The sequence below is a fragment of the Tachypleus tridentatus genome, chromosome 5, assembly GCF_004210375.1.
Source record: "Tachypleus tridentatus isolate NWPU-2018 chromosome 5, ASM421037v1, whole genome shotgun sequence".
NCBI classification, from domain to species: Eukaryota; Metazoa; Arthropoda; class Merostomata; order Xiphosura; family Limulidae; genus Tachypleus; species Tachypleus tridentatus.
Window position 1 is genome coordinate 25283362 of NC_134829.1, and position 144179 is coordinate 25427540.

Here is a 144179-nt window from a genome sequence, read left to right on the forward strand (position 1 = left end):
TTCAGGTAACCAGTGATGTTGCTCTTATACTCTTGTAAAAAGTCAGTTTCACCACTTCCGACGACAACTCATTTCATAAGCCTAACACCCTGTGGCAAGAATTAAATAATCTTAACTTTAACTTAGTCTGTCTTTTATCATAATCTTGTCATCTGTCGTCCTATTATGGTCGAAATACAGCACAGAGATACAAAAGGCCTCTTGACCCATCGATTTAACGGGTGATTGTGTAAAAGCTATAAATATTTCTTCTTGAACTTCTTTTATCAAGATAAAATATATTCAGAGACTTTACCTTGTCCCTATGAGATAACCCATTTGTAGAATCATCCTAATAACCCTTCTCTGAACCCTTATTAATAGGTTAACATTCTTTATTATTTAAAGGAAATCAAAGTTGTACACAATATTCCAAGCAAGGCGGCCCGGCATGACCAGGTGGGTTAAGGCGTTCGATTCGTAATCCGAGGATCGTGGGGTTAAATCCCCGTCGCACCAAACATGCTCGCTTTTTCAGCCGCGGGGGCGTTATGGTATTACGGTCAATCCAACTATTCGTTAATAAAAGAGTAGCCCAAGAGTTGGCGATGGATGGTGATGACTAGCTGCCTTCCCTCTAGTTTTACACCACAAAATTAGGAACAGTTAGGCACAACGTCTTTCTTTATCTCTTAATATAATACAATCAGCGCACGTAAAAGCCACGTTCAGTCAGGAAGTATCATACCTGTATTGTAGTTCTTATCAACGTTGTAGGCGACACAGGCATCACGCCTTGCTATGATAATCGTCATAAAACCTTCATTTCTCGCTATTGACTGGTACAAACATCATTTGCACCCAAGTGGCACAGCAGCAGGTCTTGCGGACTTACCACGCTAAAAATCGGGTTTCGATACCCGTGGTGGGCAGAGTACAGATAGCCCTTTGTGTAGCTTTGGGCTTAATTATAAACAAATAAACATTGTTTCAACTAAACGTTGGTCTGTTGAGATCCATATGAACTAGACCATCATGTTGTGTTCTATGATACTCATATGTATGAGGTTCTACACTTTTCTTCGGAAAGTGGATTGTTTGCTCGTTTGTTTTGTTCTTAAGCACAAAGTTATGCAATAGGCTATCTGTGCTGTGCTCGCCACGAGTTTAGAAACCCGGTTTTATGGAAAGTGGGAAAGCAAAAAGAAAGAACAAATAGGACATTAGACCAATAAAGAAAATAATCAAAATAATTATGTTTGTCGTGGTGATCTTGCCGACAACGAAGCTGTGCTTGGTGTGAACAACGCATATAGATTAACTAAGCATTGCTGACAACGAAGCTGTGCTTCGTGTGGATGAAGCACATATATTCACTAAACAGGGCAGACCTGCTCTGGATATTTTTTAGCGACGTGTTATAGATAATGTATGAACATCTCGAACCTAACTTTATCAAATGTTAAGTTTATTTTCATTTAATGAAAATTCGTATTTCAAACTAAACTTGTTAAAGGATTAAAGACAATCACTTTACAAAATGTTGCTTGTAATACTTCTGTTGAACATTTTGCTGACAATAGGGACTTCACGTTTTGGTTTGGTTTGTTTTAAATTTCGCGCAAAGCTGCACAAGGGCTATCTGCGCTACCCTTCACTAATTTAACAGTGTGATACTAGAGGGAAGGGGGGGTGATGACTAGGTGGGCTACTCTTTTATCAACGAATAATATGATTGACTGTAACATTATAACGTCCCCACGGCTGAAAGGGCGAGCATGTTTGGTGCGACTGTGATTCGAACCCGCGACCCTCAGATTACGAGTCGAACACCTTAACACACTTGGCCATGCCGGGCCGGGTTTCCTGTAAAAGAAATATAACTGTAATCTTTTTGTTTTATTAGTTGACGTACCTGTTCAATGCACGGGAAAGACATATTGACTCTCAGGGAGCGACATAGAAAGGGAGTGGGGTAGATCCGAACCCCTGTGTCATGTCACGGAGAGGGTAATAATAATGATGTCAAGTTTGTTTAAGATCTGTCAAAACGTGCGGACACACCTTTATATATAGAGACTGCAAATACAAGTTATTTTGTATATAACATGGCCTTATGTTTGTTGGCCTACATTATTGTAAGGAAAGTTCAAGCGTGGTTTGAGACCTGTGTACAGGATTCATATTTTTTGTTTGTTTATTAATTTATCTTTAGAATAATTTACACATTTTCCCCAGAAGATTAGAAATGAAGGGAAATAATACGGGACTGTGGGTTATGAGGGTTATGTAACTACAGTGCTGTAACTGACTGAGTCTGATGACATTTTTACATTTCTTTGGATAAGTGGTTTAAGGTAGAAATTCTCACAGAATGGCTTTCTTAATGTGTGTAACTCCTGTTGTTTTTTTTTCCGTCTGTCTTCTTTATCACAAATATGCTTGGCACCAGTCACTATGAAGTCCTAGATGCATCACTTCACACCTGGTATGTATGCCAATCCATGTAATTATTGGTGTTCGTATGGTTGTGAAATAACGATTTCAATCTTTTGTTCTTACTAAAGCACTGCAGAATGCTATATATTACTTTTTTAATAGAGTTGCTGAACTAAGCTTTAGGCCCAAACTGACAAAATGGTAGGGAAAATATCCTGATGGGCAGATCTTCACTCTGATACTTATTAACAAATATGCCTTCGACATACCTTTACTAATTCGACGTAAACACTTGTTTTAGGTTTCTTCTGTCCAAACCTGACATACCAGAACGAATGGTAAACCCATAGTGTGTATTGATATTGTTTTGTGGTGTGAAAGTATTTCCCGTATCTGAAATACGTAAGTATCCATTTGATACATACACATACGCATACATATATATATACGTAGTGGTAAACGTTATTATCAGTAATACATTTATGATGGTTGCCATGGTGTCATAGTAAAACCACTTTTATAAAAACAAAACTGCGTATATTTCACATGCTTCTTAGTTTTTAATGTAATTACGAAAGAAGTCAACTGCGGAGAAGAGGTACTTGAAATCCCTGGTACAAAGAAAACAAAATTTCAACATAAGTTTTCAGCACTTAAAGTCTCTGTTTAGGATACTGAACGAGTTTTGTGAACAATGATATTATTATTCACTGCTTCTTTTTTTCTTCGTCTATATTGTGTTTGTTTCTTTATTTTTAAATAAGAATGAAGACCCACATGGTACAATGTAGTCTGAACTATAATATTCTGTACCCACATGGAACACTGTAGTCTGAACTATAATATTCTGTACCCACATGGTACGCTGTAGTCTGAACTATAATATTCTGTACCCACATGGTACAATGTAGTCTGAACTATAATATTCTGTACCCACATGGTACGCTGTAGTCTGAACTATAATATTCTGTACCCACATGGTACACTGTAGTCTGAACTATAATATTCTGTACCCACATGGTACGCTGTAGTCTGAACTATAATATTCTGTACCCACATGGTACAATGTAGTCTGAACTATAATATTCTGTACCCACATGGTACAATGTAGTCTGAACTATAATATTCTGTACCCACATGGTACAATGTAGTCTGAACCATAATATTCTGTACCCACATGGTACGCTGTAGTCTGAATCATAATATTCTGTGCCCACATGGTACGCTGTAGTCTGAACTATAATATTCTGTAGCCACATGGTACACTCTAATCTGAACTATAATATTCTGTACCCACATGGTACACTGTAGTCTGAACTATAATATTCTGTACCCACATGGTATAATGTAGTCTGAACTATAATATTTTGTACCCACATGGTACAATGTAGTCTGAACTATAATATTCTGTACTAGTGTATTATTTTAGAAATATTTTTCTTTCCTATTAGGTTTTTGTGCTAAATTGTGTATGCTATCACTATTACTTGTTCAGTTAATAAGAATAATTATGTTTTGAGAGAATGCTCTTTAGGATTATACAGATAACATAACTGGCATTACGTAATATAAAGTGCATCACTTACAACACGCATCTGTTTGGTAAGATATTGCAGGAAGGACAAGATGCATATAAACCACAAGGATAGTCAGATAGTATATGAATCCATGTGAATCTAGCTTTTTGTAATATTATAATATTTAATCTGAATTTATTCCTTAGTGTGCGTATATGTAGTTTTCAGATAAAGCATTGTCAATAAAGCATATAAGTTGGTTTACTTCCAGTTATCTTTGTTCCTTTGTTATTCTTGAGTGGATAATACCTAATCTGCCTGGGGAGAGAGATATTGTTGCGATACTGTAGTTCTGCACGGATGTTGGTAACACTGTCATTCAATGGTAGTTCACATGACATCTAGAGATTATAGCCTCACCTATATTGTAACAGCAATATCAACTCATGCTGGAAGTAAATGAGAGACAAGAGATGTTGGACTTAGATTTTTTAAATTTCTAGTACATGGACTCAACTTAAACAGTTGAATATAAAAATAATCCAGTAAAAATAGTCAACAGATACATACAAGCTGCACGTTTGTTTTATTGTGGTGATAAAGATCGTTTTTTTTTTGTATTTTATTTTGTGTCCTGTCCTATTATTCTGTTTAACATCACGACTCAGTAAGGTATTTAGTATCATTTCATGATGTATATATTGACCAAGTATTCAGTTATGAAGTTGACCTATCCAATAGCTTGAAGGATGACTCAGTTTTAGCTGGATATAATACGGGTATATAGACCTGAAGAAAGGCATTCAGTCGAAGTTCTGTTTAAAAAAGTGTATTTTATATATTGAATATGAAGTGATATGATTTGCTGATGGCAGTCTGGTCTAGCCAGATATAATAGTAATCATTGGAGTTGCTCAGTCTTTGAAGACTTAAGGACCAGCCAATCGACTGAACCAGTAATTCCTAATGTGTTACCAAAGAATGTATCCTTCTTCACTGATTTCAATGAGTTGAGGCCTAGTCTGGTTTCTTGTGTCTTGAGGATGGCCATAATGTGCGGGTCCTCAACATCATTGAGTAAGAAATCCTGTACATAGTGATATCTGTAGTATCTCTCCATTTTACATTGACTTAGGTTAAGTGAAAGTATGAGATAATATGTAATGAAAACATAACAGGTTAGTCAAAAAAAGAAGACTGTGAGGGAGTTAATAGTTTGGTTTGGAAAAGAAATGACGATATAAAAATCAAAAGAATCCCAAAGGGTCAGAAGATCAGCTAAGAGTGCAGATTGCAAAATATTGTAACAACCTAGTTACAAACACGACCTTGCATGAGTTACATTTCAGACCCAAGTTAATAAAACTCTAACCTGACTCATGTAACATCTCCATAGGTTTAGAGTGTTCTCATACCTCATATTGCCTCTAGAACACACATCCCTAACGAAATTTCAAAAGTTCACCATGTAGATTTTACCATACAATCGCTATTAACACAAACATAATCCACATTTTATTACATCTTTGATTGAGTCTTGTATTAAAAGAACGTTAAGGAAAAAAAATTACTAAAAACTATGCACTTATAAATAAAATATTTCAATCTGCATTACTAAAAATATATTATCATAAGCAAATAAAATATCATGACAAACAAATAATATATCATAATAAGCAAATAAAATATTATTTTAAGCAAATAAAATACGAAGCTCATAAAGTTCACAATTGAGATGGTGCCGGAAAGATTCATACTCTATTATTAATTTCATCAACTCATAAGTATATCGATCCAATCCAATCTAAATATCTTGAATTACTCTTACCAACAAACAGCAGATAGAACAATATTTTCTCTCAGACTTGATGTGAATATCTTTGTTACTTTTACCCTTCCATGAAAATGCAATACCTGCCCAAAAATTAAAACATTCTATCTAGTGTTAGTGAACATAACAAGTACACTGTATTTTGATACAGCACCTTTCAGGTTAAAAACTACAATTAACTTCATATTATAAACTGTTAATGTTCAAATCAAATCCTTTACTTCCATTACTAAACACTTCTGATCTTGTCAGTCCAAAACTCAAGAAGTCATTCTAATTTATAATAATCAAACAGCTATCACTCTATATTTAGCAGATATTTCTCAAAGAAATTCTGCCGATTAGATTAAAAAGAATGGTTACAAATTTCTAAATATACTAAATGTTACATCTAATTGGTCCATCTGTTCAATATATATATATATATATGAGTGGTAGTTATAATAACGTAGTACATACTACTTTGCCACCTAACAGCTCAGACAGCAAGGAAAGCTACCTTATCTTGATCACTGATTTTTTTTTCAAACAAATTACTGTCGTACCTATTGATAATTAAGTGTAAATCACACATTATAGTGCATACACCATGGACAGAACAGAAGCTGATAGCTTGGAAAGCAAAAATCATCTATTCCTTTCAGTCAGTAATTTTTCAACCAAATGGCTGTTCTAACTGTTGATAATCAAGTAAAAATTCCACAATGTTGTCTGTAAATTAGGTGACCAGATTTCCAAGCCAAAAACCCGGGGTTATCCATCCCTTACCCCTTATTTTAAGATAGTTATTATAGTTTTGAAATCATTTTATTTTTATTTAATTTGCTATAAATTAACTGAAACTTTCCACAATATTTTCATTATTTTTAATTAATTTCAACTACGTTTTTGGTGAAAGACACAAAAAAATGAGCAAAAATTGTTAATTTACACACACAAGAAATATGTAAAAATTCACTTTGTCCAATTCATTTTAAAATGTGTCACATATGAATTTATTTAAGAATCCATAACATTTTTAAACATATTACTTTTGGGTTTAAGCATTACTTTAAAACGTTTTAGACATATCTTCGTAAAGAATGAATGGAATGCTGAAATGTTATCATTATTAAACCGTCCTATTCACTGCTTTATCACCATATTGACTATTTATTGACTATACTGATGTGTTCACTGTAACAGATTTACTAATATATATTTATTTTAATATCGATGTTTATTTAGTCGAATATATGTTTACAAATGCATGTAACTTATATTGTTAAATGTAGATTGCGAAATTACAGACTGTTCTCTAAATCTATATGAGATTTTTGAAGGTAAGAATCAACAATATATGTTTCACGAAAGTACTAGTGAATCTTCGAATATTGTTGCCATCTGAACTTTCAAGAACTTCATCCTTAAAATTTATAAAACGACACGCCAAGAGACTGTTTAATATTGTTGGTTTGCTACAAGTCAGTAAGTACACTATAAATCATGGAAATTATAATTGTAATAACCGCTTGTTAATCGAAAACTAGAGATATTTGACTAGGAACTTTTATATATTTCGCATATTATGAACTGTTCAACTTAAGAGAATTAGCTTCGGATGTAGGTATTTCTACGAAAACATTGTATAACTTAAGCTGTAAAAACCTTAAGTCAGACCAGACAAGAACAGAGCTAGCTAGCAATCCCGCCAAATGAAGTGTACCTGTATATCAATAGAGAATTAATTCGCTCTCCTTGAACTGTCGATAAAAGATTCATTTCCAAACCAGATAGAAGACTCAGTATTGTTTGTAAGTTTCTAAAACTGTTGTATATAAATCATTATTTGTAATAACTGTTATTACAAATTACATTGTTGTTTGTACATTAAAATATATTTGTGTTAAGAAGGAAAATTGTGTGTATCAATCTTGTTGGCAAATATAAATTTGATACATATTGACATTCAATTAACTTCTAAATTAAAATTTTCGGTTGTTTGAAATCGTAATACGCAACGTTACATTATGTAATAAATCAGAGACTCTTTCGAGATAAATTATAATACGTGACATAATAAAATGGAGACTCGTCCGAAATAAATTATAATACATAACATAATAAATCGTAGACTTGTCCGGGATAAATTGTAATACGTAACAACATCAACAGATAAGCCTTGGTCCACTTTGTGAAATAGTAGATAACCATAAATTTATATTGGTGATCTCATTTCAGCTCCAAAAGTTCATCTGCTGAAGTTTTCACCCTGTTTTAGTTGATTTTTTCCTTGGTGGCACAAGTGCTGAACATCTGGAATCAAGTGCTTCTAGTATATTGACACAAGTATGAGTAATACCGTGGCGCCCTCCAGTGCTTGTGTTACGCACACCAGAAGAATTTCTTACCTTAGACCTCAAGAGAACGGTAGCTATAGCACAATTTGAGTTCCAAAACTCGATTATTAATAACGAGAATTCAGTACCCCTATCTGCATTATTAACAACTCGTACAAGTACCAGAGGTTATATACGTCCATATTAGGTGCTTCAATATGAGTTGGCTGAATTTCACCTCGCTACAGGATAAGGAATGTCCATACTAGACTGGAACCATTCTGTTGCTCTTCCTAAAACTCATAAAGTGTTGAACTAGGCAATGTTTTATTTTATGCGTGCTTTTAAATCACCTTGTATTTTAATTGTAATTGTGTTTTTAAATTTGCAATAGATGGCGCTTTTTCAAGTGAGAGATAAGGGAAATTTTGGTCAATCTTCATAAGCAACAAGTTAATACTTACAAGGTTCATTGTCAATGAAATTTAGAAGTCATATAGATATTGAAGGCTTTTGCCAAGTGAGTTATATTGTTTGTGTTGATGTTGTCTCATAATATTAAAAAATAATGAATTAGTCAAACAGAAATCAAAAGTATGAACACTGACATATTTTATTAAAATTAGGACGACACTTGATTAAGTTCTCACACATATGTATTAAAACATAAATCCAACATTTGATATTATACAATGAATATTTGAAAATAAAGCTGTCGAAACAAAATGAAAATTGTTTTAATAAATAATTTTACTGCATAGAAATAAAACAAAATAGTGTGGGTCAGGCAGCAATCTTATATGCACGACATGTTTCGACATCTTATCGTGTCATGAGTATAATATTTTGCACGAGTTAAGACCTATGTACACACTGTCAAAAGTTGTTGTATATGAATTTGATCATATATTTGTATAAAAGGCTCCAGTGGCGGCGCCAAGGGGGGGACTTGAGCCCCCCAAAATGAGCCAGGCCCCCTTAGCCCCCAGTATTGTTATTTATATATATTCATAAAATATGGAAAACACAATCGTCGTTCTTGCATAACAATTAACATCAAAGAGACATAGATCTGTAGAACTCAACGTCTTCATTAAGACGGAAGTATGTGTCATGCGTCCCATAGCAACGTACTGAATGCAATGAAACTCATGCGCTGTCTTGCTGCTCCCTGTGTAATGCCATTCTATCTTGAGCTTTGACGAAGATTAGACAACCACGTTGATTTCAAGTAACAACAGATCATCAGGGATTTTACTTGATAAACCAAAGGTTTCACAGGTATTTACCCATTAATTTAATTTATCTTTTATTGAAAAGTAAAGCATAGCATGCATGTATAAGTGTATTGTGTATAGGTCAAAACTATGAAGCATTTAGCTGGTGTTGTATCCTCTGTGAGATCATTTTGCACTGTGTATCAGCCATCCAAAATTGTACTGATGATTGTGGCATACACTTAAAATTGTGAGTCACAATCCAATTAATGTTATACCTATGATTAGATAATAACCTTACATGTTAACTGACCAAATAATATTTTTAAACAATTTTAGAATGAATTTCGAAATTGTCATTGGGCTATTTAGAAGTGCCTAATTTAATGTAATATAGTAGTTACGTTATTGTAACAGGTGCTTGTCACACTTATGATAATAAGAACAATATCACAATCACAAACATGATGAAAGATAGTTAGCCTGATAGTGACCTTACTTTTCCTCAGAGTGTATTAACTTCACATGGGATAATTCGTTTCTGCTATGTAAACTATGTCTTTATGTTATATTTCTTTTGATATGTAGCTTTACTCTTAATGGTATATTAAACGTTCAATCTAAGCTAATCTTGATTTTCTTTGTTATTATGTATTACCTTGGGTGTAAATTAGGTGAGCTTCCTCTTTTACATATACGCATATTTTCATAAACAGATTATTTCTAATTTGTAATAATGAATTTATTAATCAGAATATGAGTTTCCAATGAAAAATGCATTGAAAACGCAGTTCAAAATAGCACACCTTTCTGAAATGTACCTTGATATTTACATTATTATAATTTACCATCTATACTTCATATTGATGGCATTTTGGAAAGCCCCTCCAAAGGTTATCTCAGCCTCCCCTCAGCTCCTCCAATGAAAATATCCTGGCGCCGCCACTGATAAGAAGCGTCTAACCTATAATAGAGCCTATATGTCACGTCACACTTGATTTCTCGAAATATGGAAAGTAATAAAAGGCAAAATGCGTTTATCCAGATAGGATAGCTCAATTATTATCTGGTGGGAAAAGGAGACAAGAGGGTGGCGGTGCCGTGGAACCTTATAAATGTAGTGAGTGTTGGTATAATAAGCCTAGTAAAGCGTAGTATGAGATCACCTAGACTAAAGTCAAGTGCATAAAAGTTATCATGAAAATAAAAATATTGAATCAGTTTTAAACTCAAATTGTTACTGAATCAAACTATTCTCTGTTAAATCACCAATGTTTGTAATAAAAAGCGACCCTTTTTAACCAGCGGAGGCTCTAAAATAAGAAATCAACAAATATTTTTCTAGATTTGTTGTACATGCATAGAGTAATAACAGTATTAGATTATACATTTGTTGATAAGAGGTATGACATAAAAGCCGTCGTTGGAAAGTTATTTTACCAAAGCACACCGGCTTTTCTAAATATTAAAAGTTGTTAATCTAATTGATTTTTACGAATACTTACTCTATAAATACACCACGAATTTATTTAAGCTACAATATATATTACGACCATTTTATATTTTCATTGCGTAAAATATAAAAGATAAAAGAAAAACATCTTTGGAGTCTAACATATCGCCGGGCCCGGCATGGCCAAGCGCGTAAGGCGTGCGACTCGTAATCCGAGGGTCGCGGGTTTGCGCCCGCGTCGCGCTAAATATGCTCGCTCTCCCAGCCGTGGGGGTGTATAATGTGACGGTCAATCCCACTATTCGTTGGTAAAAGAGTAACCCAAGAGTTGGCGGTGGGTGGTGATGACTAGCTGCTTTCCCTCTAGCCTTACACTGCTAAATTAGGGACGGCTAGCACAGATTAGCCCTCGAGTAGCTTTGTGCGAAATTCCAAAAAAAAAAAAACCAATAACATATCGCCATAATAAATGTAATCTGGCAGTCAAGGATCTATCCTAACGATATATATTCTTTAGGCTATTACATTTTTTTAATTTCTGGAGATGTTTCTATCACATTTTGTTTTTTGGATATAAAACATACGGGTGTAGATTTTCAATATTATGTATTTTTAATTAATTTTTAAAATTTTCATTCTGTATTCCATTTAATTAATTATTGAATTATTTTTGTTAGTTGAGTTAGTTTAAATGTGCAAAATCTTACAAGCTGAAGACCTTTTAGGTCAAACGATCCTTTTGATAGTTGTTTTAAATCCGTGAAATTTTATACAATATCGTAAAATAACAATTTCTTTAAAAGTGGTTATACATAAAAAATGAGAGAAACTTCTCTAAGCTTGTTTTCTTTCTTTGTTGAATGATTCGCAAGGCTAATTGAGAGCTATATGTTTAAGCTGTCCCTAATTATGAAAAGTTAGACTAGAGGGTTGGTAGCTAGTTAATAGTTAATGACCGTTATAATGATACGCTAATACTCTGAAAGGGCAATGATAGTTGGTGACAGGTTTCGATCCCGAAACCTATGTAAGATGATCACCATGACAACCAGTCCGTGCCAAGGTCTAATGGCTTGTAACCATTGCATGGTGAAAGCTAAAACATGTTAAAATCGTTTTCAAACTTTTCAGTTGCGAAACAAATGAAGCTAACTGAATGTATCAAGAAAATAGATATATTCTAGAAATTTAGGACCTGCGAAGCATGGCTTACGTTATTTCAATTACTGTATTTCTTTTGCTTTCCTGTATATTTTATGTATTTCTATGTCGAATTAAAAGAGGATCTACCGTAACAGGGAACCCTTCGCCTTTGTTAATGAAGAAGAAATCTAGAAAGATAGCCATGTGCATATATAAATGATAAATCCAGATGTTAACATATTTTCCTTATGCTATTAGAATCATATTTATCATTATGATTTAACGGGTCTTATTCGCCTGTGTGACCTTACTGACTTCGTAAGGCCAAGATTCAACAGAATAGGTGATAGTTTCTCGAGATGGATAGCCGTCTGTAACATCCATTTACATGTTTGACCTATCTTCGTAATCGATAACCCGCAAAATTCATCACAACCTCTGTAAAAACGTCGACTATGGAGTGAAGCCAGAATATTGAAAGAGAACCTCACTACAGGCTATACAGAAAGTGAATAGAAAGTGCGAGAAGCCTGATGAATATTCCTTGCTATAGTTTGGAATTAAATGAAGTCCACGTGTTAATCGACTCTGTCCTGTCCATAGCATAGAATTAAACATTACTGTTGTATTGTAAAACAAAAGTCGGTGGTATATTCAGCCGGATGTATAGTATTGTATAAGTGAACAGTTTGTCTACGGCTCGTGTTTACTTGTACATACCAAGTTAATTTATCTACTCATCATGATTCTTAGAGTTAAACAATACTGAGAAACTACTCCGTTAATTAACTTAAGTAGCACGGAAATAAGAATAACTGTCGAGGCTAAATGTAATTTTATTATACATTTCTGTGATTGTATTATAAATGTGTTGAAGGGTAACATTCCCATAACGAATATACAAAAACAGAAAATTAATCGACACAAAAGTGTTAACCAAGAAATCTTCTGTTAAACACTTACTAGTACATAAAGAAAAGTTTCTGTCATTACTTGTAGCACTTATACCTTCATTGAAGACCAGGCGGTTAAAGCACTCGGTTCGTAATCTGAGAGTCACGGCTTCGAATCCCCGTCACTCCAAACATGTTCGCCATTTCAGCCGAGAAGACATTATCATGTGACGGTCAATCTCACTATTCGTTGGTAAAAGAGTATCCCAAGAATTGACGGTGGGTGATGATGACTAGCTGCCTTTCCTTTAGTCTTACGTTGTTAAATTAGGGACGGTTAGCGCAGATAGCCCTCGTGTAGTTTTGCGCGAAATTCAAAACAAATCAAACCTTCATTGCTTGGTGGTTTAAAAGGATGGTCTGTTGGTAAAGGTGCTGAAGTTTAAAAATATAAATAAGTAAAACGAATGATTATTGTTCCTGACAACCTGGTATCATTCGCTCTATCAAATCAACGCTTATGAAAGACCAGTGCGTAAATTAGTAATTCAATAGATCAAGAAATAAATTCTGTGATACAGAAATCACACATTACCCACAGACGATAAAACGAAGATGTTAAATTACCTGCAACACCGTCTTATTCACAAGCCTCAGTACTCATTAAAGTGAAAACATAATTATCAGCTCGTGAGAATTTAGATACCATCAACAACATTCCTTAGAAATATAAAAAGGAAGCTGAAATCCTATTACACAAGATCAACCCCAGTAATGGATGGAAAGAATTTGCAGGTCGTTTATCAAATATGAATATTCAGTAAGGAATAACAGGAAATACCGACAGATGACAGCACACTCAACTTTTGGTTTTTGTTTGTTTTGTTTTTTGAATTTCGCGCAAAGCTACTCGAGGGCTATCTGCGCTAGCCGTCCCTAATTTAGCAGTGTAAGACTAGAGGGAAGACAACTAGTCATCAACATCCACCGCCAACTCTTGGGCTACTCTTTTACCAACGAATAGTGAGATTAACCGTCATATTAATAACGCCCCCACAGTTGAAAGGGCGAGCATGTTTGGTGCGACCGGGATTCGAACCCGCGACCCTCGGATTACGAGTCGAACGCCGTAACACACTTGGCCATGCCGGGCCATCCACTTTTGGAGTGCTAAAATAATAACATCAACGACTAAAAGAGCAAAAACGTAGTTTATATATATCAGGTCGTCCTTTAAGTCCGATTTTAGGTTCAGAAAAAGAGAAGGATTTCAAACGCTTTTAATGTTATTTAACTTGTAATATATGTTCCATTATTATTAATTACTTCCTGCCAAAGATTCACAAGTGTCTTAATGCCACTTCTATAAATTTTTTGGGGTTTGGAGGAAAAGAATGTAGTTTTGACATCTTCACGTGTTCCAAGTTCTTTTCCGTCAAGATAGTTCTGCAAACTTCGGAATAGATGATAATCATATGGGAAAAGGTCTGGAAAATAAGAAGGAAATGGAAGTTTCCCTTCTCTAACTCTTCAACCTTTGCACATGTGATCCTTACTACATGGGGCCGTGCATTATCCTGGTGTAACACAACACCTTTACAATTAATCAAATCAAGCCTCTTTTCTTTCAGTGCAACATTCTCCAATGTTGTGTGCAATTGAGTGCAACACTCAATGGGTGGAGATCCATTTTGGGCTGTACTTTAGCCAGTTTACCTGCACTGAGCCACTGTATGCGGCGCTTAACATTTTAATAAAATATCCATTTTTCATCAGCAGTCATTAATCTGTCCTAAAAAGATGAGCTAAGTTCACGAGAATGAAGAAAAGTGCAAATGTCCACTCTTGCTCTAAGGTTAGCTTCTGTCAAATCCACTCTTGCTTTAAGGTTAGCTTCTGTCAAATGTCCACTCTTGCTTTAAGGTTAGCTTCTGTCAAATGTCCACTCTTGCTTTAAGGTTAGCTTCTGTCAAATCCACTCTTGCTTTAAGGTTAGCTTCTGTCAAATGTCCACTCTTGCTTTAAGGTTAGCTTCTGTCAAATGTCCACTCTTGCTTTAAGGTTAGCTTCTGTCAAATCCACTCTTGCTTTAAGGTTAGCTTCTGTCAAATGTCCACTCTTGCTTTAAGGTTAGCTTCTGTCAAATGTCCACTCTTGCTTTAAGGTTAGCTTCTGTCAAATGTCCACTCTTGCTTTAAGGTTAGCTTCTGTCAAATCCACTCTTGCTTTAAGGTTAGCTTCTGTCAAATGTCCACTCTTGCTTTAAGGTTAGCTTCTGTCAAATGTCCACTCTTGCTTTAAGGTTAGCTTCTGTCAAATCCACTCTTGCTTTAAGGTTAGCTTCTGTCAAATCCACTCTTGCTTTAAGGTTAGCTTCTGTCAAATGTCCACTCTTGCTTTAAGGTTAGCTTCTGTCAAATCCACTCTTGCTTTAAGGTTAGCTTCTGTCAAATGTCCACTCTTGCTTTAAGGTTAGCTTCTGTCAAATGTCCACTCTTGCTTTAAGGTTAGCTTCTGTCAAATGTCCACTCTTGCTTTAAGGTTAGCTTCTGTCAAATCCACTCTTGCTTTAAGGTTAGCTTCTGTCAAATGTCCACTCTTGCTTTAAGGTTAGCTTCTGTCAAATGTCCACTCTTGCTTTAAGGTTAGCTTCTGTCAAATCCACTCTTGCTTTAAGGTTAGCTTCTGTCAAATCCACTCTTGCTTTAAGGTTAGCTTCTGTCAAATGTCCACTCTTGCTTTAAGGTTAGCTTCTGTCAAATCCACTCTTGCTTTAAGGTTAGCTTCTGTCAAATCCACTCTTGCTCTAAGGTTAGCTTCTGTCAAATCCACTCTTGCTCTAAGGTTAGCTTCTGTCAAATCCACTCTTGCTTTAAGGTTAGCTTCTGTCAAATCCACTCTTGCTTTAAGGTTAGCTTCTGTCAATTCCACTCTTGCTTTAAGGTTAGCTTCTGTCAAATCCACTCTTGCTTTAAGGTTAGCTTCTGTCAAATCCACTCTTGCTTTAAGGTTAGCTTCTGTCAAATCTTGGAGGACCCATTTACCAAGTTTTGACACCTTTACAAGCTGTTGCAGATGACGTTGAGGTGTTGAATGTATTGAATTAAGCTTCTGTGCTAGTTCTTCAACAGTTGTAGCACAGTCTTCATCAAGTGCAGCCAGCAGCAAGTCATCATTAAACTCAACAGAACGACCTGAACATGGCGCATCACATAAGCTGTAGTCATCTGATCTAAACTTCTAAAACCACCTTCGACATTTTCTTTCATTGAGAGACTCTGCACCATAAACACCTCGAATGTTTCGTGTAGTTTTTGCTGCACTATTGCCTTTTTTAAACTCATAAAGTATTATATGTCTAATGTGCTCCTAAGACGCATCCATCTTTATAAGGGTTTATTTGATTAATTATCTGAAAAAGTGGAGTTGGGTTGGTTTCTTTTATTTGTCTCAACATTTTTACACACGTTCCACTATGTATTTTAGTCATCAAAGCCTTCTAAAAAGACAGAAATTATGATGCACTATCTGTATTAAGTTTTCGGACATTAATTCTGGGATGACTTCATACATTAAAGGTTCTTTAAAAGTTAAAATACTCATATTTTATTTTCACAGTTTTCCTTGGATGTCATAGATTGTTGTCAACCTACTAAACTTTGTAATATTTTAAGACGAGTAAGAATTGAATCCGTTTGTAGCGAATAAATTTCTATAACTGTTGAAGAAGATTACTCATGCAAAGTAAACCGAACAGAAGTAGATAGTGTCATCTATTCAGACGTCTTATAAAACAAATATTTGGTGTGGTTCAATCGCTACAATCTGTCTATTATAATCCTATTAATCATGTCAGTTATGACAGAGAATAACCTCTATTTGGATCTGTAAGAGTATCATATAAATCCTTCATTTTAAAACAAATTAAAGAACGTCCAGTTAAGTACACACTATACAAAGTATGTAAACCGAGTGACCGTCTCAGATATCGATAAACAATGGCTAACTACTTTATCTGTTTGTTTGTTTTTAAGCACAATACTACACAATGGACTATCTGTGCTGTGTCCACCACCGATATTAAAAACCAGTTTTCTGCGTTATAATTCTACAAACTTACTGCTGAACTGTAACAGTTTGTTTCAATATTTAGTCACGTGTATGGACGTCTTTTTAATATGTGCGTAGCTTGTTTCGCCTTTAATGCTAAAATAGGTGAAACGTCACTCAAACTTTCAAACACATTCAAAATAGGACTGTAAGCTGCAGAGAGAAACAGAATTCATTAATAATCTTTTGCTACATTATCTCAAGAAACAAGACGTTTACTTGTTCAGTACACACAACACAACTATAAGTATTACCCTGTATTGAAAAAACCCTGATCAAGACCATTCAGAATTCCTATCATGGTAATGCAAGGTAAGGTTTAGCACTGTCAACGTAGGCATGACTCGGATCGCTCATCAAAATGATATTTTAAATATCTTCTCAATAGGGCATCAGAACTTTACAATACTATTCAATAACAATGTAACGACTGAGTCACAGGTTCTAGGAATGTCTGTAAATATTATAGCAAAAGATTTGAATTTCTTGTTTTTCTTTCTTCTACTTGTTTTTTATTACGTGATAACTCAAGAACCAAACATTGATGTCAACCATTTTCACTGAGGTGACATAGTTTCAAATGGAGTATCCATTTTGTATAGGTGTTATTAGGAGTATGTATTTTGTATAGGTGTTATTAACTAGTAGTAATTAAAAGAAAAAAGAAGATACTATCATTACTCCTTAAAGTTAGCTTTTTTACAATAATATGATGTTTCTTTAAAAAAAGGAACATGTACACTGTTAAACAGAACTACCAGCCTAACAGTTGGATCCTCATTGTATTCAAAACTTGGTTATAAATACAGACTTATATGACTGTTAAAACACTGTATTAAAAACAAGTAAAGAAAAGCTTTCCTGAAAAGGAAATAAATGTAGGGAAACCTTTCAACCTTGAAGATTCGTGGAAAGTGGCCTTGACTAAATTACATTATTCTCAAAATAGGCATAAAGTACCTGGTAGTACATATCGGTGGTACATATTTTCTACGTTGTTAGCCTTCCGTCTGCTATTGTAACTATGTTTAATGGTTTAGTAGAGCCACAGCACACGCACCTTAAAGGACTGGTGCGTTGTTCCTGTAGTTTTTGTCGTGATTAAAATAAATACACGCAATTAATATAAACTTTAATTGTAGATATGGCATTTTCTAAAATTTAACTTTATGGTTAAAATATTTAAACAATAACTTACAAATGTACCCGACTGATATATCTTTTACGGTGTGAGATGTAAAATATAAAATACACATAATATAAAATTTCCAACATATCCAAATACAAACAAAGAAGAAGCGAAGCTATCTTCAAACTACAGAGTAGCAATCGTTAAATCGACACGAAAAAAAATCAAAATCATTAGGAGATTTAACAATGATCCAGGTGGTAATTTTCAAGTATCAACTTTGCATCTGAAAAATATCCTGCTTAGTTTGCTTTAATAAAATCGCTCAAAGAAGTGAAAGTAGCAAGGTTTTTAACCCTTTCGGCGCGGTTGGCGACTGCAGTCGACTTGAAGGCTCAGCGCGGCAGGCGACCTTCGTCAACAAGATGTAAACAACATACCTTCGTGGCTAATTTTCATAATCACACAGGCCTTTAGAGCCACTTGAGGCTAGAACCATGTGTATTCATTGTTTACTTGGGATTCTCAGCTGGTATTTAAACCGGAGGTCACATGATTTCTTTGTTTTCTAGCCTGTGTAGATCAAACTGTTCATTGTTTTGGAAGACGCCTTCCTTGCATATTCTGTTGATACTTGCGATGTTGTTACAATGCCGAAAGGAAAAGCTTATACCACTAAAGAAGTAATCTATATTATTTGTAATGATGAAGAGAGTGACAAAGAGTTTGAGCCAGATGATAATGAAAGCTTACTTGTAACAGACGAGAGTGATAATGAAGACATTCGTGGCCTGGAATCTGTCCCTGCTTTAGGTAAGCACATGGTGTAGTTAGGGTCATATAACTTATTGCATAAACTGACTGACCAAGGCTAGTTCTCTACGTTTTCGTATATTGTCGATAGGACAATATATAAATATAGATTGCTTTGACAAGACGTTTCAGGAAGGAAGAAATGTAGAGAACCCAGAAGAAAATCTTTATTTAGGTTAGTCGGGTATACCTGAAGATAGGCGTATACTTGAAATTTTCAGTTAAAAATAAGTTAATGTTTCCCATAAACCTACATGTTTGTCTTAACAAAAAGTATCATAAGTTAGATACAAGTCAAAACTGAACAAATCAGTATCTCTTATAATATTAATATAATATTAATTAAATATTATTAATTTATTTATTAATTAAATAAACACATTATTTGTATCACATGCTATAGTCTCATGTTTTAGGGTATCGTTTATTGTGAGTGTTTACAAAAACGATAAACAAATTGATAATCCAGACATGGGCTTATTAACCTGTATATAAAATAAAATTTCTGTAAAGAAAATTTGGAAAAACAAGTTGGGAAAATTAATTTTCAAAAATAAAAAACATTGTAATGTCTTAAGTTAAATGTTGTCTCAAAAATCTCTGCAAATCATTTCATCTACTTAACTGAAGAATTTTTCTACAAGTTTTAACCATAAGCATTTCACTATTACTATTTTGTTAGAGGTTAAAAAGTGTTTCGAATTCGTCTGATGAATTCAGACGAAGCAGTATTTGTTTGTTTTTACTGAATATTCACGTAAATTTTTACAAGGGTTATAAATATAACCTTTGGATAACAGTCTTTACGTAATATGACTGTTTTTTGTCATTTGTTATTTCAATAAAGAAAATTGCATTGCTTTTAATTTTAAACAAAGGTTTATTTGTTTGTTTGGAATTAAGCACAAAAATACACAATCGGCTACCTGTGCTCTGCCCACTACGGGTATCGAAACCCGATTTTTAATTACTGGGAGTGTTAAACAACGGAGGTTGATTACACTGCGTTGTTTGCAAAAATGTTTGATTTTCGATGCAAAATGGATGCTTCCATTACAACAGAGTGTTGTAAATAACAACCGGAATTTTTTCGCTGGATGCTACCGTTTCTAAATATTTTAATAAGCGCAAAAAAAAAAAAAAGACCTCTACTGAAGTGAATGCTCTTTAACAGTTGTCATATCTATAGTAACTATCAATGGGGAGATATACAGTCCATTTAATTCAGCGTGGTACAATAAATCATGCATCCGTACGATATCGACGCAAAAAGTATGTATATATATCGAACAATAAAAACGTATATAGGCAAATACGTTCATCTGTTCCTGAATTTTATCCATTCATGCACCTGATCCTATTCCAGAAATACATATTTTTAATTTGTCGGTGGAGGAAGTTTCGTTTTATTTTCTAAAATAAATTTTTTTCTTATGTTGACTGTTCAGCACATATAAAGACTGACGGATCGATGTTTGATGTCGATATAAAATTTTGGGAATTGCCAGAAATAATTAATCCTCTACTGTTCTCTTTAAAATAAACATTTTGAAATTCAACTCTTCTTCTCTGTAATTAATTCATGCTGTAAACATAATCTATGACAAGCGCGAAATGTAAGTCAGCTGACCTTTTTTATCTAAAAACGGTTCGTTTGGGTTGAAAATATATTTTGCGTTGAGGAGTGAACAACGTTTGGACTTACTTCGGTTATTGTAGGTTTCACGTATATATTCCTCTGCAAGTGGCTTTTCTCGACATCAGCTGACGTTTATGTTTTAGTCATTAGGAGAGGTTTATTAATTTAGTTCTGTTTATTGTAGTAAAGTAGTAATAGGGTACTAAAAATGAGAATTTTGGTGGGCTTTCTTTTATTTTCCTTATTTGTACAGTTTGAATGTTCTCGCCCTAATATCCTTATCATGCTCATGGACGATGTAAGTATACTAATTATTACCAGAATATTACTTATTTTCAAGTACAAAGTCCATTGACTTATTGGAAATTGTGTAGAAATTGGAACGAAGATTACAAATTACAATGCGACTGTTGTTAACGCAACAATAATACTTATGTATTAAAATTAAACTTTTTTTATAGCTAAAAGTACAATTTATTCTTATGATTAATTTTCATTTAAATGTTTGTTTTTCTCTCTTGGCTTTGTTGCTGTTATAAAAAGTAATACGAGTTTTCTCGTCCTCACTAATAGTAATAATCATATATGGACTTTTTAACATCAAATCCTACAACTTATAAATTATAATATAGAAATTATGTTATAGTTTTGTTAGCTCCAGTGCGTTGAAACAGAAGTCAAAACTTGCAAAGTATATATAACTTGTATTGAACATTTAATGAAGTGATCAACAATTTTAACAGTATGTACGGACAGACATGAACATAGTGTGATTGCAATGTGAGCATGATCATAGTGATTGCTTGCAAACTTCAAGGTAGTTTTCGTGGGACTTTTATTGAATATTCTTTGGAGCTTTAGGGTTGCTTCAGTTCTAAAATATTAACACATTAAGGTAAATCAAAAATCAAGTAGTTTCAGTAACAAAGAAAAGTAATCACTAAACCCAGCCTTGTTATCTTGGCTGTTAACCAACCCTTCCTTTAAACTCTTATAAAATTATTTACATGTATATACATATGAGTTAACAACAAGGGACCATTCCATCTACTAAACTAAACTTCAAAATAAAAATAAAATACTTAGAACCAGCCTTATTGATTCAAGTCTTCCCTTAAACTCCTTTAAGTACTTCCACCACATTTGGATGCAACCCATTCCAAAGGCTAACTACCCTGTTAGAAAAATAAATCTGTCTTAGCTGGAGATGGTTTCTATCCTGTCAAAATTTATATTTGTAACCTGCAGTCCTACTGTTCACATCAATAAGGACATAAAAAATTATGTATTAATCTTAACAATCTAAAATCTCAATCAGATTCACTTTAAGTCCTCTATTTTCAAGAGTAAACAGTTTCAGAAATCGTAATATATCCTTATATAAAAAAATGTTTAATCTCAACTATCTTCCTGGTAATCTTTTCATTGATAAATTTGTGACTCCACTCTACAACAAACCTCCACCTTTTTTTTGTCACTAGTCCCAGACTATGGCCCATTCAGTATTCTCTGTGAGTCTCAGTTGGCCCACTCTCTTTCTGTAAGCCTGCCCTGCTTTTAGACTTCTTTCTAGAGCATTGTCTTTAATTCATAGCACCCTTTGTCCAGTTTTTCTCATTACCATTCTTTAGACAGTTGTATTGAGGTTTATATCCTTTTACCCATTGGCAATTTTGAAGATTTTTTCTCTTCAGTCTTGGAGATCCCTTTTACCAATAGCCATGGATTACCTTTCATCATGATGTTGTATGCTGTCAACTTCATGTGTATTTTATCTAGTCCTATGCAAGACAGGAAGGTTTTTCACATGATGTAGCTTGTTTTCTTGCTTGCTCTTATTGATAATTTGTCCTTGTAGTTTATTACTGATTGTGGATGGTTTAGCAATGCTGGTCCATTCACCATTACTTTATTTCAAATCATTTGATTTCCTAATCATGCTTTGTTTTTTATCCAGCTATTGTAGGAAATTTGCTTTATTTCTATAATTGCTGGTAACAGAATACATATGTTAACCTTCCATTTTATCCATATCTGTTCTCCTTTTCTTTATCTAGTTCTTAAGAACCTCTTCCAAGTCTTCTAAATCCTGATATGAATTTATGTGAAAATAGTTTAATGTTCAGCATTTTTTTAATCAAACACTCAAACTATTGAACATTTGGGGTGCTTAAAGACTTTTCAGTTTCTTTTTCCCAGCACTATTTAAAGTAATTACTTTAGAAGGTTAAATTAATTACACATCTTTAATTTAGCAAAGATTACAGATGGTTTTTATTCATTTTAAAGTGAGATGAAAGAATTATAAGTAAAGGTGTGGCCATTTCCATGCATGGACTAAAATCAGAGGAGAAAAGCCAACATCAACAAATAATGAAAACAAGACTTTATAGTGCCCTGATGATGATTTAGAATCCTAATTTCTGAGTCTTTCTAATCAGTCAACTTCTTCATTGTTTACATGTCTTTGATTCAAACTTTTGGCCTCCTATTCCCTGTGCCATATTTTTCTCTTAAGGCATGTTTTTTTCTTGCTTGTAGGAGATGCTGTTCATTTTTGACTTGGATGTCTTTTGCATCCTGCACTCTTAGCCACAGAAACAGAACAATTTATTTATAGATCACTCCTTCCTCCTCAAGACTTTGGCTGTTTGAAAGAGTAATAAGATGACTTTTTTCTGACAGTTCTTTCTCATTTTGATTTGTATAAATGTTCAGACTCTGATCCTCGTCTTTGTCCCTTTATTTTTTTTTTGTTTTGGAAGTTTGCTATTATTTCATTCATGCAGCTTCCTTCTGAGGCAATCAAATTATTATGTTTCTCTGGTAACTCCTCTTCTTATGAATTAAACCTTTCTACTTTGACTGAATTAAACAAATCGCCCAACTTGTCTATTTTTAATAAATGATACTATTTTTATTTTGTTTTGTATTACCTTCCATCTTTATCATCATCCTATGGCTCCTCTGAATGGGATATTACATTTGTGTGTTACATTACATCATATTGCACTTACTTCTACCTATGAATATCATCTTTCTTTATGTACCACTCTGCAGTATTCCCAGAAGCTTTAAATAGGTGCATAGTTGACTGTTACTATACATGAAGGATGTATCCCACTCCTGGTGGTAGAGGGATATTATCCATTGGTGGTTGCATCATAGACTGGTACAATACTAGCATGGTATTTTTTCAGACTTGTTATACATACAGAATATTTTAGCAGGCTCCAAAGTATTAAATGTTTATTTCAAATAAATACTTACTTTTCCAAAGAACAAACTTTCAAGTAAGGAAAATGTTAACTCTGTAGTTATTGAAGATTAGGATGAAATCCAATTTATTTAAAATAATAAAAATCAAAATTAGATGTAAAAGTAAGATTATAGTAAAGTTACTTTAATCGTATGGCAGTGTTTAATAGTTTGAATAAGTATCTGCTTTATATATTTCTTCCATTACAGATGGGTTGGGGTGATCTGGGTATTTTTGGTCACCCAAGCAAAGAGACCCCTCGTTTAGATAAAATGGCTTCTGAAGGAATGTTGTTTCCAGATTTTATACTGCAAACCCATTATGTTCACCATGTGAGTGTTAAAAAATTTTCAACTCTGTCATTATGTAATATTTTGGTGACTTTAAATATAATGACATTTTTTTTCTTCATATTAATTTCTTTATTATAAACCATAATAACAGTAGCAACACAACTGAATACACAATAATGTAAATATGAAATAAATGTGTATTTGTTATTGATTTATTTAGTGAATAGAGAATTTACTGTTGTCCATATTAACAGTAATAGCTCTATATTTTAAATTGCTATATAGCAGTTGTAGGTATTTACACTAAGTTGGTAGAGTTGGGCAAATAGGTAAATTTGTTAATCATTTAACTGTTGGGCTCATTAATTAATTGCATTCAATTAACTTACTATTCTAACATGTGACTTGGATAGCTGTAATAAACAGAAACAAATTGTAGTTTAATTTTGTGAGTATTTACACAGACCAGTTAAGCTGCACAACCTTGATATCATAATGTTATTGTTTTGTGGATACTTGTAATACTCAAAAACACTAATAATCAGAAAACCTAATTTGGATTAGTTGATTATTTTTGTGGAATTTATGAATTCGTTATTTTACATGACACAAATATATACTTGGAGTAATTTTACTATCAGTTGAGTTAAACTCCCCAGCTTTATAAATTGTTCCTTAATTTTGATTATGTTCACTGTATAACAGATAAAGGTAGTTACATTTTATTGGTCCAGGGTTTTGATTATTTTATTAACATTAACTAAGTTGTTCTGTTTTTTATGTTACCTTCCTTTCATCGAATTTAATATTTAAAAAAAATCAGAATAATTACAAATAACTTCTAAAACAGGAGGTGAAGAATGAAAGCACTGTTCTGGTATTGAATCTTAAACTTACATCTCTCCTTTTGTGAAAAAAAACAAAACAGTGACAAAGATTAGAGAAAAGGAGCCAGAAAATAACTTTATCAGCTTCTTACTCAAAGCACTGTATCTGTATTTTAAACTTTTACCTGAATTGCTAATAAAGCAGGCCAACTTAGTTGTCTTTGTTCAGGGAATTGAAAGGCACCCATTACTTCTTGTTGTTGTTGTCTAATTATAATAAACTAAGAACAACATTTTAAATTATAAAAGTTGATTTTTTTGTGTGTGGAATTAATTTGAATAATATAAAATGATTTAAATTTTTCAACAATCTTTTTGTTTTTGTGCATGTATGTGTGTGTGTATATAGCTAGAGCAGCTCTCTTAACTGGAAGATTGCCACTTAGGAATGGTTTCTATACAACAAATGCACATGCAAGAAATGGTGAGTTTTAGAATGGAAATTGACCAGATTTTTTAAACTTTCTTTAAGTTTCTTTAACTTTCTTGCTTGCTCTTATTGATGATTTGTCCTTGTAGTTTATTACTGATTGTGGATGGTTTAGCAATGCTGGTCCATTCACCATTACTTTATTTCAAATCATTTGATTTCCTAATCATGCTTTGTTTTTTATCCAGCTATTGTAGGAAATTTGCTTTATTTCTATAATTGCTGGTAACAGAATACATATGTTAACCTTCCATTTTACCATCAAAATGTATGTATTACATTATAAGACAAAGGAACATAACTCGTATCTTAAAACATATTATGGTAATTACTGCCAAAACCTTTGGAAGTATTCATCAGTTTAAATTATGAAAATTCTGTGACGCATGCTCGAGTACAGCATACAAAAGTGGCCCCTAATAAGTGGACTGTATGCCACATGATTCCCTTGAAAACCTGTTTTATGGCCCATGCTATGCAAAGTTAAGCAAAACTATATTTGAGGAATGGTGAATTTCCCCCTTGGACTGAGATGTAGTCTTAACTTTATAATCATCATATGAAGTAGTTCAGTGTGTGAAGTAATTGGTAACCATTGGGATATACTATTACAACTTAATACTAGTAATACTTTCTAGTCATACACTTTTGTTTTTATCCTGGAGTGTGACTTTTGGTATCTAGAGGGTACTTTCATATTTTTTAATCATTTAGCTAGTTCTTTTATCCTGGCCATTAAAATAGACTTTTTCGTATGTTACTTTCCTTCTTTACAGCATCAACTTTCTTCTTGCATGGCAATTGCTTATTTTTACCCTGTCTATACTAAAATACACTTTCAATGTACAATCATCCACTGATCTTACATGGTCTTTCTAAATCAAAACCGCTCACTAATCCTCTCAAAATACTTCTGAATTAAAACAGGCTGCCAATTCTCAGGACCCTTCTATAACAGCCTACTGTTTTCTCAAAATCCTTCTGAATCAAAAACACCTGACCAATCCTCAAACTCCTTTTAAAACAACTTGCTATTGACTCAAGATCCTTTTCAATCAATGCAACTCGCTAATCTTCAATCTCCTTCTGAATAACTCACTATTTTGTCAGGATCCTTCTAAATTTAAAACAGCTCATTAAGCCACTCAAAATCCTTTTCAATCAAAACAGCTCACTAACCTTCAAGCTCTTTCTAAAACAGCTTACTGTTTTCTTATAAATCTTTTGAATCCAAATAGCTTATTAATCCCCAAGATTCTTCAAACTTGTATCCTATTTTGCTATCTGTATTTTATGTATAACTAACAAATGGCCATGTTTCCAAAACGTTTTTCAGAAACCCATTTATCAAATTATAAAACTACCAGTTTATAACTACCATCTATTTTCTCTATTATAACATCCTCATGGATCTCATGATAATAATATTTTATTAAACAACACTTTTAAAAGGTTTTTGTGAGTCATTATTAAATTGTGTCCAAAGGAATGCTCTTAATGATAAAAATCTTTTTTTGGCAAATTGGTTAGTTATGGGGGAAAAAAGAAATTTCCTGTATCAATGTGCGAGTACTTGTGACACAATTCATTATGAATTTCTTCCACTTGATTCTAATAGCAAAATTAAAACTGGTACACCTATAATTTCATGTTATTTTCTTTTAAGCATTTCTTTTCGTTGACAGAAACCTTAATAGTTAGAATTTCACCACTGTTGAATTTTTTTAATCACTAATATCTGTTCCATTGCTCGTTTTTTTATTAAAGTTTTCAAATAAGTATCAGCAAGACGAGGATAAGTTTTTTCCAAGTTTTTACATATACATCAGTCTCATCTACTGTAATAAAATAAAAAGTATGTTGTTGTCCCATAAAACTATTGCAAAAGAACATGTGAGAAATCTCCTTATTCACCTTCAAACATAGAGTATTCTGTCATAAATTTACAGTAACTATGAAATGCTTAGTATTTCCTTCATATTTCTTTCTACCTTCTGGGCTGAGGGTGACACAGTAATTAGCATACCAGACTGTAAATCTGATGTTCAAAGGTTCATGTTTCATTACCACTGAAACAAAATAAACAGATATCAAGCTCTACACTTTAGGGCCATGAGTGCATTGTAAAAATGATAGTAAAATCTCATTATTTGATTTGACAAGAGTGGCCAAAGAACTTGTTATGTTGACAAAGTGCCTTACTTGTAGTCTGTTTCTAACATAAGAAAGGCTAGAGCAAATAGCCCTTGTGAAGCTTTAATTAAACAAATCCTCTCTCCTTGTATTTTTTTTTATCAATGTCTCCTTTGTTTTATGTAAACAATGAATTTGTGCCTGTGTGTAACTTTTGTTTGTCTATTGTTTCTTCACTCAGCTGTCCCTGAGAATGACTCATGGGAGGGAAAGAGGACCTTTCTGTGAACTGTGAAGTAAAGCCATTTTTTGTTTTCTGTTTATTTTCCTCAGTCCTTTGTTATATATTGCATGAAGAAACAACATATTATTCTTCAGAGTATATAAAAAGTGAGAGTATGTTGGACTTTGAGCTATAATGTGATTTCAGTTTTTTCTTTTAGAATATATTTTTCTATTTAATCAAGGCTTATGATTTACTTTTAAATCTAGGCTGTTTATCTTGTGTTACATGTTCTTCATTTTCGAGTACACTATTCATCATCAGTAGTGTTACATTTGCTTTCATTTGTTTTTTATGTGTATGGTTTTGTATACACCTGCTTTGCTAATCTATCTTTTCTCTTTTTCAGCATGTTTTGTAAATAGATATCCCTTCATCCAAATTTTCTCAATCCTATGCTTTTTTTTCCCACGACTAAGCATTTCTTAAATCAGCATACAAATACAGCAGACTCTCTATCTAATTTATTTTTTACTTATTACCCTAATTTCTTAGAATGAAACTCTCATAAACAAGCATTTTAAAGAACTAGATGAAATACTGAGTTGAGAAAAGACAATTTGATAGAAAATTGATATCAGTTTCAGAGTAATATAGAAGTATAATTTGAGTTTTCAAAATATATAGAGTTCCTTGTCTTGCCACTGAGCAAACCTTTTAACATGGTAATATTGTGTTTGACTTTCTGTAAATCTATAAATATTGTTATACATATATTTTCCTAAAAGTAATATTAAAACTTGTATATGCTTTGGTTACAGATGATATAGTGTACTACTGTATTAGATGAAGAATTGTACCATATGAATTTTAATTTTATGTTTAGGTTATACACCTCAAGAAATAGTGGGAGGAATCTCAGACAATGAGCTATTGCTAAGTGAACTTTTAGCTTTGGCTGGATATCAAAATAAAATTGTTGGTAAATGGTATGTATTCATTAAAGATTTTGAAGAGTATTAAGTGGATGAAATGGTGGTAGATTTTTCCACTTCTAGTGGTTCATATCAAACTACAGCTAATGGATAAAACTTGTAATTAAATTGCTACACATCATCTAAAACTTCTTTAAGAAAGTCCTAGACCTACAATTCTGTTATGTTTGATAACATTTGTTTTAGTGAATAACAAAAGGTGTAAGTAGTATATAAGCCTATGATGGATGCTTCTCTGGAATGATGTATTACATGCTTTTATAGATTAGTTTTTGTTTGTTTGTTTAGATAAAACAAAGTGTCTTCAAAGATTGCCAATTTCATAATTAAATAATATTATGAATGCATAAACCTTTTTTATTTAACTTTAAAATTCATTGTAGGTTTTAATCTTTTTTTTACACTAAATATTGTATGAACTGTACTTTTGTAATATCTGAAACTTTTCCTTCATTGTAAGAATAAATAATTAAAATTTTTTTTTTTACTTCCTCATTTGAATTCTAATACTATGTATTGTTTCTTTGTTTACCACTGTTTTGACCTGCAGGCATCTTGGACACCAAGCTCAATATCTACCATTAAAACATGGGTTTCATGAATGGTTTGGATCATCCAACTGTCACTTTGGCCCTTATAATGAGAAATCAACTCCAAATATTCCAGTTTTCAGGAATGATGAAATGATTGGAAGGTATGCAATATTTTATGTGATCAAGTTAATAGCTTTTATTGAAAAAGAAAATGTTACATTTGTAATACATAAAATACAGTTCTCTTACTATCTGCATAGTTTGAATGCTATTAGACATGATGTTAATAGAATAGTTTTTGAAATTTGTGTGTTTATTCAATTTCTTTTCTTTTGAATCCTTGTCTTATTATAAGTAAGGAAGCAAATTATTAGGAATTTTCTTTAAACAATTTGTTTTTCTTAACCTCTTTGTGTATATATACATGTATGCTGTAAATCATCTGTTACATTGTGTAGCAAATCTGAGAATGTTAGTAATGATATGTTTGTTTTGTAGTATAATCTGAGGATTGTAAGGGAGCCAGTGTTATTAATATTAAGGTTTCTCATTGAATAGTATCAGTTAACATAATCAGTACATTAATCAAGCTTACAATTAAATCTATTAATGCATGAAAATAATATTGACTACTCAGACTTAGTGTGTCAGATTATTATTTTCATTTATTCCAACTATCTAAGTCTCATGAGAATAATCATTTCATTGAATGTAACTGGTTAATGAGCCCAATGAATAAATGATTTGATTAGTAAATAAGACTAATCAACCCAGCTCTAGTGTAATCTGTGTGAAACATGTGGTACCATTTTTTGAACGTTCTGGACATCACAGTTAGTTCTAGCTTACAAGATGCTTATGTTATAATAAGATACTGCAACCAAGATTTATATTTCCTGCAAGGCCAACATAAAGAGCTTTTAAAACAACTGGCAGTATTGTTTTGCAACAATTTTAAATACATTATTTGATGGGCCTTGCCTCCTGTTCTAGGATTTCAATGATTTATTTTCAAACACTTCTAAAACAGCTTAGTATACAGTTTGTATTATATTTCAAGCTGGTAATGCTGTTTACACTTGTTTTACTTGTGAATCCCATAGCACACTACTACATAACTACATCCACTTTATACTGGGAGCTTCATAATGCTGAGTTACTTGGAATGTTGCAGCCAAGGTATTAACTCTTATGATGCAGTGATTATTCAAGCTGTAGTAAAACAGTGGAAAAACCATTATGTGGAGTGATAAGTCCTGCTACTTTTGGTTTACTTTGAATAGACAGATTTGTATGTTCTGGCATCTTGGAGGACACTTTGTATATAATTTTCATTCTAACTATGAAGTGTGGAGGACAGAGTATAATAAAATGGTGCTATGTTTCATATAGTTGGTTTACAGGACATGGTTAACCACTGATGTGTAGGCAGAGCATGCAAATCATGCACTGCATGACCAATCAGAGAACTAAAAATGTGACAGTAACGTAACATTATACAACATAGTGTGTCATAAAGGTATACTTGTATGTGTCATGACAGTGAAAGAACTAAGGAAATTGTGAATATAACTCTGTTTTCTGTTTGCCTTAAAAAGTTATGAAATTATTCTGAAGACATTTGGAGAATCAATGAACAATTGCCACTCAATTCATGGACTTCAGTTCCTAACATTTGTATTAATTTAGTAATTCTGTTGCAACAAATCTGTGAACCTTTTGCATTTTTTCTCAATTTCTGTACCATGATGTCCCTGGAGAAAACAAGTTCTTAGCTTAAAGTCTGGACCTCAAAATCTCTGAAGAATCCTTTGAAAGACCCATATCTCTCACCAAATCATTCAGTTTACCTTGTGTAAAAAGTTTTGGTTCACCAGATGCTTCAGGTTAAATGATTCCTCTCATCGTTTCTATTGACATCAAATTCAGAATTAGATGAAACTGTATCACATGTCTCCAGTGGAGTAGGTACAAATACATCAGATCCATAAGCAATATGTCTTATTACAGATTGAAGGTTCAGAAAAGAAATTTCCTTTTTATTTCAAGCCTTGCACATTACATGAGCAAAAATAGCAGACATCTCCTTGGTTTCTAGGCTCATGTTAGACCATTGGAAAATTCAGAAGATAAATATTTTTCTTACCTTTTAATCCACTGTCTCAACTCTTCAACACAAAGGTGCAAACTCTGTGCAGAGTCCATAATTTGTGTTGGTCCCCAAGTTTTATTCCACTGTACATGTTGTACACTTTTTTGACAAATTCTGTAATATTTTGCTTATGTTTCTTTACAACAAATTACCACAAATATAACAGAATATATTGAGGTAATTTACACAACATCTTGTTGCCATAACCATGAATAACAAATATTGAAAAGAAAAACAAATGTCAAACTGCATGCATAAACAAAGAAATGATGTCTTGGAGCTTAGCAATTGTTTATATGCTAGCACTGCATTTCCTATGGGTTCTACAATGATAGATAACAAAATGATACCTGATTTCAATTAAATGGATTTACTTTATGTAAAAGTACATGAGATGTTTTGCCAAAAATCAATACATGTATATCATTTTTGGATTCAGCATATGGAAATTTTTGTAGAACATGTCAAAATTTCAAAACAGTGACATCGGTGCAGGCAAATGTTGGTTCATCAACTGTGCTAAGTACTTCCAAAACATCTGCTGTATGATAAATCATCAGGATTACTCAAGATCATAATGATAAGATGTTAGTCTCTCTCTCTCTCTCTCTCAATTAAACTGTAGGTGTTGTTTTTCAAATCAAATATATTTATGTAGTTCTTTGAAATAAAAAAAATATATGTATTGATAAATTTTTGAAGAACATAGGAAGGCATAAAATAATGTATTAAAACCACGAACAAAGGCAAGCATTTTTGTTTTTGTAGGAACATGTTACAATGAAATTACCTTGAAAATATCAAAGATTACAAATTTATACAAAGAGCACATACAAAATGCTTTATTTGCAGAACCTACATATTCTGTAAAAAATAATTTTGAAGTTTAAAACTATTTCCTTCATTAGTTTTTTCACAATGCAGCAAAACAAACTATCCAATGTTCTTTGTTAACATGAAGATAACCTAGGAAGGTCAGAAGGTTGTTCTCTACTTTAATAGTAAGTGTTAATACCCATATCAGCCATTCTGAAATACAAACTATCCAACAGTTACACAAACTTGATACAATTAGATTTCATGGAGTTAAGAAGCCCAGTTGCTCTAATAGTACATGAGAACTTCCTCACAAGATTTCAGAGATATGTGGTCAAAAGCATCTATTAATTTCAGTGTGCAGTTCCCAGTCTTGGGTGTTTTTCTTTTTTAGCTCCTGAGCTTTTTTTAACTTCAAATTCTTCTTGATTACCTTGTTTATTAGGCTTTCAGATATGCTATTATCATTTGGGTTCAAAAAATACTTTCTCAGAACCATAGCCTTTACTTTGCTGTAGGTGAGGGTGTAGTTTTGCAGACCACTTTTATTCTAAGCACTCTAATATACACATTTTATGTTTCTATGAAGAACATTGAAGCCTTCCTTTGTGAACTTACTATATAAGGTAATTATCCTCCTTTACAAAAAAAAAAAAAAAAAAGAAAAGTTTTCATATTCTTCTTGCAAGAAATCTAACTGTGACAATATTGTATAACAAGGAAGTTGCTGTGGATTAAGTTGTCAATCATATATCTCACAACGTCTTGAGTAACTTTAGCAGCAAGATACCATTTGCATTTAGTGGTGGAACTTTGACTTCAAAAGCTGGAAGGAGAGTGTCTGTAGGTAGGATATGTATGAGAATATTCTCTATCAAAAATATATTTCCTATGCTCTAAAATCTCCTGTAAAAATCTTACCTTTTTCTACATTCACATATATAAATCATTTATATAAAGTGCAATTAACCCTCTGTACTTGTTTTGAACAAGGAATCATTTATTATTACACATAATGTTGAAAAGTGATTGTATTTAAATCTAGGTATTATGAAGATTTTCTGATCAATAAAACAACAGGAGAGTCCAACCTTACTGTTATGTTTACTGAGGTATGTTATTTTATCAAGCATATAGTAACACTTAACTTGAGCTAGAAGTTTTGAAAGTTTGTAAAGCATAGTGCATTGACAAGAAATTATATAAAAGAAAATGCAGTTATATAAACCTAGTGAATTAAAAAGTGCATATTAACCTTATGAAAATAATACCATTTTTAAACACCTTACTGGGTGTGTCACTGAGTTACACTCAAAATTTAATTAAACCATTTTACTATTGGAATTAAATTATTATTATCCACTAGGTTCAAGGTTTTATAGTATCTTAGCTTTTATTCTTTTATATGTAACATACGAGCTATAAATAATGTCAATATTTGGTGAAGTATAGCTTTAAGCATAAGGTGATTTTCATGTACACCCTTGTGCAACTTAATTGAAACAAGACGGAAAATTATGATTTTTTTTCACTTTTTTGCATTTTATTTCTAAGAATCCAAAAATTACTCTCAAATTAATACATGATATGACCACCTTTATTTTTCAGAAGATCATTAATTAACTTTGGCATAAAGTCCATGAGTTGACTGCAATCTTCACTAAATTTTGGATCACGGTACCACACCTCAATTATGGCCTCAATTAGCTTATCTTTTGTAGTACAGTCTTTTCCCCGAAGTCTTTCTTTACAAATTGCCCAAAGATTTTCAATAGGATTTAAGTCTGGAGAGTTTCCAGGCCATTCCAGAACTTTTAATCATGTTGTAGTCATAAAATTCTTCACAAGGTTTGATGTGTGGCATGAAGCCAGATATTGCTGAAAAATGCCAGACCCATCTGGAAATCTTTTTCAATCCTAGAATGACTCTTTTCTGCAAAACTTTGATGTGCTATGGTCCCCGCATAATACCTTCTATGATATGTAAGCCTCCGACACCATAGTAGCTGAAAAATCCCCCAAAACATCTTCAAGGGATGTTTTATGAACTGACTGATGTGAGATTCTCAAAGTTTCTCACCTGGAGATCTGCGAACATGCAGACTTCTTTGACCCTGTACGAAGAAATGAGTCTTGTCACTGAGTAACACCTTCTTCCATTGTTCTTGCATCCAGTTCTTGTATTTCAGACCCCATTGATACTGTTTTTTCTTCATTGAGTTGGTAAGTTGTTGTTTGTCTGGTCTCCTTGCCCTTCTAACGCAATTTTGAATGATGTAATATTCCTCAAAATTTCGTCATATATCCCAAAAATAGATCGACCGTAGTGCAAAACACAGCTAATGATGCTGTCTGTGTGAAAAAATGACTATTAAAGGAAATCAGCGAGGCTAGACCGGCCGCCATGCTAAAAAATATTTTAAAATGATCATTTGTTTCAATTAATTTTTACAAGGGTGTACATTTAAGTCTAGATGTGGATGTAACTTACTATGCCCTTTTGACACATGTGGTACAAAGTGCTTTTGCTTAATGCAGCTGAAACAATAAATCAATTTTGTCAACCCTTGACAGGTGCCACACCAACCTTCTGTAGCCTTATGTGTTTGTGGTCATTAGAAAAAGCTCATTTTACAATATAATTCAACAAAACTTGTACTGAAACTGGCACCAAGTTGTCCTTGGGTAAATGTTAATGCATGTTCCCTATAGCACTTCAGTTGTTTCTCGTCTATATATGTTATAGTAAGAGAGACAGTTAAATTATATTTAGGTGTTACTTGTGTGTTTTAGGTCATTATGCATTTGTGTTACAAAGTTCATATTTGAAAGGTTTAATAATTTTTGTAAAATAACCAAAGCTCCCCCTCATATTGCAAGGCTTCATTACCAAGCATGTATAAAAGGATTTTTGCCAGAGACTTTGGTATCTCTACTGTTCTGTCACCTGCAGTTACCTTACTCATTGGCATGTGTAGATATAAATAATTAATGGTAAGAATAAGAAAGGAAAGTTCATGGTTTGTTTGATGTAACTTGGTGTTACTGACACATTTAAATAAGAGTGTTACCACAATAGCTTGGGTATGTAAGTATTTCCTTGATGCATGGGCAGTGCTAAAGAGTTGTATTTCCCACCAGGTAAAAGAAAAACAGGTTAAACACCTGACTTGGTCACCTAAAAATTGTAATTGCCTTTAATCTAAAGAAGCAGCTACTGTATTATTACAGAATAAACTTTTGATATTTATGTCCACATCACTTCCAGCTTCTTGAGTTTCAGTATTGCATCTTTGTATATATGCATAAACAACAAAGAATTTAAATTTCATTGTTTCTTGAGCTGTCACTGGTGGAAGCTATTCTGTGATAGGGGTGAAAAGGAGTTTCTAACTGTACTGCATTTGCTGACAATAACTGAAACAAGACAAAAATAACAAGCATTTCTTCAGAGATACAGAAAATTTGGATTGTTCTCCTAAACTTTATACTGAAAGTGTAATGTTTAATATAATCAAGCACACTAATTACAAAAACTACTTTGTCTGATGGTTTTTTATGTTGCTTTATTTACAGAATAGTGTACTGGATACATTTTTTTCATGAAAAACTGTATATAAAAAAGATAATGTCATAATTCATAAAATGTTGTGCAGTAACTTAATCTAGTGTCTGAAATAAATATATACAACAGATTATCAGAATTTTTTCAAGATTATCTGCTTATCTATAACAAGATTATAATCCTTCTACATGCCTTTCATATTATCAAACAAACTGAACAATAACTGATTCTGCTGAAAGTGGGCCTTTATAAAAGATAAAAAAATTATGTAGGTAAAATACACGTGTATTTTAATACACATTTTTATGAATGGCTCAGAGCTGACATGGTTTGAATAAAATAATGTAAAATGATGTGATGCAAAATTTGTTAGTTTCCTAACAATGCTAATGAAACTTGTTCCTGTTTCTTGGAACCCAATGAACAAGTCTCTGCAGATGAAAAATGGATAAAAATGTGTTAGTGATAAGACTGCCAAGGAATTTGCTAAGTGTTTAAAAGAAGTCTAAATCTAGAATTATTGACTGACATTGTTTATGCTTGCTACATGTAGAAAATTATAGTGTAAAAGGTATACATGAAGCTATTGTTAAAGCTCTACAAGATATAAAATTGAATGAAGAGCAATTATTAAAAAAAATCAGTGTGTTTGAATGTGATTGACACATCTGTAAACCAGAGTAAAACAACTTGTGACACAACTGGTGGAGGATGTTCTCTCTCATTTACATCTACTGCTTAGCACTGAATTTTGATTTGCTCACTGAAGGTGATGTTAAGTGTAGATAATAGAAATTAGTCTGTTGATACAGCCAAGGCACTTTAAAATTATTAATGTTCTCAGAAAGTAGTAAAATTTGAAGAAATAAACCAATTATTACAGAGATGGCTTTGATGCACATTGAAACAAAGCAAATGATTGGTTAGCTATGGTGATCAGTATGAGCTGTTATGAAGTATACTGTAATGATAAATGTACCTTTTTAAAACATTACAATGACCAAAAGGCATGATAAATCACTAAAATCATGCACCTACTTATAAGAGGTAAGAAGCAGGTGTAATTGAATTTTTTTTTCATTACTGGTTTAGTATTTGGGATATTATAACAGTGAAGTCAGATAAGTTTCAGAGTTGTGACTGCTGGATAACAGAAGCTTGCACACATTGAGAAGGGCTTTGCCACTTAGTTTGTCATCATTTGCAATCATTTTGTAATTGGTGTGGTAATGAAAGCTTTAAACATGTAAAGCTTTTTGGAAGTGCAAGTACTCCAGTAAAAAGAACTTAAAATCTCCTAGATGAAATCATTTGCTGCATTGGAAAAGGCTTTAAAGTTTCACAATAAAAATAGTATCAAACTTTAATATCTATGAAATTTTAATGTTTATGACCTGTTTTGAATGCAGAACTTTTGAAACATTTGGAAATAATGAAAATTTGAGTACTAACTAGACATTTTGAGTAAACATTAAATGATGAATTAAAATACTGTGCTCATAATGAGTGATAGATTTTTCTAAAATGAAGTGAAATGTGCTTGCTATATATAACTATTTGCTCAGAACCAATCCAGAAAATATTAGAAACATTATTTTGTTAAAGTTATTTTGTCTTTGTTCCCAAACACTTCATGAAAGTGTGTTTCAGGGCCTTAATGAATAAAATATGAACAAAAAAATACAAGAATTGCCATTTTTAAATTTAATTTTTCCATAATATTTCTCATGTTGTTTCATTGGTGTTTTTATATTTTGTGTAAGAAATTAAAGTTAATATTTCCATCACAAAATGGCACAATACTGTGTGAACATTGTGATATGATAAAGCTGTAGTTGAACATTAGTGATGTTTGTAGCTAGCACTATATAGCATGAACAAAGAACTTAAAAAATTTGAAATATTAAATTTAAAAATAATTACATACATACCTGAGCACATCCACAGTAGCACTTTATATTATTTAAGTATTTCTTCACAATCAATTTGTTCATGATGTATTGTTTTACATCATGTAGTTAGTTATGTTGCTGTATATAAATAGAGGTAATGACAATTTGACTGTAACAAGGATTTTCATAAAGATATTTTGCGAGGAATATTTACAATTGTTTTTAACTTGTTAATTTGTAGTGGTATGTACATTGATAATATACTGGTAAAAGTGCTTAATACTAGGTCATTTTGAAACCTCTGCAATAATGTATTGTCACACCTTGCATATCTTTGATAATGTATAAATAGAGATGACACCCTGATTGTTGTGTGTTGTTACAAATTAGGTAGTTGGAATAGTGGGTCTGACAGATTGACACCCTGAATATAGTATATTGTCACACATTGTGTACCTGTGACAGTGTGTTTAAATAGAAATAACAACACCTTGACAATTATATAGTCACACCTTATGTAGTTGTGATAGTGTGTATAAACAGAAATAATGACAATCTGACTATAGTATATTATAAAACATTATGTAGATGTGGCAATGTATGTAAGTAGAGATATTTTAAATGGCTTTGTTTCTCCTCACCCAGGAAGCAACATCTTTCATCAAAAAACAAGCTCAAGCACAGCAGCCTTTCTTTCTTTACTGGGCTCCAGATGCTACCCACGCTCCAGTGTATGCTTCTAGGAGCTTTCTTGGTAAAAGTGAAAGAGGATTGTAAGTTGTTTCAGTACATTACTCTAACAATTCACATGAGAACAAGCTGAGGAAAGCCCAAGAATCTAAAAAAACACTAGTGAAAATATATGAAGATATGTTAAACTGTTGTATAATGTTGTAACAGGATAATACATAAGTTATTGAGAACCTGATAGATGACCTGGTTTATGAATAGCTATGTGCACAAGCTTTACAATCCTAATTAAACAGTTAATATTCTTTGTTTCTCCATCAACTCTCACTTCCTTGAATTTTTCACATCATTTTAAATCAGGGGTTTAGTATAAAGTCAAAAATATAAGGTTCAACTGATTTTACCTAATTCCATCCATTAGTATCCAACAGTTAGGTTTAACTAGCAAATGTTCTAACTTCCACTAAGATAACCAAAAATTTGTGCTTGTAATAGTTCTAATTAACATTTATTAAATCCCTTGGAAAACTTGCATGGTTCTTTTCATTGCAACAAGTAGTCACAACAATGCTCTGTCTAATGGCACTATTTACAGTCTTTGTATATATGGCTAGAGTCATTGTTAGTGTTGACTTATTTTCTTTTATAGAAGGTCCAACCCTATTATCCCAATGTATGGTTAATGATTATCAGTTTGATTTCTTGTAGCTATCCTATAGGTTCCAGTCATATCTTAATTTTGAGAATAATCACATAAATATTTACATGTAAATTTTTGTCCTCAGAACAGTTTGAAATTTTGCTGGAGTTTCATGTAATCTTTTTTTAGTCATATGTCAAATATTTTTTTCACAAATGTTGACATGTTACATCTAGATGAGATTGCATGTAAATATTACATGTTGTGGGGTATCTCAAAAAACTCTGGAGGTAGGATGGAATTTCGTGTATATTGATGGGATAGATGTAATTTTAGACAAGTTTACTTGTTATATGCTTCATCTCAAGAAACTCTGTTAGATATACTGGGACACTAGTTTGCATGTCTGTTACAATTGTGCACAAATCTGTGTGCTAAAAACTTCCTTGTTTAGGTTTACAATTTAGTTTTAGTTGTTCTCATAGATGTGAAATTGGTTATTTCCATATCAAATAAGATGGAAACTACATTAACATGTCTAGTGAAATGATTGCTCATAAATTTTCATGTTCAGTTACATCAACTTAAGGTTCCATGTTGACTTGATGTTAGATCAAATTAGTTTTGATATTAGAAATGTTTCATTTAACTTTGTAAAAGTTGAAGGCAAGTACAATGATGTGTAAGATTAATGTTGTATTAGGTGGTTTTTTTTTAGATTTGATCTTGTAGATTGAAATCTTAAATATAAGCTTAAATAATTCTTTGTGCAAGGTGTTACATTCAATATTTTATATGCATGATGGAATTAGAGATAAATTTATGCAGTGTTTTTCCATCTGATAGTTATATGTAAGATATTTTCATGAGTTGAAGTCCAGTAAGTTTACGTAGGGTTTTTTTTTTTACCATATTATCTTTGAATTTAAAATGTCATTCTTGGATAAAAAACATATTTGAAATTCTAATGATTAATTTTACAACTAGCATCAGATAAATATATTTATAAACTTCAACATGATACAAGTTTGAATATCAACATGTACCTCTCGATACTCTTACAATCTTTTTTGATTTATAAATTTCAAAGATTTGCTTTATTATTTGGAACGTCATACATTGTATGTGTGCTACTTTAGGTATGGTGATGCAGTTAGAGAACTGGACTTCTCAGTAGGGATCATTCTGGATACTTTATGGACTGCAGGTGTAGCCAACAATACACTTGTCTTTTTACATCTGATAATGGAGCAGCTTTGGTTAGCAAGATAATGGGTAATTTACTCTTTTCTTGTTCTACTGTAATTGTTCACTGCAACTTTCACTTCCAGACACAGTATATGAACCAACAACTTCATGCTTTCTGTCTCTCAGCATTTTACTTCTGGAGTTTTACTTTTTACAAATGTTTCAGTTTATCTGTTGAGAATATATTTTTCTTTCAAAAGTTGCTGTTTTGCAGTCACATATTTCCCAAAGACTTTAGTGAACTGTTACAATGTTTTGTAATATTATTAAAAATGTATAAGTAAGGCTTCTTATATAACAACTTAAGCCCAAAATAAACCAATACAAAGGAACATCTTTATACTTGTATTAATAAATATAATAAAACATCTAAGCATGCCCTCTACATTCCTACACTCAGTTACACAACCCCCTTCAAACATGTGGTCAGCTATCGATCAGTTACCTCTTTCTTTCTTTGTGACCCTGACAATGACCGAATAAGGTTGAAATGTTGTTTGCTCCTCTGCATAAAAAATGTTGTCAACCCAAACCAGCCATTTTTATATATATATTTTACTTATTTTTTTGTCCATGTGGTGTTAAACACATTGATCATGTCTGTTGTAACCTTGAGCAAGAACTTCATGTAATGTCTTACCACTTTTTTGATTTGCAACCTGTAATTTATTTTATCTCTTAACCCTTGTCCAAGGATACAGATGAAAGAAAAGCTCCTGTAAATGACATGGAAGATGTCCAGTTTTATCAACAGCCCTTTGAATTTCTCTATTAAACAAGAACTTTGAGTAACAGTTTCTAGTATGCATAACTACTTTTGAACTATTTAAAAGTGATATTTGGTGAAAAAAATATTTTTGACTAATATTTTTATGCAGTAAATGAGACAGTTTTTCAAGTGTTCTTCGTCTAGGTTGGCTGGACTTTGCAATTACTTTCCATTCTGTGTTATAAATTGATCATAAGTTTGTCTTCAGCTAACTGACCAAATGCATCTCAAACACAGCTCCTGTAACATTGCCACAATATATTATTCACACTTTCATGTCAAATTCATGTTAATTTAAATTTCAGTAGATGTTTCTACAGTGGATCAGACCTTGCCTATATATTGTGTTAACAAGCTCAGATCTATTTAATTTCTGGCTTCCTGCTTGTATGACCCACCATTTTCTTTTAAATTTTAGCTAGTACTCCTGTGAGAGACCTGATCTTATAAATTCATCAAATCCTTAGCTAAGCCATTCTTAACTTTGATTTCTCTACAGTGAGCTTTACAAAAACCATGTATTTTGTGAAGCACAGCTTAGTACATTGATTATCTTGTTTCACAGCTATACCTGTGATTTGGCCATACCATATGAAAGCTTATTATTGTATAAGACAAGTATAGATTTATTCTGTGTTCTCTGTTCTTCCTCCTGCAACTAATAAGCTGATTTATTTCAGTGATTATGTGAAAACCCGCTTGTAGAGAAAATGTGTAAAAACAGCTGGTTTGAGTTCAGAAAATTTTTATGTGGAGTAGCAAACAACGTTTTGACCTGATGATGACCAAAGAAGGTCGAAACGTTGTTTGATCCTCTACATAAAAAATTTTCTCAACCCAAACCAGCTGTTTTTAGGTATATATTAAGCTGATTTATTTGTTTTTATTGTTAGCTTTCCATCCTGTACATATTTAAATTTGTAAGTGACAAAGTTAGAGTTTTTGCTCTGTGATACATTTTTTTTAATTCATTGGAGTTTTATTTATTTATTTATTAGTTAAAACTATTTTGGCTTTAGCAGATGAACTTAATTCTATCTATGCTTGGTCTCGTCTGACAGTTTATGATGATCATTTCATGAATTTTTATAGTCACATTTAAAATCTAATTAAACTACTTTATCATTGTATCAAAATAAAATTGACATCAAAACATAGTTAATAAATCAAGTTTTAATGTTGTGTGTTATGTTCTTAATTTTATAAGGAAATATATTTAAAAATTCTGAATCCCCCCCCCCCCTAGTAGGAGAATTATTTATAACCAATAGGAAGTCATATCTTTAATTTATCAAACGATGTATTATATTACATGGTTTTCTATGCAGTGTATTGTCTGTCTTGTCTTCACTTTGAAAATTTCTCTCGCAGTGTTTGGATTGACAACAGAGCTAAACTTTTAAAGGCTCTGATGCCATGCTTAAAAAGGTCAATCAATTATGATAGTTATTGGATATTGTTTGCATTGTGTTTATTATTCTGTTTTTTTAGGTGCATTATTTAGTGTACTAGTTCTATTAGCAGTGAGAGAGTAGACTAAAGTTTTATCCGACAGCACAAAAACAAGAGAATACAGGAAAGTACTGTATTTCTTGTATTATTTATTTATGATTATAAAAGCTAGTAAAATGTAAAAATCAGAAACTTGTCAGGTTAGATTAGGTAGGATAATGACACATAATGATGATTCTTGACTTATGTTTGCTATGTTACATCATTCAGTATAGATCTTTGAGCTTCCATTCCCTGAGTGATTTACACCCTCTGTAGCAGGACTTTTAGTTAAACATGATTCAAAGGACAATAGAACAATAAAATTGAGTATAAACAGATGTAAACTGTTCTGAAAGATAAGGTATTTAGGATAAACATTTGTAGTTTACTGTTACAATTTGCATAATTTTTAGAAAGAAAAAGTTTTATTTAGATTTTTTCATGGTGGTTACAGGGTTGGTTAAATCAGCTGATTACATATAGTTAGAGAAAATAATATATAAACTATAGAGTTTAACTGAAACTGAAAAAAAGTTCTTGATATTTACTTAGGAAGTTTTAGAGATTATTCAAATGAAATTTGACAGTTTGTAGATGGACAAAAATATTTTTAATCTTAACATGAAAAAATCATTTTGCTCTTGGAGCAGTTAACACTTTGACTCTCTATATTCACAGACAAATCTTTATTAAAAATGCATTATTATAAAAATCTGATTTTGTTTTATATATATATAAAAGACTTGTAATGTTTATCAAAAGCTGCCATATTTTGTGGAGATATGGTTAGCATTTTCATAGTTATAGTATGGAAATGCTGATGGCTACTTTGGGGTTACATGGTTGATAACAAGAGGGTTAACATCAAGATGTTACTAGACATTTCTGATTGCTAAGTGGTTGATACTAATTAAAGTCTTTATTCATCATTGTCACTCTGTTGTTTCTTGTTTCTTTTGTCTTGGACTTGTCCAGTTCAATGCAAAGGAGGCATAGTTCTATGGAACTATTATTCTGGCTATTATGTCAAGCTGTCAGTCCTGGTATTTTCAAGAAGTAACACTGGTAAAAAAGCAACTGACCTTTGGCCAGAAAATAAAAAATGTTAAAGAAAATGTGAAGAAAGTTGAACAACTCTCCAGTGAAAAACATTACTGGGATTTCATCTTCACAGAATGGAAGCCCTAATCTGTAGCTATCATTATAGCATATTTTTAGTAAATTAAAAAGATTTTTTCAAATGTGTACCCCAGTTAACTCGCCAATTTAAGGTTAAATTAATAATTTGGTATGGTCTGCTTTCAAAATACTATATATTTTTCAAAAGTATATTTAAAAGAGCTCACCTTAGGGATTTGATGCACTCGCAGTTTTTACCAGTTGCACGAGAAACAGTTATTTCAATATAATTATACTAAAATTTGCACATTTTTTACAAACAGCTTGCAAAATATTTTATAAAGAACATTCTCTGTTATTTGCAGGAGGAAGTAATGGGCCTTTTCTCTGTGGAAAGGAGACAACATTTGAGGGTGGAATGAGAGAACCAGCAATAGCTTGGTGGCCAGGCACAATCAAACCAGGTCAGGTGGGTTTGTACTTTAATATTGAATAATAAACCTTGGAACTGTTTTGAAAACCCTTTATTCAAGCATGGTCATTACTGGATCAGGGAAGTTAAGGTACATATTTCGTTCTTGAATTAAAGACTTACTTTGTTACTAAACTTATGTGATTTTGTTGTAGCCTGTATCTTTCACAAGTTTTTGATATAATCTCAATGCGTATCAACATAACATAATTACTTAAGTTTTGAACCTCTACTTCTGAGTTTCCCCTGACAAATTTTGCACATTTGTAGTTAGAGTTCTGATGACATTTTTCATATTTCATTTTCTTCCAGTTAGGTTGCTATTCTTCTGCTGTTCAGGGTTCTTATTCTGTTCTGATGTCTGTGTGAACTTCAAAAAATTTTTTCTTCACTACAGTTAACTGCTTTCTGCTTCCTTGTTTTAGGTTTAATGTCATGTTAGTCATTAGATTACACTGGGGAACACTCATTTTGTTGCATTTAATAAAAGACCTTTCTATAGTCAATTTGAGTTTGTTGATTTCAAATCTGAAGTCGGTTTTTGTCTGCAAGCTACAGATTTTAAGCAATTTGACATTTTTATTTATTTTTTAATTTTTCGTTATTATAGAAAATTATCGGAATAGCTTATCAATTTGTTTGTGTATTTTATTCAGGTAGGAATTTGCGTTTGTAACTTTTGCGTTTGTACACTTCATCTGGACAATCTCGTTTAATGCTCCAGCAGTAGTCAGCCATCATATTTTTGTCCCAGCGCCTTTGGTAGCGTTCTTCCATGACCTTTAGGTCTTGGTGGAATTGTTCTCCTTGTTCGTCACTCACAGCCCCCAGGTTGTCAGGGAACTTATCAAGGTGGCTGTTCATAAAATGAAGCTTGATGCTCATGTTGCACTCGAAATCACGAAAAGCGAGGAGCATTCTGTTCACAAGTTCACTGTAGTTCTCCGCCTTATTGTTTCCAAGGAAGTTCTGAACGACTGCCACAAAGGATAACCATGCTGCCTTTTCTAAAGCGGTTATCTTAGCAACAAACTGATCATCACGAATTAGGGTTTGAATCTGTGGGCCATCAAACACGCCTGCTTTGATCTTCTTAAATGATAACCCTGGTAAAGCTGTGATGATGTGTTGGAAACATTCACCTTCGGTTTCCAGTGCCTTGACAAATTGCTTCATCAAACCTAATTTGATGTGAAGAGGAGGAAAGATGATCTTATCTCTGCTTACAATTGGGTCTTGTATGATATTTGGCATGCCTGCTTCAAGGGTGTCACGAATAGGCCAGTCCTTCTGGACCCAATGTCTGTCTCATGCTCGGCTGTCCCACATACAGAGGAAACATGGAAACTTGGTGAAACCTTTCTGTTGTCCAAGAAGAAAGTTGACCATCTTTAAGTCTACACAAATGATCCAATTGTGCTCATGATATTTTAATAAGTCCATGACCATTCTCATATCATCATAGTCTTCCCCAAAATGCACTGAGTGACCGACAGGTACTGCTCCATAAACATTCCCATTATGTAAAAGAACACACTTTAGACTGCGTTTTGAACTGTCTAAAAAGAGTCTCCATTCAGCAGGACTATAGTAAGGTACACCCAGTTCTTCGAGAAGCCCTTGGATGTCATGGCAGTAAACATGTCTGTCTTTTGAAAGGAAGGTCACTAAAAGCTGGTCACGCTTTCTGAAATATGATACTTTAACAGAGTAATCAACAAGATTTCTGCCTTGTAATCTTGATGCCAAAAGCTCTGCTGCTTTCTTTGAAAGACCTAAATCCCGCACTAAATCATTCAGTTCAGCCTGGGAAGAGGCTTGGGGACGGGAGAGGTTCAGTGTCTGAAGAACAGTTCTCCGATTGTGTACACTTTTCTGACAATTCACTGTCACAACTGTCTTGTTCGTTTGTATCATGTCCAATGTCTTTATCGTCCAATGAAGGCAAGCCTTTGAAAACTGGAACAGGAACTTCTTCAGAGTGCGGAGCAGGCCGAATAGCTGAGGGAATGTTCGGATACGTAATCTTATGTCGGTTTTTCTTCCCAACACCCGTTGTGTTTACCATGCAGAAATAACAGTCAGTTACATGGTTGGTGGGTTCGCCAAATCATTGGAACACCAAAAGGCAGACCATTGCGTTTTCCTTTGGTCCAGTCTCGAAGCATTTCCTCACAATTGTGGCACACAACATGAGGAGCCCATTGCTTGTCTTGATCACCAAGATGAACTTCAAAATATGCCTTGTAGGCACGCTTGACGAACGAGGATATGTTACGTCTTTGACGATTGAGTGTGTAGCATCCACATATGTAGCAGAAGGCATCAGGCTTGTTTCTGCAATGATATCTATTTTTGGAAGCCATGTTTGATCTGAAACAAAAGAAGAATGATCAAAATATTAGAAGCTATCTATATATATGGACGTGAAAATGCTTATACATGGTTTATGCAAGTTCACATTTGTACAATTTCATTAACCTCAAATTGCATACAAACTAGAGCTTGTAGAGAAAAACTAATTTCAGATTTGAAATCAGCGCCTAAAACTCCTTCAGAATCAGTTAAAATATCCAATGCAACTCAAAGTTACTGAAAAAGTGTTCCCCAGTGTTATCTTTCTTAATGTCCATTTTGTGTTTATCTTATTGTATTGGCTATTTTGTAAGACAATCACTCCACTTTCTCAAGCAGCATTTTTTTGATAATCTGATTATTATGGCACAAATTGTACAACTTGCCAGTGTTGGTTTAGTTCACTTGCTTTGTTAATGTTTTTTGTTTTAAATAAATTTAGTGTAACCTTAACAATTCATTAGATATTGTTACTTTGCTTCCTTTTCTGTGAACCAGATAGATTTTCACCCAAACCACCTATGTCAAGAGGTGTATGAAAACTGCTCAAGATATCAATTATGAAGTAAGATTAATTCTTTACTGGTTGAATCATGATGTTAAATGGAATTATGAGACTGGACACAAAATAAATGCAAAATGAACAATTATCTTTATTATGATATTAATCATGGTCTATGTACTTACTTTTCTTTGCATAAGATTGTTACTTCTACCAGATTTTTTATATGAAGCTGCTGAATTAAAATCCATGTACTAAACTGTTAAAACCCAATACTTCTTAGTTCACAAATAACATCACTTTTGTCTTGAGTGACTAGTGCTACTCACATGACTGATCATTCTCATTCAAACATAGATGAATCTATAAATTATAGATATCACTTTAACTGCCATTAAAGGATATTGCTGTAAACATCCCTACACAATATGCAGTACTGGGAGTAGTTTCCTTTCCTGGACAGGAATGATGCTACCTTCCAGAGAATACCAAATAAACAAAGGCAACTTGAATGAAATCTGTTTAATGGCTTTTTCAATCCTGTTATGTAAAATTTCACATATATACAGATAAAAGAACAAATTCAGAAAGTAGAAATGCATGATACATTAATATATCAGTCAAGTTTGTTTTTTTATACTCCATCTTTTTTTCTCTCTATTTCAGATTAGATTTCTGTCCAGCAAAGCCTCATGCTATAGGCTTAAGTAAGGTTCATTCTTTGTAAGGTTCATGAAGATTTTTGTGATTATTTACAATTAGTTTTGGTTGCTATTCAGATTCAATGTTTATTTATTCTTAAGCTTCTACCCTTTTTTTGCTCTGTATAGAATGCATTCAGATGTGTTTCTAACTTTTAATGCAGACTGTCTTGGTACTGAGATTGAAAATTGTAGCTTTACTTATAAATCCCTGTTCACAGTAAGTGGAAATGTTCAGTAATTGTTTTATTTCTTATTCTGTAAAATTTCTGGGAAGATATTTTAGTACAACATTTTAGATGCCGTGTATAAAATCACACTTCCTTTTCTCTACTGAAGATGGACATTGACTTTCATTTTCTATCAGATCTTTCACTATTCAACGAGATTCTAGAACATTCACTATCTATAGGTAAAATACAAATTAGAAACTCAGTTTGTTGAATGGGCATGGAATTAAGGTCTTTATTTCTAATTAACAGCAAAATCTGTTATTCAACTGATGTGGAATACAGATACTTAAATAGACAAATACTTTATCTTATCCCAAACTGTGGTTAAAGTGTTTGTCACGAGTCAGTGTATTATATTATGTACATGTGTGAAAGTGACTGTGGAAGATTTTGATAGGCAAGGAGTATCTTGTGATTTCAGAATGTGTGTGGATAATAATATCACAAGATGGTGGTGGAAAAGGTTGTAGGGACAACCTTGACACCCATGTTTTTATAACGTGGTCCACTTTCTGTCTAGAGGTAAAAACTTAGTCAAATTTCAGTTTATATTGAATTAACTATATTTCTGGTTGTGTGTAAAACCGTAACAGTTACAGATTTTTCTTTTTCCTTCTTTCTCATAAATTTACCCATATTAACTGGTTTGTTTCTGGTTTTTTTTTATCTGTTTCTTCTTCCAGATTTCTCATCAGTTAGGTACAGTAATGGATTTGTTCAGCACTGCTTTAGATTTCGCTGGAATAGAACCACCAAGTAATAGGGTAATAGATGGCATAAGTTTAAAATCAACTTTCATTGATGGAAAAATAAAAGATAGGTATGTAAGTCGTATACATTCTACTACCAAAATAATTTAATCAAATTAAAAATGTACCTTTCAGAGTTTAAATTTAATTACAGTTTCTTTTCCTTATAGCTTTGTGTTTATTGTAATTTGACAACAAAAGAATTTGATGGTAAAGTGCAAATGCATAAAGATATAACTTTTTATAAAAAATGCTTTGACCTTTTGGTAAAATGTTACAAATATCTTACCACAGGTGAAAACACTAAAAGTTTATCACTTTCTATTGGAATGAAAAGATAATTAAGTTGTTTTTGACACATACTCATTGGTATTTATTGCACAATATTATAGTATCTCTGATTTAATATATAATTGTATTTGTATTTTTCTGAATATTCAAAGAGCTTTTTGTAAATGATAATAGATAAATCAAAAATAAATAATAATGATAAAAAATTAGCATAAAATCCTGACTCAAGTGGATTTGAACTCAACTTTCACATGATGGTCAAGCACTGTAACTTTTAAAACAACCATTCTCTACTGACACCTAGTCAGTCCTTTACTGCTGTTGATCTCTCAGTTTGCTCCCCTTCATTATTCTCCCATTTTTCATGGAGGGTTGACAATAATCCACTAGGCAATGACCATTTTCCTATACTTTTGAGAGAGACTGGACATGGTCGATGCCACCCTACCCGCATGAGTCGCTGGATCAGGCAGACTGGTCCACTTTCATTGCTCTTGCAGAACTTGAACCTCCCATCGTCAGTCAGCCATCAATAGACGACTGTGGCAGTGGTAACTGACTGTATTATACAAGCAGCTGCTCAGTGTATTCCTAAAACCTCGACACGTTTTCCATGATGTCATCATCTGTGGTGGAATCCTGCTTACCACATGGCATGGAAGGGTCAAAAACGGGCCTGGGATACTTTCCGTAGATATCCCACACTTTCAAACTGCTTTGCTTTCCAATATGCTATGTGGGTAAGATGCCAAAGCTAGAATGAATCTTGGATTAAGTTCACAACTAGCATATCTTCTACCATCAGTTCCAAAGTCATATGGGACAGGGTTCGAAAGGTCAGTGGGCACTATAGTTCTGTCCCCCTCTCGATCTTACTCTCTGATGGCCAAGAGGTAGCTGATGTCTGGAGCATCACCGATACTCTAGGTCAGGGGTGTGCAACAGGCGGCCCGCGGGCCACAACCCGGCCCGCCAAGCCATTTAGTGTGGCCCTAGTTGTTGTAATCTAACCATGTGGCCTGATCTGTAATCCAACGCAAATGGAATATTTTTAAAAGCATCGATCCTACGGGATTCCCAGGCTTCGACTCGACAAACTTCTAAAATTATCTTTGCTAGAGAGGAGCAGGCCGAATTCGATTGGTCGGCCTCCTTAGGGCATGAATAGGTGACGTGCACTAGCACTATTGTCTACGACTCAACGTCATGTCCTGAACCTCGCCTTCGCCCGCTGGCGACAATTTTCCCTAACCTCTGCTGTCCGTCATTCATTATTGGTGAAAATCTTATTACCTTTTACAGTTACTACAAGAGATTGAAGGTAAATTGATTATTATTTAACATATTGTTGTGACTTTACTGAATTTATTAAAATTTTTGCTTTCAGATGCATCTGATTCTATGTACAGTGTGACCTCGTTATTCGCGGGGGTTACGTTCTTTACCCTCCCGCGAATAGCGAAAAACCGCGAATATTGGACGCAGTTTTAAAACGTATATGTATGCGATTATATACTATATGAAATGCTTCCCAAACACTAATGATACTTATACTCATTGATGCAGTAATAATGTAGCAATATTGCATACTGTTATGTATTTCACTAAATTGTACCGTGCGTTACCGGGCTGTGCTTTGCCGTTTGCGTTGTTGGGGAAGCTGAGGCAGTCAGCCAATAGCAGTCCAATCTTGTTTGGTGAAGACGACAATTGATAAAAACGGCTTGATTGAGTAAATACAACAGAAATCTCCTCGAAAAGCCCTTTCAGTCTCTGTGACCTACAAAAACGCAGTTCGCGCATAACCCGCGAATATGCGGGGCCGCGAATGGCGAACCGCGAATAGGCGAGGTCACACTGTATTTTGCTATTCTCAATTAATTTAAGTACCGGAAGGCTATGATCGGGATGCCAATTTAGAAACGTGTGTTTCTGTCCATAAGAGGTTCCATGTGTAAATAAATTCTATGTTTTTTTCTACTTTGCTATTTTCGTGAGAATAATTTTTGTTTTGATTTCAGGGCTAGAAATCAGGGCTAGCAGTTAAGAAACGAAAAATTGATGATGAGGGAAGGTTATTCAACAGTGAATGGTGCACAAAATATCTTGTTGTCCCACATAATCAAGGTGTTGTCTGCCTCGTCTGTCAAACTACAATTGCAGTCATGAAAGAGTACAATATTAAGCGACATTACGCAACTAAGCACTCCTCAGTTTGATGAAATTGTTGGTCAGGCACGAAAGGACAAAATTGAACATTTAAAAAACATCCATTGAAAAGCAACAAGGTGTTTTCACCACTTTCAAGAAAAATTCAGAACTGGTGACAAAACTGAGTTTTAAGCTTTGTGAATGTATGGCAGAAAAGGGAAAGCCTTTCAGTGATGGAGAATTTATTAAAAATTGTTTAACAATATTCACAGAATATGCATGTCCAGAGAAAAAATATTTGGTGGAGCAAACTAGCCTTTCCCGCTTTACTGTCTCACGCAGGACAAAAGATCTTTCAGAGGACATCAAAGAAACTTTGAAAGAGAGATTGAATTTGTGTGAAGCTTTCAGTCTGGCTTTGGATGAAAGCACTGATATCAATGACACATCCCAACTTGTCATTTTCATCAGAGCTGTTACTGCAGGCTTTGATGTTTTCGAAGAGTTTTTAGATATGGCAAGCCTTTCCTCCACAACCACAGGACAGGATATTTGTGAACAAGTGCTTAAGGTTGTAGAAAAGTTTGAACTGAATCCTTATAAATTATGTGGTGTTACAACAGATGGTGCTCCTTCCATGACAGGTAGGACAAATGGATTCACCAAGAAATTTCTAACTGCAATTGGAGCACAAGACGTAGTTGTAAGCCATTGCATTATTCACCAAGAGAGCTTGTGCACCAAAGTTCTGGATTTTGCAGAAGTCATGAAAATGTCGTCCAATGCGTAAATTATATTCAACACGAGGATTAAATCATCGACAATTTAAAACTTTTTTTAGATGAGCTGGACAGTGAGTATTCAGATGTTTTGTACTTCTCTGCTGTACGTTGGCTTAGTAGAGCTGCTACTTTGAAGAGATTCTGGAATCTGCGAGAGGAGATTAAATTCTTCATGGAGAGCAAGCGTCAGAATGTGGACTTCTTGAGCAATGAGAACTGGCTGAATGACTTAGCATTCCTCACAGACATTACACAGCATCTGTCTGATTTAAACTTAAAACTACAAGGGAAAAGTCAACTTGTGAATAAGTTGTTTGAGCATATTTGTGCTTTTGAGAAGAAATTGGAACTTTTCAGGTTCAGTTGAGAAGAGCCATATTGACCCATTTTACATGTCTTGCAACCAGGAAACTGGAATTTCCTAATCTGCATTGCACCAAATATGGAACCAGTGTACAAAAGCTGCGTGATGAGTTTGCAAACAGATTTCCAGATTTCAGACAAACTGAAATTAGATTGAAATTGTTCGCTCAACCTTTTGATTTGGCAGTGGAAGACAGTCCTGATGATTGCCAAATGGAACTCATTGAACTGCAGGCTGACATGGACACTAAAAGGAAATTCTCTGAAAACAGTTTGCTAGACTTTTACAAACTCTGTACGTGAAAAGTTTCCCAATTTGTCTCGTCATGCACAAAGAATTGCCTCCCTTTTTGGTAGCACCTACTGCTGTGAGCAATTTTTCTCCAAAATGAAGCTCATCAAAACCAAATGTAGAAGTCAGCTGACTGATGAACATTTGACCAGTCAGTTAAGAGTGGCAACCACTTCTGTCAAAGCTGATATTGACAAGCTCTGCAAGGACTCTAAATTTCAAGTGTCGCACTAAAATGATCACTCATGCAAAATATATAAAATATTATTGCTTGCATTTTAGAATTTTTTTTAATTTATTGTGCATGTACACGAATAAGCTTGTTTTTTAAGTGGCCCCGCTTGATTGATGAAGTTGGTTATATGGCCCACCGACGAAAAATGTTGCACACCCCTGCTCTAGGTGAAAGCTTTTTCCAGGTATCTAGCACTTCTGCTTGTTCCTCCACCTTCTTGGCCATCAAGACTCGGGCAGAGTGTTCACCTCTTTCTTTTCGAACTGACTGTCTCTTTGACTATAATCGTCCCTTTACACTGGTGGAACTGAAAATGGCTCTTCATCAGTCTGGCAGTACATCTGTTGGACCTGATGATGTACACTATGACATGCTGCACTATCTCTCTCTTGCTTCTCTTAATATTCTTCTAATTGTTTTTAACCAAATCTGGCAGGAGAATGTTTTTCCTAATGCCTGGTGCTTTCTCACAAGCTTCTCTTCTGAAAGTTTAGTAAAAAATGTGTTTACAATCACAATTCTTATTGACACAGAAGCAGTTCATCTATTTACTTAAGTACCCTTTCTGTAACAGTATAACATCACATTTTATTTTCCATTGGCAAAACTATGAATCGGTAAGATAATTATTTTTCCCTATTGTTTTCAGCTAACATCCTGAATATTCAGGGGTTTTTGTTTCATACTCAAAACATTTAACATACTCAATTTTCACATCTGTGTTTTACTGAAAGAAAGTTAACATAACATCCCACTGTTCACCATTTTGTCTTTTATTTGATAAATTAACTTAAAATTCTGTTTATTCACAGACCTGTTTTCTACTACAGAGGTAATGAGTTAATGGCAGTTAGACTAGGATTTTACAAGGCTCATTTTTGGTGCTGGAGTAATTCATGGGAAGAGCTAAAAGAGGTCAGAATGGTTGCTGTTCTGTTGCATGTTATTTGTATTTGTCATTTCACTTTCTGAATATGAGGTGGTTTAAATATATGTACCATCATTATTAGATGTAATGTGGGCTACATTCTAACAGTACTGTTAACAAGGTTTAATAAGTATAATGTAGTGTTATTCACAACTCTACATTCTTAATGGTGAATCTTGTACAGCATGAAATATCCCTTGTTCTTCCATGATCGTCTGTCTGCTTTAGTCTAGTGACAAAGTACAATCTTTAAAAATGGATTTACTATCATATATCTATTTTTTAATATTGATGTATAAGTTGAATTTATATTTAGGAATGTACATAACTTATACTGTTAAATCATGAATTAATAAATTCCCTCCTATTCATTAAAGTTGTAAAAGATTCTCAAGCGTAAGAATCAACAATGTGTGTATGTCAAAACTAATGTATCATCTGTATTGTTGTGCAAGCTGAAATTTCTAGAAACACCTCTCACACCTATAAATATAACCAATGAGACATGCCAGAAGACAGTATATATCATCAGGTGGAATACTATAAACCTCAGATGCTATAATTGTGATTAATGTTTATTAATTGGGAACTTCAGATATTTGACCAGGAACATTTGTAAATTTCAAAAATTACAAACCATGTAACTTCAGTGGGATTAATATTGGACATTAGTACTTTTTATTATCATTCATCAAATTAATATAAAAACAATAACATCTACAGTGTTAGATGGCTTATTTTCTCTTGCTATTTTCAATCCCAAGTTTACAGAACAGGTAAAATTATGATCCTAAGATTTAAACAATTATTTTGTACTTAAGGTTTTTTATAGATGACTTGTTACATACCAAGAAATGTTAGAAATATAACTTGGGATAAATCAATGATTGTTTTTCAGGTTAATCTTTCTTGATAAATTTCTTATTTTCAACATAGTAAAGATAGAACAGATAGTATTTTCTTTGCAATTTATTCATAATGATTTTTTAAATATAATTTAATTTCAACTTAAATCATTTTCTTGGCATTAAAATTAGGCAATTTTTCTTTGTACTCTCCCACAACAAAGATGGTGCACTTCAAAAAGAATTATATTCATGAGAAATTTCAGATAATTTTCTCTTTAAAAAATTATTTTAGAATTAGTTTAGAATAATATTTAGGGAGATGTGTCTGTTTTTCATACACTTTACCTCAACTACAATCTTTTCTAAAATAGTTAATATAATTTTATCTTTGAGATACAATGGGTAATTCTTTTTATCTGCATTTGATTATTATTTAGTGTGAGAAAAAACTAAACATGTCGTTGAGACACAGCAAGTAGTTTTTGTACTATTCTTGCAATATGAAATCATATTTGTGTCATATATGATATAAATAGTTTATATTTAAACTACTGAAGTACACCAGAGACTGTTTCTTTCTTTACCCCCACTAATTTTCTATTATCTTTTCATTCTTATTTGGAAAACTTTTTTTTACATATGTGACAACACATGGAATAAAATATTAAAAAGTAAGATAAGGTTATCAATGTCTTGTGATAAAAAATTTTCTGATAAGTTTTTATTAACTGGTGAATTTAAAAATTTTTCATTTTTTGTATAGAAGAAATTTTATCTTGGATTTGTTTTTTATTTGAATATGGTCTTTTTTTTAGCAGTAGAATATGATCCTATCAAATAAAATCTCTTACTATGTATAGAATATGATCCTATCAAATAAAATCTCTTACTATGTATAGAATATGATCCTATCAAATAAAATCTCTTACTATGTATAGAATATGATCCTATCAAATAAAATCTCTTACTATGTATAGAATATGATCCTATCAAATAAAATCTCTTACTATGTATAGAATATGATCCTATCAAATAAAATCTCTTACTATGTATAGAATATGATCCTATCAAATAAAATCTCTTACTATGTATAGAATATGATCCTATCAAATAAAATTTCTTACTATGTATAGAATATGATCCTATCAAATAAAATCTTTTACTATGTATAGAATATGATCCTATCAAATAAAATCTTTTACTATGTATAGAATATGATCCTATCAAATAAAATCTCTTACTATGTATAGAATATGATCCTATCAAATAAAATCTCTTACTATGTATAGAATATGATCCTATCAAATAAAATCTCTTACTATGTATAGAATATGATCCTATCAAATAAAATCTCTTACTATGTATAATTTCTGTATTGCAATTAATAACAAAGTCTGTTAGTATTGAGAGTTGTAACTTGTTCTATAATTTTAATAATGCATAAGGTTGCTGTAAGGTTAAATGTTAGAGAGTAACACCTTTTGTTATATATTACTGAAGTTGAATTAGTAACTGTTAAAGTGTGATGCTAGTCATGTAGCAGTGAATTTGATTTGTTAACCAGTCAAAAAGCATCATTCTTTGTTCAATGTTACTGGGAAAACATCATCTTTTGTTCTGTGATGCTGAAGTTGGGTTGTTAAGTGTAATGACTTTTCTGTGATACTAAACTTAATTTGTCTTTTTTTTTTTCCTTATTTCTTCCATTTTAATATTACTGCTGAACAAAGTAATGACTGTTAACCCAAACACTTGACACAAGTTGAAATGTGAGTACTGATTCACATTTTACTGTCAGTACTTATTTGCTCACTGCTCAAAATCCACTGTTTTCCCTTGTAGTGACACCACTGATTTTTTTAACTATTAATGAGTATGTTAACCACTGAACATCTAACATTTCATAGGTTGTGATGACTTACTCCTGTAATGTCTCCATTGTTTTTTGTTTAACTCTTTCAACCCAGGTATCCTTTACCACTCATGACAAAAAGTTTTAGTATCTTATATTAAAAATTTTATTAAACTAATTTTTTTATGTAATACCAATTAATATAAAATCTTAGCTAATAATTCATATTGTAATAGTATATATATATGTGTTTTGAGTTCCTAATTCTACAAGGAAATATTTTTTAAAATCCTGAATTTTCCCTAGTATGACATATGACACATTTTCTCTAAGTATCTTGTCTTCTATTTTTTTCCACCACTCCATGCAATAGTAAATAATTAAACATAAATTATACTCTATAAAATTGTTATTGCTCAGACAAACCATAATTTCTATAGTCTTCAGTTTTGTTTGGTTACAGAAACCCTTCCTGACATACCCTCTCTTTCAGGATATGTTCGTAACTTGTCTCTTATGTTTAATTATATATTACATATAACTGATAGTTGAGTTTTTATCTATCAAATAATGTATTACAAAATACTGTGTTCAATCTCACTCAGAGTACAAGTAACATTGTAGTGAGAAATGCAATGATGAGCTTGGATGAATTTGTAATAGCTCTTGTCACATAGTTATAAAACCAAAACTATTGTGAGAGATAGGGGAAATTAGTCTATGTTCTTTGGTGTATTATTCAGTGCAATACTACCATTAGTATACCAAAAAATCTTAAATGTCCTTGACAACTGACACCAAGAATAAATGAAATTGGATAAGTACTTTGTATTGTTTTTCATGTTTATTCTGTATTTATTATTATATAAGTAACTAAAATGTAAAAATAGGGAACTTTCTAGGTTAGTTAAGATTAGATAAAATAAATAATAATAATAAACACATTTCATGAGGCAAGCATGTGAGCAGTATGTGGGTAATTTAATTCTTTGGTGTAACATCATGAACTGCATGTGCTCTAAGTGATTAGCAACTTATAATAGTGAGGATAGTAGTTAGAGACAGTTTAAAGAGTAATAAAGCAGTATCATTTAATTACAAATAGACTTACTGTTTTGAGCTTGAAGCTACTTAGGATAAATAAATGTAGTTTCATTTATGGTTTGAAGTTATTCTGAAAATAACTGTGGTTATGAGTTCAGTCAAATTGACCAATCCGTTTTGAGTAGAGAAAATAACAGATATAAACTTTTCATAAAAGAAAAGCATTTGAAATGTATTTAGGAGGTTTCAGGAAAATTTGAGATTTTTGATATGAGAAAAACTTTTTTTAATCTTAACATGAAAATTACTTTTCATATGGACTATTCAAAACAAATACTCAGTATATTAATGTGCAAATCTTTTTTTAGTTTATTAAAAATACTTCATTAAAAGAATGACTTTTTTGTATGGGAAAGACTTTTAATGCTAACTGAGAGACTGCAAAATTTTGTGAAGATTCACATACTATATTGAAAGTTAGAGTATTAAATCAAAGTAAAGTACAAAGAGGTCACAGAGTCAGTCAAGTTGACTGAGCATGTGGTTAAAGAGTTAATGAGCTTCAGCTTCCTAATATTTTGTAAATACTTGAGTGTCCATAAATTAATCATTTATTTTTTCTGTTAAGATACTGAACCAAATTTAAATGACTAATTAAATGCATGTTAAAGTTGTATTTTAATTCTTAGTCATTAAGTACAAGTAGAGTATTACAATTTGATGTATTGTAACATGTTAAAGTAACTATATTCTTGTTATTGTTAATGGATGCTGCATATATGGTTAAACAAAAAATACTTGTTAACTGATCTTTTTAGCTGAGTAATAACTTTTTGGGTGTACATGTTTGACTGTTTTATGATGTCTTGTGTATTCATTTTCTGACTTTTAGCCAGGATATCATATTCATTTTTTACCTTGAATTGTCTTTATTTTAATAAGTTTTTTTTTTTAACGAGACTTCCTTGTTCAGTCCTGATTTGTTAACTTACAACAGGGTATTGATTTTTGTCCGGGTGAGAAAGTTGAAGGAATCACCAGTCATCAACAAATGAATTACACTTCACAACCAAAAATATTCCATCTTGGGAGAGATCCTGGAGAAAAGTATTCCTTGAAGTAAGGTTATTTAAAACAAATTTGGTGGTATCAGTCCTTTAATTCTCATGTTTACTGAAGGTGGGTGCAAGAGCACCTCTCATAACCTCGCATTTCTGATGTGTTTTTGCCATCATGTATAATCTGTAAGGGTACTTTATTGAATGTAAAACTTTATAAGTAGATATTTATAGTGAGATCAGCATAACTGTGATCAAATGGTACTTTCTAACTTTATTCTATGGGATATAATGTTATTCAAGGGTATTATTCAAATATATTTTTATTCTTCTAAAGAGATTTAGATAATCCATCAAATGATTGTCAAATGAGGTTTTCCCACCTTTCTTTATGTACTACTCTGTGGCATTACTTAACAAACTTTCTAGTACTAATAGGAAATACCTTTATTCTTATCAATGTATGAAGTAGAATCTTTATTAATACAAGTTAACTTTAGGGGGGGACTCTTTTCTTTGATTATTCATCAAAGTCGTACTTTAAATTTGTTTGGCTCCTCTGATCCTTCCTAGTTGTTATTGCCCTCTTACAAGAATATCATGGGGATTTTTTGTGGGGAAATGCAATTATCTTCCTACCATCAAGAGTATTTTTGCTTCTTTTTTTTCTCTCTCTCTTTATATGATTTTGTTTTTGGAACTGTGTGCTTCTTTTACAGAATTGTTGTCCCTGCCCAAGGTGATTTTTCTTCAACAAACTCTTTTATTCTTCATAGGGAACCTAAACCTTCTTTTATTTTCCAGTTATTTTGGTGTTAAAGATTCTTTTAAGGATAGATGGTGTTCTGTCCTACATTCCTTCCAACCTTCTCTGTCATTAGAAGATTCATTATAAACTTTATTTCTGCCATTAAGAACATTAGCTCTGCTGAACACAAGGCAGATATGACAAACATCTGAGTAGCTCAGGACCTAACAAAAATGACTTTATCAACCACTTTGCAAGACTTCTCATCCTAAATCTGTATTTTGTGCAGAGGCTTGATATGTTCCATCAACTTTTCTTTTTATCTAGAATTACTATGAAAGATCTTACTGTGAAATTGAAATACAATTATTGGATTCCTTGGTTCACAAATTAGATTAATGGAGCAGATGCATGGAACAAAAATGGAATGAGACAGTTGCTTATGCATTAAATCTGAAAATTGTTTGAGTTTTAAGACATAATGATTTCAAAGATTGAACAAAGCAAATTGTTGCTTAAAATCAAAGATCGCATAAGTTCAAGCTGAGAATATTTTAATATTTTTATGTATCTATGTCCCAGGTGGGACAGTAATAAGTTTACAGAATTATAACACTGGAACCAGGGGCGTAGATTTTTTACAATTGGTAATCTCTGATTATGTGAACCTGAAAGCTGTAAACATGCAGTCAGAGTAATCTTGTTGCCACGATACTTGGATGTATACTTAGGCCAACTGACTGATACTTATGAAGTTACGAACTATAACTTAGATCGAAAAGCTTAGAAGCACACCTATATTAAAGATGTACATTTTGGCTACTGAAAAAGCCTACATCTAGGCCTAATTATGTAATTGGATTGGTAAGAATACAAGAATCACAAGAACAAATGCAATTTGTAGGCCTGTGATGCAATAAAACAATTCAACAGACCAAACTGTAGGGTGGGATGATTGTATGCACCATACCCCCCATCTAAAATGAAGGGGGGGATGTATACCCTCCATCACCCCTAGGATCTATGCCACTGACTGGAACCCATGTTTCATTTCCCTGTGGTAGAAACATCAGATAATTCAATGTGGTTTTGCACTGAAAAAAACTACAACTGCTTTCGTACTAACCATCATTGCATGCATATTTATCTAACATTGTATTAAATATTATCCATAGCACTTACTTTCTTCATTTTACTACAATTTTACAATATAATCTTAAAAAATATTACATATAATTGTCATTTTGGTGAATAGCAAGTCAAGTAACTCCTAATACAATTGCTGTAATAATGAGTCAAGCACAATTATTCCTTTCTTCTTTGAGTTAATATAAAAATCTCATAAAGAATAATGCTATTTAAGTTGTGGAAAAATGTGGATAAAACTAGAAGTAACTATTATGTACACATCTGCCTTTCACAGAAAATTTGAAATGCATCTTTTTATAAGGCTAGATAAAGTTCACATTTAGTCAGTACTGAGTCAAATAATATTTGCCATAATGCACTGATCAAAATCTTATGAAAAACAAGGATGCAGTTTTTCATTTCAAACTACTTTCTTTGAAAAAAAATTCAACCGTGTCTTCAATTAGAAAATACTTTTTAATTAAGTTGTTCCCTATAGAAACAGAAGAGCAATTTTTTTGGTAAAAGTATGCTAAAACAGTTATAGAAAAGTATTCTAGAAAAACAGTTATAGCACCTGAGAAAAACTAATACAAAAGTTTTATAATATTTCACTAAATAAAAATGTCGTCTAGTAATTATTAATTAATGAGTGTGTTAAGTATTCATAGCTAAATATTTGAGTGAGTAACTAAACAGTAGCAATAAATACAAACAGATCCCATAAGAAAAGTTGAATAATACAAAGTTGTAGGACTTGTATAGTTCTGTTAAAGAGGGTTATATATGCTAGTTGGATATTAATTTGTCAAGATTTCTCCTCAAACTATTGATAAACATGGTTATAACCGAAAGTTTCGCATCAGAACCTAAATTAACTGAAATTCCCTATTCTGGACAATCTTTGTCATTATGGTACTTTAGTTTTTATTGCACAATACAGAGAAAAGTTATTTTTAGATATTTTTCAATGCAAACATGTCAAACATTGACAGTTCATCATTCTGTAATTTGATATTTCAAAAAGTTCTGAAAGGAAAACATCTACCATCATTGGGCTACAAATTTCATAGATGGATCCAGAATTTTGTAATGTGAGCATAAATAGGTTGTCAAGCTAAAAGGACTGAATACATATGTTATCTAGGTGGGATGGAGCAGTCCAATATCCAGAGAACAACTGTTCTGAAGAAAAAAGGTTAGACACACATAACCAGTCCATCTTCCAAAGAAGTACCCATTACTTCTGTGGAAAGCTTTTTCTGAGAGTTTGCTTTCATAAATTGTTGAAGTCATTGTACTTTAGAACCTTTCTTTACCATTTTTTGTTTTCTGTCAAAAGTGAACATCTTTGTCACATATCTGTTTCACCAGGTACTTTCCTTCTGAATGTGTGTTTGTCAGCTTCTCAGTTTCCTTGTAAAACTTTTTTTCTTGTTCACCTTCTTTGACTGTGGTCGTTTGTCTTTGTTACTTTAAAAGAAGCCATCTGTCTATATTTGTCTTCTTTCTACCTATTATAATGATTATCACTAAGATCTTTTAGCTTGTTAATCAGATTCTTTTATGAGAATTAAACTTAGTTTATATTTTTCTGCTTAATATTTGATGATGAATTAGGTTGCAATCTCTTGTTGAACTGCTTTTTTAAGTGTAAAGATTGCTAGTTATTCTTCCTCCTAACCTCCAACTTTTAATTATATGTAAACCCTATCCTTCTTATTCAACATTCTTCTGGAAGAATTCTGTTTTAAGGGTCTTCCAGATTAAAGCCTTTTGTCATGTCTTCAGATCCATACCATCTTGACGTTTTGAATTTTAATTTTCAGCTTTCTAGCCAAGGAAATCATACAAGTATTTTTAGTTATTCTCGTATTTTTCTGCAGTACAGCAGTAAGTCTATGAACTTACAATGTTAAAATTGGGTTTGATTATCCTTAGTGGGCTCAGCAGATAGATAGCCCAATGCCTTAAGAAAAACACACATCTTTCTTGTTCGGAAGCACATAGAGAAAATGGTAGTGTGTTATCTATCTACATTATATTTTAGTTCTTGATTCTGAATATCTCTAAACTGAAGGTTCTTACAAATTGTTTTGTTTTCCTTCTTGTAGACTGTGAATGTTGAAGATGGACATTTTATATCTATCTCTCAGTTCATGTGATCCCAAAGAAGTTTCTTTATTTTACTACCTGCAAAATTATGTCCTTAGATGTGTTTTTTCAGGGGGTAAAGGGGCTTGGCACAATATCTGACCACCAAAGTGATTGTTTTTTTCTGTTTGTCTTCAATCATCTTAGGTTTTCATTTCTCTTTTGGTTACTTGGCTAACATCTGCCAAGTCACAAGATATATCATTACTCTTAACTCATCTGATTTTCACTCGTGCATCAAGTGTAGTTTTTATTTAAATTTTCAGCATCTCATTCACACCTTAATAATATTCTTTTTCCTACCTTGGAAATATTATTGATTTCTTACATAGTTTAAAACTGTTGCATATTTCCTGATTTTTCATTTTCTATGTAACTAGTAGATTCTCTGTCATTCGGAAAACAACTTTCTGTCAGGTCCCGAGATATTTCAGATGCAGTGGGGTTTCTTTCTCTCCTGCTGTGTTGAATTCCATAGAAATGGGTGGATATTTTCATCCCACTTTTGTTTTTCTTCTATATAGTTTATCTGTTTACAGATATTTTCATATTATTGGACTAAGTTTATTTTTAGCCTTTGGTCTTATACAGAGATAATGTTTTTATTTACAGGATTTATTCATAGTCAGGTGGTGTTGGCTTATTTTGACAATGCTACCATTGTATCTAAATAGGTTGCAGAAGGCTCCAGCTCCCCTTGTATTTTCTTCTGGTCATGGATAGTTTGTCAGCTTTTATTCTTTCATTTGCCTTTTGGGCATGTTGAATTCATGTGTCCATCAAACAACTTGGAGCCCTGCATGACCAGGTGGTTAAGACACTCAACTCACGACTGTCAGACCAATCATTATGTGTTTCTTGTGAGAATGCTCCTCTTCATGAATATCAACAGACTTTCCATACTATATTGTATCTTCTCCCTAAAATACACAAGCCAGTAAATCTTGATAGACCCACAGTTATTTTGTTTCCATCACAACATTCTTTGACTTGTAAAGGGAGGGTCGCAGGTTCGAATCCCCGTCACACCAAACATGCTCACCCTTTCAGCTATGAGGGCATTATAATGTAACAATCAATCCCACTTTTCATTGGTAAAAGAGTAGCCCAAGAGTTGGCAGTTGGTGGTAATGATGAGCTGCCTTCCCTCTAGTTTTACACTGCTAAATTAGGGACAACTAGTGCAGATAGCCCTTGTGTAGCTTTGCATGAAATTCAAAAAACAAACAAAAAAGACTACTGAAACTGCTAGTTATTAGTTTTATGAGAACTGTACCATCATCTAGGCAGAAAATATTACTATAATACAATAATTTCTATAATTTCTAGTTTAGTAAACGATTTTAACACAAAACTGTTTTGTTGACAAAAATTACACAAGAAATGGTGCAATGTTATTGAATGGAAGATGTTGTAATACATACCAGGTGACTGGTTTAACAGTAACATGAATTGTTCAACCTTAAAGATAGACTTTGTGTGAAATATAGTAATTACAGTTATTTTCTTATAGTTTCTTATTATAAACTTTTGTTTAACTTTTTCAAAGTAAAAATGTAAAAATTAAATTACATTTTCACTGATATATTTATTTATTTATTTAATGTCTTTTAAATTATCCAGATTCTAGTTCATTTATTATTCTGTTTTCAGCCCAAAGTCTGAAGAATATCAGAGAGCTAAATCTGCCATTTTAGAGATAGTTAAGGAACACAAGAAAAATTTAACACCAGGGAAGCCACAGTTAAACTGGTGTGATAAAGCAGTTATGGTATGTAATATATATGTTGTTAGCTCCTGAATGTTTAGAATACTTGCAGGAGCCAATTGCCTGAATTTTGGGGCTTACCTGATCCAACTCTAACCTAATGCATGAAAAGCTGACTTATATAAATAAAATATTGTTAAGAACTAGAAGCTCATTTGAAACTAATGAAATGCCCACCTTTGAACAATATGGAAATGGTAATTCTCAAAGTCCTGTACATGCTAGAGGCCAACCATACTCCCCCTTACCCATCCACTGCCATAATATTGCTTGGAAAAAAAAGAAAATAAAAATAGCTTTATTTGTGTTATAATTTAGCATGTTATTCTAATTATCTATCACTAATAGAGCTTAGAGGTGGAAAATATTTACTCATAGCTTTCATAGGCTTATGGGTACCACAGCATACCTCAGACATTTTTCATTAAATGTACACATTTTGAAAGGTTTTTTTTTTAATACTGTGTCTTATTAAAATATCTTTGTATATACACACACTGGTGCATTTGAGAGTTTGTTCATTATTTGAAATTAACTGCACTTAGATTTGAAACTTGTAGTATGTTTAAAGAGCTGGTTGGTGTGGTCTTACCTAATTGAACTTCTTAATTATGGTATGTTTTTTAAATCTATAATGCATACATTTGTTGATAATGTTATTTATTAAAGAGTTTCTGAGCAAAACTATCCATTGCTTAATATTTAAGGGTGGTGTGTATTTGGTCTATATAATTCCTTTTGTTTATGTAACTTCAATGATTTTTTTTCATTCCTTAAAGCATTGGTCACCCCCTGGTTGTAAGAAGTTGAAAAGGTGTTTGACACCTCCCCTATCCAAGCCATATCTTTGCTCCTGGCCTCACTAAGTGACGTCAAAAGAAAAGTGACTAATAATCACCTAAGGTGATTGGTAGGTTTAAATGTTGGATTACAGAAAAATTTATGGACCTTTTTTGAAAAATTTTCCCCACCACTGAAAATACCTTGTAGCTCTGTGTCAGTGTCATGTTTTTCAATCCCATTTAGCTTCATTAGAACATTAACACATCAGCTACAGTATACTAACTGTATATGCAATATAACTGTCATTCATATTTAGAATTCACCATAATATTTCTTGTAAACAACTTTGTTTATTTTAAAATTTTGTTTGAAATTGATTTTTAAGTAATTATTTTTGTAATTTTTTTCACTTTTAAATTTTAAGGATGATTTTGAGTGTATAACATAATTTAAAATAAAGTTCAAAAATATAAACTTGATTTCCTGAAAACTTCAGTTTCTGTACATTTTAAAGCTCCACAGTAATTACATCTCACAAAAAGTTGTATCACTTGCTAACCATTTTCTGTCTAACCTTGGTGGATAATACTTTGTTTTCATATTTATCAGTAACATGTACTGATCTCTGGCCCTTAAGACATCTGACGCTCTTTCTGCCTCCTTTTCTATGTACTTCATACATTTTTCTTTTATTGTTCGTGTCTAACCAGAACATTCTACCACTGGAAATTGTGACATGATATATTCTAACTTCTATTAATAATATAACATGGAACATAATCCCATTTGACCCAACTAAACTTGTGGTCATTTGTTTACTTTGATGTTGTTTTGTAAAAGCTTTTACATGTTTCTCTGACATAGTTTTAGACAAAGTCTGACTTACCTCATGGTGAATATTCCCAACATGTAAATATTGTATGGAACCTTAATATTTTTGTTAATACTGTGCTTTCATTTCTATTCACTAAATGTTTCCTTCTGTGCTGTATTAACTTGAAAATGTATTATTTCTCTCTTACTGTTAACTGATTTCCTTACTCTAGCACATACTTGGGACCATTATTTCAATCCATTTCTTTTTACCATGTCTAATTCAATACTTCAAATTTGTTAGGTTATTTCAGGATTTTAAGTAAATATCATTTCCTTAATTTAGTTTATTCCTCATGTGATAAACAGTTGGATTTGATGTGAAGCATTTAAAATGAATCTGAAAGAACATGAAATTAGAGTTAGCAGTCTGACACTCCTGAGCTGCTGAGGTTCAGAAGGATCTGTGATAGTTTTTAAATATTACCAAATATACAGGTGGTGAAAATCATTTTCAAAAACTAAACACGTCACTAGACTCGACACATTTTTATACTTTATCTGATATTTCACTTGTGAGGTTTTATTTAAGAATGCACTTCAATCTGTGTAAACAAGATTAAAAATGAAGTATGGAATGTAAGAAACATAAATACATGAAACAGAATTCATAAACGTACTTAGAAATTCCTCCTGCATTCTGTGTTTCACTATTAAGCTTGTTTAAATGAGATAAAATAGCTCTCTGATAAAGCCTTACAGGTAAAATTCTGTCAAATCATATATTATTATTTTTACCTAAGGAGAAAACTATGGATGCTTGTATCCATATAACTGCCCCTCAGTCAGGGATAGCTTCCATACTTAGCTCCAGATGTAAAGCATCAAAGAGAAAGAAGTGATGTGGTGATTTGCTAATTGGTTTTCCTCACAAGGATCCTTATTAGGAAAATATTCGATTTAATTTGTATCTTAGTATGGTTTTGCTTAAAATATCCTAGCGAAAAAAACAACACTTTGTTTCGTCATTATGTACTGCAGATTGAAATTGCTTTCACTTTAATTTATAACAGATGATCCTTATTGTAATTCTTCCGTGTTTGTTTGCCTCTTCAGTGCAGCACTATTTTCTGGTATTGTAACTAATTTTAATTGTTATACGTTTATTGTCTACTACGTTTAACTTTTATCCAAGTTCTTTGTTCTTTTAATTTCTCTAACTTTCACTGATACACTGGCTTTCTCGTTAAGTTCCCAGAATATTGTTTATTTTTTATTATGTTGGCTCATTTAATTACTTGTAAAAAAATTAATACTTATAGTTAAATGTGACAGAGAAACTGTTAAAGCATAACTGTTTTGGTTGTAATTATCTATTTTTTTCTGTCACTTTTAAATTTCATGGTACCTTAAAAACATAGTGTGTGCTTATTGAATATTTCAAATAATTTGTGAATGAAATTTGTTTTAATTTCTTCCAGTGCAGGATATTAATTATCAGTATGTTTCTATTAATTTGTTTTAATTTCTTCCAGTGCAGGATATTAATTATCAGTATGTTTCTATTAATTTGTTTTAATTTCTTCCAGTGCAGGATATTAATTATCAGTATGTTTCTATTAATTTGTTTTAATTTCTTCCAGTGCAGGATATTAATTATCAGTATGTTTCTATTAATTTGTTTTAATTTATTCCAGTGCAGGATATTAATTATCAGTATGTTTCTATTAATTTGTTTTAATTTCTTCCAGTGCAGGATATTAATTATCAGTATGTTTCTATTAATTTGTTTTAATTTATTCCAGTGCAGGATATTAATTATCAGTATGTTTCTATTAATTTGTTTTTTCACGTCCAGTGATATGAAAAAGGAAAAGTGTGAAAAACATTCTTTCATGTTTCAAATATTTTTCATTAAAAATACATAACTATTTGTGTATGAAATGGACATAAGGGTTAAAGAATGTATTATATTCGATGTTTTTATCTCGTAGTCTTATAATACATTATTTTTGCTCTGTGTTATCTATCTCGTCCACTATTAATTGAAGGAGATTGTTAATCAAGTCCTGCATAGCCATCTCCAGGGCTTTGTCGGCAGCTTTATCCTCCCCGTGACCTTCCAAACCTAAAACAGGGTCACGGACCTTAGCTCTCATGCGAAACTTCAGAAAGCCAACCATGTGATTTTTAATCTCGTACTCAAAGTAACGATCTTCTCCGAGCTCTGGTACCGGGATCTGCAGAGTAACAGTTTACTAAACTATTAGACTTCGAATTTCATTTTAAAAACCAAAACCATAGCATGTTTTATTTTAATAGCAAAGAATTAATTATAAGGATCAGATTAGTGTAATTAAAATTAATCAAACTCGTAACAGATATTTATATTTGAAATCACACACACGCACAAACAACATCAAACAAAGTCCCAAAAATTCGAAGTCATTGTGGGTTTGTTTACTACTTGTGTCTCCAGGTTAAACATAGAGCATTTATAATATACATATATATTTGTCTACGCAAGCTTAAGTACAGTTTTAGCCTTAGTCTAAAGTAAACTTAAAAATCACAACTTTAATTAACGTTCCCATGGCAAAGGTCGGGTTTTTATTTTATCGATCAAATACACGTCAATTCGTGCGATTCTTTATTATTATTTTTTTGCAAGAAACAGGTGAACAAAAGTAATGAATATAATGAAAGATTTTTGGAAGCTAACTAAATACCTTTAGTCTCGTTTGATTACTCCACTCGGAAGTACTGTTTTATTGATATATTATCACTATGGTGGTATTTCAGTCTGCCGTCTGGTACAATTCGGTGAGCATGGAAAGGCACAGTTACGACAGAAAGTGTTCGTACCCCTGAGTCGTGGGTAGTTTTTTACTCATAACTTAAAGTATTACGATAAGGATAATGAAAGTTTCGTATATTATAAATATTGTACTAACACACATCTACGTAAATGTTTATGTAAATTGAATGACAAATAAATTGTTTATAAACAAATAACCAAACATAGGAAGGGCAGAAAGTGTTCGTGCATCTACTTTAATGGTCAGTTGTGTAGCCTTTCAGGTGAATTACTTGGCGCAATCTCTCCTCATAGCCCCCATGACCGTTTGACAGTACTCGACTGGTATTTTCTTCCATTCTTCTTTACAGAAGGCCTCCAATTCTTGCAAGTTTTTCGGATGACGCTGATGAATCCTGGTCTTCAACTCATGCCAAACTTTTTCAATTGGGTTGAGATCGGGTGACTACGATGGCCACTCCAGAACGCTTATATGGTTTCTCTGCAACCAGGATTGCACATAATTTGATGTGTGGTTAGGGTCATTGTCGTGCTGGAAGATCCAACGACGCTCAAGTCGCAAGTTCCGAGCATCATTCTTGATATAAGTGTCTAATATATCAACGTACCCTTCTTTTTTCATGATTCCGTTGACGCGGTGAAGGCTGCCTACACCAGAAGAGCTAAAGAAACCCATGCTAAGCATGATCGAGCCACTTCCGTGTTTAACTGTATGGACAGTGTTCTTTTGAAGATTTCGTTCCCCCTTCTTACGGAAAATATAGCGAACATTATTGTGGCAGAGGACAGTATGCTTTGAACCCAGAGGAGTGTAACATGTTGTAACTGTAGAGGTGCTTACATCAACACCATTTTCCCTTACCAGCTTTTGGATATAATTACGTATTAAACGAGGGTTTCTACTAACCTCTCTGAGAACCTTTCTCTTGGTTCTCTCTGGAATTTTGGTGAGGCGTCTGGAACGAGGGAGGTTAGCAGTTGATCCTGTAAGCTTAAACTTGGCAATTATGCTTTAAACAGTAGATTTAGGCACATTAAGTTGTATAGCAATACCAGAAAGAGATACACGAGACTTGTATTTTACAATAATTCGTTTTTTTTTAAATCACTGGACAGTTTCCTGTTCGCCATGATGACCAAGCAGATAATGACGGAGATTGCGCTAAATTGCTGGAAGTAAATGTTTCACCAGCTAAATTCCAATAATTATGAACCCAGTGTCTAGTTCTGGAATGGTATAATGTAGTTTATTCGCCAAACTAAACAACATTTTTACGGGAATAACAGTTATTTCACACGTTCTGAAATGTACGAACACTTTCTGCTCCTCCTAATTTTGGTTATTTGTTTATAAAGTTTATTTGTCATTTAATTTAAGTAAAAATTTATGTAGATGTGTTAGTATAATATTTATAAAATATCATACTTCTATTAACCAAATCGTGATACTTAAGTTATGAGAAAAAACTGCTCGGGACTCAGGGGAACGAACACTTTCTGTCGTAACTGTATATTCAGCTGCTGTTCTTGAACCACTTTAATATTTGAAATTTTAGGTGTATGGAAACATGACCTTCAATTACTTTATTGATGTTGTCACACAGGGCAGTCTTACAATACGTCATTCCATTCCGCTAACAGTTGTTTAAGTATACCTTTGTATACTTGAAGTATCCTATTAATTAACTTATCTCTCTTTGCAACAATGGAAAGGCATAACAATCAGTGGATTCAATGACTATTGTAGTAATACACTGCTGGCCAAAATGTTAAGGCCAATGATCATAAAGAAAAAATATGCATTTTGCGTTACCAGACTCAACCACTTATTTGAGTAGAGCTTCGAAAGATGAAAATAAGAAAAGGGAAAATAAAAATAGAAAACTTTAACATTTTTAATAGAGAAAATGTAAACACTATGAAATTAACCAAAATACTAGCTGGTCAAAAGTTTAAGACCATACTAAAAAGAAGTCCTAAACAGGGTAGGAAATGCCCAACAAGAGGTCTCAGTAGTGAGTTGCACGACCGTCATTGCGAATAACTTCAAGCATTCGCTGTGGTATGGTCGATATAAGCGTTTGCTGGCTGTAATGTTATTCCAAGTGGTGAAGATGGCTTCACGAAGATCATTTACTGTTTGGAAATGACGACCATTTTTTATGGACTTCCCTTGTCATCCCCCCCCCCCAACATTTTCAATGGGGTTCAGTTCGGGCGAACACGCTGGATGATCCTAAAGAATCACGTTATTCGCCATGAAAAAAGTCCTTTGTCCTGTAGGCATTGTAGATTGCAGCGTTGTCTTGCTGAAAGATCCAGTCATTTCCACACAAGCGAGGGCCTTCAGTCAACAAGGATGCTCTCTTCAACATGCCATTGTACCTAACTGCTGTTTGACGCCCCTGTATAACCTGAAGCTCCATTGTTCCATGGAAGGAGAAAGCACCCCAGATCATGATGAAACCTCCTCCACTGTGTCGTGTAGAAATAGTCTCCGGTGGGATATCCTTATCGTGCCAGAAACGTTGGAAGCCATCTGGACCATCCAGGTTAAATTTTTTCTTATTGGAGAACAAAACCTTCGTCCACTTTCTACGTCCCATGTTTGGTGCTTCTCAGCAAAGTGTAACCGAGCTGTTTCGTGGTGTGGAAAGAGGTGTGACCTTCGAAGATGTTCACGGTTTTTAAAGCCTTTCTCTCGTGGATGCCGTCTGATTCTTCTTGAGCTGCATTCTGCGTCCATAAGGACCTTAATGTGGTTCGAAGATCGGCTGGTGTCTTGCCGAACAACCCGTCGAATCCTCTGCTCAACGCCGGCGAAATTTTCTTGGGCCGACCACTTGAAATTCTCGTTCCGTATCCCTCAGGGTCTTTCAAAGCTTTGCTCAAATAAGTGGTTAAGTCTAACAACGCAAAATGCATATTTTTTCTTTATGTTCATTGGCCTTAAGATTTTGGCCAGCAGTGTATGTATATGTACATACACACGTATGACAAATCTATGTCTATTGAAAATTAAAAAGGTAGGGTCTACGGAGTTCTGCAGTATAGTAGTAAAATGCAAAATGTATTTGAAATAGTGTCGACAAGATAACTTATTTTAAACGGAGTTTGGTTTGATTTGGGTTTTCAGAGTCGCTTGGAATCTCTTATTAAAGCCGTAGTCTTAGATATACGTCGATTTCTGTTAGTTTTGTAATAACTGCTATTTACGTTGTACAAGGCCTGGCATGGCCAAGCGCGTAAGGCGTGCGACTCGTAATCCGAGGGTCGCGGGTTCGCGCCCGCGTCGCGCCAAACATGCTCGCCCTCCCAGCCGTGGGGCGTTATAATGTGACGGTCAATCCCACTATTCGTTGGTAAAAAAAGTAGCCCAAAAGGTGGCGGTGGGGGGTGATGACTAGCTGCCTTCCCTCTAGTCTTACACTACTAAATTAGGGACGGCTCGGTGCAGTGGGCTAACAACCTACTCACTTAAATACTTGTTGAAGAATCCGCAAGCGAGTGCGGCCCTATGTTCCTAGATGGAATCTAATGGTGATAACTAACTAACGTTGTACAAACTGTAAAAGACAGCTTTCGCAAAGCGTTTAAAGTTGTGAATGTGCTTTAAATACATTGAAAAATACATGTAGGCTTGCAATCTCCCATGTTTTTGATGTCGATTCGATTGAATTTATTTTTCTTATCTGTTTTGCAAACGCTGCCAAGCGATGACTTACGTAAATTTAAATTCAAATATTTTTCTGTTTTTTTGTTTTTTTTAGTTTTCACTTAAGTAGTTTTACCATTTTCTTAACAATATTCTGTGATGACTATTAAAGAATAAATTAATATAATATACTGCAGTAAGTTAAATGCACATAGATTTCAATAAGTATGTGACGTCATTAATAGTTTTATATGAATTCTATTTGAATGTGTTATCCAGTTTTGAGTAACAAATTCGGTAAAAAATATTTTAATTTTATTATATTCGTGAAGGATTTCGCTTTAGATGGGGGTAAGTCTTCGGATTTACAACATTAAAATCATGGGTTCAATTCTCATCGGTTTGCTATAATAAAAATAACGACACACACATTCTAATACAGGTATACGATGGGAACAACGGATGCTCTTTACTCTGAGAACATTTATAATGGGGAATGGGGGCATTATAAGTGACGGTCAATCCCATTATTTGTTGGTAAAATATTTGACGGTGGGTGGTGATGACTAGCTGCCTTCCCTCTAGTCTTACACTGCTAAATTAGGGACGGCTAACGCAGATAGCCCTCGTGTAGCTTTGCGCGGATTTCAAAAACAAACAAACATACTTCTGACGCTTCACCCTAACGTGTGCTCTGCGAAACTAAAGGAAGCTTTAAGCGGGAGAGAAAACTCTCATTTTAGAAGTAGCCATTAAAGTTTTCCGTTTGTGAATGATATGTTTCACGTTTTCTAAATGCTTACTGAAAGTAGCCATTAAAGTTTTTCTTTCGTGAATGATATGCTTCACATTTTTTAATGAAAATATTCAGTAAGATTTTCCGTTCGTGAATAATGTTTTACATTTTCTAAATACTTAATGAAAGTAATTTTGATACCCCAATCGTTTAAAGATACATTTTCACTTGAAATGGGTTTCTCGTCATCACGAAAGTAACCATTAAAGTTTTCCGTTTGTGAATGATATGTTTCACATTTTCTAAATGCTTAATATCCAAGGTTAACACTATTTAAAACTTGATGTGTGATAAAATTACTCGTTTTCCCTCTCATCCATTGGTATGACAAGCCATACCCGCAAAACAATGCATAACATACACGTATTCAACAATGGTATTCATTTATTCTGATATATTATATAAATATCATCATATTTATCTATCAGTTAATTTAATTAAATGTTTTTATCAAACATGTTTTCTTCGGTTTGTTATAAATACATCAATACGTTATCTTATCGTGATCTCCAATTGATACATTTTGAAAATAATGTTTGCGTGTAATGTCCCACATCTACATGTATAATTATAAAGATGAGAATAATTGTTATGAAAAATAGTCATTGCAGCTTTTTATATGATACATGATACAATTGCCCTACCTGTCCTGTGCTAGCTTTAAATAACAATCCAATTTTCAACAGGAAATCCCCAACACCAGGTATTCTCTTCAACAACGCGTATAATCCAGCAATAGTGAGTCCTCCAGTGATGATTCCATTGGCAATGTGTTCATTATGCTGAGCGTATTTGGAAGCTGATTTTAATAATGCCCTATGGTGACTACGGGGATTCAAGTGATGGACATATGCTGCTGTGTCTAGAACACAACTACTTATAACAATGGCGAAGATAAGGATCCCTACAAGAATAAACAAAGTATTTTGAAATTAAGAAAATGAAACAAAAAATTAGACGTGTTAGGACTATTAAATGCTTTCTAACTTGACATTATGAGATCAAGTTCAATAGCAGTGATGGGCAGAATACATATAGCCCATGCTGTAGCTTTGGACTTAACAACAAGCAAACCTAACATTAAGTTCAAGTGTGAGTCAGAGCATGTAGTTTAAATTTCTGTTTAACTTTATTATTCATACTTAAGTGGCCTATGAAATGCAGAACGTAATTCTAATGAAGTTGTTTATGATTGATATCTTAGAATTACTAAATGGTCAGTATGTAACTTACCTTTACTGTGGTCTTCATTGTGGACCAATGACTATCGAGATCTCACTATTCATGAACCAACAACACAAAATGGAAAAATGATTATCCGATGAAATATATACGTGTGATAACATCCGGTTTGTCGTGCAAATACCATATGGATATGAATGTGTCCTATAGATATGTGTTGTCCAAGGTGTTATTTTCTCATATACTTATCATTTTTGAAGGATTTATCAGTGTTATCACTCACGTGCAAGCTCTGGTAAGAACAGTGATAACAAATATTAAACCTATTTTCAGCTAGCGTATACATCTAACCTTGAAATTCTGTACCATTTATGTTTACAGTGTATGTAAATTTTATTTTAAATATTTACTTGGTCTAATCAGTTCAGACTAAAGTAAAAATTTCATTAGAAAACATTTTGTACGTACAGGAATAATTCGTTCAACTAATTTACTAGTCCTATAAACACAGTTATGTTTAAGACTGTCTTTAACATCTTATAGAATAGACGAAATCGTGAACTAGTAACACTTAAGATACGAGTTTATTTGTTGAAGATATATGCCAATATCAGAACGCTTCTGACCAATCCTTCAACAAACTATATCATCCTCGTAATTGTTTAGATTATATTGGATGCTTAGAGGACCTAATCAAACCCTTTAAATACGTCACCACTTGCTGAACATAAGAAGTTGTGAACAGTTGAACTTAATGTTTTATTAAGTTTTGTTGCCCTTAGTGGGGCACCTCAAACACTCAGTTACTTTCTTAACTCGCATGTTTTGCAGGTAAGTTAGCCCTACAACAGCACGATGAATTGTTCGATTTAGATGACAGGTTGTGTATGTAACTGGACGAAAAGGACTGTAGAATGTGTAAGTGTTGGACCTATGCAAGAGATCACATTTAAACAAAGCAAACACTTTATTTTTCTGCTTGCTTTTCACGTAACCCTAAATAATATACACATATGTTCAATACTGAAAATAAATAATTATGGAAAAGTGATGAAAAAGGATATAGAAAACAAATTGTATGGGAGTTTCATCTCTTTGTCATGTGAAAATGAATGCACCAGAGTATAGTCACATGCTCACAGTTTACACTTTGAGTAGTATCGCCGAACCAATCAACGGTTGTTATGCCACTTTAAATCCTATAGTTTTAAGATTTGAATAGGAAACATTAGAAATAAAATTAGAGCAGAAATTAAACAGCTAAAAAAACAAAAATGGGATAACTTCCGCTCCCAACTAAATGAATAAACCGACCCTAGAAAGTTCTGGTTACACCGAGAAAGATTCACAAATGAACCCACGACAAGAAAATACCCAACATTGGAATATAACAACACCTTAACATAAACCAACAAAGAACGAGCAGAAGCCTTCGGACATTAACAACAAAACACATTTAAAAATCACATAATGACCTAGATATGAACAACTATTACTACAACAAAGTAAACAATCATGTAACAAATAACAGAATTATGCAAACCACATTTTCCAATCAATATTATTAACAGCAACACTAATAACACATATGACTATAATACTCTACTGCTCACAAAAAAAAAATCACTTATTGAACTCAAACAAGCAATCAACAATTCAAAAAACAAAGCACCAGGAAATGATGGCTTACAAACAATTCTTTTCAAAATAAGCACTCCAAAATTATTTGACCACCTATCAGCTATCTTTAATTTATTCATATACTCTGGATACAGTTTCTTGGAAACAAGCCAATATATTAATGTTCCACAAAGAAGGTAAACCAGCCAATAAGCCAAACAGTTATTGATCAATCAGCCTGACCAGCTGTGTAGGTAAAGTGTTTGAACAAATAAAAAGTAATAGACTCTTCACATTTTTGGAAATTGCTTCAAAATTACCAGAGGAACAAAACCAATTTAGAAACTTTAGACAAACAACAGATCATTTAATTAGGTTAACTGAAACGAAAATAAATAGCTTTATAATAAAAAAAGAATACATTATTGCTTGCTTTCTGGATATCGAGAAAGCATTCGACACTGTATGGCACAACGGTCTTCCGTTCCGTATGTACGAAATGGGACTACCGTGAGGAATTATTCGCTGGTTTTCTAACTTTTTGAAAATGTAGAATAAATGTAGAGGGAACTTTCTCGGAGTTCTTCACTCCAGAAGCTGGCGTCCCTCAAGGAGGGGCGGTAAGTCCTGTTCTCTTCATCATGTATGTGAATAATATGCCACTTAAAGACCCAAATCATGGATACTCGTCATAGTTCGCTTATGATGTAGCAATTTGGAAAAGTGCCCCAACACCAGAAATAGCAGCCACTAACATACAACCACAACTTAACAGAATAAGTGAATACTGCCAAAAATACAGAATCAAAATTAACACAGTGAGTGATGTTTCCAAAATCAACGAAAAATCAAAAAGTACAACCTCAGATCCACTTGAACGGAAAGCTTCTCCAAACTGCTACATCTGCAAAACTTTTAGGATTAACTTTCGATTCAAAACTAACCTGGACAAAACATGTAAATAACATAAAAACTAAAATTTGGCGACGAATAAACTATGCTAGGAGTCTAACTGGAAAGAATCATGGAACAAAACCTGAAAACATCCTTAAAATATAAAAAAACATATATAAGACCTGTAATAGACTATGCAGCTCCTGCATGGATTAACGTAAGTATAAAACAGCTGCAAGTCAAACTACAAACATTACAAAATGCATTGATTACAACAGCATATAGAGTACCCAAAACCACTTATTCAAAGTTCATGCACAAATACTCAAATACACAAACAATACCAGATAGACTTCTACATAGTACAATAAAATATTTCGATAAAAATTGGAGAAATAATGAGCTGTTATGCGAACTAGACAGATATTGCATGTATGATGAAGAGAGACCTAAACACCTCTCCCCGATTAATCCATACATTAGATCATTAAGCTAAAACTAGTTTAAAATATATATATATATAGTATTAATAACAATATGACTAGCTGCCTTCCCTCTAGTCTTACACTGCTAAAATAGGGACGGCTAACACAGATAGTACTCGAGTAGCTTTGTGCGAAATTCGAAAAACAACAAAACAAACATTAATAACAATAAGTGCTAAAATAAAACAGTCCACCTATGATCTAGACTTAGATAATCTGACAGAACAATATACATGGACATTGCCCTGAAAAGGGCCTAAGTAATGCTTATCACTCTGGCCTTCAAGTACTAACTATAAATATACCAAGCAGTCCACCCTAACAATGAAAGGAAGAAGGAAGAGGTCTAGTGAACCTGACCCTCCCGGGTATACAAAACGCATATATCCAAACAACTAGAGAGAGGGGGAGTATAGGAAGTTTCTTAATTAGAGAAAATATGATTCATATCTGCTCATATAGTACACAAAGACTGTACCCAAACAAGATCCCCACAAGGATATAGATCTCGATGCACACAGTTATCATGGTAGTAGTATTAATATAAATACACTGATAGCTGAAACACTATATGACAGGCATGTAAGACTCGATGTTTTGGCTGGTTAAGGATACTCTATTAGAAAAATTGTGTCAGGACTTCATGTTTATGTAGGTGCTTTATGGAAGAGACTTAATTCCTGCTTTAGTCTTACGGGTTCTTCACGGACCCCAAACATGTTACAAACATTCACGCCGAGGGATGAAAGCATCTACGTGTTTGTTGTTATCGATTGTTTCAGTATTCGGTTAGTTTGTGTTAAATTCTTGCACCCGTTAGTCTAAAACAGGTAGTCCATTCAACTAATTGTCATCATGAGCACTCTACAAGAACAATTTATCAGAAATTGTTATAATTAGTTTAGGTGGTAAATAAGAAACAAATATTAATATACATTGTTTTAATTTATTGGTTAATAAAGGAAATTTTACAAAAGACTAACACAGGGTTAAATCGAGTGCGGAAAATTAGGATTGTCAATAATAGAAGTAGTCTATGTAGGAAACCGAAACTTTCCACAAGTGTTATTAATTGTGAAGTCGTGTATAGATTATATCAACAACTTTGCTGTAGGTTAAGACGTCAAAGTTACACCATGAACAGTAGCATTGTTTGTTTTTCTAATTTTCTTGTGAATTTACACAAGAGTTTTGTTTGGTTTGTTTTCAATTTCACGCAAAGCTGCACGAGGGCTATCTGCAGTAGCCGTCCTTAATTTAGCAATGTAAGAATAGAGGGAAGGCGGCTAGTCGTCATCACCCACCGCGAACGCTTGGATAACTCTTTTATCAATGAATGGTGGGACAGACCGTCACATTACAACATTACCACGGCTGAAAGGGTGAGCATGTTTGGTGTGACGGGCATTCGAACCCGCGACCCTCAGATTGAGAAACTGCAATAAGGCTTAGGGTCAAGTCCTCTGTCTTTCTTCGAATATATTTTGCAGTAGCTGCTACATCTGAGAAGTGACAATCATATTATTATAAACAGTTTATTTTTGACTTATCTGTATTGTCACTGTTGGCTATAATTTCATGCAAATAAGACAGACCAATCTTTTCTTTCTCTCTCCCTTTCTTTTCATAATAACTGCAAATGCTGTAAACTCTCAACTGATAATTAACGTAATTAATAACTAACACTCCAAGTTATGTTTCCAACATGAAAAGCTCACTTTCAAATTCGGCGCAGCTCAGCATGACCAGGTGCTGAAGACGTTTGATTCGAAATTTGAGGGTCGCGGGTTCGAATTACCGTTCCACTAAACATGCTCGCCCTTTCAGCCGTGGGGACATTATAATATGCTTTAAATTCCGATATTCGCTAGCAAAAAGAGTTACCCAAGAGTTGGCGGTGAGTGGTGAGAGCTAACTGCCTTACCTATAATCTTTTACTGCTAAACTAAGGAAAGCTTTTCCGGATATCCCTCGTATGCCTTTTCCTCGAAATGAAATACAAACAGACAAATTCAGCGCATAGCATGTAACCAGAGAAAAGGAGGAATGACATATTTGATATGTAAATAAATAAAAGACACAACGATAAAACTCATGTAGAACATTTTACTTTTATGAATCTGAGTTTATCATGTTCATGTTTGGATATATTAACCTTTCTGCAGACTCAGATTTGAATGTCTTCGAGCAACAAATGTCATCATTTCGTTGTAGAGCAGATATTCGTGCAGGTATCATCCTAAGATTAGAGTGGAACACCCTTATAAATTTGATATCGATTAATTATGAGGGAAAGTGTGTAGAGTGAATGATAAAAAGTTTTAAAATCTACATGTTTTTTTACTGTAGAAATGTATTTATAAATGTAGTTTAATGATGTCATACCTGAATATGGTCAACATATCATTTACAGCCAATATATTCGGCAACTCGAATTTCAAAGAATTTTATAAATATCTTGTATGTTATTGATTTTATACATCATTGTTTGAGAAGTATAGTTTTTTTACTGGCTCGTTTGTTCCCCTTTTATTAGATCCTTCATTGAATGATCTACATGAAAAATGTTTATCACGTTAAAGAAAACAGTTGCATTCAGTCAGCATCTTTGGCATACATTTCATGTAGATAATTGAGTATTCTGTTGTTGTTATTTTTTAAGCATTTCAGTATGAGATGCGATAAAATTATGTTTTAATGCCATGACACACGGTAGTTTTGAATAATCACTTTTAAGGATTTTTTAATCATACTTTTTAATCATTTTTAATCATTTGGCACTTTTGGTTCACGTAGGGATTTTGCTTATCATTGTGAACACCAAATCTTCTGGTAAAAATAAAAAACGACTTTTCAGGACGAAAACGTTTTCCGAAAGACCAAAAAATGTAATGACTCGTAAGTTCAACTAACTGTATACTGATTGATTTTCTGAAATCTGACCAAGGTTTCTATGGTAATTTTTTATTAATTACACTTTCTTCACCTCATTGCAAGCAATTATGTCGTCAGTTTGATTCGTCTTTGTTCAATACTATAATGGAAAAACGGTGTCATAGATACTTTGCAATACAAACTGTGAATTTGTGGTTGAAACTCACCAAACAGTAGTTGTAAGCTACACAGAATTAATGACACCCTAACTGGTGACAGGTACAAGCTGGATCTAATCCGTCATAACTTTTCTTAAAGAACGCGACTCATTAGGTGGGGGAATTCATCTTCCAAGCACTTATAGTATTGGTAGAATTATATATTTATGGTAAAGAGGCCTATAGAACATTCGCAAATATGGCTTGACTTCTACAAAATCCATATATAAACACTCTTTAATCTTTATAAAATATATCGAAACTGTGCAAATGAAACATAAACCAAAGAACTTGACTGAAATATGCAGTGTGACAGACCTACCCTATATAAGTCAATTGAAACAATATTTTATAATCGTAGGTTGATAAACTGTATTGAAGCATTAAAAAAGGTGTAATTGTCTATAAAACACAGAGGCTCCCATGCACAATAGAAGTGTATTGTAAATCGTATTCACTTTTAAGTTTTTTATTTTCTTTGATAATGTTTTTGTACCATTAATAAATTCTCCATCTAAAAACAGTTACTTTTTGTTTTTGGTTTCCTTTTTTATATCACTTTTGTGTTTCCGTAATTATTGCCATTAATTACTGTATATACGTAAGTAAATGTTAAATATACACTACTACACTTCACCTCTGAAAATTAGTTACTAATTCAGGAAAACTTCTCGATGTAGAATCTAATTAGCAAAGTACAAAGTTTCTGGAATCTAAACCGACATTTAGTGAAGAATGTCATACTAGTTATCACAACACAGTAGTTTAGCCCTAAATTCCCGTGGATTGGAAACCTGTTGTGGCTTTATCATGGTGTAGTTCATTTATGTCTTTCTGTTTGTTTGTTTTTTAACTTCGCGCAAAGCTACACAAGGGCTACCTGCACTAGCCGTCCCTAATTTACCAGTGTAAGACTAGAGAGAAGGCAGCTAGTTATCACCACCCACCGCCAACTCTTTGGCTACTCTTTTACCAACGAATAGTGGAATTGACCGTCACATATTAACGCCCCCACGACTGAAAGGACGAGTGTTTGGTGTGACAGGGATTCGAACTCGCAACCCTCAGATTACGAGTGGAACGCCATTACCCACCTGACCACCTGTAAGAAACATCATTATACACTTTTCGGTTTCGGGAAAATTCCTAAGGGATTGAATGGAGAATGCAGCTCAGTGTGGGTATTAACACGTTTATTGATAAACAGAGAACAACGTTTCGACCGTTCTAGTTCATCTTCAAGTTAAAAGTGTGAATACCTATACCAGGCGTTCTGAGATACATTTTTATTTCAAGTGGGTTTTTTGTCATCAAGAGAATATAACGTTTAAAAATATAAAAGACCTAATATCATTGTCTTATGTCAAGTTTAATTAATTAAAATCGTGTTTGACCAGCTTCGAAAAGATGTCTACACAGTGACAGTTGCTATTTCAAACACTACAAGTAGATATTCATTGTTGCTAAAGCGATACTTGTACCCATTATAACACAGGTTTATAAACGTTAAACAACTTATACAATACGTCACGCTGAAATTGTAACCCTTGAAATACACAACAGGATAACTGAAAGCTTGAAAAAACAAAATTATGTTTGTGGAAAAAATGTACTTGTTTTTTGTTTGCACGTGAAAAATAGTGTTACCATGAAAACTGCGCCAAAAACATAATCAAGGATGGTATTGTCTAACTGATACATTAAACAATAAAAACATAATTAGAGATGATGTTGTCTGACTGAAACATTAAAAATTAAACATTAAAAACACAATTAGGGGTGGTGTTGTCTAACTTAAACACTAAAAATTCCGGAATGAATTGATAAGCCGAATTTCGAGTAATTATGTATATTGAAGAAAAATATTATGAGATGTCAAAAATTAAAACTTTGGGAAAGGAAAACATACCTCTAGTGACTAATTTAAGCAAGATTTATTTGAAACAGTAAAATGTGTCAACTAACAATGTTTTACATTTGTATGTTTTTATATTGTTTTCTTGCCACACATAACATCTACAAACATGACTGCCCTTACTCGTCTGTCAGTTATGTCAAGTTATCCGTAATAATAATTTTGAAACAATGTACTGTTAACATTTTGTGAGCTATATTTACAGTGTTTCTAATTTTATGCTTTAGATGACGCTACGAAAATACAGTAATTTTGATCAATACTTAGTGAAGTGAGGCATCACATATGTATATCTACGACTGGACCAGTCAATTAGTAAGGTAGTACTAAATTAGTAGTTTTGCTTTTCAATTGACAGAATTTCCAATGGCACAGCGATAAGTCTCAAGAGTCATAACGCTAAAAACTGGGTTCTGATACTCGAAGTGGGCATAGCACAGATAGTCCATAGTGTAGATTAACAACAAACAAAGATCCAGTGGGGTACCACTGTGCCAGTGACTCAATCATTTGGATCAGTGTTAATTATCGCATATTCAGCTATTCGATCAATTAATCATAGAAAAGTAAGGGAAGAAACACATTAATTTGTTATCGTTAAGTGAACTGGGCTTTGAATTATTTTCACCAAATGAATTAATAGAACCTGCATAACGAGAGAATGCCGTTACAACCCATAGATGGCACTTAAATCTGGTTGATTTAAATCTAGGGATTTAGTAATATCTTTAATAACTTATTGTTAGTACATCGTAGCAATTTCGGAAACTCTAATCATTTAGTTCTGGAGAAAATTATTAACAAATTGAGTTGTAGAAGTGCAATGTTTAAACAGTTCCAAGATCGATATTACACAACCTCATAGATTTAAAAATAATAATCGGCGTTGAGAATAAACAAATAATAATATGTTATTAATTCTTACTTTAAATTTGATTTTTTAAATAGACTAAATACAATTTGTAAAAATAACACTTCAAGTACTTAATTTAGCTCACTCTTTAACGGTTGCTGTTCATGTAAATAATGATATTAAGTGTTTAGACCATTCCTGTGTTTGTTGCATCCAGGCCTATCTGGTGAACCCTAGCATTAAGTGAAAGACTACCATGATAAATGTAATGCAGTTGACACATTCTTCTTTGATTTCATTCACAAGTTCGTACCGTTTGTTGATTTGTGTGTAAGAAAAATTTTGAAATTTTCGAAGTTTAACGGTGTAGAAAATGCTACGTAAAACAGTGACCAATGACTCATCACAAAGAGGTGTTTAAAAGTCGAAATTTTTCGTCATCTTTATTACGTAATGCGCGCTATCTTTCATCATGTTTTACAACCTGACGTAAGTTACGAATGTTAAAAAGAAAATAATATCAGTCGACTCAGTAACTTCATTTGCAAAAAATATTATTCGTGGATTAGATGTTATGTAGTTTAATTTTAACTGTTTTATATTTATTGCGTAGAGCATAGTTAATGCTCTTTTGTATTATATATTACATGGACTAATGTCATCTGTTTTATGTTTATTTGTTATGAAAGCTAAAAAACGCAATGACTTGGAGAATCATAATAAATTTTTACCATTTCTACCTTCGAACTTCATTCCCAGATTGCATACTATATACAGTTACGACAGAAAGTGTTTGTACCCCTGCGTCATGAGTAGTTTTTTCCTCATAACTTAAAAGTATCACGATTTGGCTAATAGAAGTATGATATATTATAAATATTATACTAATACACATCTACATAAATTTTTATGCAAATTAAACTACAAATAAACTGCTTATAAACAAATAACCAAACATAGGAAGGGCAGAAAGTGTTCGTGCATCTACTTTAATGGTCAGTTGTGTAGCCTTTCAGGTGAATTACTTGGCACAATCTCTCCTCATAGCCCCCCATGACCGTTTGACAGTACTCGATTGGTATTTTCTTCCATTCTTCTTTACAGAAGGCCTCCAACTCTTGCAAGTTTTTCGGATGACGCTGATGAATCCTGGTCTTCAACTCATGCCAAACTTTTTCAATTGGGTTGAGATCGGGTGACTACGATGGCCACTCCAGAACGCTTATATGGTTTCTCTGCAACCATGATTGAACATATTTTGATGTGTACTTCGGGTCATTGTCGTGCTGGAAGATCCAAAGACGCCCAAACCGCGAGTTCCAAGCATCATTCTTAATATAAGTGTCTAATATTCAACGTACTTTTCTTTTTTTCGTGATTCCGTTGACGCGGTGAAGGCTGCCTACACCAGAAGAGCTGAAGGAACCCATGCTTAACATGATCGAGCCACTTCCGTGTTTAACTGTATGGACGGTGTTATTTGGAAGATTTCGTCCCCCTTCTTACGGAAAATATAGCGAACATCATTGTGGACGAAAAGCTCGATTTCAGTCTCGTGTGACCAAAGAATACGCTTCCAATAGGTAAAGGGTTTATCTACATGCTTTCTTTCATATCTCAATCGTGCTTCTAAATGAACAGGCTTTAAATATGGAGTTCTACGAGGACAGCATACTTTGAACCCAGAAGAGCGTAACATATTGGTAACTGTAGAGGTGCTTACATCAACCCAAGTTTCCCTTACCAGCTTTTGGATATCATTACGTGTTAAACGAGGGTTTCTACTAACCTCTCTGAGAACCTTTCTTTGGTTCTCTCTGGAATTTTGGTGGGGCGTCTGGAACAAGCGAGGTTAGCAGTTGATCCTGTAAGCTTAAACTTGGCAATTATGCTTTAAACAGTAGATTTCGGCACATTAAGTTGTGTAACAATACCGGAAAGAGACACACGAGACTTATATTTTACAATAATTCGGTTTTTTAAATCACTGGACAGTTATTTTCTGTTCGCCATGATGACCAAGCAGATAATGACGGAGACGGCGTCAAATTGCCGGAAGTACATTTTTTGCTGGCTAAATGCCAATAATTATGAACCCAGTGTCTAGTTCTGGAATGGTATAATATAGTTTATTTGCCAAACTAAACACATTTTTACGGGAATATCAGTTATTTCACACGCTCTGAAATGTACGAACACTTTCTGCTCCTCTTAATTTTGGTTATTTGTTTATAAACAGTTTATTTGTCATTCATTTTACATAAAAATGTATGTAAATGGGTGTTAGTATAAGATGTATAATATATTATACGTCTATTAGCTTAATCGTGATACTTTTTAAGTTATGAGCACAAAACCATTCACGACGCAGGGGTACGAACACTTTTGTCATAACTGTACGTCATCTGGCCTGTGACATTCTGAATAATTAACATCATGTTATCAAAGAAACAAATTCTTTATCTATAAGGATTTCACTACCAAAAGAACCTAACATTTGGACCCTAGGAACGTCTTACATGAAAGAGTATTTTGCGCACTTTTCAGAAAATGTGACATAACATATGATACATCAGTATTATGTGATCTGCTAAAAAAGAATACTTGAATCAGTTTTGCAAGCTGTCGCGCCAAACATGCTCGCCCTTTCAGCCATGGGGGCGTTATAATGTAACAGTCAATCCCACTATTCGTTGGTAAAAGAGTAGCCCAAGAGTTGGCGGTGGGCGGTGATGACTAGCTGCCTTCCCTTTAGTCTTACACTGCTAAATTAGGGACGGCTAGCACAGATAGCCCTCGAGTAGCTTTGTGCGAAATTTAAAAACAAAACAAACAGTTTTGTAAGATTTTCTTTTTCATTTTTGTTTGTCTAGTCTGCGTTCAATTTTAAGATAAACATTTAGTCCTGGATGTTTTTCAGATGAATTGTTTCTACTTTCTTGTGTGTGTTTTTCTCTCGCTATAAAAGCTAATCTTTTTTCTACCCGAAAGGATATTGAAATAACTTGTAGAAGCGGTTCTCAAACTTTAGTAACTCGAGTACCTTTTTCTTTTCGCGGACCCTCAAACCAATCGCTATTTTATATTTTGGGAAAAACTATTTCGTGTATGTGACAGTTATTTGAAAATAAAAATTTTAATACGTTGGTATCTTTATAAAGTACTTAGATTTGTGTTTTTTATCGCATTTTTCAATTTAATTACACAGGTAAGTTTATTTGTCTTACTTTAGTTAATGCCATTTTTAACGTTTACAATTTATTACAGTAGCGGATAATTCTTCAAGGTTGTAGAAGCGAAGGATGAAATACAGTGATGTATTGTTACATAGTTTGAGCTTTATATTATTGCCACAAGATGATTCAAAAACACACTAATGAAAAACTGCGTTACAACAATGGAAACTAATAGTAATAATATTCTGAGTGCACAAGAAACCATTGTTTTGGATATTTCAATTTTGGTATAAAAGTCCAAAAAGAAGTAATCTAAATTCATTTCTTAAAATATAAATACTTATAAAATTTACTTTTGTTCGAAGTAAAAATGTTAATTAAGTGACTTTTATCTATCTCTATTACTAGTATTCGAAATATTTTGATTTTATTGTTACACAACACTTCGTGATTCACAAAATTGCTGATACATCTGTCAACAGACGTAGTATACACTAGCAGAAACGCCGCCATACAGCTGTTTGTGCTAACAATTGCTAATACAGTATATATATCTCATTATAAAAAGTTAACATTTTCTAAAAAAGTAATTTTTTCTAGGAAATACTGCACGTGGAAAATGGTCATATTTAGTCCTTTAGTTATCACCATTAGATTCCATCTAGGAACATAGGGCCGCAATCGCTTGCGGATTCTTCAACAAGTATTTAAGTGAGTAGGTTGTTAGCCCACTGCACCGAGCCGTTCCTAATTTAGCAGTGTAAGACAAGAGGGAAGGCAGCTAGTCATCACCCCCCACCGCCAACTCTTGGGCTACTTTTTTACCAACGAATAGTGGGATTGACCGTAACATTATAACGCCCCCACGGCTGGAAGGGCGAGCATGTTTGGCGCGACGCGGGCGCGAACCCGCGGATTACGAGTCGCACTCCTTACGCGCTAGGCCATGCCAGGCCATTTAGTTCTTTACTCATATGCAACTCATTCAATGTATAGATCTCAAAATTTTCATAGATTTTACAAATATAAACTTCACATCAGATGTTTTAAATTGTTTATAGTGTATTGAAAAGCTCAAATCTCTGTAACGGCATCCTACCTGGTAATATGACTTCATACTTTAGTGGGCTGTACTTAGTGCAAATAGATGATCTGACATTTTCACTTTTATCCTTTGTATGTAGGAAGAATTGCCTGAGATGGGCCTGACATTGGATAATATTGCTAATTTTGATAACCAACCTATCAATATGCGATTTCTTACCATCTTTACTTGTGACCTTTCTATAATTCACCTGAAAAAGTCGAATACTCCTGATTGGAAATACTGATTTCTCTTCAACGAATTCCTCTTAGCCATCCTTCTGTTTCCATTTTTATGGATGGCCTGAAATTAGATAGTTTTAGGGTTTTTGTCTTTATTATTGTGCTTTTTTAGATACCCTGTACAGTTTTTAGGTCATTATTGAGTGATATGCAACCTTGTTTGTTCTGTGTTATACAAACTAAATGGTATTAACTGTACCATCTTTAGCTTTCTTAACTTCTTTGATAGCTCTGGGACCACTTATGTTAGTTTTCATCTAATTCTGGATCGTTCAGAAACACAAGATCCATTTCATACAACGGTTTCTAATTATCTTACTTTCTTCATACCTGTCAGTACAGGTATCTTAGGAAACGAGCTTGTTAATTCTGTGTTAGCTAAACTTCTTTATCCATGTACATAAATATACAACATTAAAAATCTTAAAATTATCAACTTTGCTGTTAATACTACTCGTATAGATTTAAGTGAGAAAAAGAACTCCTACTACTTTGTTCGACTTTAAAATATAACTAATCATCCTTATGCGGATTTATATAACCTGTTTTCATAAACAATTATGTAGCAATAACAAGATATAAATAGTTTTGAGTAATTTTTATCATTAATGGATATATCAACCTGTTTATTTCCAAAGTTATTACTTAGTTGATTTAGTGATCTAACATTTAGTGATTATTTAGTTTTCATAATAATAGTATTAAGAAAGTCGAGTATTTAAAAGCCATAATTATGACAAGTTTTGTTGAGTAGCTATGTTTGAGTCGTACGTTGTGTCTATGTAGTTAAAGTGTTGTACTAGGCTTTTGTAAAATTATTGACATCATCTTACTCGAAACTTCTAAGTGTTTCTTCTTACGTTTAATATTTTTGTTACTAGCTGGCTAAATATTTCTAGATTTTTCTGTTGTTTGTTGTAAATGCGTACAGATACAGATAAAAGTAAGATAAATTATAAAAGTGAAGTATGACTGCATGATTATCAGTTTAACCTAATGATCGATTTATAAACTGAATTTTACAGTTTGTATTGTAACAACAGAGACAAAGACGAACAATTTGTCTTCAAAAGTAGACAGTTAAAGCTCTAGATACAATTGTGGTAACTAACAATTACTGTCGTGATTTTGAAGTGAGTTGCACAGCCTGTATTGTAATAATTGGGTTTTAAAGTAATTGAATCAGCCTGTGTGGACTTTTTCATTGAAACATTATTTAAAACCCTGAATACGATGTAAGTGAATTTAACTGTTTCTATTGCGATAGAAGAGTAGAAAAGAAAAAATCTGTCTTATCAATTGGGTTCTAATGTAACTGAACCAACCTGTGTGGACGTTTGACGAAAAATAGAATTATTTAAAACTCCATATTCAACTATGTTAACTAATAATGTTACGAATTTTTTGTACATACGTTTGACTTGTTTTAAAAGTATTATCTTTAAACAAGTGGATTGTGTGGTGTTCATTTATTGTTGAAATTTGTCGCCAACAACTCACAGACACCTGATGTAAATAATCTCGGCCCTGTAGAAAGTCTGACAATTAATTTTAGGATTAAATTATAATTTTAATATGGTAAACTGTAATATATGAAAATCTAGAATCACACATAAAAATGTACCGCTAGAAACCGAGTTTTGATATAAATGGTAGACACCCAATTGTGTAGCTTTGTGTTAAACTTCAAACAACAACAAAACGGTCTTGTTAATAAACATTTTAGGAATATAGCTAGCTTTAACTTTCAATAGACACAACACTAATGGGAAAGTCGAATAATATTGTCTATATTATTACATGTAATTACAGAAAAATACCATAATGATGTAAAAACGAAGACAAAACATGGAGCGAAGAATGTTCTTCTACCTAGTGAAATTAGTATTTAAAACCTATGATAGGTGGCGTTATTCAAACTTTAAAAAAATTAAAGAAACAAATATTCGCAGCAGTATTCGGGATCACAAGGGCCTTCTTATGTAAATATACCTATAGTAGTTGAATATATCTTCTTGCACTTGAATAAAATTCAACCAAATTCTTTCTGTTAGTTAAAATGCTGAAACCGTAAACCAATCAGTAACGAAACATAGAGTGTTTACATATCTTTGATCTAAAAAACTGTAATAAGTGAAATAAGTGTACTGAGCATAGTTTTCTTGCAGAGGTTTGCTGGGCCTTCGAATGTTGATATTAAACCAAATTTATTCAACGAGTATTAAGAAATATTAAACTGTACTAAGTTAACAGATTAATTTTTCTTTTATCTTTACCATTACCACTAACCGTTTCTCAATAAAGAAGTCCAACAGAAAGTCATAGCATCCCAGTCACAATACAGTAATCAATACATCACATTTATTTTGATTAAAAAATAAAATAATTACAGACAATCTGTTTCTTTTAATCAAATTTACGTCACATCAGAAGGAAATTTCTTTTCACCATTATAGTAACAGTCATCAAGTACAAACTTTTATCCGATTAGAATGTAAATCAGTTCCAAAAACTGTTTCTTATTACAATGGTAACAGCTGGTACATATTTGTTACTCTTATGTACATTTAGCTCCCACTCAGACAGTACCCAACTGAAGGATGGTTTGACAGTAACATCACTCAATGTTGCATACAAGTGTTTGTACTGAACTCTGCTTCACATTTCTCACGTGCGCCGAAACAGCCGGACCAACATTTTGTCACAGTAACTATAGGGCTTTTTAAATTTTAACTTACTCTACTAGATAAATAGATAGACTTATAGTAGTATGTGTGAATTAGTAAAACAATGCATAGTAAATTACATGTGTAATCTGCAAGTGTACTTACTTATGCTTGCTTGTAAATATGGTAAAAATAAGTTTGTTTTGGTTTCCTTTAAATTTCTTGCAACACGAGGACTATCTTCGTTATCCATCCATAATTTAGAAGTGAAAGACGAGAGGGAAAACAGCTAGTAATTACCATCCACCGCTAACTCTTGGAATACTGTTTTACCGACGAATAGTAGGACTGACCAAACATTATAATGCCCCCACAAATGTGTTTGGTGTAACGGTAACTATTAGAGTCTGTCAGTAAATGTTTCTTTTTTAATCATGGAGAAGTGTTTGTAAATAATCAATATTTTCAATAAATGAGTGTAAAAATTATCATAAAATTCAATCTCAGAATAAGTAGTTTTTCCTGAGAGCATCCCCCCAACCCTCCTAGCGCTGGCACACTATTCTGAGTTGCCTGACTAATAAAAAATATTACTTCCTCCACCACCTTCTTAAAGGTCGTTTTTACTGAAGTTAAGTTCTGAAAGAACACAAATGCACTCAGACTCCCGTGTAGAAAGGTAAACATTACAATAATACCCCAACTAAGCATTATAATTCTTGAAAATGAATTGGTTCTTTTGGTGATAGAAACTAGAATCTTACAGGGTTTTTTTCCTTACAGGTCACTTTTGTTCTGTGAAGTATTCAGACGTTTTATGCATTTAAACACAACTATATTTTGTTGATCTACGCTTGACCAATACTTCTGCATTAATAATCGACAGTCCAATGCATTATCATGCTCTCAATTTATTCCCAGAAGCTGTTCACATTTCTTCAGTCCTAAATTCATTCACTTAGATTTATGAACCTTCATTCGTTATCTCCCGTATACATATTTGTTCTTGCATTATAACGTGCAGTTACTATCCTTGCTCTGTTCTATTACTTAGCATTGTGTATCCGTGTTTTGTTAGTCTGCTGTTTCTACTTCCAATCTTTGTATGCAAGTGATGATGGGTGCAGCTGGTCTGTCATTCGAAGCAGTTGCTCGTTATTTGTTTTAGCAAGTATTCTAGAACATCGACAACAGACGGAAAACACGTAAGCCTTAACAGGGAACGAATGAATGGACTGGGACGATTTCATATGTCTCTCTCGTAACACTAGTCCGAGAGGATTAAACATGTTACTTCTGTTGAAAACTGTTAGTCACTAGGATGATTATATTGTACTCGAAACTGTTAACCCCTGACGTGTTTACAAAACAGTTTACATGTGCTGAAAACTATTACTTACTGAGATGATTATTTGTATTTAACTTATGTTGTAGACAATTAGACACTTAAATCTTTATTTATATTTTACTCTATTACACAGGATAGACAGTACAGGTAGCCCAGTGTGCAGCTTTTCACTAATAAAACAATAACAATCTGCTGGAATCTATTGTAACTGTGTTAGTTTTATAATGGCTGGGATTCTTTAAGTAGGTGTAAGTAACTTGCTGACGATAAATTTCAATGATAAATGAACAGCACACCATCCATGTAGATCTGAAAACATCTATTTCCCTGAAAGACGTCAAAACAGTATCTTAAACAACTTTTGTAGAGAATTTTTACGCAAAGCCATCAACATAATTTCACAGAAAAGAAAACTAAAAATCTCACACAAAAAGATAGTTAAACATCAAAATTCTAAAAGCAGATTAAAGTAATGCTATAGTTATAATGAACACAAATGAGTACATTCAAAAAACGAATAGCATCTTATCAGATACGAACAAATTTAAACCAATACACACTAATCCAACAAAACGCATGAAAACCAACTAAATAAAATACTACTACAAATAAAAAACAACAATCTCAGATAATCTTTCATTCTTACCGACTCACGCACGCCACAACGAAACGGCACTCACAAACCTGATTGTCTACTACGACCCATAATGTCGACCGATGAATCATTCAACTACAACCTTGGTAAATACATAGCGCGAGCATTTTCTAAATATGTAACATCAGCCGGATCCTTTTTCAAAAACTCTTTCAGTTTTAAATGTATTCTTGACCAACTAAACCATAAAGCCTTAAGGACCAGTTTTGAAGTAATCTCCCTCTTCACAGAAGTCTCAACTACCAAAGCCCGCGAGATAGCTTAAGAATTTTATATCTAAGACCCCAGTTCATTGATACACACCCCTAGCAACCAATTAGCAACCTTTATAGAATTCAATACCTCCAGAAGTAACTTTATGTTCAATGACCAAAACTACCTACAAATAAATGACTTAAATATGGGCAATCCCGTGTCACTAGTTATAGCCAACATTTTCATGACACAGATTGAATCTCAAGCGATCAGTTCAGCTTTACATCCACCACTATACTGGTACAGATATGTTGACGATACAATTGCTGGATTCACATTTACAGAGCACACACTTAGTTTTTCAACCGCGTTAACTCTATACACCCCAACATTAAGTTCACCCGTGAGCACGAAAAAACTAACCAAATAACATTTCTCAACATCATAAGAACCGATACACAATTCAAAACAGAAATCCACAGAAAAATCACCCATACTAGACTTAGCACATGAAACTAAACAAAAACTCAACATGTTAAGAAACCAAATAAACACAGCCACAAAACTATGTTCACCCGATAAAATTAATGATGAAATCAACAAAATAAAACAACACTTTATCAACAAATTTCCTCCAAAAACAGTTGAAATATTACACGCACGCACTTAGACTAACAACACGTTCGACAGCAGGCAAACAATAATAACTCCCACGAAACAACAAACTGCAAAACTTTGCACTGCTGCATACTATATATTTCCCGATATCTGCGAAAATATGACCAACATTTGGAAAGAAACTTGTAAGAAAACACGACATTCCAGTATACCAAATTTATTCAAAAACCAGGTACAAAACTAAAGTCCATACTATGTAAAAACTACACTGGCAAACCTAACACCAATATTATTTATAAAATACAATGCAACAACTGCCACGACTTCTATATTGAATAAGTATTGAAGTACAGAACCAGACTATTGAAGATGTCATATCTGCTACAAAACGCATTAGGAATAAACACTTTTTCTGTGGTTTTTTTCAGTAATGGTATCATGAAAATAGATGCATCACAGAAAAAGTGGCTCAGTTTTGAAACAATTACAAAAAATACTGCTTTTTTCTTCTGCAGTTCATCGGGTCTTCAAGATGGAATAAGTTGTAATTTTAACTAGTTTTTTTTTAGTTATTATAAATTGAGTTGCAGCATGAGATAAAGTGTACTTTACTCTCTTTTTTCAGTTTACTTTACAGCGATTATTATGGTTTTTGAATAAGACCAGTTTTGAAGCAAAAACATAAACAAACTGTTGTAATGAAACGTATAGGCCAAATGATTTACAAATTAATGAAAACACGGAACAATCTTTTGTTTAATTTTGATTTTGCTTACAGATCAAGTATTATTTTATTACAGATTAAACAATATTATTTATTATAACAAGTACGGCGTTTGAATTTTAGATAGAATCATTCTCAAGTAAACGTGCTTTAAAGGTAAAGAAGGTTTTCGAATTTAAATCAATATTCAACAATCTTAAGCTTTCTGTACCGTTAAATCTAATGTACTTAAGAATCAATGACCGCACCAGTGATTGAAACGTCGTGCCTGTTCTAAAAATAACAAATTTCCATAGTATAAAATCTGTAACTTGTAATAAAATAAAATTGTAACTAATTTCTATAGCAAAATGAAAACGGAAATTTTTATTCTCTTATGCAATTTCGTTTAAGTCAAAATTTATCTCTACCCTTACTTTTATTTTTTTCAGAATCTACAGCTTATAATAGTGATGGAAAAATTAAAATTGGTATACTTACCTTCACAAGTCATTCCCATGAATTGATGATAGAAAATATATACATATGTAAAAGCGAACTTGTCACTTAAGCAGATTTTTGACTGATAACCAGAACACAAAGAAAGATAAACAAAAGTAAGATAAATAATTAAATTCTTCTCACTCTAAGCTTTCACCAGCTCTATTTTCTGTGGCATGACCACATTTTATGTAGTTACATACAGTTCGTGATTCGTGCATAATGTAAAATTAATTTACTCCCATTTAATTAGTAAAGTCAGTATTATAGCTGTATGTTCATATATCAGTCACTCATAAATTCCACTAAACGTTTGGGCATAAATGCCAAACAACTGATTCAATACATAAGTGGCATTCGATATATCAGTTTGGACTGGCGAAATTACTGCAAAATAGGTAAAATGAGAGTTAACCTTCTAGATGGTTGTGTCAAAATTCGATGAAAAAAAAAGAGAACAAAAAACGTATACTAAAAGTTTAAGATATCTGTTGTTGTTGTTGTTGTTTTTTTTGGAGGGAATTAGAAGATGAATTAGTAGTTTTGCAGTAAAAATGGATATAATTAATAAATAATTACCTTTAATATAAAAGAAATTTTTTTTTTAAATGTGTCATTAATTCATATTTTTCCGCACTTGACAGAATTTAATTCAAACAGGTAACTGCAATTGCGCGAGCATTATTTTGTGAATATAAATTTGTATTTACTAGTTAACAAAAGAGTTAAGATATTGTATAATATCTTCAAACAGTTAAGTAGTTTAAGTTATTTCAAGTAGATTATATTGAAGCAGTGTAAAAAATATCATATTGTTTTCAATATAGATTAACAATTCACCTTTCAAATATATTTTACATACTAGAACAGAAACAAACTTATAAATAGTGACTTTACACACTCCATCCTTATATAGGTGCATGAAACAGGACATTGTTTCAGACTAATTTAACTTATTGTAAGTTTAACTTTGTATCACTTAAAATGAAAAGCAAAACAGGAGTTTATTAAGACCCAATAAACGAGGAACGGAATTACTACAATTAAGAAACTTCTTTTCGCCATGATATTTTCCAATCTGTTTGTTAAAGCTAACATTATCATACTGTACACCTTTAATAGTGATAGAACAAAGGCCATACGAAAATTTGTAATGAGTTCTCATGAGCTAATGAATCCAAAAATGTTTGGAAGTTATCATGTTAATTTTATTTATTAATAACATTTACGATGTCTAACATATCGTTTTATTGTGCAGTGTTATATTTATGTCGTTTGATCCATCCCATTCTAGTGCTATGTAGGCATAAAATGTTTTTTTTCAAAATTGAAGTATTCCTTAGTAATTATTGTATGATTTTTCACGCTGTTATTATCCAATTACAAACACAACCTTAATACTAGACTGTGACAAATACTGGTCCGGAACGACACCTATAAAGAATGAGTTTAAATAATAATTTGCCGCTCTAAGCGGCCAAATCCAACATTGCTCATGATTTCCTGGGGTGTTCCATTGGATCAAAGAACTACCAATCACAAAGAGACATTACTTAGCCAGGAAGAAGGTGATGATGGCGTCTGGAAAGGAGGACGAGATTGCATAGTGAACGTATTGACCAGGTAAAGTAAATTTTAAAGAACTTTATTTGAGCATCACAGACTTTAAAAAAAATACTATCAGAAATGGGCGTTTAATGGTTTCGTTGTTGCACTGCCTTCAACAAAAATGTTTTTCATAGTGCAAAAGTCAGTTATAGCGTATTTAGAATAAATACGTCGACAAGGAAGCAACATGGCGAATAATGCTTCTTAGCCTCACACCATGGTTCTTCGATATCTTGACTAGTGTTATTGTTAACCTCGACCCTTTTCTCATTGACCACACCACGTGCTCTTAAATCGCTACTGCTGTAATTGGTCAAATCATCTCAAAAAGACGATGTGATTGTTTAACACAAGCGTACTAATAAATACTACAAATTATAATAACTCAAAACTTAACACTGGTAACAGTATTTCACTATTTTAAATATAATTTGCTATTTAGTATAAAATGTAACGTTTAGTCCCATACAACGATATTGCACAGTTAATTACTTGATTTAAAGGAAATACAGAAATAGCCGAGATGTGAATTAACTTAAGTCATTTATAATTCTCAAATAAAATATTTTATATCTGTTCTTTAATTACGTTTGCTGTTAAGAACATATAAGTGATAACTGATGGGTAAATTGCTTGACAGCATATAGCTTTTCACGAAGTATTTTTTAATTTTATTATTTGTAAGTAAAACCTTCACTTCATGTACATTTTGTGAGAGACAACTCGTGCAAGTAATTTAATGCTCCATGGCCTTATGTTAATAAAATATTATAGGAATAACTTGAATAAAATTTTGTTTATGAAATTTGAGGTCAGTGCAACAGTGGTCAAGCTAAATTAATTTAAAATATAAGGTTGCACAAAACCACGAACACACCCATCTAGAGGATTTAACATATCTTGTTGTCTACCACAAAGTATTTATACCTTTAGATTTATTTTATTAATTAAAAGAAAAAAAAGCTTTAATATGTCCCTTTTATTAATGGAACAGAAAAAAGACAACAAAGACCCAAATTGTTGTGGAAATGTTTAAGATTTAGATGAAGCTGGAGTAATAAACAAATGCAAAACACCTCTAATAACTGAGGATTGAGCATCATCTAGGGCTCAGCTGTAATCAACATTTGTGCCTATTTGGAAGAAAAGATTATTCGTTGTAAAGAAAATCTGTTGTTATTGAGTTGTAGTGTGGAAGTAGGGTTACTTTTATGTTTTTGGCAACTTTTTCAAATATGTGACAGCCTAAGTAACATGAGAATGAATTTAGTGGCAAGTTGGTTTCCTTAATAATAACATTTATAGTATTAGTTATATATTTATAATAAATGTTTGACTATTTAGTGGTAAATTATTGTGAAAAACTATATTTTCAGTATTTCAAGTGAAAGATTAGCTTGAGGATGCAAGATATTAAGATCAAGTAACTTGATGAAAATGTAATCCTAGAATACACAGAACATTTGTGATTATAAAACTGTATGAAGTCTCTTAGAAACAAGGATACATTATAATTACAAAAATAAATGTAGCATTTGGTCAGTGTTTTAGCAAGGGTCAAAATTTCAGATTACATGTTATGAAAAAAGTCTAAATGAGAACACAGTAATTCTTTAAGTTTTACAATAAGTAAAGAACTTAGATGATAGAAAGATTGTACTGTTAGTTTAAGTAAAGAAAACATTAAACTAAGTTAACTAAAGAAAGAACTGTATCTTCAAATTATTAGTAAAACTAATGTACTTATGTCCACAACAAAATGTAAAATTGCATGTACAGTAATAACAGAAACAAAAGCAAATAGGATAAACCTGAAAAACAGGTTTTCAAGTGATGGAGTAACTTCAATTGAAAATTAAATGCAAGTGAAACCAAAGGTACGTGTAGTAGTCAAGATCCTATAAGATTATTATTATAATCTTATAGTATACTATAATATACTATAATCTTATAGTATCTTAAAATATCACTAAGCTAATTGAGTGAAACATTTTTTTCTTTATCAGAATCTTGTGAATGTTGTGCCATTATCTGATTTCCCAATTTACTATATGATTAAGCTATCTTATTCTTAAAGAAGAAGGAGAAAGGAAATGAAATATACCAAAATGACTGTATTTAATGAGAATTGGTAACGAAATTGTTCGTAAAATTAGCGAGTTATAGTTGAAGTTAACTTGTTTTTATGCACCCTGGTGCTAGTTTTGAATTTGTACATGCATAATTTAGGATCTTTAATTTAAAGCAAGTTACATATACAAACTATTAAAAATAAGAAAAATTTAAGGTGTCACTGTACAATAAACTCAAGTGTATGTTACCAACTATATATGTAAAAAATTATTGTTCAGAATTTGGACTTAGTGAGCTTTTGGATTAGGATGCTGTTAGGACTTAATCAGACACTAGAAGTATATCCATATACGTGAGAAGAACATTTTCTCTTATTATTGGTATAGCTGTATTTTTATACTGTTCAGTTTATTTATTTATAGTTCTGCCTATCTTGGTTTACCTACCTCCAAGTTTCATTTTTCTTTTACAGTATTGTTGTCCTGATGTATGTTTGCATATGTAATGCATCTTTTTATCTTTTTCATTTCTAAGTTTTATTTTGTGAATATCAAATATTTTATAGCTTTCATCAATTTCAATATAATCCTTTTCTCTCTTCCAGGCAATCAATATAAATACATTTGTAATCTTTCACATTATTAAACATGTAGGCATGCATGTCACATGACAAAAGGTTCTACAGGAACAATTCTGAGAAATGTGTAGTGTAAGAACAGCCTTGTTTTTAGATATACAAAGATTATTCTTATTACCTTTAAGAAAGTTACTGTCACAAACCTCTACCAGTAAAAAAATGCTTAGTAATGTATTCATTCTCCACAGAAATATGCAAGTCATAATCATAATACCTGTGCAAAGTAATTTAGTTTTTAATGCTTCAACATTAAGCTTGTTAAGGTTCTTATAAATCAAACCATTCTTCACAGTATTAGAAGTATGCTTGCATTTCCGTATCAATAGCTCATGCAGTTAATGTATATGTTGACTAATGTTACTATCTCTAACATTTTTTGCTTGAAACTAATTCCACAACACACTTACCATCCACTGACAATCTAGCTGTTCTTCAACATTGGCTTTGTTCATCTAAACACTGCACAATCTAGCTGTTCTAATTAAAGCAAATCTATATTTTTACATAAGAGTAGCTTTTACATTTAGCTTTTTTATATTTAAGTTCAGAGGGTGCGAAATCTAATTTGACAAACACTGAAAAAGGTTAAGAACCACTGATCTAAACATTGTTCTTACTTACTCCAGTCTTTCATACCCCACTTAAATACCCTTGGCAATATCTAATTTGCAAATTTCTCTACCTTCACCAAAGTGCCATCTATCCTGGTACTGCATATAAGCATCTCACTTTGATATTATAATCACTTTTTCTCGACAAAGCATTGGTCAGTATTTTCTCTGATGAAGTGTTTATAAGTTATATTGTTAGGAATTGGGGTTTTCACATAGCCTTGTGGATTTTAGTATAGTTATAATTTCAAAAAATAAATCAGATGTGATATTTTGTTTCTCCTTTGTTATCTAGTGTCTCTGTTATTTAAGGGGAGGGTACCTCAGCTGAAGCTGTTTGTGTTTGCTAATAGATGGAGACACTCATTTGGCCTGGGGTGTTTTTTTTCCTTGAGCTTCTGAAGTTTTGTTTTTGTTGTTTTTTTCTTTATCTTGGGGAGAATTTAAATTCTGTGTTTTGACACTTTGCTTTACTAAGTTGGCTCCTCAAGTGTAATTTGGATCCACTTCCTTCTCCTTTTGTTCAATTAATAACTTGGATTTGTGAGATTTGGAGGCTTTTCTTTGTTCACTTACAGTGTTGGTGGAAGGGGAGACTATTTAGTTGGACTTTGTATCCTCTTTTGTCTGTCTGTTTGTCTTGCCTTCTAGTGGAAGCTTTTTTTTCTTTTTGAATCCTACTATGAGTTGTTGGCAGAGACATTTTTATGAGATTGGTGTTAATTTTACATAGGTTGTCAAATCAAGGAAGTTTATACAAGAATAAAGGAGACAAAGTTAGAACTAACTAAAAAAAATAAACCAATATGATATTTTTTTGGTAAAGGTAAATCCTACAACCTTTTTCATATTGATTGTTCCAGTTTACAGTTAGCAATTAATGTCTGACCAAATCTGAATAAATATCTTCATTTTGCTGTTAATAAAGCTATTCCTGTCTTTAGCAATTCTAATTGGTAGTGTACTGAGTGCTTAGATAGATCCATGTATAAAGAACCATAGTTTTTTCTTATGGAAGTTAGGTTATTAGTGCCATTTTTTTGTGTTATGTGAGCTTTGAATAAAATCCAAAATATAGTTCAAATTGCATAATGTTAGGTACACTTAAAGCCAGTTGTATTACAAGTGTTTATGGTAGCAATCAACAAACAAATATGGCTGAAAATAATTAGGGTTGGTTAGTCCAGTACTAGGTCAATAAGGCATAATAATTGCTTCTTACTTGTTAGTGTTGTTCTCTTCATTTGGAAAGAAGTTTTCTGAAGAATATAGTGACCTACCTACTTGAGGATATTTTCAGGCTTTGAGTGCAAGTTACTGTTGGAATTTAGTTCAGAAATCTACCTATTTGTAGTTTTTGTCAAGTAACACTTCACTCTCTAAATTTCTACATCTAAGAGTAAAAATAAAAAATTATTTTATGGTTAATGAAAGATAAAATTGTTATTAGGTATTACAGCTAACAGTTACCACCATCATAAGTTGTGAATTCAGTGTTGATATAAGTCAAGCTAACATTGTAGCTACTAATCAGAGTAGCTTACAAAGTTTTGATGGTAACTTTCTTATTGAAACTACTTGGCTAACATATCTGATAAAGATTTTGTCTTTCCTTGTGTCAAAAAGCATTTTGTTTTATACTCTTAACTTCCTTCATAAAGAGTTGTTTCCCCTCTCCAGTCCATACTTCTCCAACTGAAGGAAAAATAGTCCTTTATGAGAAAAAATTGTTACTACAATTCATTCAAGCATAAATTGGTGCAAGTTCACCAACCTGTGCTACCTCAAAATAGGCTTCTAAGAGTGAATGGAATGTTTTATGTTCAATATTTAATGACATGAACATTTGTTATGATATAGAGGAATAATCGAGAGGAAGACTAAAAAAATATGAGCTTGTACTTACCATTAATGCCAGATTTTAACCTTGCATGTTATATTTTTATCTTGCAAGACAGCTCTATCCAGCATAACTTTCATCTTTGCACCTTAACAACAGACCAGCAGAGTTACTGACAATCTACAGGTAGAGCTTAAGTTCAAGTTGGTATTGCTTATGAAGGACACAAAGGCTCTACACACATTCATTCTCAACTTCAAGTCTTTTCTCTCCACCACTGAGATTTATCCTTTCACAAAAGGCAACAGATTTCTTGATTTAAGCTCTCAAAAAGAGTGAAAGGGTTATATATATTTTCAGTTATTTTACAAGTCATTCTCATTTAAATATTATTCAGATATATGTGGATCAAAGGATACTGATTTGATTTCACAAAGAAAGTTAAAATTATCTCTCTCTCTCTTGTTATCAGTAGGTGATGAAAGTTCTTTTAGATGTTCATTGTTGAGACTTTACCCTCAGACCAAATGTTGAAACTTAGTTAAGCAGCAACTGCTTGGTTATTTTTTCAAAACATTTTACCTATTCAGTTTTTGGAATTCTTATGAAATTTCCAATAAAATTACATGTCTCTATGACAAATAGCTTTTGAACAATAAGTTCAATAAAAGTCTGGGTCATCATTCATTGAACAAATTTTGCATCTTGACCAGATGTGGTTAAAACTTTAGTTAATTCTCTTCCTGCCTGAAACATTTTATTCCAAATTTGTTATAACTTAATGTCTTGTTATAGAATGACCATTTATACAACCTCTGTTTAACCCCTGGTAAAGTGTTTAGGAACACCTTATTGTTTATCTCAAAATATTATTGATATTATGGCTATTTCCTTTTCTCACATAATCTGTCATTTTTTGATAAATATCTCACTTATAATTATTTTTCATATGCTGACATTTAGTACTGAGGGAGAAAGCTAAAGTATGTTATTAAAGTTGTTCTCAGAATGTATCAGTCCTCAGGGCACATAGGTACCTCAATTGTTTTTTAATACCACCCTTCCTCTATTCAAGTCTTCCAGCTAGTAAAAACCTTCAGATACTCATTGATTTCTTTAGTAAAGGTGGATACTATTTTTCACTTACTGTCAGGTTTTTCTAGATAAATGTATCCCCCATTTTATTAATTTTGATGTTAGAAAAAATTCTTTTCAACTGGAATGTCCTGAATATGAGAGAGTTCATCAATGAGTGACATCAAAAGGTGGTAAAAGAAGACATGATTAACAATTATCAATCCAGAATTAAGTACTAAACTTAAATTTATTGAAGATTGGTGTAGATTTTATTGCATTTCTTGGTTTTTCTTTGTCTGTTACTCATACCCACTCTTATTTCTTTTCGACACTTTGTATCATTCATCAAACACTTTATTTTTTTCCAGTCATGTAGTGAATTTCCTGTTTATTCTTGAATAATACATCATTTTTCTTCTCTTAAGGTTTATATGGTCAAAATGTTGATTAAATTTTCTTTGTCATCAGAAGCTTTAACTCTTTGTATTTATAAAAGTTTTTATTCTTTAGACCCTTTCATTAGTTGTATGTATTAACTTTTATTAGTCTTAGTTAATCAGTTTTAATCCTAGAAGAAGTTGCTTAAACAGAAAACTGTTTAGTTTATGACAGTTCCTTTTAGTTTATACACACACATACTTTGTCAAAGTACTGTACTTATGCTTATTTGATTCAGTAACAATTGCTTCCTGAAATGGGATGAATACATTTGTTGTTTTGTTTATAAGGGCACCATTTCCTTGTTATTAGCCTCCTAGTGGCACAGCAGTATGTTTGTGGGCTTACAACACCAGAAACTGGGCTTTGATACCCATGGTGGGCAGAGCACAGTTAATTCATTGTATAGCTTTTTTTCATAACTACAAATCTCATCTTTGGTATAAATAGATTTTTAAACTAAATATAGAGGGTGTCTGAAAAGTCTGGAACTATGGGCACTTCATTGAATTTTGTAGAATCTGTTCTGCACTCTGTTCTTATGATGTGAAATAAGTTTGGAGTAACCCTTAAATGGCAGCCATCCTCAGGTTACCTACAACATGCTTGCTGTTTATGGGCTGAGAGAAGGAATAACTTAACTTTTTTTCATAGCACAGTGATCTGCAACATATTTGAACTGAAAAGCAGCAAATTACCTTTGGTTCTAGACTTTTTGAACACCCTGTAAATTACATATACCTACTTGTTTTTTGTAGTTGTTTTATTGTTGTTACATTTTTGTGAATTTGATTTATTTGTTCTCAGAGTTATTTGGTTAAAACAATGATGCATATTTTAAGCTTTAATTTTATTTCTAATTTGCAGAACAAAATTCTGTACTCACAGCATTAAACAGCAGATAATGGACACACATTTGAAATCTGATGCTGAATGCATGGGAAAAGATCCAGATAAACAAGTGACTCAAATAGAAAACAGTCAAGCACTGAATCTCATCAGTGAGCAGGCAGTGTTATCAGTGGTCAGCAACTCCTCTACAGGAACAACTCCTGTAACTAGTAATATTCCAATCACATATGTAGTGACAGGTTCATCCAGCTCAGTTCAGCTTTGTGAAGGGGAAAAAACTGGGACAGGGCAGTCTGTAACACCCCTGATATCTGCTATGACCTTGGACGAAGAAAATTCGCCTGCTCACTTCCTTCTGGAACGGCTAGCTTCAGGTGAGTCTGTATTAAAAAAACTTGTGTATTATGAATATTGAGTTTCACTGGGAAAGCTCACATCAGGAAGGCCTGTGTGGAAGATTTCTAGTTTTTAGTATTTGCACTAGTACTTGCATTTCTTGATTCTCAGGGATCAAACAATATGAAAAAACAGGGTCATTTTTATTTTTAACTGAAACAAAAAATAATTTGAATTTCAAATATTCTCATTTATTACATACCAACTGTAATTTGACAGAAATTAGAAACTATAGTAATATAAAGATGATAGTTTAAAACACCTACCACAGTAATACAGAATATAATTAAGACTGGTTAATTGTATTTTAAAATTTTCTACAGTATGTAACCTTACTTATTACATTTTTCCATGTATGAGACGTTAATGGTAATTTTTAAAATTTTGGTTACTGTACAGCTCACCTTGATAAGGAAAAGAGATATTCTTTACTGAAACTAGTTAAAAAAAGTTTTGTTTATGTAGATAAGATTATAATGAAAAAGTTGGTATTACATCTGATTTATAGGCGGTTTGAAAATATTTGTTTGCAGATTAATGAAATAAACAAGGACAGCAAAGTAATGGGATAACGATCCATATAATAAAAAGAGAGAGAGAGAGAGAACCAAAATCTGTGTAATTTCACACAGTTGGTCAACAGAATTTCTTTTACACAGTCATACCATCTAACCATTTTTAGAGTAATTTTCTCACTTATCATTTTCATTATATATTTGAGGTGAATTTAATAGTAGCTCTATTCAAATTTCAGCATTATTTCTTCACTTGGGTGTGACCTGTTTCTCAGAGTAGGGATCATTTAGTAATTTGACTAAATATAAGCTCTCTTGAACAACCACAGTGGTGTAACTTTGGCCTTATATGATGATGAAAATACATTTATGGTACATTACCTTCTCTTAAATAAATATCTATTATCATTCAGTGCTGCCCTGTATGTATATGCATTCATCAACTCTCAACCAATGAAAATATGACTTATTTTTAGGGGTGCATGTGGCTCCCCCTGTTCAACTCTACTGAATTATCACTTCTGATTTGTAAATACTTGTGTTCAGATGTTCTTTCTTTTTGTGCTCTTTGACTGAATTATGATGTTAATAGTTTTATTGCCAAAATGGGATTTCTTCATTATTATTTTTCTTTACACTGAAGAAATATTTCAATCTAACTTAATTTCCCAGTTTTTTCTAACTTGCCTATTTTAAAACAAATAGTTGTTTGACTTGGATATTTCTACAATGAATTTTGAGGCTTCTGTTCCCATTTTGGGCCCCTCATTGTTTGCTGTGCGTGATAACCCATGAAGGGGGGGGGATAGGATCCTGGTCGCTGAGGGGTCCAACCCTAACACACCATTTTGGCCTTAAATTCCTCTAAACAGGTGGCCTTGGGGTGGGTCAATCAGCTGGTCCACTTGGGCTAGGGTCAACCAAGTACCAGTGTTGGATGTTTTCAACAGGTGTTGTGGACATTGTATCTGATGCTGGTGTTTGGGTATGGTGCTCACAAAATCCTGGCATTGCTGCAGAATCCTTATTTGGCATTGTAGTGCATTCCCTTGCAGGTGGGTGGGGTCAGTGGGTACCGAAATATATTTTTTATTATTATGAATTCTCCAAATAAAAACTTAAATAAAATAGTGAAAAAACAGTCCATAGGTAAACAACTATGTCTTGAAGATTCTGAGCAGTAATCTTCAACATCTGTAACACCTGTTGTACCTCATTTTCTTATAATACATTTTCTTTCAGACAAACCTTAGGGCAGTTGTCTCCCTTTTTCATTCAGAAGGGACAAGAGGGATTTGCTGGCTCTCAAAGTCAGTAAAGAAGCTTTGCTCTGGTGACGTATTGGTGGATACATCCACATCTCAACACAGTGAACACCTCTTACATTCAAAGGCAATTAGGGATATACCTATTGAGGTTACACCTCATGCTACTTTGAAATCATCACAAGGAGTTTCGTTGAAAGGGATTTGAAAAACATCTCAGAGTCAGAGGTTCTCGCTGGTTTCTCTACTAAAGGAGTTTCTGCAATGAGGCTATCTCCACTCACAAAGATAGAATTACGATGCCAACCAGTATCCTCGTTCTGACATTTACATCACCATGTCCACCTGCCACATCGAGGCAGGTTATCTTAATTGCAGGGTACGGCCATACATTCCAAACCCTCTCCAATGTTTCCAGTATCAGCGGTTCAGTCACTCAAAGACATCATGTCGTGGTTTACTTAATGTGTGCTCATTGTTGCAATGACATGATGAGTGTGAAACGGACCCTCGTTGCATCAACTGCAATGGCTCTCGCCTGTCCTACTTTTGTTCTTGCCCTAAATGGTTGGAAGAAAAAGAGGTGCAGCATTTGAAAACAATTCATAACATTACTTACCCTGAGGCTAGAAAGTTGCTGTCCACCACTTCATCTCGGACGTATGCTGCTTCACTTCGTTCCACAACTACAGTGGGAGTGTAGACAGATCCCTGCGTCTCCAAAAGAATCATTCTCAAAACAAATGAAAAGTCATTTGACCTCCATTGTTAAAAAAGTTAATGAATGAACTTTAACACCCATCTCTGTCCCTAATGTACATTCTGGCAAATCCCAAGATCCACTTCCTTTGGTTTTGGGTACAGGCATTTCCTTGGATAAATCTTCTTCTCCCATCCCAAGATACAAAAAATGATCTTTTGTTCACATCGTCAGTCGCTGGAATCCTCTTCCAACAGCAAAGACCTGCCCAATCGATCTGGGGGAAAAGTACATAAGGTCGACAGACCTCCCTCGAATAAAGACAGTAAAGAAAAAAGACGTAGCCGTAAATAGAAGGGTTCTCCACCCAATTCACCTACACATAAATAAGAATGGCCATCTTGATACGATGGAACTGTCGAGGTTTGTGTTCTAATCTGTATGACATTAAAGCACTGATTGCTTCCTACTATCCTGTATGTCTTTCCTTACAGAAAACATTTCTGAAACCTGCTGATACAGTCATCTTTCAGCAGTTTTCTTTATACAGAAATGACAGGCTGTGTGATGGACGAGTGCATGGAGGTGTGGCACTGTTGGTTGATTACCATGTGCCCACCCTGTCTTTGCCACTGGACACACCATTGGAGACCATAGCCATCTGTTTTTCCTTGGGTCATACAATCATTGTTTGTTAAATCTACCTGCTGCCTGGAGAGACATATGATCAAACAGACCTTGATGCTTTCATTGAACAGCTGCCATCTCCCTTTTTAATCCTGGGGGACTTTAATGGACATCATCCCCTCTGGGAAAGTGCTGATAATGATGGGAGGGTTGCTCCATAGAGCATATGCTCTCTGATCACAAACTTTCTCTTTTCAATAATGGTTCTTATATTTATTGTCATGCACCTAGTCAGTCCTTTACTGCTATTGATCTCAGTTTGCTCCCCTTCACTATTGTTCTCCCACTTTTCATTGAAGGTCAACAGTAATCTGTGAGACAGTGATCATTTTCCTATAATTTTGAGAGAGACTGGCCGTGGTCAATACCACCCAACCTGCAAGCCCCGGTGGAAGCCTGATCAAGCACACTGACCCTCTTTCACTTGATTCTGCCATCATCTATAAGTCATCAGTAGATGACTGTGTGGCAGCAGAAACTGACTATATTATACAGGCAGCTGCTCAGTGTATTCCTAAAACCTTGACACATTTTCCATGATATTCTCGTCTGTGGTGGAATCCTGCCTGCCACATGGCACAGAAGGCTCAAAAATGGGCCTGGGATACTTTTGTAGGTATCTCACACTCTCACACCACATCACTTTCCAGCAGGCCCGTGCCCATACTCTTTGAGTAAGACATCAAAGCCAGAAAGATTTTTGGATTAAGTTCACAACAGGCATATCTTCTACCACCAGTTCCAAAGTTATATGGGACAAGATTCAAAAGGTCAGTGGGCAATATAATTCTGTCCCCCTCACGATCTTGCTCTCTGATGGCCAGGAAATAGCTGATATCCGGAGCATCATCAATACTCTAGGTGAAAGCTTTTGCCAGACATCTAGCACTTCTGCTTCTTCCTTCACCTTCTTACCCATCAAGACTCAGGTAGAGTGATCACCTCTTTCTTACGAGCTGATTGTCTCTATGACTGTAATTGTCCCATTACACTGGTGGAACTCAAACTGGCCCTTAATCAGTCTGGCAGTAAATCGGTTGGACCTGATGATGTACACTGTGAAATGCTGCACCATCTATCTTCTCGTTCTCTTGCTATTCTTCTGATTTTTTTTAACTGGATCTGTGAGGAGAAAATTTTTCCTGATTGCTGGTGCCAGGCAATTGTTATACCTTTCTCTTAGCCTGGAAAGGATCCCAAGATTCTTTCAAACTACCATCCTATTGCTTTGTCAAGCTGTCTTTGTAAGACCTCAGAGAGGATGGTTAATGCTTGTTTGGTTTGGTTCCTCGACTCAAACAACCTTCTCTCACCCACCCAGTGTGAGTTCCAATGACAGCTGTCCACCATGGACCACCTGATTTGACTTGAAACATTGATCAGAGAAGCCTTTCTCAAATGACAACATCTTGTATCAATATTCTTTGACATTGAGAAAGCTTATGATACAACATGGAGGTGTGGCATTTTGTGAAACCTCCATATTTTTGGGTTACATGGCCATTTGCCCATTTTTATTAAATATTTTTTAGTGGACAGGAGATTCTAAGTTCCTTTGGTTTCAACACTTTCCCATTTTTTATATAAAGGAACTTGGAGTCTCTCAGGGCTGTGTTTTGAGTGTCACACTTTTCAGTATATTAATGCCATCACTGAACAACTCCCTCTTACTGCTGCAAACTGCCTCTGTCTCGACGACTTTCACAATTCAAATCAGTCATCAAACATGAGGTATATTGAGAAGCAATTACACACTGCCCTCAGTCATTTACTGAAGTGGACCACAGCAAATGACTTTAACTTCTCTCTCTCTAAAACTGTTTGCATGCACTTTTGCCACCAACATGGTATTCATTCTGATTCTGAACTCCATATTGGTGAAGTTGTGCTTCCTGTGGTCCCTGAGACTAAGTTCTTGGGGCTTATCTTTGACCTTAAGCTGACCTTTATACCACACATTAAGCAGCTATGGGTGTACAAGAGCACTGAACATTGCTCATGTCCTCTTTCCTCCACTTTAGGAGCAGATCAGTGTTCTATGCTAAAGATATATTGTGCTCTTATTCGATTGAAACTCGACTATGGATCACTTGTCTATGACTCTGCCAAGAACTTGGCCTCAAAGATGCTGGACCTCATTCATCACCAAGGACTTTGGCTTGAGATCCTGCTTCCAACCTGTGTTTTTCCAAGGTTGTACAAGATTTTTTCTCTTTACAAACTGTTTCACATGTTCATCATCTTTCTCACCCTTAAGTGGGATTTTTCTCCAGGTTTAAAAATGACAGAGTATATCCCAATATTTTATCACTTGTCACCCTTCCTTCAGTTCATTTTCCATGGGGTGGTTTCTCTGTTCCATGCTCTGCTCTTTGGTATTCAGAGCATTTGTTTGTCACTAACATGCTCTTGGGTGGAAGCTTTCCTCTCAGGATTCATTGAGACTGACTGGATAATAATTTTATTATTTTTATTTTCAGGAGTCCTTTTCCCTTTTTTTAATGTTTGTGGTTTGAATCCTTCTCTGTGACAAGTGGTGTTTCATCAGGTATTGCTTAACTGCTCAAATCTGCACTGACAAGCCATGTCAATTTCCATATAATAATTCCACTGCAGAGATAGAGTGTTCCACAAGATTTCTTGTAGGTTTATCCTTGCAATAGTATTAATTCATAAGTTTGCTCTTCCAGGACCATACCCATGCACTTATAACATGGTTAAAGCAAAAAGGGATAGCTGCCCATCCCTGCCTTGTTGTATTGAATAAAATGGTCTGGTTTTCTTTTAAAAATAGGGTTTCATGTTCACCCATTACACTGTTTCATGTGTTATTGTTTCTCTGTACTCTTCACAATGTTTCATCCCCCTTTCCTTCTTGTGGAGTTTGAGAGTCCTTACCACTTTGTAGTTCCAAGCCACTGCAGAGGTGGGCCATGGAGGCATCCTTCTAAATGGGTTAATGAAATATAAACAAAATGTAAAAATGATTACAAAACCATTCATTTGAGTGTAGGGTGATGGTGTTCTGCTGTTGTAGATGACATGATATCTTCCAGTATGAAACATAAGAATCAATGGAAATGAGATATCAAAATTGCAGTTCACCCTTTTGATGGGGATTCCTCATCCTACCCTGATATGGAGGTTAGTTTTCAATGTTCTGGGTTTTCAATTTAGAACTGAACTAATTAGTGTTAAGTCCTCACACATCTATTACAAATGGATATATTCTTCCCTCATTTATACACTATCAGTGTTGTGGGTCACAGAGGAAGTAATTCTAAATTGTTACAGTTCTTTCCCTGCTGCTGTTCCTCAATGTTTGTTACTCTTAGGGTGTTAATGTGCTTCTGGTAGTTCCTGTCAATTTCACTTTTGGTGGAGATGGTTTACATTATATAGACACTTTTTTTTTATATTAGATGTTGGGCTCCTGGATCGATGTGTCAATTTATCATATTCACGTATGCCACATTCATGAGTCAGGGGTACTAGATTCCCTCTGGTTTCATGAACTTATGGTGAAGATGGTATGATCCTCTTTCTGCCCCATACCAGATGGTTGATATTTGGATTGTAGATATCTTGCCATTAGTACAATACTCTTTCCTATCCCCCCATGGATGTCAGTTCCTGGTGACCTGAGTTTTGGATTGTAGTCAACATACTGATAGCATGATCCTCATTCTATCCCTGTGTGGATGTCAAGTCCCAGTAGCATTGGTCTTGCATATAATTGACTCACTGTGTATGGTCTGTCACATCAGTACTCACTCTACACATAGGGGGCACATCCTTTACCCATTTTTTGGATTGAGTTTTATAAATATTGCATGGTTCAAAGCATTTTATGGCCATAATTCTCTTTCAGTTAAATGCACTCATATTTTTTCTGCCGACATATGCAATTCTTTTTATGATGGGCAAAGAATATGTAAGAGTATACCTAGTTCAGAAGAGATGCTGTTTCCCAAGTCAGATCTTAGAATCTGACTGTCTTAGGTAATTTCCTTTGGGTGCTGTTTTTTTTTCCCTCACACCAATCTTACCACCTATTTAGTGTGGGATTCTATTTATTTGAAAGGAGGTAATGTACCATGTTGGAAGTTATAATTTTTCTACATTGAATATGTATTTCTGATAAGTACTTACCTCTGTTTGCACTTTCACCTCCTCACTGAAAACTGATGCTTCCATCTTCTGACAAAACTTGAAGTGATAATTTGATAGAAATGAGTAGATGGAGCCACATGCTTTATGAAAGTATGTGGCACTCCTGTTGGTGGAGGGCTGATACATGAGAGATGCATTGGAATAAGCTACTTCCATTGGAGGGAGTAGAAAAATTGTGGCATGTGTGAAAAATGTTTTGGATAGAGAGGGCAGCACTGAATAATAGCCATTTATTTGAGAAAGGTAAGTACCTATCTGAAATGCATTTTCAGTGCAGGAAAGTTCAAACTTTGGAAAATATTTTATTTTCTAGTTATGGAAACAAAACCTGCTAATATTGTGTGAATTAATGATCATGTTTTAAGACTTGGGGATGCTTTGACAATTGTGTCCATCATTGTTGTGCAGTAGGGTTATACTTCCCTTAACTAGTGTTTGACCAAGCTCCAGAAGTACCTTCCTCATGTGAATTGTTTTTTGTTGTACAGAAAAGATGAGTTCATTTTGTTTATGTAATATCATTATGTTCTATGTTGAGCAGAAAATTATCAGAGTGAAAGTCAGGCTGTACTGTAGTTTAAAAGTAAGATAACTAATATTAATGATATTGTTTGTAACAGAAATTAAGATTGAAAACTCAAGTCCATTCAGCTTATGAAAGGTCAGAAGTTTAATTAGGAAGGTAGGTTAAATGTCACAGCCAGTCAGACCAAACCTCTACAATCTGTAGGTAGCATGTATGTCATTTCTGAGCATTTTTTCCTCTACTGCCAAAATGTGCTTTTCGAAGTGTTTGTGATTATGAGATCCATGCAGATTTTATAAGATATTAGCTAAGACCCATGACAAAGCTGTGCCCTGGCATCAGCATTACAGCTAAGCAAGTACATCCATTTTGTATGTACGTTAACTAAGTATGTAATACCTACACAGAAAATCCTGAAAAATACTCTTGGATAAATTTGAATAACAATGCATTCTTTTCTAGTGAAGGATAGGTTAATTAATAACTATCAGTTTTGGATTTTTACAATGTATCATACAAGGTGAACAGCAATAGGTTAATAACACCTGGCAAAATTAATGCTTTTTTGAAATTACTTGAAAATATTAAGGTTAAAAGTACCTCATTTCTTTTTTATACAGTAAAAATTTGCTTCCATGCTTTAACCATTGTGTACTTAAGCAGAGTAAACAATTATTACTCTTTTAGGTGGATCACATATGGAACCTTTGAATGGTGAGACAATCCAGATTGGAGTTGACCCTAGTACTTTAGTGGGTCTTACTCAAGAGAATGGAGTCCCTGTGTTGTTGGAAGTAACTGAAAATTCTGATACTGATGTTGTACATTCAAGAGGAGACTCGGAAGCTGTGATGACTTCAATATGTACAGGTTAGAACCTGTCATCTATTTAGACATAATAAAATAAACATAAAAATCATATGAGAACTACATAACCTATTTTTTCTTATTATTATTTCTGAAAAACTATATTCAAGCTATAATGACATGAGTATCTTTTTGTTCTGATTGGAGTGCACTTTGTCCATGCAGTGTTTGAGCAAATTATGAAACACTTTAAAAAATGAGGGCAATTTTTAGTCTGAGGTTAAGCTGAACAAAAGAAATTAAGAACCCTGTGTTGTTATGTTGTATCACTTGTTTATGCTGAATTTTTTGAGATACGGAAACTATATTCATGATTTAGCCCACTACCATGAGGGGAAAGCACTTTCTAACATTCAAATAATTCATCTGCTCCTCAACTTTTGACGTTTTGAGGTGGAGTTGTTGGTTAACCTGAATAGATTAAAGTCTCCTTGATGGGACAGGGTAAGCCTACACACTTACAACATCAAAATCCAGCATTTTGTTTTCCTTTCACTTCACTTTGTTGGAAGACTCTTGGGACTACCAACTTCACTGATGATGAGGTAGATCCACTGTTAGCATGCACATTAGTTAAATTTTCAGCTTCTATGTTCCTCCTTGTTGTTGGAATTACAAATTTCATTGGCTTCTATAGGGTCTCATAATTACACCCTTATTCATAGGTCTCAACATCAACCCCTTGGTATATTGGTACACAGTATAAATTTTGTTTATGTTCAAGGGTTTCCATGCTATACAATGATTGTTGTATACCTTTAGAGTTTGTGAGTGTTTGGATCCAAAAATTTCTGGATGTGTGGTAACCTTAATCATTGACCCAAGAACACTGCAGGTTATTGAGTCAGAATTTGTCATTCAGTTCACATATTCAACACTGTTTTCCACCTAGCTTGTAGGGTTTCTATCTCCTGCAGATTATTTGGATTTGGAACTTAGTTCTAGGGCTACCAGAATTTGGTTGGTTTTGGATTAGTGAGAGAGTCATACTAGTTCTTCAGAGGTTTTATTTCTATCAGTTGTTGGGCCCACCCAGACAGGAAATTAGTGTTCAATCGTCATTGTTTCTTATCCATATAAATGCCTCAATTCTGCAAAATTCATAAGTTATGCAATCTGAGTTGACATTTTTTACTGGAATTGTAGATGTCCAAGTTTTCCATAGTCAGCTTCTATCTGCATATTGCCATAGTGGTGGACTCCCACCATTATCAACATTTCTTGTGCAAGAGAATCAAATACTGCAATTCTGGGTTTTTACCTTCAGACTTGCATCAGCTTTGTAAGTCTTGCTGTGTAGTACAAGTTCTTTCTCATCACCTCCATTCCATTGCACTGGGTATGCACTATTACATGGATGACTGGTTACTGCTGGCACCATGTCAATAATTGTCAGACCATTTCATCTTCATTGTACTTTCAGCAAAAACTAAGGCAGGCTTCATTATCAGGGTTGAGAATTCTTTTCTTGCTCCAACTCATTGTGTCATCAGTCTGGGGATTTTTTGTTTTTCATCTCATATCTCATTTTAACTTCAATAGGTCATCTGACTCTTACTTCTTCTCTCTCTGCATGGATGGTTCTTTTTCTTCTGGGAATGTGGGAACTACTTTTATCTTTCGTGCTTTTGGGATGAAAACATAAGAAATTCTTTTAATGGTCTTTATGTGACCAAAAGATTATAATCATTGGTTTTCTGAATTCCCCAGTTTCGTTAGTTGGGATCATTCTTCTAATTCCAAGGTTTAACTCGTGACACTAGTACAATATGGGTCCCTTTACCACCATCACTTACAGAGTTCCATCTCTTCACAAACACCCTGCTTTATGGATGAGGTGTTATATACCAACAGTAAGAAATTCCATGGTATATGCACATACATATAGGTTTCTCTACAGGCTGATTTATTTCTTCATGCTCCACAACAGGCAGTTCTTTCAGGGTCTTGGGTTATTAACTCTTACAGTACAGACTCAGTCAATTTGGCCAATTGTGTTACCTCCTTGTACTCATTAAAAGTCTTAATGAATTTTTTACTACTAACTTTTAACATAATGTGTATATCTTCATGAAATTTGGAACTCTTTTAGTAAACATTACAAGTCTTTCACATATAATTTTTTTTTGAGTTAAATATTTTTAATAAATTAAAAAGAGTTCATAAATATATTGAGTGTTTGTTTTGAGTAGGTCATGTGCAAAGTGATTTTTCATGTTATAATAAAAATACTTTTTTCATCTCAAAATCTCAAATTGCATTTGTGTAACCTCTAAAACCTCAGTAAAACTTTATATTTTGTTATTTCCTAACTCTGTACAAAATTGGTTAATTTGACTGATCTCATACATATAAAAAAATTGAAATTAATATAAATTGCCCTCTTTTACTTTGTATTATGACTTCATATTGTAAATGAAACTACATTCATTTATCCTAAGTAGCTTTAAACTTGTAACTGTATACATCTATTTACAATTAAATTTTATTGTTTTATTACCCTTTGATTGTGGCTTTTCCCCCTTAGTGTTAGTGATTCTCTTGACTCTTGAAAAATAGGGCAGAGTTAGGGGCCCTTCTACCCAGATCTCTGGATGTGTTTTTCCCAGATGTCTGTACCAGTGGTACAAGCTTTCATGGGAGCCTATTTCATAGTAAAGATTCAAATTTAACACTTGGCTATGTGGCTGGGTGTGCATGGACTTTTTTATTTTTTTCATCAGTTTTGGTTCAGTACTTTCAACCTATCTTAAATAGAATATTTTAGCAAAATTTAAAATAAGGTTTATCTCATTGTCTGTTTTCTTTACAGAAGGTTAGGACTTTTTAAATTGAAATTCATAGTTGAAAACATATGAACTAATTATAACCAAGAATTTGCAAAATTACATATCATACCAATAATGATTCATGCCTAATCCTGTTGCCATGGATATCCTTTACTGTGCATGATACAAGATGTTTTATATGCAAAATTTTATTAAAATACATTTTGTTTATGTTATACCAATTAGAATAACATAACATCTTAGCTAATAATTCATATTTTAATGGTACACAAATTTTACGTTCTTAATTCTACAAGGCAATATTAAACAAATCTTGAATTTCCCCCAGTGTAACTCATGTAACACATTATCTCTTAGCTTGTTGTCTTCCCTATTTTATCAACTATCCCTTGAAAAAGTACAAAATTAAACATAACTTACTTTCTATAAAATTGCTGTTGCTCAGACAACCCATATTTTTTTATAGTCTTCAATTTTTGTTTGGTTACACAGCTGTCAAATAGCAAATCAAATCCCTCCTGCCACGCATACCTTTCATACTATCTCTTTCTGAATTTGTTAATAGTTCTTTCATACATTTAAGTATTCTTATGTCCACATTTTTATTCTTTATCTTCCATGGTGCCGTCTTAAATTTGTTCACCATGGGATTGGGTACTGGTTTTCATGCCCTGTTGTTTGAACTTGTTTCAGATCTGTATGTCTTGGTCTTTGATTCCTTATCATCTTGTCTTGGCTGTTGATGCATTCAGACAGCATTTATTTTCTCATTCCATTTGTTATCTTTTCATGGTGATTTTGTTCCTTCTTGCCACTGTGTGTTAGTTGTCTTTCTGATTGTTCCTTCCTGGCTGACACAGGTTTTCTTTTCTCAACTGCTTCAGATTGAACTGTCCTTTTTGTTCTGGATCAATTTTTCCACACTCCACTTTGGCAGCTCATGGGGCGTGTTCTTTCTTTTTTCTTGTTTCCTTCTATCTTCCACCTTTACTCCTAGATGGATCTGGTTGACCTTCTGTATCCCACACCTGTCCTGGATTGCTTCATTGTTTCAGGGTTTCTTTCTGTTTGTTCTTTTTCCTGTTATTTCATTCCCTGGCATCAATTCTGAATAGGAATTTTCCTCCTTTAACCTTTGAATTTGGCTTTGATTCAATTGACCTTTTATTCCTTGTTCTCTTTTTCCCTGTAATCAATATCCTCATGTTTTCTTCATGATCAGGCACCTTCCTTTTTACCTGTATCTCATGTTCAAAGTACTTAGATTGAGTACTGGGACTACACCTCATACATTTATCTCCCATTATGTGCTTTGGGTAGCTGTTTTTTCTTCATCAGGGTACCATTTTCCACCTTTTGCCATCCTTTACTCTTAGGTCAGACTATGTTTAAGATACCTTAACGTATGTATACCTGTTATTTTTCAGGGTCATGGCCATTTCTTTCTTTGTGGATCCTGTTCTGTGAAGAATGGTGTCTGTCCAGGTAAACTTAAGCCAGTTAAATCCACATTATACAGTCATGATGATCTAAGAGTTATAATTTCCATGGCCACTGTTAAGATGGGGTATTTCCTCATGGTATATTTGCTTCATTCAAATACACATTCCAGACCATGCTAACTAACAGACTTCATGGGTAAAGCAGTCTGTTTTTCAAAATAGGGTTTCTGTGGTCTCCTGTTGCACTATCTCCAATGTTAACATTCCTCTGGACTCTCCTCTGGTTTTCTCCTCCTCCTCCTTTTTGTTTCAGTGTAGTATGGGAATCTTTACCATTTTGCATTGGGGTGGTGGACCATGGAGGTATCCTTCTGAATATAATGATACAAATAATGGTAAAAACCATTCAGTTGAAATTAGAGCAGTATTATATTGCTGGTGTAGATGACAAGATGTTCTTTAATGCTTAATCTTTGTATGGGTCTATCCAAGGAGATGAGATAGTTTTGAAGTGAGCATTCAAAATTGCAGTTCACTCATTTGGTTGGGATCTTTCATAGTACTCGCACATGAATGTTGGTTCCTGGTGGCTGGGTTGTGGATTTAGAGCTAAACCAATCAACATAAGTCTTCACACATGCATTATAGGTATCTCTGTTTCCTCCACTTGTGTTATGGGTCATGGTAGTGGAACCTTTAGATTAATACTGTTTTTCCTCTTATGCTATCCCTCTTTTTCTTTTTTTGTCCCTCTCTTAAACTGATGTTTTTATTGTGCTAGGGGCAGTTCCTAACAGATTGGTTTTGAGTGAGATTGTTTACATTGTAAAAATATCTTTACTGTGCCATCATCCCGATATCTGGTTTCCGGAGCAGTCAAATACTTTATTACATTGCTATCATGTGTCTGATTCATAGGTTGGGAAGGGAGGTACAAGATTCTTTCTGGTCTGCTGAACATGAGGTGAAGAAACAGTCATCCTTCCTACCCCCACATAGATGTTGATCTTGAAGATTGGGTTTTGGATTGCAGTTGACTTACTAATCGTATCATCCTCATCCTACCTCTACATGAATGTTGGTTCCAAGCAGCTGGGTTTTGGATAAGTTAACTTCCATGTGTATTCTGTCGCATTCTGTCCATTCTATATCTAGAAGCACATGCTTTCGTTTTCACCCATAATGATGTACTTTGTGGAATTGAGATTCTATCCAGCCATTGTTCTCTCTATTTTGGATGTGCTCCTACCATTTTCTGCCCATGTCTGCAACACCTCTTTTCCACACTGGGCAAAATGTATGCCCAGTACAGAAGTGGTGCAGTCTCCCACATATGATCCTCTACTGTGAGGATTTATTTTTTTATGGTGTTTGTCAGATGCTTTTGAAAGATGCTTCTTCCATTCCCTGGCACTGTTCCCTCCACCCATTTAATGTGGGATTCTAATTATTCTAACTTAAAACTGGTGCTTCCATTTTCTACCAAAACAAAGTGATAGTTCTACAGAATGAAACAGAAGGAGTTGCATGTCAGGAGGGTGTGTCGCACTCATATTGATGGAGATTTGTCTCGTGGTAATTTGCATGCAAGATACAATTGAATTATGTTGATTTTGGGGGTACATGGGAGCTCAAGGGTTGTAGCATGGGAAAAATATTTTGCATATAAAGGATGGCACTAAACAATAATAGTTATTTATGTGAGTAGTGGTAAGTACCTATTGAAAATACATTTTAAATATAGGAAAATTATAACTTCAGTGTATGTTTCTTATCTAATTTAAGAACCTTATCTCAATCCTAATGATCAAGACTGGTGTTGAAATGTGATGAAAGAGTTTTGTTTTGTTTCTTTAACAAAAATAATATTTTGGTCCATGAAACAATCATTTTGTTGTCATTCTTGAAAAAACGAAACTATTATATAACAGTCCATTCTTTTAAAAATGTAGCTTTACATGAACCAAAACTGGTTCATGTGCCAAGTGCTTAATTCTAATATTCAAAATAAATGGTATGGTTGTATTCTAAACCTTTTAAGAATTAACTTTGTGTTTTAAATGTTCATGAGGAAGTAAAGGTTCTTTTTATCCCAAATAAATGTGAAATTGTAATCATTTTTAGTTTTTGTAGCTGTTCTTATTCATTGTTAGAAAATCCTCATAATGAATTTAGTGTTGTGATTGTAAAAAAGTGCATTATTTGAACTTTTCAACCTTCTTTTTACATATAGTTTTAGACTAAAGCTTTTTATCTTTTTCTAAAGGTGCATCTTATTCAACACCATTGTACACAATACAACTTGGAAACTCTGCAACACTCACCAGTGCAATTCATCAACCATTACAGACTTCTTCAGAAAATCCAGGAAGCATAGCTAATGTCATGCATGCTGATAGTCAATCTGTCATTGAGATTCAAGGGGATCACCAGCCTCTTCAGCTTTTAAACACCACGACTGGTTTAGAAGATTTAATGGATGTTGTTACAACATATCGATGTAAATTTTGCCGATTTTCTTGTGTATGGAAATCAGGGCTTATGTCTCACATTCGTAACTGTCACATAGAGGCAGCCCAGAAGCTTGATAGAAGTCCAAACTCAATTGAAAAAACAGGTATTTATAACAATGTTTAAAAGCTTTAGTTTTAGCCTTTGTTTGGAGATATATCTCTTCTAATTTCATAAAATTACAAAAGATTTACTTTGTGTTCTTAAATTATAATCAGAGTTCTTACTACTTAGCACAAAGTATGTAAAACATTTTTAGGTAAAAAGAGTAAGTCACAGATTGGTGAGAATAATAATTGATTATTTATCATGTATTTGCTGCTCCAGGAAAAGTAGCAAATGACATTTTATATTAATATATAATATCACATTTTATCTCGTAAGAGTTATTGCAGCAATAGGTCCAGTTTATATGTACATAGAATGTTGATAGATTTAAGTAGAATATTTTGAGAATGTAGTATTCTCTGAAATAAATCCAACTTTAACATAGATAAAAATGTAACTTTTGTTTTAGAAAAATTGTGCAATAATGTAATAATCAGAACTAATTTAACAGAACATTGAAATTATCATGTTCTTACATTTGTAGAAGAAAAATGGTAATGATAAAACAGTGTATATTTGTGTAGTGTCACTTTTGTTTGGTGTTTGAAACAGGCTGAACCTTTATGTTCAATACAGTAAGTGAGGTAGTTTCTTGTTTTGTATATCATAATACCAACTACTGTTTTATGACATTCAGCAAATAGATGCAAATTATTTTCATCTGTCAGTTATGAAATGAACTGATTTCTTTTATTTGATAGTCCTTGTACAACCATAGATATTTTTGCATATCCACTTCTTGCTCACATTATTCTGAAATCTATACATTTCATGGCCACCAGCATACCTTTGAAAAATATAAATATTACTATCATTGAAATGAACCCAAAAATATGTTCTATCCAGTTTTATTTTAACCAGTAACTTTTTGTATCCACTTGTTCATTGCAGGTTGCTTCTAATGTGCATGTTTTCAACTTGCTTGTTATCTTTTTAAAAAATTACTTAACAAAGGTTATTGTTTTTCTTCACAGTTTCCTTAGTGTTTATATTTATCTGAGCATTTTTTAATGGTCTAGTGTACTATTATTTCTTGAGCACTTGTACTATTTTATCATTTTTGAGTTTCCATTTATTCTACCTCTCTTCTCTTTTGCTTGTAAATATTCATTCAGTTTTCCAAGTGTCCACACAGCTTTACTTTCTTTATACTTAGCATTATATACAATTTTGTTAATATCTGGTACTTTTTAACCCCCTCCCCTTCACTGCTGTTTAATGTTAAATATTTGTCACCTATTTGATATGATACTTTAAACAAATTGTAACATTTGTAGTGTTTTTCTCCATGATTATTTTGTCATTTTCACAGTTTCACATTTGATTGTGGTTCATTATTAGTAATTAGCAATGTTTTTCATATTATTCTCAAGTACATTATTAGTAATTAGCAATGTTTTTCATATTATTCTCAAGTACATTATTAGTAATTAGCAATGTTTTTCATATTATTCTCAAGTACATTATTAGTAATTAGCAATGTTTTTCATATTATTCTCAAGTACATTATTAGTAATTAGCAATGTTTTTCATATTATTCTTGGTTCATTATTAGTAATTAGCAATGTTTTTCATATTATTCTTGGTTCATTATTAGTAATTAGCAATGTTTTTCATATTATTCTTGGTTCATTATTAGTAATTAGCAATGTTTTCATATTATTCTTGGTTCATTATTAGTAATTAGCAATGTTTTCATATTATTCTTGGTTCATTATTAGTAATTAGCAATGTTTTCATATTATTCTTGGTTCATTATTAGTAATTAGCAATGTTTTTCATATTATTCTTGGTTCATTATTAGTAATTAGCAATGTTTTCATATTATTCTTGGTTCATTATTAGTAATTAGCAATGTTTTCATATTATTCTTGGTTCATTATTAGTAATTAGCAATGTTTTTCATATTATTCTTGGTTCATTATTAGTAATTAGCAATGTTTTTCATATTATTCTTGGTTCATTATTAGTAATTAGCAATGTTTTTCATATTATTCTTGGTTCATTATTAGTAATTAGCAATGTTTTTCATATTATTCTTGGTTCATTATTAGTAATTAGCAATGTTTTTCATATTATTCTTGGTTCATTATTAGTAATTAGCAATGTTTTCATATTATTCTTGGTTCATTATTAGTAATTAGCAATGTTTTCATATTATTCTTGGTTCATTATTAGTAATTAGCAATGTTTTCATATTATTCTTGGTTCATTATTAGTAATTAGCAATGTTTTCATATTATTCTTGGTTCATTATTAGTAATTAGCAATGTTTTTCATATTATTCTTGGTTCATTATTAGTAATTAGCAATGTTTTTCATATTATTCTTGGTTCATTATTAGTAATTAGCAATGTTTTTCATATTATTCTTGGTTCATTATTAGTAATTAGCAATGTTTTTCATATTATTCTTGGTTCATTATTAGTAATTAGCAATGTTTTTCATATTATTCTTGGTTCATTATTAGTAATTAGCAATGTTTTTCATATTATTCTTGGTTCATTATTAGTAATTAGCAATGTTTTTCATATTATTCTCAAGTACATTATTGCTTATTCTTCACAGTTTCATTTTATTTGAATATGTTCATTTTCACAGTTTGTATCCAATTATAAATGTATTTGATATTACATTTTCTTTTCATGCCAATTCCTTCAGCCAGTTTACAACATTTTTGTAATACCATGCTCTTAACCTGTTGACTGCCAAGTATTTCAGCTGCTACAGCAGCTCCTACACCAGGTTTTGTTCAGCAAAATTGAGTAATTTTTAAAACAAAGGATATAAGCAACAAATACTATTATTCCTCTAAGTAGGTCAGATGCATGTATGGTGCTGACATCTAGCGTTGAAGTTAGGTATTATTGAGAATGAATTACTCGTCTGTGTCACTGTTTTACCGATCGGCTTGGACGAGTTATCTCGTCTACAGCACTGAACAGGTTAAATGCTTCCTTATATGATGTATATGTGTAGTCAGTCTGTGTAGTAATATTATTTACAATGTAAATAACTCACTATTGATGTTAGATGGAATGTGACTGGTTTTTCTTACATATTCTATACCCTCAATAAACCTTGTTATGTCAATAATTGCCTGCCCTTTTTCCAAGCTGTCTTTAGTGGTTTGTGTCTAGAATATTTGTTGCATATCTTGTACCAAATTTCTGCCACTAACTTACAACTGTCAGTTGCTCCTGCTACCCAAGAAATGTAAGTTACTGTATGGATAAAATATCACAATTATTATTCATGTTAACTAGTGGAATTGCAAAGTAATTTTTATGCATGTAAACTTTTAATATAGAAATAACTTTCAAACAAGATACAGATAAAAATTGTCTTTTTATACAAGTTGTTTGAAAAGTACGTTCAGATACAATCCAGTGATTGGTTCCCCACTTGTATATTGTAATTGTATCAAAATACCATTTTCACTGACACCTTTTCTTTTTTACTGTATTTGTGTAGTACAAGTTATTATGTACAGTAACTGTATACCTATAGCTGTATAAGGTTTTAGATAGTCTTAAATATTCCCAAGTTATTCATTCTCCAATATATATGTATGAAGTAAAGTTTCAGTTAATAAACCATTTCACCACTATATAATTTTTTAAACTGCTTTTAAATCTTCAGTAATCTTAAATTTCATTGTGATGAATTATTATTATTATTATTCATGTATAGAATATCTTGATCTCTAAACATATGTTAATCTAGCAACAAACATGAAAAACTGTAGAATGTTCTGATTTTGTAGTTTTCTATCTCTAATTTATTGTCTAGCATCAAAGAAAAATTACCCCAAAACATCTGCTCCTGAGAGTAGTGAAACATGTGAAAGTTCAGTCCAACTGGAAAGAGAAATCTCAGCTGACCATCAGGACGATGAAGCAACTGTATTTTATGGGCATGTAAAAGAAGAGGCAGACCTCACCAGCTCTTCTAGTCAGTATCAAGATGTGGGTACTCAAGCTGCTCAAGAAAAACATATTTTTCTTTGTGGCCATTGCAGCAGGGGGTTTGATACACTAGAAGGGTGTAAGGATCATATGATTAAGGTAATGTTCTGGTATAATACTTTGTAAATATTTATAGTACAGTAATTTTTAAGCTGAGATGTTGAGAAAGGGTTTCATTTCACAAAGTCAAGGATTGAATGACTACTATTAGGATGAAATTGCAAGTGTAAGACTGTGACAATTGTAAATCGCCACCTAGATACAGACTAAATTCTTTCTTCAGTACAGTGATTCAATATAGCCTTTTCCCGGTTTTGTTTTTTACACAGGTTAATTTTCCTTCCTAAAATAGTTATAATTTTATGCCCTCAAAATAGAGATAAGATCCATCAGAAAAGACAAGTTGCATTTTTTTTTACCAACAGGTTCATCCTTTTGACTTTTGTTTCTACACTTAATAACACCTTTTTGTTATCAGTTTGTGCTTCAAAGTTAAGAAAGAATATGTTTAATTTAAACAGTATTTAGAAATTATAAGTGTTTTTGGTATGCTTACCTGTAAGATAAAGTAAGATGTGTGTAGAATATGTATACAAACCTCACATTTGAAGTGAGACATTAATGAAAGATCTTGACAGGATTGTAGTTAGAGAAGCAGGCTATCAACATGTTAATGATTCATGTACGTAATTATACCAGTATACATTGTTTTCTTTTCATGTATTTAGTTGATACATAATTTTGGTAGTTTGAGAGCTATTCAACTTGCTAATGGGATGTAATTAATTCTTTGGGGAAAACAAAGATGCTTACATGTATTGAAAACTAAACCATCCTTATATTATGTATAAAACTCGTATGGGACAAGGACTACCACCCTCTAGTATACCCTAACCTCACATTTCATAGCTAACTGAAATAAATCAAATTTGACCAGAAAAGTGCAGTCGAGGTAATCAAATGCTGATAAGTTCCTTTGTGAGCCAATCAAAAATAAAATCATTCATGAATTGAATTTGTGGCATATTCATAAAATAATTACTGGTAAAAATAGGTGAGATTAACAACTTGTAAATAAAATCCATTTTGATAGCACTACAGTCCCAACAATAGCTTTTATGCCATGTTGCTTAGCAACAAAAGTATAACCTAGTATCATTGTATAAAATGTATATACAACAAAACTGGCAAAATATTTGTTGATTTCCTAACTTATAAGCTTCATTTATTAAAGATGTTTGTTTTTTATTAAAAACGTTTGTGATATAACAAATAATTACTTAATTCAGAAATTATTTAAATGTCAAAGTGAGTCTATTTTTACTTTCATAATAAATTTTATTTACTTGGCTAGGTGATCCCATTCTATGTCTTTACTTTAGGCTTGTTTTACCAACACTCACTACACAGTACCCACCCCTATCACTAAAATTACAGTGGGCAGACAGTAATCAAACTGTTCTATCTAAATAAATGCATTTTGGCTTTTATGACACCTGTTTTGAGAAGTCGTGTGATGTGACACAACACATTCTGGCTTTTATATAGGTTTATATTAATTTACTCATTTGAATACTGACTATATTCAGAACAAGAAAACCAATTTTTCTTTCATTGTAATTTAGTTCTGTGAACTAGTTTGTGATATTTTCTCTTATAAGAGATCAGCAGACAAAATAAATTAAAACATTTGTTAAGAGAGAAAATAGATTATTAAAGGTACATTATTATTTAACTAAATGATAAATTAAGGTACTTTCAGAAATGCCAAGTAACAAAATGAATATTAATTAAAAATTGATAACTTATCTTTGGTTTAATGGATATTTTTATTTTGCTTCTTGACAGTTCTTGCAATTTGCAAATTTATTTATTTGAAGATTCACACAAGTTATCAGACTTGTTCCCTTGTTAAAGTTTACAGTAAGGTATTTATAATTTGTGATTGTTTCTCTTTACTGTTTAGGACCATAAACTAAAGCTAAATGATACAGAATCTTCTCAGACTGAAAAAACGACAGGTCGAAAGAAAGGAAGGGATTGGAGTTTTCTAGCTGATGATAATTATGAAAATCTGACTTTAGAACCTGGAAAACCGGCATCAGGCAGGAAGAGAATTAGCACATCGAAAATTCTAGATGACAAGTTTTTCTTTGAAGTCCCTAGAAAACAGATTCAAAGAGATGATTATAAACAGAAAAAATTTAAGTAAGGGTTTGTTTGTTCTTTAATTGTGTGTGAGTAGCGTAATAAAGTTGAATTTCTGTTATACATATGAATTACGTTTGTCTACCAAGTTTTGAGATTTTGTTTGAGATTTGGTACCTACTTTGTGTTACCATTGGCATGAAATTGTGATGAAGGCGACATTGGTTTTGATTTTAGCATCCAAATTGTTCCAATTTATAACATTAATAAAGTATTATTACTAATATTTCAATTTGTGCTGTTATACCATTTAAGCCTATATTTTAGGTGAGTTAATTTTGTCATTTGATTGGTTAAAAATTGTGCCATGGTGTAATGATTATTTTGTGGCACCAGTTTTGGCATTTATGTTGTTTTTATTATAGGAAAATTAGTTGATTAGAAAGCAGAAAGTTCTAATGAATAAATTTTAACATTTTATTTCAAGGAAATAAGACAATATGATTAAAAAAAAAAAAGACTTTAATGAGAATATTAATTAATTTCTACAGTAGGGGTTCCAAAATTTATTCCAGTGTGTTCATGATGGACTCATAGAACTTGTATATCTCATAAAAAATACTTTGAACATGTTGTTCCAGGCTTTTTCATGTACACTACATGTAAATATCAGAAGATTATAGTAAAGGTTTACTGAAGAGAGAATGGTTTGTGAATAACTGAACAAATACAAATGTGTCAGTCCACAGGGGTAAGAGAAGGTATTTGCTGAAAAAAAGATTCACCCACTAACATAAGGACCTGTTTGTAGTTCTGTGTAATAAGAATCTGTTTTTACTTTGTGTTTAACAGGTGCAATGAAAAAGGTTGTGGCTATCGATTTATATCTGAAGCCAACCTTCAGTATCATATACGATGCCATTCAACTGTTGATAAGCCCTTTTGTTGTCCAGAATGTAGTCTCCTGATTGACCATTGGCGTGGGCTTAGCATGCATCTCTGGAGGTTCCATTCAGTGGACATAGATTTACACACATGTCCAACATGTGGTTACAAAACTTACAGCCACTTCAAGTTGGATAATCACATGGTAATTAATATTTTAATGGCTGTCCAGTATTTAATGTATATGAGTAAGGTGTGTCAAGAATTTTGTGTATGAATCCTCACGACTAACATGTTGAATAAATTATTAAAGCAAGTTTGATGATAATTTGATAATTTAACATATTATTCTTAACATTTAGTGGGAATAAACTAACTACAGATATAAGTTAACATCTTTAATACAAAAGGATTGGCTGAACTTTAACCCTTTCAGTACTGTTAGGTTACGTTTGTCTTTATTCCAGTTTATGGTCGTGTAGGACTCGTGGAACCTGTATATCCCATAAAAATACTTTGAACATGTTGTTCCAGTCCTTTTCATGTACATACATTGTTTATACATACTTGTATCATTTCTTTCTATTCTAAGAAAATGAAAGTCGTACTGGAAGGGTTGAAGCTAGTGGGTAAAACTTGTTTAACCTACACAGTGAAAATGAAATAAAATCATTAGAACACAAAGCAATAAGAAAAAAAAAAAGTATCAGTTTTTAAGGAAATTACTGCAAAATTAGATTTACACTAACTTTTAGAATTTTAAACTTGTGAGCATGAGAGGTGTCTTATTCTGTACGGTTTCATTCTGACACTTTTTCTATATCATTAGAGTTTATTTCAATTTTCTGTTCCTTCTTGTTTTATTTTGCTGGTCCCAGCATCAAAGTATGTGTCATTGAGGTAAATAATTGTACTGACTGGCAAGTAATTTTTTTACAACAGGAGTTGCAATATTCTTTAAAAATTTACATTTTTTAACTCATGCTTTTTGTAATTTTCATTTTCAATATTCTGCTTTACATATTGTATCAAAAAGTTAATTTCTGGTCAATATCACTTAAGTGGCTAATGCTTAACATTTGACACCACAGACATGCACAGTGATTAGTGGAATATTGCTTGTCTCTGAAGCGAAACATTTGCATACCTACCAATAAGAAGAACAAAGTTTTCCAACTAATTACCAAAAGAGCAAGTCCAAACTGTTGACCATTTAAATTGAAATGTCATGGTAAGAAAATAGTGTAAATATGTGATTTGTTTTGAAACACTGAACAAACAAATTTTTAAGCTACTTATTTACTGAGCTATATTCAAAATTTTAATACTGTATTTCTTTTTATAACATTGTCATTATTCAGATAAAGCATAATTTTACAGCATTCAGATTGTGTTTACCATTTCTTTACTCTACAATTCTGAGTGAAATGGAAACATAAAAGGATTTACCAGGAAAATTTTTTCAAAACATCATTTATAAAATGAAATAACCAGAAAAAAACAAAACTCATTTAAGGAACATTCTGCTTGTGCTGTATCTTTCATAGGACCATAGAACAAAGATTGAAACAGTGTAAAAATGCAACTAGATCAACATATCCAAATAAATCAGCCTTTGTCGAACATGACTATAAAACAGGATGTATCACAAACTGAGATCAGCATAGGATTTTAGAGAAAACTTGTTACTGGAAAGAAAGAAAATTCAATCTATCTGAATGGTACTACACCAACTGAACTCAGTAGGTACACCATCTTCAATAAACTTTGTATATAATATGATAATACTGTGGCCCTGTAGACAACACCCATCAATTATTGCATCTGTTCTCTTCATACACAGCCACAATATCCTTCATCCCTCTTGCCATGAGTTACATTCAGAATTTAATTAAAATGCTATATTATCAGTATTCAAATAAACTTGACTTCAAAACTTAGATAATAAATCCAATTTAAATATTATACAAATTTTAAACTTGTAATTTTATAATGAAATGTTTAAATAAATCCTCAGTCTCCTTTTATGAGAATTGTGGCATTTGATGTCAAGGTCTTGTTTGTTTTCTAACTTATTTAATACTCCTCTCAGAAGTATGGAGTTTAATGTAACTTGCTCACTTTAATATACATATTACTAAGATGGATGGAAATGGTCCATTTGGAATATTGTGTATTCTAAAAAACAGTACATTTTGTTTGTCTTACCACATCTTGCATAGTTCTAAGAAATTAATATGAGTTGAAAGTAAAAAGAGAAACACAATGTCTACCACAAACAATACCAAGACAACCTTTCATAAGTTGATTTCAATTGATATTTTCAGTTTTATTGATGCTATGCCTCTTCTTTCTGATATTAGTGTTTGTCAGTTCTAGATACGTATACTCACACAAACTTTTTACTGTATGTTACCAATTGTAACGTTTGTGGAAATAGACATTCTGAAAATGTATTTTTTTGTTCAAGTCTAAAAATCTGGATATTTATGAAAACTTCTTTCTTTGATGATATACATGTTCATTAACACTCCTACAAAAAATGGTGCCTAATAGGCCCCAGAGCAACTTGAAAGGTTATTAATATTAGGCTAATAATTTTGTATTTAAATTAAATTTCCATTTCATTTAATGAAATGAAATCAAATGAGTAATTTCATTTAAATACAAATTTACATTTGTTTGTTTGTTTGTTTTTTTTTTTTTTTTGGGGAGGCTTGTCTGAATGCAGAATAATTTTCATGTTATGATTAACAATACTTTTCTTCATCTCAAAATCTCCAATTTTATTTGCATAATTTCTAAAACCTCCTAAATATATTTCAAATGTTTTTTTTCAGTAAAATGTTAATATTTTTTCTTATTTTCTCTACTGCAACTCAACACAAGGTTGGTCAATTTGACAAACCTTGTAACCATAAGAGAAAAAGAAATAAATAGAAATTACCCTCTCCTTCATTCTAAAATTATTTTAAATTGTAACATGAAACTACATTCATTTATCCTAAGTAGGATTAAACTTGTAAGAGTATACATCCATTTATATTTAAATTTTATTGTCTTACTGCCCTTTGAACCATGTCTAACTAATGCTGTTCATGCCAACGTAAGTGGTAAATCACTTGAGGAATGTGAAATGTGCTACTGAATTACATTCTCTGTGAGCTACTGTGAGTAATGAAACATTTTTATTATATTATAATTTATTTTACCTAATCTAACTTTAACTAAATAGATTCCTATTTTTACATTTTAGTTACTTTTATAATAATAAATAAAGAATACACATGCAAAATAAATGATAAAGGTTCTTACCTGTCTCTTTTGTTTTTACGTGGCCTGTCGATGACATTTAACCCTATTTTTAATATATATTTATATACATATTTATGTTAGTAATGTACTAAATAATTTTTATTTAGTTAAATAATGCACCAACAAAGAAAGAATAACAACATGCAACAAGCAGGCAACTTCCAATGACAATCACAATTTTTCTGGCTTTCTAACTACGTGACAAGAGCTGTTACAAGTTCATCAAAGTTAGTTGTTATTTTCCCATGGGAAAGAAGTTTGTACTAATAAAGAAAATGACAATTCTTTGTTCAGAATAAAAACTGTAAAACAATATGTCATTTGACAGATGAAAACCTTAGTTTTCTATTCATTATAAGTAATATAGTATTAAATATCAGAGAGAACTACCAAATCTGAAAAGAATGGATGTGACAGGTGGATGAGGCAAGATGGGCCTGATATTCTATTTAATGTTCCTGTAACCAAACAGTATTGAAGGCTATAAAAATTATAGTTTCTGTAAGAAGTTACAACTTTATAGTGAATAAATTATATTAACTTTAATATTTCTTGGAAGAGTGGTGAATAAATTAAGTGAAGGGATGCTTAGAGGAAAAATGTTATACTTCTCACACTAGAGGAAATTCAGGATTTAAAAACAAAAATCCCCTTCTAAAATTAAGACCTTGAAATGTACATACTATTAAAATATGGATTATCAGCTACAAGTTTATGCTATACTAATTGGTTTAACATAAAAAGTAGTTTAATTAAATTTTGAAAATAATTCACTAAACACCTTGTGACATGCACAGTAAAGGATGTCCATAGTGAAAGAGTTAACACTCCTACGAAAAGTGGGGCCTAATAGGCCACAGAGCAACTTGAAAGGTTATTAATATTAGGCTAATAAATTTGTATTTAAATGAAATTTCCATTTCATTTGATTTCATTTCATTAAAAAAAAGATTCGGTATATTGACAATCAAATTTTTATTACAAATACATCACCAAAAATTTTGGTTTTTCGTATGTAAAAGGTTTGTAATGTGTACTGAAAGTCTGCCACATTTTGTGAAAATACAACTGCTATGTTGAAAATTAGTAGTATCGAAACCATAACATGTACAAAGAGGTTATGTGATTAGTCAATCCGACTGAATCTCTATTAAGAGAGTTAATAGCAATGCCTCATATGTAGGTTGTATTCCTTTTAAAACCAGTTAGAGACATTTTTCTGATATTTTTTTTCAAATGTTTATATTAATGTCTTTGAAAGTTTTTACTTATGAAAATATTTAATGGAGTATTCATTAACTATTTGCACCTGACTATTTCAGTTGTCAACCATCTTACTGAGGTGTATTTATTTAGCTGAAACTAATTTGAATGAAAAGTGTTCAGGTGCTTTGGTTTTAGTTTACAGTTAGATAATTCTATTGAACTTTTTTTTTCCAGCGTATCCATAGTGAGCGAAGGGACTTCATGTGCACCACCTGTGGAAAGTCTTTCAAACAACTTAGTCAGCTTCGTAACCATCATGTTATACACCTAGACAAAAAGTCCATCACAGAAAAAAGATGGTACAGTCAACAAACCTGTGATATCTGTCAACGGACTTTCTCTGACTCCAAATGTCTAAGGAAGCACCAACAAACAGTCCATAGTAAAGTGAAGCCCTATGTTTGTCACTTCTGTGGTCATTCCAGTGCTCGTAAAGCTATGTTGCAGTTGCACATGCGGCAACACACGGGTGAGAAACCTTTCCTGTGTGAAATCTGTGAATTCCAGACATGTGATCATAATTCTCTTCGGCGTCATCGCATGAGACACACAGGAGACAAGCCTTACAAGTGTCCCCATTGTCCATATGCTTGTATTCAGGTAACTTAAAAGATGTTTCTTAGTTGCTAAACTTTGTTAGTGTATCATAACAAGTACAAATTGATCGTGTAATTGGTCATTTTGAGTGATATCTAATGTGTATTAAAACATTGTGACACACTTGTTTTTAGTATGAAAATTTATGTATTCAAGACTTGCATCATAGTTGACTTGTTTGTATTTGTTGTGATGAGAATGACTAAACAAACACAAAATTTGTCAGTATTCATATGAAAATTATGATTATTTAGAACAGAAGTTACATTTTTGTTTCATTTTGGATGCTACTAAAACTTTTATTTTAAACAATTAAAGATATATTTCCCCTCCCCCAGCTAATAAACTGTCTAGAAAATAATGTAGAGCTGACTGATTTACAATTGTAAAACAATTTACAACTTTTTTTTTCTTAACCTTGAACTGTTATTCCTCTGATAGACTTGACACTCTTGCTACAGGTGGGTCAAAGTGCATGTTGTAGCTTTTTTACAGTATTACATTAAAAATTGAATTAAACTGCTTTATTATCAATGAATATAATAAAAAATAAAATCCAGTGAAATTGAATTTTAATGTATGTTTTAAGCTCTTAATTTGAAAAGAAAGTGTTTAAATAAATGCTCAGTCTTCCCTCAATTCACTTTGAGTATTAAGTTTACTTAAAATTATTGTTTCATGTTATTGTAATGAATGTCATGTTTCAACAATGTTTTCAGCAAGAGGAGACATTACTTATTTTCGTTATGTACATAACTTTTATACTCGTTAAGATGTTTCAAATTATGTTTAGTTTGACCAAATAGAATTTTATTGTGCATTTTAATGATTTTACTATTTTTTTCTTTTTACTGGTTGTTTGGTGCTTTGTGCCAATAAATGCTAAACAACCAACCAATCAGCTTTCCTCTTTCTCTGCTCATTTTATCTGATTTTTGAAATCTATCCAAAACCTGTTGTTCATCACTTTTTGAACAACAAGGATTAACTGACATAAAGAAGCAACCTCTTTCCCGTGTGACACTAAAGTGTACCTTGAAGACAAAGCACCACTGTGTACCACTTCTAACACACTGATGTATTCACCATCATTAGTTCTGAACCATACTTCATAAAATTTAAAGAAACAACTCCCTGTTTCTTGATAGGTATTCTATTCTTGTACAACATCAGTGGCTGATAGCCTTTTTTTTTTTTCCTTTCTGGCATAATACTGAATTATTATTATTATTATTATGCACATAATAACTCAACCATATGTGTATGGGAGCATATTTCATCATTAAAAAAATTCTCTCATCCGAGGTCTATGTATATTATCTATATATAAAAATTATTTAAAAGTTGCCAAAGCAACTTCAGTTGATTGTGTAAAGAACATCATGCTTTTGTTAGTTCAATACACAATAATATATGGCTTGCTCGAAATTCCTTATGATATCAATAACTGATAAAGTGTTGTTTGAAGAAAATCTTTTGCATTCAGGACTTAAGTTTTATGTTAACAACAATATACTGTAGTGAGTATATTTGTACTTTTTTCTTTCCCTCACCAAATTTGATTTTTGTTTAGAATTTTGAACAGAGAATAGAAATTAAACACAAGTTAACGAAGTTTGTGAACAAATGTATATATGTATGTGTAGGAAAAAAAATTCACTACATTATATATTTGAACATGAAATTCTTTTCACTTACAGTGAAGTGACAGCTAATATATTTTCAAAATCTTTAGTAGAAACAACTGGTAACTTTTTTCTTTATGAAATATATACACATCTTCAGTTTAAGTATAGTTGAATCGTGTTTTGTCAAGTGTCTAAACTTTGATACCAAGAAATTAACAAATTTTTTGTAAAAGAAAAATATTGGTCCTTTTTAACATCTAATAAGTAGCCGTATTATTTTTAGAAATTCTGTGTAGTTTTTAACTTGTAAGAGGGTCAGTCAGTATCAAAATGAAGTTATTTGTTATGTATACAATGTGATTGCATTAATCAAATAACATAAACCCATAACATGAGGTGTAATTTTAAAATGCACACCTTAAAAACATGCATGACAGAAAAATATCTAAATACACACTAAGTTGATAATTCTAATTTTTTTTGTTGTATAATAAAAGAATTCCTTTCAAAACATTTCGAAATAAGTAAAGCAGATCTCAGGTCGTTGAACTGCACTGTTGTTTCGAGGTATTTATCAACTAGCTTTATATTCCCAGAATATATTGGTTTTTGGATTTCCAATTTTTTTTATTTTTTTTTACTAGAAATCTGTTATCTTTTGGCTAAGGGATCATCTGGACATTCAAACCCTAATATTCTTGCATGTTTGATGTGCTGTGTACTTAATTATAGATGAGTAATTTTCTTTCTGCATTTCATATAATTTTAGATCTTAACTGAAACATGCCAGTGTTATTAAATCTTGTCACAGAGTATTATCAGTGTTCAAGTAAAAAGAAAAAAAATATTTCTCCTTGATGTTTAATTAAGTATAAAAAGTAATATTTGTGTAATAACTGTGTGTTTTACATTTCAGGCAATATCATACAAAACACACCTGAAGAACAAACATCCAGGTTTAGGTGGACTCTTTGCTTGTAACCTCTGCCCTTTCCGTTCTGTAAGTAAGGATAACTACGTTAACCACATGTCTGACCATAAGCGAGGAGCTATACCTGCAAATAAAAGCAGTAATCAGACTAACAGTAGTGGGCAGAATTCATCTAATGGTTCACAGGAGATGCAACAAGATTCTGGTGGGCAGGTTATCAATACACTTCACTTCTCAGATACAACACTACAGGAACTGGAAGGACTGCTCCCAGGCAACATCACTGCTGCACAGTTAATCTACAGTTGTCTCACCGCTTTGAGTAATGATGGTCTCCCCGTCAACCTGCCACCTGGTGTCACTACCACCTCAACTGAAGATGGTTCGCAAACCATCACCATCCAGGTTCCTGCTACAACCCAACAAGGATCTGGAGAAGCAGAACATTATTATTTAACAATTCAGCAACAGGACAGTAATACCAATTTCCCCATCTTAGCAGCTTCAGAAAATCCTCACTCTGGAGCTGAAAGCACTCAAAGCATTACTGATGAAACTGCTGAGAAACACCAGAAACAGGTTTCGGGGACCTGTGTTACTCCCGATGCTTCTGAATGTACTTCCTCTCAACAGGATTCCCAATTACCTTTAGTAGGTGTGAGTAAGCATGCCCTCATTCCACAAGCTGCCAGTTGTTAGTGTCTTTGAGTGTAAACATTCTTGTCTTAAGCTGCTAACTTGTGTTTGAGAACACTCTTAATTCCACAAGTTACTAACTCGCAACTGTTTGTACGTGGTAACGTACAAGCTCTTAGTGAGTGACAGTACTTTTCCACTACCTGTTACTGTTTGTAAGTGTGGACACACATTATACAAGCTGCTGTCTTTCTGCCTCCACAAGCCAGTAGTTTATGCATGTAAAAAAAACAAAAAACTATCTAATACCAGATAGCTGTTAATAAGAATATTAAATTTGCTAACAGCTGGTAGTTGGTGTTTATAAATAGAGAAGACTCTTCCTTCAGTTTTGCCAATTGTCTGGATCTTTAATTGGAAGTTATGAACAGTCCATCTTACCAGTGTCAATAAGTAATGTTTCTGAGCAAAAGAACAACTCTTTTACAACTTAATTTTGATGTATGAGAACATTAATGGCATAAGCTTTTTTGCTGTTAACTTGTGTAACTAAGAATATTTTCATCACAGCCTACTTTTCTCATGTTACAAAATGTTAATATCTTTTGATAAGAGCTCAAGATGCAGTCTGTTAGTATCTGCCAGTAAGAGCTTTTCTCACATGAGGCTTTAGCTGTTAGTATCTAATAAGACCTCTCACAAGATTCTATCTGTTAATGTCTCACCAAGAGCTTTTATTGTACATGATACTAGCTGTTAGTATTTATCAGTAAGAGATTTTGTTGTACGAGATATTAGCTGTTAGTATTTGTCAGTAGAAGCTCTGCTCTCAGTACATGCTAGGTTTTAGTGTCTGTTGAAGGAAACTGTTCTCTTACTAGAATCTAACTGCTGGTATCTATCTGTCAGTAGAGGAGCTTTTTTTCCTCACTAGATGCGAGCTTTTAATATCTGTCAGTAGGAACTTTTGTATTATTAGGTGCTGTTGGTAGGATCTCTTTTCTCACTAGATGCTAAGTGTTAGTATCTATTAAATTGAGCATTTCTGTTATGAGATGATAATTTCTAGTATCTGTCGTTAGGAGCTTTTGTTTCACTGGATACTTGGTTTTGATATTTGTCACTAGGAGGTTTTCTTTCACTAGATGCTAGCTGCTAGTAGCTGTCATAAAGAGCTGTTCTCTTACTAAATGCTAACTGTTAGTATCTCTCAATAGGAGGTTTTCTCTAACTAGATGCTAACTACAAGCATGTTAGTAGGGGTTTTCTGTTACTAATGCTATTTGCTAGTCTCTGTCTGAAGGTGGTTTTCTTTCACTAGATACTAGCTGCTAGTATCGGTCAGGAGGAAGTTTCCTGTTATTAAATAAATGTAGTAGTTTTTGTAAGAGGAAACAAACAGCCAGCTAAAATTGTCCTTTAAGTGAGAACTGCTCTTCATCTTGTAGTGAGGGTGCATCCTTCCCACAGCAGCCATCTGGTACTGACAAAATGTAAGAATACTTCCTTCTCTCAGGCTTTTAACTCTTATTGTGAGTACAGTCACCACATGGTTGTTGAGCTTTTTGCTGTCAGTGTTATGGACTTAGTGTAAATTCTAATTGATCTATTTAATTTTGTTGTTAAGTAAACAGTTTGATCTATGCCAGCATAAACAAGTGTATTACTGACCAAAAATGTACAGCTAATGGAATTTGTACATTTTGTGTGTTTATATAAGGCCTTTATAGATTCACTTCACCTCTGAAGTTAATGAATTTTGTTTCTGTATTTAAGTTCTTTAGGAAGGTTGTTGAAAATAATAAACTTTTCCCTTAGTGATGGTGAAAGTGTGTGAATATCTTTTTTTTACAGACTGTAACATAAATACATAAAACAGTAGTGTGATTTAAAATATGATGTTCCAGCCATGATAAAATCAGTACTTTGTATTGCAATTTTCCTGGCAGATACATTCCAACAAAAGGACCAGTCAGCAGTGTTTCTAATATATTTTAACTTTGGGTAGTATTCTCTGCAAAGCTATGAAATCTTTTAATTTTGCCTACTTGTTAGCATGCTAAACTGTGAATCAGGAGATCTGTGTTTTTCATCTCATTGTCCGAAAATCATGCTTTTTAGAGCCATGGGTGGATTACAAGAGTGGCAGTCAAATCCCACTATTTGATTAGAGTAGCAAGTTAAACACTTAGAGAACCAAAAAAACAACAAAAAGCACATAATTAATGTTTAGTAAATTATTAACATCTTTCTTCCTACAGTCAACAATGCTTCCATTGGATATGAGCATCAGTTTTGCACTTTGTAATTTTGATGCTTTATTTCTTTAATGTTTGTTTATGTCTAGGAATAAGCTCACATTACAGCATCATTAGATTTGGACCAGATCTCTTGTATTTAACGTTAACTTATTTTCATCCTGTATCATAGACTTCAATAGAAATGATGCTTTGATGAACAAAGGGTATGTTCAAGTCCTTCACCAAACATTAAATAACTCTTGTAAGCCTTTTGTGTTTATTGTTAAGTGTAAAACTACACAATGGGCCCACCACAAATATCAAAACCCATTTTTTAGCATTATAAGTCTTCAGACTTACTGCAGAGACACTGGGACATGACTCTTTTGAGACGTGTGACAGATGCTTTTAACTTCTGTATTTGAATTTAGTTTGCTAGTTGCCTCCAGTTTATTTCATTCCGCTACTTACTAAACACGTTGTATATTTTGTTTTTGGCCATGACTGATTTTTTATCACAATTTAATTCTTATGTTTAACTTTTGTTTATACTGGGTAAGATTTTCTCTGTGGTCTACAACATTCAGCTACTAACTGAATAACCATTATTGGTGCTTTATTTCCAACAAATCTCAGTCAAGAAAAGATAAAACCTTGTCTGGGAATTACTTTACAGACAGGAATTTCTTCATCTCAGGCACAGCCATTTAAAATTATCATCATTGTGGTTTTTATTCTTTGTGAAGTTCATCCTATGATTACTGTTTTGTGTGTATTTAATAAATAAATAAACAAACATATATATATATATAGTAGCTTACAAACTATTAGTTACATTAATTATTATTCATAAGCAGTTAAATCCATTGTAAAACAATGCTGAATTAAATATTGCATTAGTGTTATTGTTCCAGGTTGTCAACTTATTGTTATAATGAAGAATATCTGTGGTACTAGCATCCAAATACATTGGAGATTTCCCATCTATCAGACAGATTCCAAATCCTGGTGTTAATCTAGTTAGCCATTATGAAAAATCATAAATAATGGTACAAAGCTTAGGATTTTTTATGAAAATGTACAGTATCTCTTTTGAATCAGTCCTAGGGATTTCAGGCATACATATGAGTTTGAAGCTGATTGGGCAAAGTGTAGGCCCTGTGATATAACATATGATGTCTTTCTGCCTTCAAGGTGGTTTCCAGTTTCAAAACAGTGTTTGTTTCATTTCCTCATGTTGTATATGATTTTATCTTCTGTACTGCCAGTTAGCTTAGGTAAATTTTTCATGTACCAGTGAATTCATTATTCTCAATATAACATGACAGTTAAAAGATGTTACCAACTCCTCAGAGGTTTCTCCTTTCCTCTTTATTCTGCTATCTAACTTCACATGTAACTACTTCTTCTGATGTGATATTCCAAAACAACTGAAAAGATTTAAAATATGAGTGATAAATAATTATTCCAAGTTTCTTGTGTTAGATCTGTCAGTGAGGTTGAGGTTGTCTTTTTCCAGATGGGCACCATGATAGAGAGCATGTTGTTTATCACTCCAACCACTTATTTGTAATATAACCTCAAATTAGGCCTTGTGTACTTTTCAATTATGGAAGAGGTTAATAAGCTGAATTAGGCTAATTATCAGCTTTAGTTTTTGAATGAGTAAACTACCTTTTTATATGGAAGCTTTGTTCGTCATTGTCCCTTGTTAATAACTTAAAATAATGGATTTATTCAGCATTCATAAATTTGCATGTTCTTTCACTAATTTCAACATCTTTTTTGTAGTAGAATTGATGTAACTTTGTTTGTAACAAGAACAGGTAAATTTATAAACTACATTTTCTGTTTTTGAAAAAAATGTGATCTTTATATCTGAAGAAATACTGCAGATGACATTGTAGTATTAAAATGCATCTCAATTTTATGTGATTACAATGTCCAATATCTATAATCTCTTCTATATTAATAAATATTTTTTATATGTTACAAAACAACTATGCACACCACTTTGTACTGTAAATAAGCTTCATCTGTATAAGTTGATATGCTTTCCATGTTAGTTTCAGTCTAATTTATAGATTTTTCTACATGCCTGAAAGTATTTTTCAAATATTGTGGTTTTTGAGGACGTTTCGTGTGAAATACGTAGTTCGTAACTGATAACTCCATATGGAATATATACTTCTGATACATCCACAAAACATATAGCTACAATCAGATGCATCCATGTAGCACACATTGTTCTAGTCAGGTACACCTGCATGGCACACATATTTGCAACTTGATAAATTTGTTTCAAATATATACTTCCAGTCTATTAACCTCTGTGGGGCATACATAGTTCTATTATAATAATTTCTATATGACATACTCAGTTCAAGTCTGGTATTACCACATGTTGTACACAATATCAATCTGATGCGAGTTTCAGAAACTGTAGGTTAAGTTATCACTTCTACAAAGAAGACAAAAATTACAAATTAATGATTGTAAAATGTCATCCTTATTTTATTACTGTCGCTAGTCCTGCAGAAGTTTTAAGTAGCTTAAAATTAATTTTATTAGGTTCTCAAATACCTTTTAAAGGTAATGCTTTGTAGGCTGTGAATATTATTTGTTACATATAACCATTTTGTGTGTGTTCCATTAGATACCACCAGATTCTGTGGTAGCCCAAAACATATCCTTCACGCTTTCATATGTCGAGAGAAGAGTCGCACATTTTTGTATAATCATGTCTGCGTGAAAAGATTAAAAATAGCATAAGAGCAGATAGAAGTATTGCAGGGTGTCAGTGGTCGTTAAAGTTTTGAGCACTTTGTGTTTACGAATGCTCATGAAGGTTACTTCTGTCTTATGCCAGTGTTAAAATATTCATGTACCACCAGAGGTCATTTAGAGGACTCGCTTTTTTTTTATAATCTTAAACAAATACTTGTGTAATTTGTATGCTCTTAAGTAATATTAAGACTTATTTCTTAATGTCCACGTTAATTTGCGTTGTTTTTTTTTAGAAATTTTAGTATCAAATTAATAAGTCACTTTTTTCAGCCAGGTGGGTTAAGGCGTTGGACTCGTAATCTGAGGGTTGCGGGTTCGAATCCCCGTCGCACCAAACATGCTCGCCCATTCAGCCATGGTACGATATAATGTGTTGTCAATCCATCTGTTCGTTGGTAAAAGAGTTGGCAGTGGGTGGTGACGACTAGCTGCCTTCCCTCTAGTCTTACACTGCTAAATTAGGAGTGAGTAGCGCAGATAACGCTTGTGTAGCTTTGCGCGAAATTCAGAAACAAATAAACACACTTTTTTCAGTTTTATTAATTTGCAATGCATTAATACAACAACACACAACTTTCAAGCTATTTGTATTAGTGGCACGAAGGGAAATTAAAATTAACTGTAATAGATGCCAGATCTAAGTTGTATCATTCTTTATAAGCATCGCATCATAAGACTAATAATAATATAGAGTTTTATCATCTGTCCACACAGGGTGTTTCTTGCTAATAAGGTCGTGTTCTAACATTCGGAGTTTGTTCAATTCTGCAGTCTTCTGGTAACTGCGGTTCTGAAAAAAGAGAAGAAACTGCCTGTTAAAAAGGCTTGTCTGTTCATTAAAAAAATAAAGTGAATATTTAAAAATTATTATCGCAATATATGTCTTGTGAATGTATGTAATGATAAATAAACACTCGCTCACAAACATGAAAATTGTAATTAAAAAATATTGTTCGCGAGCTTGTGTGGCACTGTATCGGTGTTTATTCAATGAACATTGTTTTCTGTGGGTCGACACGTGATGCCTCATCTGGTTAAAACAATGTCTTGTACTTATGTGTCAGCATACGACGCTTCACTTCAAGTGAAATCATTCATATGTTACTCTGCAGATCTATCATAATAGATACGAAGACCATAAACTACACGAAACAATTTCACTCTGTAGTGAGCATAAACTATTTATAGCTAAGTTTCTGGAGGTGCCATGTATGTGGCCGCATTCTTCAAGGATCTGTGTATCTCAAACAACAGCAAAACTGACGTGTATAGATTCTAAACATTCTTAAAGTGCCCTATTAAAAAAAAAAATGGTTTTACAGTTTCATTGTACATACTTTCTACGATGTTTTATTATACTACAGAAAGGAAGTTAGTGTCAGTACAAACATAGATTCGTTAGAATTCCGCCCCCCTAGTCCACCGGTAAGTCTACCAATTTACAATGCTAAAATCAGGGGTTCAATTCCCCTCGGTGGACTCGGTGTTACTTTAATATGAAAAAACACACACACAGAGCTCGTTAAAATCCCTGAGACGTAACCTAAATTATTGTGTTAAGTTTTATGATGTATTCCGATTAATGTCATGAATTTACCTCCTTACTAAGCATATTTTAATGAGTTCAGTTGTATATAGAGCAATATACATGGCTGAAGGGTATAATTCAAAAGAAAGCTGATGTCTTAAATTGCTGTTGTTAGTTTGAAATACGTTTACGGCTGGATGAAAATTTCTTATATATATACGTGTGTGTGTGTCTTGGTGCAAACAGACTCATATCTCTCCGGAGGTAAATTATTTTGCAATGACTTAGCTTGAGAGTTGAATGATTTAAATAACTACCTCCCATTGCTCTTTAAAGCGCCTCTTCCCCACACACACAAATGAACATCAAATATTGCTGATCCAGCACTCTACTTTGATAATGAATCTGGATATGGAACAAACTTTTTGTGTGTATTCGATATTTTAATATCAAGTTGTTCGGTAAGCTGTATTTTAAGTTTTATGTATTTTAAACTTATGATGTAATTAATACCATTTCTAGATACTTCGTCAATGTTCCGTTGGTTCCCTTATGTTACATTACAGGCAAAGAGAAGTAAATGTGATTAATGCAATTCGTACATTTTTATTTTACTTGATAAAATTAAAGGTTTGAATAAGCAACTAATTGAAACTTAGTTTATTTTTACTTAAAAACTTTACAACAAATTTTATATGTATGTGCTTCTTATCCTGTCCATATTCATATTATAGCAAAGGTTTTCAACCGTGTTTGTTTAATGCAATTCAGTGTAACGTACACAACAAATCTGACGTGAGTCTATGTCACAATCACTTCCCCTGTGGGACAGCGATAAATTTATAGATGTTAAACGCCAAAATCAGGAGTTCAACTCTCCTTGTTGGGCACAGCACATAGCTTGATGTGACTTTGCCATATAAAACACACACACCTATATCACGTGGTTACAACAGTGCTACCTAGTGACGATTCATATAACTAATCTGACAAAACATACAATGTGACTGTTCTGTTACTGTTGGAATCCCCTATTGGTTAAGAATTCCAATCATTCTTTGATCTCTGGTAAACATGATAATTTCAACAAATGTTTATTCTGTCCTTATCACATTTTTCCTTCTTATTTTTTACCCTTTCGCGACAAGGTCGGTATAATGCAGAAGAGTTACGTATATACATTCCATAACTTTTAATGCAGAATGTGTACCTCTATAAAATTTAGTTAACTTTAAGTAAAGATTACAAGATTTTCGCACAAATAAAATCAGTTCTTTAAATGAAGTGTTTTCTATTAAAGATATGTTTGTGAAAACATCAAGTCTCTTACGTCCCAGAAATGTAAAATATTATTCGTATAATCTATAAAACGTAAGTGCATTTCAAACGTTTGTTTTCAGTAAAACATATTTTGTCTATTATTTTCTCTACCCTAACTATGTGAGATCTGTCACTTTTACAAACCTCGTAACCAGCAAATATTAGGAAGTAAATATAAATTATGCTTGTTTCGTATTAAAATGACTGCAGCTTGTAACACGAAAGTTTAGCCTAAATAGCCCAAATCTCATAACATACATTTATATATATTTACTATATTGAGCTTCCGTTGTGCCTTACTAACATTATTTAAATTGCATATAAAACTGACGTTTGGTCTTTACAAAGTGATCTGTCAAGATGGCTGGTATGGATATTAATACTTTTACAACTTCTCAGGTTAACCTGAAAATGACCTGAGAAGGTCGAAACGTCTTTTCTCTGCTATATTTTGGTACAAGTGTTAATATCCATATCAGCTATCCTGAAATACATTTTTGCTTCAAGTGGATTTCTCTTCGTCACGAATGTCTTGACTATTTGGTAAAATACAGTCATGTTTAAATTAAAATACATTATATATGTATATAGATTATTAATATTTACAAATAAATTCTTAAACTTGTTTTTCTTAAAAACAAAGAACGGTAAATAAATACGTATAGCAAAGAATCGTATCTTCTAGTACTCGTTCGGTGCTTTTCGTTAACTTGCTAAGCCTTTCCAAACTTCGCACGTAAAGGATGTGAAAAGAAATACCGTTTTTGTTGTTTTTTTCATATATAAATTTGAAATTACCAAAATATTATAAATATCTGTATCGATAACAGATAATTCCACCATAATTTATCAAACTTAGCTGTGTTTTGTCTCAAAATATATGCAATTTCTAGTAGAATAAACACACAACCTTCCTCCTTGATTTCTAGCTGGCCAGGTAGGTCAGGGCGTTTGACTCGTAATCTGAGGATCGCGGTTTCGAATCCCCGTTGCACAAAACATACTCACCCTTTCAGCTGTGGGGGCGTTATAATGTTACAGTCAGTTCCACTGTTCGTTGGTAAAAGAGTAGCCCAAGAGTTAGTGGTGGGTGGTGATGAGTAGCTGCCTTTCCCTCTAGTCTTACACTGCTAAATTAGGGACGTCTAGCGCAGATAGCCCTTGAGTAGCTTCGCGCGAAAAACAAAAAAAACAAACAAATCTAGGTTCGAATGAACGAAATGTCTTCAACACACTTTAAAATGGCTGAAAAAGCGACTACCGGGAGATTCCGAGATTGCACTTGGTTATTCACATATCATATCTAAGGGATCGTTTACAAAATAGAAAGAAGGAAGGGCACTGTGTTTCATTCAGTACATAAATCGTATTTCAATAAATAAAAATGATATGAAGTTCTTATTTTATGTTCTAGCTAGTCAATATCGATAATTTGAGTTCCCACTTCT

At 33.0% G+C, this 144179-nt stretch overlaps 4 protein-coding genes across 5 annotated transcripts in view; 2 read left to right on the forward strand and 2 right to left on the reverse strand.

The window, feature by feature from the left end:
- Nucleotides 1-20548: 20548 nt before the first annotated feature.
- Nucleotides 20549-65280, forward strand: LOC143250749 (N-acetylgalactosamine-6-sulfatase-like). The gene is given in 16 exon segments (XM_076501705.1): nt 20549-20779; nt 23950-24037; nt 24040-24072; nt 25270-25344; nt 28593-28695; nt 29252-29395; nt 33248-33314; nt 38305-38432; nt 40129-40217; nt 40220-40264; nt 43985-44088; nt 48566-48702; nt 53558-53660; nt 58415-58536; nt 64159-64276; nt 65053-65280. Coding segments are annotated over 16 exon segments (1533 nt in total). The 5' UTR covers nt 20549-20689; the 3' UTR covers nt 65140-65280.
- Nucleotides 65281-67823: 2543 nt separating this feature from the next.
- On the reverse strand, nt 67824-74482 carry LOC143250750 (uncharacterized). Its single transcript, XM_076501706.1, has 3 exons — nt 74373-74482; nt 73783-74044; nt 67824-68109 (listed from the first exon to the last, which is right to left on the reverse strand). The coding sequence occupies exons 1-3, from the start codon at nt 74387-74389 to the stop codon at nt 67876-67878; spliced, it is 513 nt and encodes a 170-aa protein (XP_076357821.1). The 5' UTR covers nt 74390-74482; the 3' UTR covers nt 67824-67875.
- A 21350-nt stretch (nt 74483-95832) lies between these two features.
- Nucleotides 95833-136685, forward strand: LOC143250751 (uncharacterized). The gene is made up of 9 exons (XM_076501707.1): nt 95833-95990; nt 103519-103877; nt 112453-112635; nt 119130-119480; nt 123275-123549; nt 125417-125658; nt 126451-126688; nt 131239-131664; nt 134206-136685. The coding sequence occupies exons 1-9, from the start codon at nt 95863-95865 to the stop codon at nt 134917-134919; spliced, it is 2916 nt and encodes a 971-aa protein (XP_076357822.1). The 5' UTR covers nt 95833-95862; the 3' UTR covers nt 134920-136685.
- A 3718-nt stretch (nt 136686-140403) lies between these two features.
- The window catches only part of LOC143250752 (uncharacterized), a 20306-nt gene continuing 16530 nt past the window's right edge, over nt 140404-144179 (reverse strand). For both annotated transcript variants that reach the window (XM_076501709.1, XM_076501708.1), the window contains one exon: nt 140404-140673. In XM_076501709.1, coding sequence (XP_076357824.1) covers nt 140560-140673 — 114 coding nt within the window. In that variant the 3' untranslated portion in view covers nt 140404-140559. The remainder of the gene's footprint in view (nt 140674-144179) is intronic.

Excerpts from the sequence above, each read along its gene's own strand:
- LOC143250750 (XM_076501706.1), bottom strand. Across the intron at positions 68,110-73,782 it reads TTAAAGCTAGCACAGGACAG|ATCCCGGTACCAGAGCTCGG; the intron begins GTAGGGCAATTG and ends GTTACTCTGCAG.
- LOC143250751 (XM_076501707.1), top strand. The coding sequence starts at position 95,863 with ATGATTTCCTGGGGTGTTCCATTGGATCAAAGAACTACCAATCACAAA. Across the intron at positions 95,991-103,518 it reads ATAGTGAACGTATTGACCAG|AACAAAATTCTGTACTCACA; the intron begins GTAAAGTAAATT and ends TCTAATTTGCAG. Across the intron at positions 125,659-126,450 it reads TATAAACAGAAAAAATTTAA|GTGCAATGAAAAAGGTTGTG; the intron begins GTAAGGGTTTGT and ends TGTGTTTAACAG.